Source organism: Gobio gobio (genome assembly GCF_949357685.1).
Source record: "Gobio gobio genome assembly, chromosome: 12".
NCBI classification, from domain to species: Eukaryota; Metazoa; Chordata; class Actinopteri; order Cypriniformes; family Gobionidae; genus Gobio; species Gobio gobio.
The window spans coordinates 15,042,379-15,186,557 of NC_137105.1; the positions used below are offsets into that span (position 1 = coordinate 15,042,379).

The 144,179-nt window shown below is 42.2% G+C and overlaps 2 protein-coding genes across 3 annotated transcripts; one reads left to right on the forward strand and one right to left on the reverse strand.

The window, feature by feature from the left end:
• Positions 1 to 22,835: 22,835 nt before the first annotated feature.
• On the reverse strand, positions 22,836 to 72,988 carry cnih3 (cornichon family AMPA receptor auxiliary protein 3). 2 transcript variants are annotated; one of them, XM_079831143.1, is made up of 7 exons: positions 72,464 to 72,970; positions 62,151 to 62,219; positions 52,268 to 52,315; positions 30,320 to 30,432; positions 29,091 to 29,234; positions 28,425 to 28,469; positions 22,846 to 24,462 (listed from the first exon to the last, which is right to left on the reverse strand). In XM_079831143.1, the coding sequence occupies exons 1-7, from the start codon at positions 72,539 to 72,541 to the stop codon at positions 24,435 to 24,437; spliced, it is 525 nt and encodes a 174-aa protein (XP_079687269.1). In that variant the 5' UTR covers positions 72,542 to 72,970; the 3' UTR covers positions 22,846 to 24,434. The 2 variants fall into 2 exon arrangements, with proteins under 2 accessions (XP_079687270.1, XP_079687269.1); XM_079831144.1 differs by lacking the exon at positions 28,425 to 28,469 and having other exon boundaries at positions 22,836 to 24,462; positions 72,464 to 72,988.
• Positions 72,989 to 74,720: 1,732 nt separating this feature from the next.
• On the forward strand, positions 74,721 to 79,154 carry spats1 (spermatogenesis associated serine rich 1; the record flags this gene model as incomplete). The annotated part of the gene is made up of 5 exons (XM_079832231.1): positions 74,721 to 74,824; positions 76,182 to 76,306; positions 76,506 to 76,673; positions 76,836 to 76,941; positions 79,031 to 79,154. The coding sequence occupies 5 exons, from the start codon at positions 74,721 to 74,723 to the stop codon at positions 79,152 to 79,154; spliced, it is 627 nt and encodes a 208-aa protein (XP_079688357.1).
• Positions 79,155 to 144,179: the final 65,025 nt, after the last annotated feature.

Here is a 144,179-nt window from a genome sequence, read left to right on the forward strand (position 1 = left end):
TATATGTGTGTGTTTATCTGGTAATGAGGTTGACTGCTGTCTCTGACATGGTGTGCAAATTTTTTAAAACCATATATACATTCCAGGGATCCACAAAGTATCCTCATACTGTTCAACAGAATAAGGGCTTTCCGTTTAGCAATGGGAACAGCGCAGTAGGGGACCATCATTTGTATAACTGAAGAGCGTGTTTGGATTAAATGGCTGATGCTCAGCTAGGTGCTTAGGTGAAATGGAGGGTAAATGATTAGATATTGAGTTCAAAAGGCAGATTAATTGGTGCTTGGTTAAAATTGAGGATCAAATATCAGGTTAAAAAGCCAGGTAGCATATTGTTAGGAACTTGGTTTAATGCAGTGTTGTTTTACAGGCCCGGTTCTAACTATATGTCGATATAAAATAAAACACCCTCTAACGCAAGCAATAGCACCCTCAGTTGACACTGTAAACAAAACAGATTTGGCAAACGCTCATATTTGTGTTTGCGCTCTGGAGAAATGTTAAATCAAATGTATCTATTTACAACCATAGACTGTAAAAATATATGGATGTAGTGTTCGTGACGTCACCCGTTAGGATCTGAAGAGCAGTTTTGAAGCGCAAAGTCGGCGTAGTCATCTTGGCAGCGAGTCCCCGTGCGTCACTCCTGTAAAACTGAAAATGGGCAAAGAGGCGGGACATGGCTGGAGTTGAGGTGACGTGATGGCTAACAGACAGCAGACAGACGGCAATCCACCTGTCACTCAAGTGGCCACGCCCTTAATTATGCAGAACTTAAAGGCCGCGTGTCCACCAAAGCGTTTTTAGCCGGCTGAAAACGCTAGCCGCTCTGCTGAAAACGTCTCGCTGTGGGCGCTTGAGAGCGTTTTGGCAGTGCAGCGTTTTTTTTCTGTTGTTATTATACGGAATATCCGCGGAAGTGTTACTAGTATCTCATTTCACAGATAGTTTGTCTCTGTATTGATTCTATATAAAATGCTGATACAATGTAAAGTATTTGCTCTGCCTCTTATTATTTTGTTCCGTTATTATACTGCTTGTTATCATCTGTTGGCGTTGTACAGTACAAGCAGAATGTTGCTGTTGGTGGTGTTGTATTTGCCCCGCCCCTCCTCCACTCTGATTGGATGGCTGGGAGAAAAGTGACAGCGATGAGCGCTGTGTTTTACTCAAAGTTGAACATTCTTCAACTCTAGGCGACCAGTAAAAAACGCTGAACGCTCAGTGCTTGAGCATGAAATACTCACTCAGCGCCTCGTTGCGCTCATGGCGTTATAAAAACGCGGCGCTACACGGCCTAAGGCTTAATATAATTTAAACGAGTGAGTAATAAAAAAATTCACCCGCCTCACAGTTGTCATGAAAGGCAAAATTAGCTATACAGACCAAAACCACAATTTGAACCAGGCTGTAAACATGTTTTTCCTGTTGTAAAGTTGGGCATTTTAACATGGGGCTCAATGAGATTCTGCTCCCTTTTGGAGCCTGTCTCTAGTGGCCAGTTGATGAATTGCAGTTTAAGTCAATTCCTTATTGGCTTCAAGAGAAACTGGGGGAGGTTGCCCCTTGTTTACAACTTGTTTTTGCAGCGGTGAGCAATGTAGCCAATCACAGACATCTCTCACAGACATCAGATCTCTTGAATGCAATGGCCAATCAGAGGTGTTTAAGTTAGTCAGAATCCACTCACAGCTCAAAAGTTTTGATTCAGTGCCGAGTTATAGACCTTATTCATAGCAGCGCCACCTTTGAACTTATTTTGACGGGAATGAAAGCGAGGCTGTGAGCCGGGATAGACATGCATCTCTTCAATGGGTTGTACTGTTATTTTTAACATGCTTTTGGATTATTCTGCTGACGAAACACTGCAAAAATTGGCTTGGGGACCTGCCCCTTTAATCGCCCCTGCCCCTTTAATCGTAAAAGTGCCCTTTTTGATCGCAGCGCAGTGCCACATCCCCCCTCCCCCCTATTCTTACAGAGGGGTCCACCATCTCCAAAAATATTCTTAGCAAACAAAATGTGATATTCTATTCCAATTATTGTTAAAAGTTATGACTTATTTAAGAAATAATCTTAAATGTCTCACTGCACACTGCTATGGTGGAGCTGTTGCTTAGCCAACATCTGCATCCTTAGTGATTTCAGAAACACCCTCAGTGGTTTGATTCCAGAACCGGGCCTGTTGTTTAAACTAAAACTATTCAAAACAAATGTGTTCGTTGAAATAAAAATTTATAACAAAATTACATAATAACAAAATTACCAAGTCCGCCATCTTGGAACGGCCAACATTGTAGATGCTGACCTCATTCAGATTGAAAAGATTGAAATGGCGAGATTGAAATGTATATTTTTATATTAACTCAATATTACATGTTTAAAAAAAAAAAAAACTATTGTAACTTTTAATTGTCGTGTTTGCTAATGCCTTCGTCTTGTTGTATTGTGCTGAATCTTCTTGCAGATATAGATATTCATACATGTATATAGCAGTTGCAGAAACACATATTCAACTTGCTCTCGATTACGGACCGGCTTTGACTGTTCCAATATGGCTGACGGTTTACATATAGTGGCCCATAGAAACAGCCGCAATGAGGCATCTATGTATATAATATATACACTCTCCTAAAGGATTATTAGGAACACCAAACTAATACTGTGTTCGCCTTCAGAACTGCCTTAAATCTACGTGGCATTGATTCAACAAGGTGCTGAAAGCATTCTTTAGAAATGTTGGCCCATATTGATAGGATAGCATCTTGCAGTTGATGGAGATTTGTGGGATGCACATCCAGGGCACGAAGCTCCCGTTCCACCACATCCCAAAGATGCTCTATTGGGTTAAGATCTGGTGACTGTGGGGGCCATTTTAGTACAGTGAACTCATTGTCATGTTCAAGAAACCAATTTGAAATGATTGGAGCTTTGTGACATGGTGCATTATCCTGCTGGAAGTAGCCATCACAGGATGGATACATGGTGGTCATAAAGGGATGGACATGGTCAGAAACAATGCTCAGGTAGGCCGTGGCATTTAAACGATGCCCAATTGGCACTAAGGGGCCTAAAGTGTGCCAAGAAAACATCCCCCACACCATTACACCACCACCACCAGCCTGCACAGTGGTAACAAGGCATGATGGATCCATGTTCTCATTCTGTTTACGCCAAATTCTGACTCTACCATCTGAATGTCTCAACAGAAATCGAGACTCATCAGACCAGGCAACATTTTTCCAGTCTTCAACTGTCAAATTTTAGTGAGCTTGTGCAAATTGTAGCCTCTTTTTCCTATTTGTAGTGGAGATGAGTGGTACCCGGTGGGGTCTTCTGCTGTTGTAGCCCATCCACCTCAAGGTTGTGCGTGTTGTGGCTTTACAAATGCTTTGCTGCATACCTCGGTTGTAACGAGTGGTTCTTTCAGTCAAAGTTGCTCTTCTATCAGCTTGAATCAGTCGGCCCATTCTCCTCTGACCTAAAGAATCAACAAGTCATTTTCGCCCATAGGACTGCCACATACTGGAGGTTTTTCCCCTTTTAACACCATTCTTTGTAAACCCTAGAAATGGTTGTGCGTGAAAATCCCAGTAACTGAGCAGATTGTGAAATACTCAGACCGGCCCGTTTGGCACCAATAACCATGCCACGCTCAAAATTGCTTAAATCACCTTTCTTTCCCATTCTGACATTCAGTTTGGAGTTCAGGAGATTGTCTTGACCAGGACCACACCCCTAAATGCATTGAAGCAACTGCCATGTGATTGGTTGATTAGATAATTGCATTAATGAGAAATTGAACAGGTGTTCCTAATAATCCTTTGCACTTTAATTATGTGTTTCATTTTAACCCTGTTTTATTTTTAGTTTTTAATTATACTTTTATTTTTAATTATTTTTTATTTTGTTAAGGCTGTCTGGGTGGAAGAGGTTGAGAGACGGGGGAGCGATAAATCGAAATCCCTCCGCGCGAGGACGATCCGTTTAGATCTGCTCTGATGGATAGATCTGTATAGCCTTGGTAGTAAGAGGAAGGACCGTGTAGATCCGCTCTGACGGTCGAACAAAGTAGAGATAGCCCTGGTGTTCCTGTCCAGGAAGATTTGTCTGTAAGGGTAATGTTTAAATGCACAGTTACCTGACAAATATTTTTTGAGTACTCCCTCCGTGCGAGGAAGACCCGTTTAGATCTGCTCTGGCGGGTATAACATCTAGAGAACGCCCTCAAGTTAGGCCAAGAAGATTTGTTTGTAAGGGTACTGTCTAAACGCACAGTTACCTGACAAATATTTTTAAAGTAAACCTGACTCTCCATTTTCTTCCACCCCAGATAGGGGATTTCATCTTTATTTTTATATCCTTTTAATTTCCTTTTAATTCCTATTATAACTATTATACTATATATATTTTTATTTTATTCACTTATAACTATTTTAACTTCATTTCTGTGTAAAGCACTTTGAATTGCCACTGTGTATGAAATGTGCTATACAAATAAACTTGCCTTGCCTTGCCTTGCCTTTAGGTGAGTGTATATATGGTTTAGCCTACCAACAATAAGTACAGTAGGTTAATCACAATAATAATATAAGCAGTCAGTTGGAATGCCTACTATAGTGAAAACAAGTACGATGACCTACAGTGACAAAATCAGTCATAGTTTTTATATTTTATATGTTTTGTCCAACTTCTTTCTAAAAAAAATTTACCTGCTATAATTGTTAAAATGGTTTACAAATTTCCATTAAATCCCAATCGAGGTTCTAGTAATTGCATGGTTTACTGTGCTGTATGGGTGTCATTAATCAGCAGAGGACTTTGTGTCCTGTGGTGGTGATGGGATGTGACATGTCACGTCCCGTGGATCAATCCCATGGATCAATACCATCACTACGGAGATATAGATCTCATTTTCACCGGCTGCAAATGGCAAATTAAGAGAGGCAATTTGACGCCTCCCACTGTGCCTTAGCATTCCTGAATCCCCCTGTAGAATACTGAAAAACTGCCATTGTAACACACATCGTCGTTAGAAATGCCCCGCACTGTGCGCTGCAATTTAGCAGAGCTGTGTTTTCGGTTTGGGTCTTCAACGAGTCATTAACAGCCTGCTGCATGGCAGAGTAATTTATTAAAAGCATTTCAAAGGAGTCCTTTTTTCCTTTTGGAAAGCTGAAAAATTGTGGAGCACAAAAGGTAGTTGAAAGGCTGGCTTGCTGAGAAGTCGTTCTAAAGAAACTCCCCCACATGATCCTGCACACTTTCAAGCCTTTGAAGCTGGCTGACATCACTAGTGCACATACTTGAATTATTCAGTCTTTGTGACTTCATTTCTTTAAATTATGTTTTATTAACAAAGTTCGAGAGGAACATGTTCAAGTGATCCATCCAATCAGCACGAGAGGAGGCCTATATATATATATATATTAGGGGTGTAACGGTACACGTATTCGTATTGAACCGTTTCGGTACAAGGCTCTCGGTTCGGTGCACGCGTGTACCGAACGGTTATGAATGCAATCTTTAACAGTTAACAGTCGGCTTGTTTAAAGCGCGGAACACAATTCAATCCTAGTTCCCACACGAACATATTGAGTATTCAGTCCATTTTATCACGAAATTCAAACGATAAATGCATTTTAATGCTCTTTAATGTTACGTGACTGATAGACGCGTATCAGTTCAACATGCGCCGCGCGAGTGAACGCGTCGCGATCAGGAAGAGAATAAATATAAATTAATATCTTGTTGAGGATACATTACAACTTACTGAAACGTATCATATGTTGTGTAATCACTCCATCGGTGATTCAACCGCGGAAAGACAATAAAACTGCTGGTAAACAATGTCGTGTAGAATCACGTTTACCTCAGAAGTCAGTGTCCACAGCTGTTAGCTCACTAACGTTAGAGAGATTAACTCTTTCACTGAATACATGCACTATATTAGCCTATATATTCATTATATTAGCCTATATATATTCATTATATACTACTTAGCCTGTTAGTGATGTCTTGTTTATTTAATGTATGTTTAAATAAACCTGTCATTAAAATTACAGCCACTAAATGATTATATTTCAACAAAAAATTGGAGAAAAAATTATAATAATTCGATTTAGAAGTTACTGCAAAAACTGCCTTATGTGAAGCTTATGAGTGTTGATTATTATATCTAAAAATAAATAGCAACTGAATTTAGGCTAATAGTTTGGGCTCTGTTGTTAATCTTTAATAGCAATATGTAAGTAAGGGCTCCCTATATAGTTTACAGCATTATCTTTAAGAAACTTTTAGTTATAACTGAATTAATTTAAGGACAGACACAATTTTTTTTCATTAAACCACTGTTGAATAAAAATTAATAAAAAGCAATTTTGTAAAACTGCTGTACCGAATCCGTACCGAACCGTGACTTCAAAACCGAGGTACGTACCGAACCGTCAGTTTTGTGTACCGTTACACCCCTAATATATATATATATATATATATATATATATATATATATATATATATATATATATATATATATATATATATATATATATACATAGCCAACTCATAGCCAATGTTGAGTTGTGTCCAGCACAGCCAGAAAGTGACGAAAGCTCTTATTTTCCACAATTGACAGAGGAAAATTGCAGTCAATTATCAAGTCAGACAGTATCGAATTGGAGATAGCCTTCTGCTGTGGGTGGCTCATGCTGTAACGCCCTACACGAGTGTCCAGGAATTGTGTGATTGAAGGCTGTTGTGATTCATCTACGATGCTTTTGTTCATCTGGTATTCTTCATACCTGTAACAGAGAAGAATATGAAACAGATGTCAGAAAATCCCTTATAGCCACACATGTTGTATTTGAAACTACTCTTTACTCATATCAATGTTGTTGTGTTAATATTCATTATCTATTGTACATTACGGTATACGATAATACATTTCAGTTTCAGTGTATGCAATATTAAGAATATTTTCACTGCTTCAAAAGTCATAAGAAAGCCCTTTCCCTCAAGAAACTGAAGTCATATGCTTTATAGCAGTGATTTTCAAAGTGTGGGTGCCGCAAGGGGGTGCTAGGGGGGACACGGCAAGTTGGCATGAAAAGTATAGTAAAACAAAATAATTGAATAAATTAAATAATTAAAGTAAACTAAATTAAACCAAAAATAAGCTAAACAATATTCCCGTTAGGTAACATTATTATTCAAATTAGTTAACACAAACGAAGTAAAAACGATTGAGCCTATTTTGCCGACGTTTTGCACTGGGTGGGGGCGAGGCCAACTTCACGCAGTGACTGACAGGGCGGGACGGGCACATGATCGGCTCAGAATGCATTTTCAAATTGCACATTGAATTTTGCTACATTCGTTGCGGGACACTTAATGGAAATGCAATCGCAAATGTCTTACCTGTGACTGTGAGTGTAAATGCAATTAAGAAAAAAATAACATTTAAATTACAATTTTGCTACAGTTTTTGCTTGAACATGTTAAACATATCTAATAATTTCTGTAATACATTTTAATTTTGCAACTTATAAAGCGTTAAAATGATTATTCAATTTACATATTAAAAGTAGTGCATGTTCATTTTCATTTACCACACATTGCACAAATGTATGGGAAAATTCAAATTTAAATACAGAAATGCATTGCCATTTTGCATATTACATTTCAAATTGAATATTGCTACACATAAGCTTCCATACACAGTTCAGCTTAGTTGTGATTAACCAAAATTACATAAACAACCTCAATGAGGCAGCACACCCAGGGTTTTTCCTGGGTCAAAAATGGTCTTCGGTGGTGGCTGACAGACATGGTCATCCATACACACACACACACACACACACACACACACGCGCACACACACACACACACACACACACACACACACACACACACACACACACACACACACACACGCACAGTAAAAATGTACCCTACCCACGTGATCTGCAAGCACAATACTGACAATACATTTTGTAGAAACCTGCGTTCCTGCAGCCTATCTGGCAACCTCGAGTCAGGGGGAGGGGGAGAGGGGATACACCGCTCAACAGTAATTTGAAAGTGATTGCAGTACCAGTTTTGGCCACGGTCCTACATACAGCTCCTTTAAGACATATACAGACTATGTCTGCTAGAAAACTCATCAAGATGGACATGTTGACATACTTTTGTGTGAGTTTGTCCGTTCAAGAGCAAGACTTGAAAGAGAACTCACTATTTGCGCGCGTGACTTCTCATTCGCGTCTTCTGGCTCTACACCCGGGTGATGACGCCGAAAATGAGTGGTCATACGGCAGCACTCGCATGCATTGAACAAAGTTTACAAAGAGAGAATTATTGGAACAATTTGAACAAAATATGAAGGACTTTTACACAGCACCCCGGTTGGGAAACACTGCTCTACTACATCGATCAATCATAAATCACAATAACTGATCAAATAAGGCTTTGGCGGGACAAAAATTTGTTTTGGTGGCCGCCAAAAAAATTTAAATGTAGGAAAAACCCTGCACACCTAACCCTAACCCTCATATAATCCGGGTTCAAAAATCCCTATTTTTGTTAGCATGAACCAGCAAGGGAGACGTGCGTTTACTTTCTCGTTGATACAGTAAATATGCAGCTAGTAAGTTACGGTACATCCGATAAGGTGCTTAGCATTCGTTCAAAACTTACATTTCTTTGTGCAACTTCAGGTGTCGAACAAAGTTGGACGTTGTGGCAGCTCCGTCTGTAATCTTCGACCCGCATGTTTTGCAAATTGCAACTCGTTTTTTGTCGACTACCTCGTAATTTTTATAGCCAAACGAAACTATCTTTGGTATCATTTTGCCAACTGGTGCGTTGTTGTGCTTCAGTGGTTGTCTTGCAATGTGCCTGCTTAGATACTGTCGAATCAAACCAACGTGGGACTACAGTGATTGGATGTCGTGCAGGCAGCGCGCGTGCTCTCTGTATGCATACAGGTGGTGCACGTTTTTTTCACAGATGCAGATACACTGAGAGCGGCGCGGCCGTGTGAACATTTTTTTTCCCCCAGGTTTTCATGGGAAGTAGCAAGTCTTCTCGAGTCAAAAGGCGCAAGTCCAAGTGAAGTCACGAGTCATTGATGTTAAAGTCCAAGTCAAGTTGCAAGTCTTTGTACATTTTGTCGAGTCGAGTCTGAAGTCATCAAATTCATGACTCGAGTCTGACTCGAGTCCAAGTCACATGACTCGAGTGCACACCTCTGGTTGCCAATGTTCCTCGACAGTTTTCCACCCCGACTCCTCACTATTGGCTGGTTCCTAGGGATACGGGGGCAGTACTTTGGGTTCAGGCCAAATTCCGAGCTCGGAGCCCTCCTTTCGGACAGCACGCCAAATACGCATACTCTTTTACTCTATCTGGTTATTTGTAAGTGTGAACTTGTGAATCACTCCCTTGCATTTAATGACAACTTTGTGTGTGTAGTATCATTGAATCCAAAAAATTGTCAGAAAGTATCTGTTTATTTCCATCGGTTCCATTTTAAGCATTGCGAGAAGTAGGCGACATTTTAAATGAATCATACGGACTGAAGCAAACAGCGGGCTATGACTGTGTGGGGGAGAGGAAGGTGCAAGGACAAAAGCTTGCAACAATTAAGCTGCAGTATTGATCCTGGCCACTCTTTTAAATGACGTTGAGTTATTATTTCACCTTGTTTTTGAGATGGGGATGTGTTTTTGTGACAGCTGAGGTGGCAGGTGTATGAGAGGGCAGCCTTTGTGTGACGTAATTTTAAAGGTTACCTATTATGCCCCTTTTTACAAGATGTAATATAAGTCTCAGGTGTCCCCAGAGTGTGTCTGTGAAGTTCAGAACAAAATTCCTAACAGATCACTTAAAGGGGTGGTAAACCACGATTTCACTATTCTAACTTTAGCTAACGTGTAATGTTGCTGCTTGAGCATAAACAACATCTGCAAAGTTACAACGTTCAAAGTTTAAAGCAAAGGGAGATATTTGCTTTTAAAGAAATCAGTTTCTAAGGACTACAGCAAACGGCCGCTAGGGACTACTACACATTCACCCAGGTTTTGCTGACATCACCAGGCCCAATATTTACATAAACCCCTCCTCCGGGGAATATGAAATAAGGGGGGCGAGGCAATTTTGTATCGCCGCGGGGAAGCGTTAGTAGGCTGTGTTTTTGCCGCAATGCCGAAGAAACGCTGTTATTTTCATCCGGATTGCAGGTCTGGGGTACTTGCTCTGTTCAGCCTTTCTTGGGAAGGGGGTGCGTTGCAGAGCGTTTAACATACAGCATGTTATATGCACGTGTGTTTGAGTCAGCGGGGAATCAGGCGCGCGCAGGGCTCCCTGCATCCACCGTCTTCGCGATTTCAATGCCAGATTTGCACAACGTCAGCTGCGTGAAAAAAACACTGCCGGTGCGTGGATGCACGACGCGCGCGCTGCACATTTCACGGAGGACAACACAATCTTCCACAAACTTCGCGAGTTCAATACAGGATTTGCACAACGGCTTGTCCTGAAAGCTGGATTTACAAACAGAAGCTGTTTACGGGCCACAACCTGTAAGTCTGATTTATTTTTCATCGATGTGTTTTCCTGTAATAGGTTGTAGCAAGGAAGTAAACAGATGACAGCGCTGTTCTGCAAACCAGTCTGTTAAATGCTCATTCATACTTAACGTTATCCGACGAACACCTAACGTTACAAACACTAACGTTAAAATCTCAACAGCGAACCTGGCATTAGTGTAAATGATTCTTTGATTAGAGCTTTTATGTATTGTTTATCTACAGGCATGCTAAACATGGTTCTGTGTGTGATTTGGCTAACTTACTAGTTAAAGCCAGTGCTTAGTGTTTGTTTTGGGTTAGTTCTTGCGACAGATATTTGGCTATAATCGTTCTAAAAATACAAAAGTTAAAGTGCCATTCAGTAGCGATCATTATAGATCCGCAGTCTTTACTCTCGAGGACTGAACAGGTTCTGCTCGATCATCTTCACTCAAATGTTCTGGGTCTGATTCGGGCGGTAAGGGGCGTGACGTTTCCGACGTGCACTGCGGTTAGCGAATCACAACACACTGGGCCAGCTAACCAATCTGAGCCCACTGCGTATTTTTGAGGGACTGGCTTCATACAACCCGGAAAGCATCAGACCGTTTTACAAGGAGGGACAGAGCAGTGTAGAATAAAGGTCAAATATATGAAAAATAAGGCAATTTTTTTTTAAACGAAGCATGAACACATGTTACAGTGCACCCCACAAACACAATCAAGCCTTCAAAAGAATGTGTTTTACCACCCCTTTAATATACCCGTTTGGAAGTGAAGTTTTAGTAACTAATTTCGGGAGGAGCACGTCCAGATAATTAAACCTTTCTAAATAATGGAGCACGCCCAGATAATTAAAACCTAATTAAACACGAGTGGAGCATACTGAACTAATCAATTCAATCAACAACAGGAGGAGTGTTTATATACAGCTGACTCACCTTCCTTTCGTTGACAGTTTCTTAGCATCCCTCCACCACCCCATCTCCTCACTTGATTGAATAAAAACCTATTAGACGTCAACTCAATCCATAACGCAATACAGTGTAGTTCTAGACCAATCCTATCATGGGGGGGGGGGGGGTACTCTGGGTTCGGGCCAAAATTCCGAGCCCGGAGCCCTCCCCCGGACAGCACGCCAAATACGCATAAATCTTTTACTCCATTTAATTTGATGTAAGTGTGAACTCGTGAAATGCCAATTGTTGGGTTTGAGAAAAATTTGCTGTTTTGTGTGCGTCTCCTTTAAATGCAAATGAGCTGCTGCTCCCCACCCCAGAGGGCAGAGCCTTCACAGCTCGTGAACAGCGAATGAAAACTGAAACATGATACATCTGTTTGGTTTTTATGATCATCTCTATTGCGATCATTATCATGTGACATTGTAGTTCTTCATCATTATGAAATATTATCATCTGCAAACTTTTTAAAGCCTTATCACTCTAAACTTGAGCACACAGACCTGACGCATGCGCACAGAGAGCTGGATGTCTGTGCGACCGTGAGTACTAAACTGCTAGACTAGTTTGTCTTTCATGTGTTTTTGTAATCAAACTGTCAGAAACACACAAAGTTCACATGAAAACAGTTGGCTATGTCTGTGAAGGTGTGCAGCACAGAAATCCTGTGTTTATATTACATCTGTGTACTAAAGTGAAAGCAGTGTAATATACAGCAGAAAAACAGAAAGTCACTCACGGCTCTTGACTGAATGAACTTCAGTAGCTTTATTAAGAACACATTTCTTACTTGAATGCTGCTGTTAAATGCTCTAGCGAGGAGATAAACATGGCGAACTGTGTACAGCTCATTCAGGACGGGGTCTTTGCGGCAGTGTCCATCAACACTCGTGGGCGGGGCCTGTGAAATGTGATGTCACATTCCCCAGAATCTGCAAACGGCTTGATCTGAGACAGTGCTTATGATTTATGGGGATTTAAAAAAAAAGAAATGGGTGGATTTTTACCATTATAGGGTGGTTGTGTACACACACTGCCAACACACATTTATGTTCAATGTTGGGGCCAATGTTGTTCTTTTGAACTTTCTATTCATCAAAGAATCCCGAAAAAACAAATGTATGATGGGAATATTAAGCAACTGTATTTATTATAAGAATTTATCATGCACAATTTTTTTTTCCATGTGCCCTTGTAATCTTTCTTCCAAATATATTCCCCTTCCTCTTGCAGCAACATCCCATCTCTTCCCTGATAGCACGTTTACTGGTGCGAGGGCGGGGCAACCTGTCACTCACATGAGATCACAGCAATAGCGAACCACACTGATCCAACCATCCAAGCAATTCCCGATGGACAAAGTCCCCCCCTACAATTTTTCAAGCTTTTCAAGCTATACACTGCAATAAAGAAAAGTCTGTCGCTACTTCTGTTTCATGCTGACTTCAACAACATTGATAGTAATGCGAAATTGTCTTGAGTATCAAATCAGCATATAAGATGATTTCTGAAGGATCTTGTGACATTGAAGACTGGAGCAATGATGCTGAAAATGTAGCTGTTTTATTTATTAAACCAGAAAACATTATTTTAAATTGAAATAATATTTCACAATATTACTGTTTGTGTTTTTGATAAGCTAAATGCAATGTCCTTATGAATTATGAATCAGTTTTTTTCAGTGCATAATAGTGACAAACAGTACAATCATTGTGTCATTCCAGATGAGCCATTCTCCATCTCTCAATGAAACTGCACATGTCACAGGTCACGGAGGCACACCACATGCTTCCATCAGGAAAGTTTTCAATGCATTTGGTGTACTCGTCTTAATTAAAGAGCATTTCCTAACCTCCCCTTATCATATCTCAATAAATTGCAATGGTGCCAATAACACACATCAATGAAAAACAAAAAGGAAGCAACTTTTTTTCCCCAACAAAAACTGGCTTCTCGAGCCAGCAAGAAACTCACATTTTCACACTCTCTCTTTTTTGTCCCTCAGTGTTTCTAAATTAATCTCTCCGCATTTTACTAATCCGGTGCCACAAAATGTATTCTGCATCACTCAAGACATTCATTCGACCTCAATAAAAGCTAAGATCCCCCCTCTGAATGCTGCATTTCCAACCAACCAATTGATGAATAATGAGTGAATGTGCAAATGTGTTGGTCTGCCGTTGCTTTTAATCCAGTAAGAGAGGCGAGAGGCAGAATCCAGTCGGTGACTCATCATCATTATCTACACAAACATGTTCTCAACATCATCCATATGAAAAATGAGTCCTCAGAAATTAAGGATAGATAAGGAAAACTTACTTTATGGATGAAAGTATGAAGGCAAAAACAGAGAACAGGATTAATGTAAGTTATAGACAGCCTAGAAAAGGTTCATTACCCAGCAGGCGCCAGATTAACGTTGGTCCCCAACATCGGACAGACGTTGCATTGTGGTTGAAAATGAAAATCGGGTTGACGTCAGAACCCAACGTTGGAGGTTGACGTCAATATGATGTTGGGTTCTGACGTCAACCCGTTTTTCATTTTCAACCACAATGCAAAGTCTGTCCAACGTTGGAGATTGACGTCAATATGAAGTTGGCTTCAGACGTTGGCTCAACATTGGATTTGGTTAGTTAACAACACAACCTGAAACCAAAAACGTCTAATGGTGTTCGAATTTGAAGTTGTGTGGACGTTACCATTATGACGTTAAGGAGACATTGGGTTTTGGTCACCGTACCTCACAACTTTGACGTTGGTTCAACATTAGATTTTGGTTATTTTACAACACAACCTAAAAACAACTAAATATCAACGTCAGCTGACGTCGGTTTTGGACGTCAAATTAACGTTGGCATTAGACGTTGAGCTGACATTGAATTTTGGTCACCTGACGTTGCAACCTTAACACAGTCCTTAACACGTGGAAGAGAAGTAGCATTTTCTGTAGGAGTTTAAAATATAAAGTTACATATTTTTTGTGTTTAACGAGAAACGTTCACGTTTCTTGTTAAACATATACTCTGCCAGTCATTATCACGAAATACAGAATGATACAAAACATGCTGATCATACTGAACAGGGTGTTGCGAAAATGCTAGAGAGAATGAAAGCTCTCAAGATGATGGTTTGGACCAGGGGAATTAAAATCCCTCTCTTATCGCTGCTTTGACGGCTGGGTTGTTTGTTCAAGCTCAGATGATTTTTCTGTGCTGGGTTTTGGTGTGGCCATGGGGGTGAACTGCAGATCCCCAGTAGCCACTAACATGCTTACAGCTATTTCAGGAACTGCAGCAGACAATTTGTTATTAGATTTGTTTATGAGTACAACATCCCTGAATCTGTGGACAGAGGTCTAACTCAAGAGCATCTCACATTAGGGGCTTTTTCTCTGAGGAGGCAGTGCTTCTTCAATAAAACTTGGATGAGAAAATAATTGACAATACAAAAGTATACTGTATAACAAATATAACATTTGAGTTCAAGTAGCAGTGTCTCTTTTGCCTCCCTTGAGCTTATTGTGTTTTTATTGTTTTTGAAGCAATGTAAAATGCATTAAACTTGATTATATTTTGATGTGACATTATAGTATTGGTTGCATGGATTTAGACCAAAACATTTACGTGTATATGTTCTATTCTTCGGCAGAATATTTCCCATGGAGTCAGTGCTTTAAATTGTTGGCTTAACGCAGAGGTGAATGTTCTTGAATATTAAATAGGTGCTAGTAGAGAAGGGCATGGAGAATTTGAATGTGCATCAGTGCATGAGGAGGTGACGTTTGCTTGCCAGCGCCTTGTCTGTTCCCCTCTGCTGGCCAGTCTTCAGCCCTTAGTTCTGGGCAAGCTGACAGAGATTTATTTGGACTGGGGGATGCCAGTGTTTGGGCCAGGATACCACCTCATGTGAATATTAAAAACTTGAGAAATCCCCACTGCCACATTCCCAATGAGGTCCAAAAGACTAGGGAAAATGCTTTTTTTTATGGCTATTTTATAGTATTTTATGTACCTTAAAAACTTTCAGTTAAGTAATATTTTCACACGTTTTTGATTGCAGTGAAACATTTTTGATAAATTCATTTTTAAGATTTGTATGAATAATCTTAAATCTATTTCTTTATATTATGTAATTTTTAAATTCTGTCTATAAGTATAATAATAATAATATATATGTATATATATATATATATATATATATATATATATATATATATATATATATATATATATATATATATATATATATATATATATATATATATATATATATATATATATATATATATATATATATATGGTTCATTCAGTATTATCAGCTGCTTTATCGTGTTGCTCAGGAGCTAATTACCCTCCTCCATCCCCAGCTCCTCCTCTCATCCAGTCAGGACTGGTCTTTCTGATATTCCTCTTGAATCAGACTAATTTCTTCAATTATGTTGTACATTTAATTATTGTCATCAAAAAAAAAGAAAAAAAGAGAAAAGAATGATATCGCAATACTTTGGTTCTGTTCTCTTACCCTAAGGGGCTCTTTGGGGGCGCTGTTTGCTCTTTTCCATGAAATATAAACTAATTACAAATTAAATTAAAATAAATATCTAATCATCCGCATAATGCGGTCATTATTTACATCTCATATCATTAGTAAACTGTTGTGTTACCAAGGCAATGACTGATGCTTTTGTATTACATTCCAAAGAGCGGCCGCTATCAGCCCCACAGAAGAAAATTAAACCAAAACTGTTCCAGATGGTGGTTACGCAATGAGAACCGTTCGCCTGGTAGGGTAAAACGCCTATTGTCATAACCCTTACCATGCAAATACACTACGAGAGTTGTCATGAAAGAAATAGATATATACGTAGATCTTAAGAAAAAATTATAATCATAAATATTTATTCCAAAAACATTATTTACACTAATGAGCCAAAACATTATGACATTATGACAAGTGAAGTGTATCATTGATATACAATATTAATGTCCTTGAAGGTTAGATGGTTAGCAAACAATTATTTCTCGTAATCAATGAGTTGAGAGAAATGGGCAGGAATAAAGATCTGTAGGTCATCTGGTAATGGGTCATCAATAAAGGTCATCTGGTCCGATGAGTCCCGTTTTCTTTTACATCACATGGACGGCTGTGAACGTATATGCGCCATTTTCCTGGGATGCACTGTGGGACAACGACAAGCTGGTGGAGGGAGTGTGATGCTCTGGGCAATGTTCTGCTGGGAAACCCTGGGCCTGGCCATTCATGTGGACGTAAATTTGACACGTGCCACCTATACCAAAACATTGTTGCAGACCCTTCATGACAATGGTGTTCTCTTTCCTCTTTCAACAGGATAATGCACCCTGCCACACTGCATACATTGTTCAGGAATGGTTTGAGGTATCACTGTTGAAAACGGTTGTGCTGCTTAATATTTTTGTAGAAACTGATCATTTTATTTATTGTATATATATATCTCTAGACTATTCTGGGCCATATTTAGCTTTCACATGCTTGTTTATAGCATGACAGAAGGCACACAAATCTTTTATAATCCATGCACAGGTGTGAGCGGGAGCATTCCAAGAGTATGGCAGCCAAGAGATCAGACTGGCAGATTCATAGAAGGGCATAACCAAAACACAACACATCTTATGCCATCCTTTAGTGAAAATTTAATCCATCAGAACAAAGCTGTTACAGTAAATCCTATCAATACACATCTCCAGTTCGGCATGAATTAAAGGAAGCATGCTGTTTCCTACAGTAAAGGACATCGGTTCAGTCTGCTTAAGTGGTTTCCTCTCCATCGCCCTCCCACATGCTGTGCAGGTATGAGCGATATGACCGAGGCAGTCAAAGGACGAGGCTGAAGGTTAAGACAGAGTAAAGAGGCAGCACAAATTGAACATAATTAACAGACTCATTGAGACCCAGGCATTTGCGCTGTCCTCCACCAGATTCACTGAGGCATATCCACTCACAAGCCAGAGCCAAGAGCCCAAGATAAATGCAAACAGCCACTCTCGTTATAGGGGAGCGCGTCTGTTAACACTGCTAATTGTTATTAATAGCCGAGAAAGCTGAGAAATGTGTTGAGATTGAATCGATGGCCTCATGAGAATATTTGATCATTTTACTTCTCAAGTCAGAGGATTTTTTTCTCTGAACCACTCATTTATCAAGAAACGTTTGTCATTAGCAGGTCCAGACGGAATCTGTGGGGTGTTTTCTTTTCAGAGCTTTTGGTGGAATTTGGTTGAATTCTATGGAATGCATAGAAACAAATCACCAAAAGCTTATTTCTGGGTGTATTGTTATTTGTTTTTCTGACTGAATCTAAGTGCTCTGACCAGTTTGCTATTTTAATATGCACATCCTCATGAGTTAGAAGTCCTTATTGCTTCAGGTCACTGAATCACCACATGCACCCACATGCATTTAATAAAGTCAGATGGCCGACTCTGCCCTTTCTCAACACACTGGAATTACCCATGACTGAATCAACCTCATTCACACTTGAATTAGGTGATACTGTATATAATATAGTAAATCAGAGCCAATATAATTCAATAAATGAGCTATATATTGCATATTGATAAATCTGCACACGGTTTGGGACATCTGCATTTACATGCACATGAACTTTAATGACAACCTATTCTTAATCCTTAGGGTTTAACATGGAGTTGGCCCACCCTTTGCAGCTATAACAGCTTCAACTCTTATGGGAAGGCTTTCCACAAGGTTAAGGAGTGTGTTTATGGAAATTTTTGACCATTTTTCTATAAGCGCATTTGATTGGTCAGGCACTGATGTTGGACAAGAGTTAGATTCACTGGAACTAAGGGGCCAAGCCTAACCCCTGAAAAACAACCCCACATCGCCCCTCCACTAAACGTTACACTTTGCACAATGCAGTCAGGCATGTACCATTCTCCTGGCAACCGCCAAACCCAGACTTCCCCATCGGATTGCCAGACAACACGTCTCCACTTCTCTAGAGTCCAGTGTCAGTGTAGGCTTTGTAAGGCTTGGATGCAGCTGCTTGGCCATGGAAACCTATTATATGAAGTTCTCTACACACTGTTCTTGAGATAATCTGAAGGCCACACGAAGTTTGGAGGTTTGTATATTGCCTGAAGAAAGTTGGCGACTTCTGCACACTGTGCGCCTCAGCATGCGCTGACCCCACTCTGTGATTTTATGTGGCCTACCACTCCATGGCTGAGTTGCTGTTGTTGCCAATTGCTTCCACTTTGTTATAATACCACAAACAGTTGACCATTGAATATTTAGTAGTGAAGAAATTTCACAAATGGACTCATTGCACAGGTGGCAACCTATCCCGGTACCACGCTTGAATTCACTGAGCTCCTGAGAGCGACCCATTCTTTCACAAATGTTGTAGAAGCAGTCTGCATGCCTAGGTGCTTGATCTTGTACACCTGTGGCCATGGAATTGGTTGGAACACCTGAATTCAATGATTTGGAGGGGTGTCTCAATACTTTTGGCAATAATAGTGTATATATATGTTTATATCTTTACCAAACTATCCAGGACATTTAGGAACACAAAGCACAGATTGTTTGTTAGAGAGAGTTGTTTAAGGTTTTGTCAGTTTGCAGATATACAGTAGGAAGTGTCACTGTATTGAGCTAAATGGGTTAGATTGTGGAGATTTGGCAGGTTTGGCATCTTTTTTTTAGCTGGTGGGAGGAAATAAATGTTTTGTGCAAACAATAGAGAGGCTAACACTGTGCTTTCCACCTGATGGTGTTGTTGTCGCCTTTCTACATCCCCACTGGCGTGTTTTGAAATGGATTTTAGATTCAGACACTGGGAGCTGGGGAATCATTGCAGAGGACAACATCCTCTGATGTCTGCTCAGAACTCTCAGCATCATTTTTTAGTTTACCCAGTGGACCAATTTGTGCATCATATACAGGCATCAGTGTTGTTATCTAACTAGAAAGGATCAGAGTTTGCTCTCTTTTGCAAGGATCAGCTTTTATTTTCTTGCATTCCTCTCAAATGGTGCTCATCTGCCTTTAACAACCCCAAGATATGATTCACAGACGGCAGTAGTTGAAGTTTTTTGAGGTTAGTTGATATGACAATATAGCCAATAATAAGGCAAGAAAACCCTGTTTTTATAGTACACTAAACAGAAAAAGTTAAAGTTTAATTTAAAATCAAAAAGGGTTTCAATGCCAGTTGACAGTTGTCTGGCTATCACCAGACCAAGCTCAATCTTTTAAGATTGAACATTGGTCTGGGGAGTCTGCTCTGTATTTTCTACTGCACAAGAGGCATGATCAACATGCATAGTTCAAATGACTCTGTACGCAATTGGATAGTCCTTCAACCAATAAGACCAATGATCCATCGTTTCTATATCTGTCATTGTTAAACCCGCCAATAGTGCGCCAGGTGGATAAGCCGGTTTGAGATTGGTCCCCCCAAATTTGTTACAGAAATAGGATAGAAATATGAAATATTGCCAGCAGCCATATCACCCTGTAGCCCAAGAGTGGTTTCCCACTGAAGCTAAGCAGGGCTGAGCCTGGTCAGTACCTGGATGGGAGACCAACTGGGAAAACTAGGTTGCTGCTGGTAGAGGTGTTAGTGAGGCCAGCAGGGGGTGCTCACCCTGTGGTCTGTGTGGGTTCTAACACCCCAATATAGTGATGGGGACACTATACTGTAACAAGCACCGTCCTTCGGATGAGAGGTCTTGACTCTCTGTAAAGAGTAGGGGTGTAACCCCGGCATCCTGGCCAAATTTGCCCATTGGCCTCTGTCCATCATGGCCTCCTAATCATACCCATATATATATATATATATACGAATGGCTTCATCACTGTCTCCTCCTCTCCACCAATAAGCTGGTGTGTGGTGGGCGTTCTGGCACAATATGGCTGCCGTCACATCATCCATATTGGATGCTGCACATTGGTGGTGGTTGAGGGATTACCCCTTCCATGTAAAGTGCTTTGAGTGCCTAGAAAAGTGCTTTATAAATATAACAAATTATTATTTATTATTATTATGTACAGGTTTCCAGCCTGAGCTGTAGGGCGAAATCAAATCACCGGCAGAAATGGCTGTGTTTACCCAGTCTAAGTTGACAGCAGAATCTTTTTAAATTTAAAAAAAGAAGAAACAACAACAACAACAACAACAACAACAACAACAACAACAACAACAACAACAACAACAACAACAACAACAACAACACATGTGTATAGTTCTGGGGAAAAGTAAATACTTACATTTTAGTCACAATATTAGCAATTACTTTCTTCTGTTTTTGCTGCCACCAACGAAAAAAAGTTGTTTAGTTCCTCAATGATTTTGAATGAATCGGTTAAATGAATGATTCAATGACTCACTCATAAAGACTGAGGCTGCGTCCGAAATCACAAACTCTCTTGAGAAGGTACTTATTTTGAAGTAATTACTTTGCAACCACTAAAAAAGTACCGTACAAGATAGACATAATAAATTTGCCATGTTGTTATTATCATATGACCTACCAGCTTCAGTTCACTGCCATTCACAAATCCTCTCCCGTGGCCTCATGGGATAGTAAAGTGCCACATCTTGCCAGAAGTAGTAGGTCATCAGGGTACTTTTTGCCTACTATTTTATGAATACTATGATTTCGGACATACTTCTTTTGTCACGTACTGCTTTCCGCCTACTAACAATTAATTTATAAAGACAGTCACTTTTTGCCCCTTGGTTTAAATAAGTAACCTTCAGAAAGACTCACAAAAAATCCACAGCACTGCACAGAGTGACAGTCTGGAGCATGCAAAAACTGTTTATCTTAGATACGCTGTCAATATTTACAAAAAAGTAAATATTATCCTAGATAATACAATATAAAAACCTAATATTTCTCTAACACACTATAAATGAGTTTTATAGATACAAATATATAGCGTGTCCTAATCTTAGAATAGAAAAACAAAAAGGGTAAAAAAACAGATACCAGATTGGGAAAGTTTACAGATGTGATTACTTGCTATTGTTACCCAGAACAATAGATAATAAGATTTACTGGATCCTTTATTCGGCTTTTTAAGGATTATTTGATACTTAAGAGGATGTATTAGTAAGTCAAGAACAAAATCTTTGTGAACAGCTGCCAGATAAAAAAATGAATAAATAAAAAAAAACACCAGCACCTTGGCGACTGTTCTTCTCTTGGGTAACGATTAGGTTTAATGTTCTGTTGCCAGAACACTGGCTAAGATGTGCCAGCAATCGCAGACTGTACAAAGTTTTGAAAAATGCGAATGTAAGCCAGACTACACTAATATGTGTGCGTTTGTTTGTGCGGCCAGAAAACAAGGTGAAAAAGCCATCCAATCCAAGAAAGAGAAGGCAAGTGAAATCCATGGCCTCATGGGTAATCTGTGCTGACAGGTTGGGCATCTGAGAAACCCGGCAAGCTGACAGGTTGCCCATCCAGCACTGTGTGGGGGACAACCACACTTGTCAAAGCACATAATGTGCAAAGCTCTTCGCTTGAGGGCAAGGATATTTTCCGAGAGTGGAACACATGGAACTCTTAAGAGCAAAGATAAGGCGCTATTTCATGAGAATGATTATTTTTTTTATAAACCAAAAATACCCTTTTATTGTACTTCATTGAGTTATGCATCTTCATGTCCCATGAGTCCCTTTGAGGCCTGAGCCAAAATTCATCACTTATCTTGTGCCACAGCATTCTAACCAGGGTCAGAGATGGGTGTTGAAAGGGTGGCAGAAAGCTCTTCGAATGCCAGGACCTGCAGACATCTGATGACGTTCATTTCACGGCTATAAGTGGCAAAGTGTTAGATCGTTGGCAAATGGAGCTGCATCCTTTACAAACTGTAATTACGGAGCATGTGGCAGTGATTTGGACGGATAGCAGGTGGAGCAGGAGGACAGCCTGTCACCGATCTGTCAGCCAGTCACTGCCACACATGGCTTGGCGCCGGAAAACGCATATAATAGTCGACTCATGAGCGGGAGGCAACGTTCCCAGAAGAAGAGACATCAGAGAGATGGGGGCACGCGTGAGTCCGAGGTGGATGTTTTTCAGAGAGTCACTCCGGGGTGAGGATTCAAATGAGGAGATGTGAGAAATGCTTTGTGGGTAATTGAGTGAAATAACCACATATGGATCATGAACCGCATGACTGATTAAATTAATATGATTTCAGAGTGAAAAAAACAATGCCTCCAACTCTCTCAGTGGAATTGAAGCATACGGGCACTGCATGCATGCATAAGAAAGGACCTATTTTAAACAGTTTTAAAATAGTCTGTTTTATTTCATATACAAATTTCTTAAATGATATTTGGATGGGTGAACACGTCCACAGTAAGGATATAGAAAATGTTTGGTCATCATATGTGTAACTACATAAGGCATACAAAAGCAGGCTACATGAGAGCAGCAGAGTATAGTTCTGCTAGGGACTGGTATTATTATCCCCTACACGGCAATGAAAATTATGTAGTATGTCTACTGCTATTTTCAGTACTCTGCATTATATATGGTGCTTAACCACAGCATCACATAGTAGTCTTGAGGGGTTTATGCTCATATGCATCATGTGGTTACTTCGGACAGTTAGCCTGACTGATCCAACAACATTGTTGTTTAAAATCTGTAGAAAGAAGTAGTCAGAAACACTAATGAACTCTTAACAAGGTTTTTTGGGGGCTGGGAGATAGATAGATAGATAGATAGATAGATAGATAGATAGATAGATAGATAGATAGATAGATAGATAGATAGATAGATAGATAGATAGATAGATAGATAGATAGATAGATAGATAGATAGATAGATAGATAGATAGATAGATAGATAGATAGATAGATAGATAGATAGATAGATAGATAGATAGATAGATAGATAGATAGATAGATAGATAGATAGATGGATGGATAGATGGATAGATAGAATAAAGAAAGAAAATCAGGCAATGGTTCCTTAAATAACGTGTTTCAGTATTGCTGACCTTGTTGTATAACAGTAATACAGTTAATATAATAATGATAATACAAAATGAGAAAGTGAAATTTGTAGATCATGGGCTGTGGTTTTAATTTCTTCCCTAGAATGAAAATCTATGATAGTCTGATACACTGCAATATTTTGGAAGACTTTTACTGGGTATATAAATATGACTTGTTTTTCCACCACAACCAATATATCTGTATCTATTGTGCAAACTCATAACAACTTTGTGCAAAATTGTGGAAAAGTGGCTTTTGTTTTCTATAATAAAGCCTCGATATTAGCATTTGTAAATATAAAGTCCAAAAACATCTCAACCAACTGACACCAACACATAAAAGCATTACACAAAGTTCTCTATGTACACGAGTAATGCAACAGATACGCATTTCATATTAAAAACGCTTATGCTAGGAGTGCACAAATACACATAAAATATATCACAAAAGCTTCTCACACATGTATAATCAAACTCAGTGGCCTAGTGTGTGACTAGTAAGAATGAAACATTCACTGATCAAGTTAGTCATCGTTTCATTTCATTTGTTCAAATCCGCCATTCATTTTAAGCTACATGTAGTGAGTGTAAAGGTTGGCAGGTTTTGCTTCTCAAAGTGATAAAGGACATGTTGTGCTATGCCTGAGACAATCTTTGCAAACGTTACTGTGAGCTTGTGAAAAGCGCGTCACACCGGGTCCATGAGACGTCTTGGGCGTTAAGTCAGATCTGTAAACAGCACAGGGTTCTTCTGATGGGGTCAAGTCTTCTCTGTAGGTTCAGACACTGCAGTGTGTTGAACTTGTGTCTAGCGGTGCTCTTCTTTCATTTAAATGTAGTTTAGAGCTTTCTGGACTTGACTTCTGTGTTGAGAACTCTGTTATGAGGTCACCAAGGAGTAGATCATACTGGAAGACAAAACAAACAGACATTGCTGGCATTGTGTGCAAAAAATTATAGGCCTACTAAAATCATAAATTACTGAGTAGAATTTGATAAAATATTAGACGTTCTAATCTGATACTGTAGATAGATAGATACATCACTCCTAGCTTCCATGCTATGCATTTGGTGAGAAAAAGGGACTCCCTTTATGCACGCTACTTTTTGATTCTGTGAAAATAGCTTATGCCCATGGGTTCAATCATTCTGTCAGGGAAGGGCTTTAATTAGTTCATTTCTTCCTATCTAACAACAAACACAAAGACACATTTTGTCCCCAAATGATCCAGCTGAAACCACAGTATTCATCCTCAGCTTGTGGAAATATAAGGCGAGAGGCTTCAAAGCAGCTGACGCTATGGAAAAATGACAGCTTCACCAGCTTGAGGATCACTCCGGGCAGGTCATGATATGGATTGTATTTATTTAGAATGCACTGCCATATGTTGATGTATGTTGGATTTCTGTGCTGACTTCACACTAGGGGCCATTGATGTCATGCCAAATGCTGTCCACAGGCATTAATACATAATAAGGGGTTGCCCTGATAAAAACTGCATAAGCAGTTCTTGGCTCGCTGTGTCTTATTATCTTCAGCGTGTGGGGGTTGGAAAAGTAGTGGCGTGGGTTGCTTTTATATTCCTAATCTTTTAAAAAAAAGAAAGTAGATCAATGCATGTTCTTTGGAATTATATCACTGCTGCTTATGCAGCACATATATTTAACCTAATCAGAAAAAGTTTTTTTGATGGTTGACCATCATGGTAATATTCAGTGCACACAGCTCAAGGCTGGTCTCAAATATAAATATGTTTTCAAATGGAGAACTGCTTTATTATTAAAGACTGTGGCTTAGTTGCGTCCTAAGAACATGTTTTCAGTGTTAGTGTTGAAGGAAGATCAATGAAAAAGGTATTTCAGCAATGATCACAGATATGAACCTGATGGAGCCTGAGGCGAACAATGTTCCTCATGCCTTTGCAATCTTTGTGAAGCTTAAACACATGAGAACTAGTGTGACGTTTGCCCAATTCTCTCTCTTTCACTTCTATCAAAGTGGCACGCTCCTTTCTTGAGTCATTAGGTTTGAATGCCGTTTAGAAAAAGCCTACTATTGGATGGGTGATGGCCTAGTGAGCTAATATTGGATTTGCAATTGATTTGTAAGATTGATTCGTATAAGGGAGCACAACATTGCTGTTATTACGAAGGGTTAGAGTAAAATAAAAAACTTGAAGTTCAAGCCACAGGGGTTAAACTAGGCAGGGCAGACAAATAGACAGTATTCCTCAAATCAGACATTACAGGTGCTGGTCATATAATTAGAATATCATCAAAAAGTTGATTTATTTCACTAATTCCATTCAAAAAGTGAAACTTGTATATTACATTCATTCATTACACACATCAAATGTTTATTTCTTTTAATTTTGATGATTATAATTGACAACTAAGGAAAACCCTTGACACCTTGCACAAGGAGGGCAAGACACAAAAGGTCATTGCAAAAGAGGCTGGCTGTTCTAAGAGCTCTGTGTCCAAGCCTGTGTCCAGAAGCGTCTCGCCTGTGCTAAAGACAAAAAGGACTGGACTGCTGCTGAGTGGTCCAAAGTTATGTTCTCTGATGAAAGTAAATGTTGCATTCCCTTTGGAAATCAGAGTCCCAGAGTCTGGCACACAATCCACGTTGCTTGAGGTCCAGTATAAAGTTTCCACAGTCAGTGGTGGTTTGGGGTGCCATGTCATCTTTTGGTGTTGGTCCACTGTGTTTTCTGAGGTCCAAGGTCAACGCAGCCATATACCAGGAAGTTTTAGAGCACTTTATGCTTCCTGCTGCTGACCAACTTTATGGAGATGCAGATTTCATTTTCCAACAGGACTTGGCACCTGCACACAGTGCCAAAGCAACCAGTATCTGGTTTAAGGACCATGGTATCCCTGTTCTTAATTGGCCAGCAAACTCGCCTGACCTTAACCCCATAGAAAATCTATGGGGTATTGTGAAGAGGAAGATGTGATATGCCAGACCCAACAATGCAGAAGAGCTGAAGGCCACTATCAGAGCAACCTGGGCTCTCATAACACCTGAGCAGTGCCACAGACTGATCGACTCCATGCAACGCCGCATTGCTGCAGTAATTCAGGCAAAAGGAGCCCCAACTAAGTATTGAGTGCTGTACATGCTCATACTTTTCATGTTCATACTTTTCAGTTGGCCAAGATTTCTAAAAATCCTTTCTTTGTATTGGTCTTAAGTAATATTCAAATTTTCTGAGATACTGAATTTGGGATTTTCCTTAGTTGTCAGTTATAATCATCAAAATTAAAAGAAATAAACATTTGAAATATATTAGTCTGTGTGTAATGAATGAATGTAATATACAAGTTTCACTTTTTGAATGGAATTAGTGAAATAAATCAACTTTTTGATGATATTCTAATTATATGACCAGCACCTGGTATATAAGAATTTATAAGAAGTTTAGTTTTGTTGCTTTTAAATCACTGCCCTGACTGATTATTCCAAGTTAAGCTCAAGTTAAGTTAATGTTGATTACCACAGAAATAATTAAACAAAGTAAACTGCGCCAGTGTCTATATAAATTAAAAGCAAAAATGTGATTCTCATATTTTTGTTGAGCACTTATAACTTGACAGTAACATTGTCTAAATCCTGTTAACAGTGGAGGTTGGTAAGTGATTCTATCACATTAGTGTCATGCTAATGTAACAGATGTAGGCCAGTAAGAGTGGTGCGTGTAAACGTCACTCGTCTGGCCTCAAGAGGCGCATTAGCGACTGACACAAGAGGCTGCAGTTCTTAGCGTCCTTGTTAGCGTCACTGCCTCCCACACTGGAGACCCCGGTTCGAATCCCACTTGGAGTGGGTCGAGTAGGACCGGTTACATTTGGTGCCATTACCCGGATGGGAGTGAGGTTTAGGGAGTTGAGTGTAACAGATGTAGAGCTAGCAGTGTATAGTTCACTCCCCTTGCCTAAAGAGGCTTACTAGCGACTGACGCCAGAGGCTGTGGTCTTTAGTGTCCTTGTTAGCACGCCCGCCTCCCGTGCCGGAGACCCCGGTTTAAATCCTACTCATAGCGGGTCGAGTAGGACAAGTTACATGCCGTGACCTAGATGGGAGTGAGGTTTAGGGGGGGTGAGTGTAACGTACGTAGAGCAGGGCGTATAAACCTCACTCCCCTTGCCTCAAGAGGCTTGTTAGCGACTGACGCTAGAGGCTACGGTCTTCAGTGTCCTTGTTAGCGCATCTGGCTCCCATGTCAGAGACCCCGGTTCAAATCCTGCTCAGAGCGGGTCGAGTAGGACCGTTTACTCTAACACATATAATATTTAAGCATCGTGGTTATACTATACTCATGGCTAAAACATTGTGTGCTTTAACATTTATTGTCAGCCTCATTTAACTTCCATTCCTTCCAACCTCCAATAATTAGAAATTATTTTCTGTGGTAATTATGCCACAAATGCTGCTGATTTAGTTTAACTTGTACTGAACATTCGGTTACATTTTATTTGAACAACATGTACTTACTACAGTGTTAGGATTTGAGTTTTGTTTAGGGTTAGTTGCATGTAACTATGTAAGTACAGTAAGTGCATGTAACGTAACAAGTGTCAGCATTCTTTTTAGTTTTGTTCATGGACTTTCAGTTTGTTTTCATTTGTCACGTGTTTCTTTGTTCTGACTCCTGCCACCCATCTGTCTCCATAGTTACGGTCATTATTCGTTTTTTATGTGTCAGCTGTGTGTATTTAATCATCCTCATTTGTGTTCACTACTTAAATTGTTCCTTCTCTGTCACTCCTTGTCCGGTCACCATTATGTTTAGTTGTGTCGTGAGAATTCCTGTCTGCCTGTTTCTTGGATTACCTGTTATTAAACTACATTTGGAACTGTAATCACCTGTCTTCGTCTTCCTGCCAGCACGCACCCGTGACAACAAGGACACTGTAAAATAAAGTGTTACCAAACATTCCTTTAAGAAAGTAGTAATAAAAAGCAAGCAGTTAGAGGAAGGGTAAAGATTCACAAGGTGGCTTGACTGTTGTGAAGAAAAGCACCAACTCACTACCATCACTTCTCAAAGAGTGAGTGTGTACCAGTAGATGCTGGAAAAAAGGGGGTAAAACAGCTGTATTTGGCCTAGAATTTCAATTCCAGAAGCAAATAATATGAATTAAATAATTTGGCTGATACACAACAACTGCCTTTGATCTGACAAAAGGTCATAAGGCCTGTTCGCTTGAAGGGTGAACCTTTATAGAATGTGCGTTTTTATGTGTATATTAACATTTAATGTGATGTGATATAGTGTGGAGGAAAAAAAGAATCAGGAATTCTCCCCAAAGGCATGTTGCTGGCGTCCTTGTCAGTTTAAATGCTTGTTTAAGTGTACATCTCTGCTATGCTATAGGCTTGAGATAGCATATACTATAGAAAATGCACAAACTAAAAAAAAAACATTTGGCCGTAAAGATATAAAAATCAGTGTAGATGTTGCACAGAACCTCATTAGCAGATGATAAAGTTTGGTTGAGACATAAACCTTGAGTCTGAATATCTACTCACCAATACAGATAGTAGAAGAATGAGAGGACGAAGAAAGACATCTTGCACCAGGCTTCTTTTTGGCAGAATTTGAGTGTGTCTCCATTCATGACAGACGCTGGATCGTAGAGAAGCTCCTTAGTGTCTGTGGGGCTGTGGAAGTACCTGCCGAAAATGGGAAAAAACACGAAGCGGGTAGTGCGTCTTGAAACATTATGTGCACCTTTGATTTGGTTTCAGTTTTTTTAATCTTTAATAAAATTGATCTATTTGGCTCTTGTAAGCCTTGTAAGTATTTCTGTTAAATCTAGGTCATTTTTGGCGATGGATGACTTAAATATCTTTATTTGTAAGATGAGGAAAAACACCACCCCTGACGTAATAATTATTTTAGGAAAACCAAAAACAAGGAGTAAAGGCTTTAAGTGCATTAGGAAGAAAAATGTGAAAGAATTGGAACAAAACAAAGGGAAGAAGAGAGTGACAGTGCACTGGAGAATAGCATCATTGGATCTATACATTTTGTTTGTTATTGATTTTATTGAAAATCATTGAAAAGTGAATTAACCAGCTAATCAAATGTAACTTCATAAAAATAATCAAAATCCACCATTACTATTGTACTGATTTAGTTCAGTGTTTCACCATTCATCATTCTGCAAAATAATAATAATAATAAAAAAACAGAATGATCTCTCATATTCTCAGGATGATGGCAGTAATTGACAACAGCTCTGAACATTCAGTAACAAACCCTGAAGGAAGATTCAGAGCTCCACTGCAAAGTGACTGAAGCTCATTTTATCCAAGTTATGAATTCCTCAGTTGTTGAAAAAATTCATGAAAAATTCAGTCTGCTATTATTCATCCCAAAAATGAAAAAGACTAATGCACAGTGAAAAGATTAGAAACACACTGTACATTTAGTGGCAAGGAACTTTAATGTAGGATAACTAATAATGGAATTGATCTGATATATAATAATAATAATAATGATTTATCACTCATTCAGTCAAATAGAGCTGTTAATAATGGCTTTTTTATTTTAAATGTCTATAATTAGCATTTTTATACTTAATACTCACAAAAAAACTTTGATAGAGGTATATTAATATCAGAAGTAATGTTCATGTATCAGGGTACAGGTGTGATTTCTCAGGACACCTATTTCATTGATATCTGACCGGTAGTAGGCACATTATAGTCCCATGGATTGTTTAAGGGGAGTAAAGGCTGGTTCAGATGCTCACCTCCATGTGTTGTAGAAGAGCAGAGGGATATTCAGGCCTACTGTAAGCCACTCCTGAGCACACAGGAACATGATACAGAAGAGTCCATGGATAGAGTACTCTGGAAGCACCAACTAGAGAGAACACAAATAAATAACTCAGTTCTTTTCTTGGTAAAACTTGGTGGAAGACAGAGCTCTGATTTAGGTTTGATTCATGCAGGCAGATCTATGGATTTGTCTTTGATTCGTTCTTAAAGTTTCACCCAAAAAATGAAAAATCTGTCATTATATACCCTCATGTCATTCCAAACTATATATATATATTTTTTAAAGAGTGACTAGGATATTAGGCCATGATTAAATGATGACTGAATTGTAATTTTGGATGAACTATCTCTTTAAGAAAGAAAGTGACTGTATTATATTCACATGTTTCTCTGATAAGATTTCAGAGATGAAAAGTTGAGTGAAAAATTGGATTTCTCTTATATAAGAAAGAAGGACACTATTGTATTTTTTCATGGAAACTCTAAGGCAGAGTACTTGATGAAATCAATAAAAATCTAATGTGATCACTGGAGTTAACATTGTGAGTTTGAGGACATGGTTTCTAGGTTATGTTAGTTCACCTTCAGCTGAGGAAGAACAGGACAATTTTGGGCAACACTGCTGTGCCAGTTTGCTGTAAATGGACAGGAAAGGGGACTCTTAGGGCAGTTACTTTAGACAGTACTTGAGGTTGCTACCAAGTATAATACCCACACTACTTCAGCTGTGTTGCCCAATCACAGTGGGATTTATTTTGCAACAAAATCCCCGAAATCACTGTGGAAGAGGTATACACTGATCAGCCATAACATTATGACAGGTGAAGTGAATAAATGATTAACTCATCATCATGGCACCTGTTAGTGGGTGGGATATATTAGGCAGCAAGAGAACATTTTGTTCCTCAAAGTTGATGTGTTAGAAGCAGAAAAAAATGGACAAGCGTAAGGATTTGAGTGAATTTGACAAGGGCCAAATTGTGATGGCTAGATGATCTCCAAAACTGCACTGTGTTCAAAAAACAGTGGGGTGTTCCCGGTCTGCAGTGGTCAGTATTTATCAAAAGTGGTCCAAGGAAGGATCAGTGGTGAACCGGTGACAGGGTCATTTGCGGCCAAGGCTCATTGATACACGTGGGGAGTGAAGGCAGGCCCGTGTGGTCCGATCAAACAGACGAGCTACTGTAGCTCAAATTGCTCAAGAAGTTAATGCTGGTTCTGATAGAAAGGTGTCAGAATACACATTGCATCGCAGTTTGTTGCGTATGGGGCGATAGCCACAGACCAGTCAGTGTGCCCATGCTGACCCCTGTCCACCGCCGAAAGTGCCATCAGTGGGCACATGAGCATCAGAACTGGACCACAGAGCAATGGAAGAAGGTGGCGTGGTCTGATGAATCATGTTTTCTTTTACATCACGCGGATGGCCGGGTGCGTGTGTGTCGCTTACCTGGGGAACACATGGCACCAGGATGCACTATGGGAAGAAGGCAAGCCGGCGGGAAGGCAGTGTGATGCTTTGGGCAATGTTCTGCTGGGAAACATTCGGTCCTGCCAACCATGTGGATGTTACTTTGACACGTACCACCTACCTAAGCACTGTTGCAGACCATGTACACCCTTTCATGGAAATGGTATTCCCTGTTGGAGGTGTTGACTTGGCCTCCAAATTCCCCAAATCTCAATCCAATTGAGGATCTGTGGGATGTGTTAAAAAAACAAGTCGGATCCATGGAGGCCCCACCTCGCAACTTACAGGATCTGCTGCTAACATCTTGGTGCCAGATACCACAGCACACCTTCAGGGGTCTAGTGGAGTCCATGCCTCAACGGGTCAGGGCTGTTTTGGCAGCAAAAGGAGGACCAACACAATATTAGGTCACAATGTTATGCCTGATTGATTTGTATATATATTCTTTACCTCTTCCACAATGGTTTTTAGGATTTTTTTGCGCATATATACTGTGTATATATATATATATATATATATATAAGCCTGCAATTTTGTAGTCATTAACTTCACATTATACCTGACAGAGACTGAAGGCTGGCTTCAGTGAATCATTTATCATTTAAGACACAACATCCTAAGGCACAAACCTTTCCTGTGGAGTCCACAGCAGGCTAAAGAAAATGTGGTTCAGGCCAACCTTTATGTAAGAGGGCTCATTAAAGTTTGACCTGTCCCAGCTATTTAACCTTATTGGCGCAAAAAAGCCCAAAATATTCCATCATTACTACAAAAATACCCTGCTATAAAAAGAAAAGAAAAAGTGCTTTAGAGAAAATGTGTAATTCCTCTCTGTGTGCCACATTCTCATCTTCACAACGAAAAATATTCAAGTCAAGTTACTTTTATTTATATAGCTCTTTATTCAATACCAATTGTTTCAAAGCAGCTTTACAGGGATAAAAAGGGAAAATAATGATTCAGTGATGCAAACAGAATTAAATTCTGCTGTAAAGCCGCTCTAAAAAGACAATAGTACACAGTCAAAATCAGTGTTGATTCAGTTTGGTTCAATAACTGTGTAAAGTTCAAATGATGGAATGAGTTCAATTGCAGCTTTGGAGAAGGGGGAAGGGGCATGTTTCCTCTGGCCAGATGAATGAACATGGTGTGGTTTAATTCCAGGCTCTATCACAAGTCAGATTGTGGATTGATATTATTCAGAATATTTCATCCAGTTCCTTCTGCATGAAGATCAGGATATATAGGCAACACCAGCATTTAGTGGGAGGGGAGTTGAATCTGGCCGTAGGGTCTGTGCAGGAGACCCTGTGGTCTTCGTTGAAGTTCCATTAAACAAAGCCTTCAACATATTTTGCATAAATTCAAGTTATTATTCAAACCATTCCCTTAGTGTATCTATTCGCTTAAAGCTGAGGCTCATGGGTAATTTCTTATCTGGATTTTAGCTGAATTGCATAGCAAAGTTTCTCTTCTAAAACTCCAATCTCCACACTAGAATAACTGATCTTCCTGCCATCACTCCACATGAGAGACTCAGGAGAGCTTAATGTTAGCATGTTGCTACGCTATTGCAGTACTCTAATCAGTATTCCAATTAGTCTAATCAGTTTCAATCTTGAACAAAAATTTACATTTAAATTATTTATAATCAGCATTCTCTCACCTTGTCCACCATCTTGGGTTTATTGTTTTCCCGCTGAGCTTGTTGCAGTGCATTTTGGGATTGCATTCTGCATGAGTTATATTTGTGAAGCTGCCTTCTAATTTGGTTTTATTTATCTTATAAAGCAACATCATTAAGTTGCTTACCTTTTGAAACAGCCTTTTTTGCGCCTATGCATGCCTTAATATTATAGATTTTGGAACAGAACAACTGAGGGCAGTGATAAATTCTGGATAATCAACTAAATATGGACTGGCAGCTGGGCCAGGAAGGGCCCATCTGGAAGATAAGTCTTTATCTGTTAGACTTCAGGGCTTCTGAACATCTGACTAACTTTAGGCACAATATTTTGTCCTTCTTTTCAGTGGCACACATAAAAAACAAAATTGGGGTGATTTTATATGTGATATTTATGTGACATTAACTTTTAATTAGCAGGCCAGCTGTGACACTTAATAGCATGTCTTAAATATAAAACTGCATAAATAAAGCCCTATTCTGTGATCAATCTTAATACAAAGTAAATAAATTTCTGTCTGGAGCATTTCTTTTTCTTTAAAGGCACAGTATGTAATATTGACAGATAGCGGTTGAAATGAGTACTGCAGTCCAAATTCAAAATATTGGAGAAAGTTGTTTCCCCGCCCTCTCCTCCTCAGACTTGATGCTCACGTGGGTTGCCAGATCGAGGACACAAAACAGGAAAGTGCGCAATTGACAATGTAATGCAATTGACAAGCATTTTACACTGCCGATGAGTTGATTTATCTGCGTTTAATATGTCTCTGACATACTGTACAGATGGATGTAGACTGCCGAGGCTTTTTAGGTTGGGTAGAATCTCTGACCCAGTTTGTTTGCTTACGTCCAAGGCTGCAATAAGCTGTGGTTTGCAACCCAGGGTTTTAGAAATACTATTGGGAAAATAACAGCGGACGGAATCACACAGACCAAAACAAGAACAGATATTCCAACACTGGACATACATTTCAAAGTAGAATAGCTGGCTGTAGTTTTTTCGGAAAAACAAGTATGTGAACTTTGCATGTTTCCTAAATATCTGCAAACATACTATGGTATTTTATGCTTTAGTACAGTAAAAAAAAAATACATACAGCACCTTTAACAGGATTTGCTGTTAAAAGGTATAATTAGATAATTTGGTAACATTTTTACAATAAGGTATCATTTGTTAACATTAGTTAACACATTCACTATCTTGAACTAACAGTGAGCAATATATGTTTTTACAACTTTTATGAATCGTTGTTAATGTTAGTTCGTGAAAATACAGTTGTTCATTGTTCATGTTAGCTCACAGTGCATTAAAACAAATGTTAACAATAACTTTGATTTTTAAAAATATATTTGTAAATGTTGAAATAAACTAACTAAGATTAATAAACATTAAATACTGTAGAAGTATTTCCCATTCTTAGTTCGTTAATGTAGTTTACAAATGTTAACAAATGAAACCTTAAAGTAAAGTGTTACCAACACACCGACTTTTTGGGACTTTAGCTTATTCACTGTATCCCCCAGAGTTAGATAAGTCCATACATACCATTCTCATCTCCGTGCGTGCCATAACTCTCTGACGCACCCACCGCTAGCTTAGCTTAGCACAAAGAATGGAAGTAAACGGCTCCAGCTAGCCTACTGCTCAATAAGAGACAAAATAATGCCAACATTTTCCTATTTACATGTTGTGATGTGTATAGTTACATCGTGTACTAAGACCGACGGAAAATGAAAAGCTGCGATTTTTTTGGCCGATATGGCTAGGAACTATACTCTCATTCCTGCGTAGTAATCATGGAACTGTGTGCCGTACCATGAGTGGAGCAGGCGCAATGATATTATGCAGCGCCTGAAAATAGGCTAACTTCCGACAACGTAACCAACATGACAACCTGCTTGCACAGAGAGCGTGCTGGGGACTATTTTTCGCTGATGGGTGTTGGAATAATTTTGTCACTTATTGAGCAGTAGGCTAGCTGGATCCATTTACCTCCAGTCTTTGTGCTAAGCTAAGCTAGGCTAGCGGTGGGTGCGTCAGACAGAGTTATGGCACGCGGAGATGAGAATGGTATGTTTGGACTTATCTAACTCTGGGGGATGGGGTGAATAAGCTACGGTCCCAAAAAGTCGGCGTGTTCCTTTAATATGTCATATTAACATCATATCTCAGATATTATGTTTTTTATGGGTTTAAAATCTTTTTTCGATTGTATATCAGCATTTTCCTGCATTTTGCTGACTCTGTAGACTTGAAGCCTCTCATGCACACATTTAACCATTGAGAAAGAGCTAGTTTCTCCACCATTGCTATACCTATACGTATGTGTTATTTAGACCGTGGTCGAGGACCACTCAGAGCAAAGTCCAGTGCATTAAGTATAACTTTTAAAGTTGCCTTCCAATGGGAATCATAAGAGCCTCTTCAGAATCATGTCACCTAATGAGAGGTCTACTGTGGCTGAGAGCTTTGTACTGTGGAGTGTCCTTCACATTCCCTCTTCCTCGCTCGCTCTCTAATTCTCTGTTCCTATCAAACTCTCACCAGCTTGCCACTGCAGGTCTCTCCAATTAACACTACTTACCACTAATGACATGTCCCACCATTAGTGCAGAAGGGAGAAGACACCAAACCTGTAGATCTCTCTTTAATGAGGCAGTGTGTCTTGACAATATAAGAATGGAGATAAAAAAGAAATGGGCAAGAGCCATTGATACCATTAGAGGAATTACCTTTGTGGTACAGAACAGGCCACAACAATATGTTTGACATACAGTACTTGTGACCATACATACATTAATATATGTTCAGGAGCCATTCCCTTTCACATTCACTTATTACACTGACAAATTTGACTGTGTCCTCAGATTAGCAACAGCAAAATGTGCTCAGCCTTAGTAGATCAGAATAGCCACTATAGTCTCCAATTACTGTCTTTCTCTTTCAGCAACAGCCAATAATTAACTGCAGCATAGAATTATACATAGTTTCTCTTTAAAGAACAGAATAGCATATGAACTGGCTCTCCATTCAAAACTGTTCAGACTGTTTTTAATATTAAGGTATGGCACAGACCCACCCTTACTCTTACACTCCCACTTATATAGAGATTATATTTTAAGAGATATTATATTTCTTTCTTTCTATATTCTGTATATGGGTTTAAAGCAGTTGCAACAAAATAAAAAAAATAACTAAAAAGGTAATTCAATTACACTGAATTTCTACAACCCTACAATATCCTTCTGTCACAAACTTTTATTTTGGAAGTGATTAATCGCAATGAATCGATTTGACAGCACTAATAATGAAATAAATAAGCTGAAAAATAAATAATAAAATGAATTGAAAAATATTCAAATTGTCATAGTAATGAATGTGAGGTTACTGAACATGTAATGTTAACCAAAAGTTTACATTAATAATATACACCGATCAGGCATAACATTATGACCTAATATTGTGTTGGTCCCACTTTTGCTGCCAAAACAGCCCTGACCCGTCAAGGCATGGACTCCACAAGACCATGGCAGGGCACATAATCCATGCTGAAAGAGGCCACAGCCACCAGGGAATACCGTTTCCATGAAAGGGTGTACATGGTCTGCAACAATGCTTACGTAGGTGGTACGTGTCAAAGTAACATCCACATGGATGGCAGGACCCAAGGTTTCCCAGCAGAACATTTCACAAAGCATCACACTGCCTGCGCCAGCTTGCCGGAAACTTGGTTCATCAGACCAGGCCACCTTCTTTCATTGCTCCGTGGTCCAGTTCTGATGCTCACGTGCCCACTGTTGGCGTTTTCACAGTGGACAGGGGTCAGCATGGGCACCCTGACTGGTCTGCGGCTATGCAGCCCCATACCCAACAAACTGTGATGCACTGTGTATTCTGATACCTTTCTATCAGAACCAGCATTAACTTCTTGAGCAATTTGAGCTACAGTAGCTCGTCTGTTTGATCGGATAACACGGGCCAGCCTTCACTCTCCACATGCATCAATGAGCCTTGACCCTCCCATGACCCTGTTGCCAGTTCACCACTGATCCTTAGATACTTAACACTGCAGACCGGGAACACCACAGAAGAGCTGCAGTTTTGGAGATGCTCTGACCCAGTCATCTAGCCATCACAATTTGGCCCTTGTCAAATTCGCTCAAATCCTTACGCTTGCCTATTTTTCCTGCTTTTAACACATCAACTTTGAGGACAAAATGTTCACTTGCTGCCTAATATATCCCACCCACTAACATGTGTCGTGATGAAGAGATAATCAGTGTTATTCACTTCACCTGTCATAATGTTATGCCTGATCGGTGTATCAACCTAGTCTACAACCCTACAATATCCTTCTGTCAGAATAACAGATAGTAAATACACATAATAAAAATACATAATAATAAACAACTGAATAATAAAATAATAAGATTATAACTAACATTTTTAAATTTGTCACGTAATAAAATAATAATAATAAAAACGGAAATACATTATGCTGTGCTTCTATAGCCCTGCAATATAATTTCAGTACAGAAGCATACAATATATAATATGAATATTTATTGCATGCATTTAAACTATACATTTAAATGGCAAAATATTCAGGCATAAACAAAATATTTCTAAACACTGAAAAAAGTATTAAAAAAACTATAATAAACATGCAAATGCAAGTCGACCTTGGGTAAGGGACAGGGACGTCAAGCTGGAAGGAATACACTAATTGAAAGTTATAGTGGAACATTGTGATGTTTAGCGCCAGAGTTAATTATACCACAGCAGTAACAGCAGCAGCACAGCCACACCTCTGATGAGAGCACATTGTCTTAGAGCCTGGTGACAGGCTAATAGGCCCCTGCTGCACCCTACACACCCAAGTCTCAGACCTAACAAGATGCATACAGAGACAAGATACTGTCTGATTACCAGCCAGATGTTGCTATTTTTAAAAGCCACAAAGGAGAATGCTCTTTTCTAAAGCAGCATGGGGCCAGCTGCAAGAGGCTTGATAACAAAGGATTATTTTTAACTGTGGTTTTCTTTCTGAAAAGAGTTAAGCATATACATCACAAGCTGATACGTTCCCTTTCAGTCGGTCACGTTCAACGTACGTCGGAACTGACCGACGAATTGGAATCTGTTTTCAGAGACAGACCTACTTCGAGTAATTAAAAACGAGCCAATAAACATTGGCATGCGATCACGCATTCCACGCACCGCCCCGCGTTGCGGGTATAAATAAGGAAGTGGAAGTGCCGCATACCGCTTTCAACTTCGGAGCCGAGCATTTCAGCATTTCCTGGTGTTCCTACGAAGAGTTTTCTGAACGAGCGAGAAGAAAAGGTCTTACCTGTTCCGGTTCCAGTGTCGGTGTGACGGTGCCTTGCAGCGGTGGGAGTGGAACCCTCCACCGTGTCCCGAACCCTCGCGGCTGGACGATTGGTATCTCGGGACGGCCCGTGCTGGTTCTCAGCGCCCCGCCCCAGTGCCTTTCTTTCCGGAAGTGCATCAGGAGCTCACAAAGTCGTGGACGGCGCCCTACAGCGCTCGTTCACGATCAGCGAGTTCCTCCGTCCTCACTGCCCTCGATGGAGGCGCGGCTAAGGGTTACGTGGAGGTCCCTCCAGTGGAACGGTCGGTTGCGATGCAACTGTGTCCTAAGACCGGCTCCGACTGGCGGGGCCATCCGCGTCTCCCCTCCCGGGCGTGTAGGTTCTCGTCCAGCCTAACGGGCAAGACCTACACAGCCTGTGGAGAAGCCGCGTCTTCTCTGCATGCCATGGCGCTCCTGCAGGTCTACCAGGCCAAGGCGCTCAAGGAATTGCACGAGGGTAGTTCCGACCCAGGGGTTATGCAGGAACTGCGTACCGCAACGGACCTCGCCCTACGGGCGACGAAAGTTGCCGCACGCACCCTGGGTCGGGCGATGTCCACTCTGGTGGTCCAGGAACGCCACCTATGGCTGAACCTGGCAGATATGCGTGAGACCGACAAAGTGCGGTTCCTCAACGCCCCTGTCTGTCAGGCCGGCCTCTTCGGCGACGCCATCGAGAGCTTCGCCCAGCAGTTCTCGGTGGCACAGAAGCAGACGGAGGCCATCAAGAACATCCTGCCCCGGCGACCTGCTGCTGCCTCCACCCAGTCGCCGGCTGCACCTCCGCCTGCTCGTCGCCGAGGGCGTCCCCCTGCGGCCGCCTCCGCCCCTGCTAAACCCAAGCAGCAGCCTCCACCATCGGGGAAGCAGGGTGCCGGCCGTAAGGGTGCCGCCCAACCCGTGTCGGGGCCCGCTAAGTCGGCAGGCAAGCGCAAGGGCAAGCGGCCCTGACACGGGGAGCCCAGGGAGAAGAGGAGCTGCTCCAGGGGATGTGGTGTCCACACCCCTCCCCCCCCGGAGGAGGACCGGGGGGGGGGAATGTCCACACTGGTACACACAACATCCTGCTGCTGGCCCTCCGGGGTCCTCCCTCCCTGAGCTCCGAGAGGGACAGGTTGGCAGTGCGCGACGCCCCCGGGCCTTGCCACTCCTTTCCTTCCCTCTCACCCCTCGCCAGGGGGCAGCAGAGTGGGCACCGAGGACGCCCCCGGGCCTTCTCACCCACTCTCTGCCCCACCTGGAGTATTCAGACAACACTCCGGGCCGCCTCCGGGCCTCCCAAGTCGGGTCTGAATACTCCACCTCGCTGCCTCACCCCGGGTACGTCTGTGGTGCCTGGCTAGGTCTCCCCAGGCCGTCTCGCTGGCTCATCCGTACCATCAGACTCGGCTATGTGATTCAATTCGCACGCCGGCCTCCCAAGTACAGGGGCATCCTCTTCACCTCTGTGCGGAGCAGCGATGCCCATGTCTTGTGGTCCGAGATCGATGTCCTGCTGGCGAAGGGCGCGGTCGAGCCGGTTCCTCCTGCCGATATGAGGTCGGGGTTCTACAGCCCCTACTTCATTGTACCCAAGAAAGGGGGTGGGTTAAGACCAATCTTGGACCTGCGCATTCTGAATCGGGCCCTGCACAAGCTTCCGTTCAAAATGTTAACGCAGAAACGCATTTTCCAATGCATCCGTCCGCGAGATTGGTTCGCAGCGATCGACCTGAAGGACGCGTACTTTCATGTCTCTATCCTTCCTCGACACAGACCATTCCTGCGCTTTGCGTTCGAGGGGAGGGCATATCAGTACAAAGTCTTGCCCTTCGGGCTGTCCCTGTCGCCTCGCGTCTTCACGAAGGTCGTCGAGGCAGCCATTGTTCCGCTCAGAGAACGCGGCGTTCGCTTACTCAACTATCTCGATGACTGGCTCATACTCGCCCAGTCTCGGGAGCAGTTGTGCGAACACAGGGACATGGTGCTCAGTCACCTCAGCCTGTTGGGACTTCGGGTCAACCGAGAGAAGAGCAAACTCTGCCCCGCGCAGAGGATCTCTTATCTCGGTATGGAGCTGGATTCGGTCAGCCGGACAGTGTTGAACTGCTTGAATACGTTCAAAGGCAGGACAGCGGTCCCACTGAAATTATTTCAGAGGCTCCTGGGGCATATGGCATCTGCAGCCGCGGTAACGCAGCTCGGATTGCTTCATATGAGGCCGCTTCAACGCTGGTTGCACGACCGAGTCCCAAGATGGGCGTGGCAGAGCGGTCAGTACCGGGTCCTAGTTACTCCTTACTGTCGCCAAACCTTCAGTCCGTGGTCAGACCCCTCGTTTCTCCGGGCCGGAGTGCCCCTAGAACAGGTGTCGAGGCATGCTGTGGTCTTCACGGATGCCTCATCCACGGGCTGGGGGGCCACGTACAACGGGCACGCAGTTTCGGGTCTGTGGACGGGGCCCCAACTGCGTTGGCATATCAATTGCCTAGAGTTACTGGCGGTACGTCTTGCCCTGGCCCGGTTCAAGAAACCGCTTCGGGGCAAGCACGTACTGGTCCGTTCGGACAGCACTGCGGCCGTTGCGTACATCAACCGTCAGGGTGGTCTACGCTCCCGTTGCATGCTCCGGCTCGCCCGCCATCTCCTCCTGTGGAGTCAGAAGTTTGTGAGGTCACTTCGTGCCATTCACATCCCAGGTGCGCTGAACCAGACAGCCGACGAGCTCTCTCGCCAGTCGACACCTCCGGGCGAATGGCGACTCCACCCCCGGAGCGTCCAGCTGATATGGGACCACTTCGGAGTTGCACAGGTAGACCTGTTCGCTTCTCCGGACTCGACCCATTGCCAGTGGTACTACTCCCTGACCGGAGGTACCTTAGGCATAGATGCACTGGCGCACAGCTGGCCCCGGGACCTACGCAAGTATGCGTTTCCCCCAGTGAGCCTTCTCGCACAGACACTGTGCAAGGTCAGGGAGGACGAGGAGCAGGTCTTGTTAGTTGCGCCCAACTGGCCCAACCGGACCTGGTTCCCAGAACTCTCACTCCTCGCGACAGCCCCTCCCTGGCCGATCCCCCTGAGGAAGGACCTGCTTTCTCAGGGGCGGGGCACTCTATGGCACCCGCGTCCAGCCCTCTGGAATCTCCATGTCTGGTCCCTGGACGGGACGCGGAGGTTCTAGGTGGCCTACCACAAGCAGTGGTAGACACCATCGCTTCAGCTAGAGCCCCCTCTACGAGGCGCCTCTACTCTCTGAAGTGGAACCTGTTCGTCGAGTGGTGCTCTTCCCGCCGCGAAGACCCCCGAAAGTGTTCGATTAACGTTGTGCTTTCCTTCCTGCAGGATGGGTTGGATCGAAGGCTGTCTCCCTCCACCCTCAAAGTGTACGTCGCGGCAATAGCGGCGTATCACGATGCAGTAGATGGTAAATCCTTAGGTAAGCACGACTTAATCGTCAGGTTCCTCAGAGGTGCGAGGAGACTAAATCCTCCTCGTTCTACCTCGATACCCTCTTGGGACTTAACCCTGGTGCTCAGAGCACTTCAGGGTTCCCCATTTGAGCCTTTGCAGTCTGTTGAGCTTAAAATCCTGTCCATGAAGACAGTTCTCCTGATTGCATTGGCTTCAATCAAGAGGGTAGGGGACCAGCATGCACTCTCGGTCGACGAATCGTGCCTAGAATTCGGGCCGGCCAACTCTCACGTTGTCCTGAGACCCCGGCCTGGATACGTGCCCAAGGTTCCTACCACTCCCTTTCGGGACCAGGTGGTGAACCTGCAAGCGCTGCCTACGGAGGAGGCAGACCCAGCCCTAGCTTTGTTATGTCCCGTCCGCGCTCTTCGCGCTTACGTTGACCGGACTCAGAGCTTCAGATCCTCACAGCAGCTCTTCATCTGTTACGGAGGCCAGCAGAAGGGGAAGGCTGTCTCCAACCAGAGGTTGGCCCACTGGATAGTGGATGCCATTGTCTTGGCTTACCAGTCCCAAGACGTACCTTGCCCGTTCGGGTTGCGAGCACACTCAACAAGGAGTGTTGCTTCTTCCTGGGCGTTGACTCAAGGTGCCTCGCTGACAGATATATGTAGAGCTGCGGGCTGGGCGACACCTAACACGTTCGCTAGATTTTATAGCCTCCGTGTAGAGCCGGTATCTTCCCGCATTCTCGCCCCCAGTGGCCAGCAGCGCTAAGTGCCCGTTCTAAGTGTCGGCTTGCATACGCCACTCCCGCCCTCTGGGCCGGATACGTGCGTCTATTTTGCTCCAGTCGTGTTCCCCGAAATTCGGCTAACCCTGTGAGTTCCTCCGTCACCCCTTCGGTGTCAGACGTGGCGGCCGTCTGATGCTAGGCCTGCACCCGTATGCTTGTGGAACGTGTGTGTAGGCTGGGTTCCATATGTTGCGGTCCCCTCTAGGCTACCCCATATGTGTATTTTCCACGGTACCAGCTACCCTACTCGGCTAGCCCCGTGTCTTTCCCTCGACAGAGCTTCCTCTGTCGTCTCTGGCTGTGTTCTTCCCCCCCTGGAACCAGGTTGGGTCCACTCCAGAGACTGCCATTTGTTGCACTACCCTGTTAGGTTAGTCCTTATGTGTATTCCACCTCTCCTTCCATTGAAGGATGTGGTCCGCAGCGTACCATCTCCCGAGACGGGCACGCTTTCCCAGCGTTATCCAATAGTCACGATGAGTGGGTCTTGCAGGAACAGCAGTGACTGTCCTTCCCTGCCCGGAGCCCTGACTCCCACTCTAACATAGGAGTGGTCCAGCGAGCTCAGGCAGGACGCTGGAAGGGCCAGCCTCCTGGCGTGTTGGTAGGGATCCCAATTCGTCGGTCAGTTCCGACGTACGTCGAATGTAACCGACTGAAAGGGAACGTCTCGGTTACGTATGTAACCCTTGTTCCCTGAAGGAGGGAACGGAGACGTACGTCCCGTCGCCAGGTGCTGTGCTTCAGCTGAAGGCCCGAGCCACTTATCTCGGCTCCTCAGTTGAAAACGGTATGCGGCACTTCCACTTCCTTATTTATACCCGCAACGCGGGGCGGTGCGTGGAATGCGTGATCGCATGCCAATGTTTATTGGCTCGTTTTTAATTACTCGAAGTAGGTCGGTCTCTGAAAACAGATCCCAATTCGTCGGTCAGTTCCGACGTACGTCTCCGTTCCCTCCTTCAGGGAACGAGGGTTACATACGTAACCGAGACGTTCTCAAACAGGTTTCCAATTGTCATTGCACACGACTGATCTAGGAGGCTCATGTAAATTCATTCACAGGCTATGCCTCGGCAGCAGAAGTTTAGTCTTCGCACTAAACTCTCTGATAAGGGCTGGGCTACTTTTGGCTTGGTACGAGACTGAGAGCAGTGCAAGAAAGCTCCCTCCTCGTTCTCTGCCCTGAGGAAAATGGAGCTTTTCCTCCAGGCAGAGGCGGTATTTCCTTCTGCACCCCCAAGTATATCAGTATAGGCTGTCCGAAAGAAAAATCACATTCCCTGCTCTAATGAGATAAGGATTGCTTGGAAAAGTCATAAGAGGGATAGACTAAAGTATGTTTGGGGCAAAAAACAGCAGTCTACAAATCTGAGATGAGGTTTCTTTCTGACTTATGTTTGAAGAAGTACACCTGAATTGCTTAATAAAGCAATATTATGGTATACTTTGTATACATATTTCTGCCATCAATACGTAGTGATGTGATAATGTAAGCAAGTAGTCAATTAAAAGAAGGGTTTCCAAAATGTTTGATGCCCAAGTATGATGATTCTCTATCAAGAAAGCACCTGTACTTGTATTTTACGTGTATATAATCTCATTTATAAATCCCAAGGGATAGTTCACCCACAAATTAATATTTTGTCATAATTTACTCAAGAGCTTTTATTGGTCCATTTAATGAAATTAGAATTTATATATTAGATATACAGATACATCTAACAATACGACTCACAAATAACACTTTCATAATCACAGAGAATGGGGTAGAGTGGGGTAAGCTGAGCCTGTATATATCCACTTTTTTTTTTTCTTTTGGTTTGTCCGACCAATGTTGGGGCAACCTATTTAAAAACAGTCAAACAATCATTTTGCAATTCCATTGCGTTTTCAATATGGTGTGTGTCATTTACGTTGTAGCAAAACCAAGTATTGTCAAGTTATGTTTCAAGTTTTACTCATAAATTGAAAAACCCCATTGGAAAATCTTGAGGGAACTAGCGGCGGACTTTGACGTCATTCCTGCACCACTCTATGTCTCTCAATGCTGTCCTCTGAGAAGATCCATCATAAAAGATCTCAGACCCTGGGTTCAAAAGAGTCTTATCGAATGTTTTATGCTCTGTCATATCTCGAATTATGTATATCACCATGTACCGGAACATCATTAGGGTAGTTTCCAAAGAGAAAGGGGCTGCTGCATATCATACAGGTCTTTTATGAATGATCCTCTGCCTTTCAGCTTTACCTTGTCATTTCCATTTATCGCAAATTCTGTGCAAATGCCTTTGGTGATGAATGTAAGTGTGAAGTGTAGTGATGAGAGGACAGAAACGTTTGTACTGTAACATCAAAAAGTAGCTTCTCGTTTGAAGAACAAACACACTGCGTTGGCAACCATAGGGGATTAAGCCGCACTCCCCCAGTGGACGGCTCTGATTGGCTGCTGGAATATTGACCTTGACCTTCAGAGTCAAAGGGAAAAGCTTAGCTTAAGCGAAAGACAGGGTCAAAACAATGATGGTAAACTGCAGGGACAGAACTTGACAGCAAAATGACACAAATAGAATTGGTTCTGAATTGTGTTATACTGAAAACAGTTTTACAGAACAGTAAACTATCTTGTGCAGTTATGTTATTGATTCTTTGACAGACAATTCAGTCATTTATTATTCAAACTGCTGCACAATTATATACTTGATGTCAAGGATCTTTCTAGAACACAGCACTGGGCTACAGGCCAAGTATTCTACGGCGAATGGTGATAATATAGTTTATGATTTATTCAGACTAAGGGCCTTATTTTTCTGGCAGAAATACAAGGTAGATTTTTTAATTAAACAAATTAACTTCAATAAAATGCAACCTAATTCATATACACTATACCATTCAAAATGGTTAAAAGAGGTCATTAGATATTTTTATTATTTTTATTTGAAAGAAATTATTATTTTTATTAGCAAGGACACATTGAATTGATCAAAAGTTACATTTATAATGTTACAAATAAATGCTGTTCTTTTGAACTTTCTATTCATCAAAGAATTGTGAAACACATATCACTATTTACACAAAGATATTGAGCAACATAACCATTTTCAACATTGATAATAACAAGAAAAGTTTCAACATATTAGAATGATTTATGAAGCATCATGTGACACTAAAGAAAGGAATAAATTACATTTTAAAATATATTAAAATAGAAAACAGATATTTTAAGTATTGCTGTTTTTACTGTATTTCAAATCAAATAAATACAGCCTTGGTGAGAATAAGGGACTTCTTTCAAAAACATTTTATAAATCTTACCGACCCCTTACAGTTATATACAGTGGGGAGAACAAGTATTTGATACACTGTCGATTTTGCAGGTTTTTGCCTACTTACAAAGCATGTAGAGGTCTGTAATTTTTATCACAGGTACACTTCAACTGTGAGAGACGGAATCTAAAACAAAAATTAGCTACTGTATGATTTTTAAATAATTAATTTGCATATTATTGCATGACATAAGTATTTGATCACCAACCAACCAGTAAGAATTCCGGCTCTCACAGACCTGTTCGTTTTTCTTTAAGAAGCCATTACCTGTATTAACTGCACCTGTTTGAACTCGTTACCTGTATAAACAAAGGACACCTGTCCACACACTAAATCAAACAGACTCCAACCTCTCCACAATGCCCAAGACCAGAGAGCTGTGTAAGGACATCAGGGATAAAATTGTAGACCTGCACAAGGCTGGGATGGGCTACAGCTTGGTGAGAAGGCAACAACTGTTGGCGCAATTATTAGAAAATGGAAGAACCATGCAAGGGGCTGGGGCACCATGCAAGATCTCACCTCGTGGGGCATCAATGATCATTAGGAAGGTGAGGGATCAGCCCAGAACTACATGGCAGGACCTGGTCAAAGACCTGAAGAGAGCTGGGACCACAGTCTCAAAGAAAACCATCAGTAACACGATACGCCGTCATGGATTAAAATCCTGCAGGGCCATAAGGTCCCCCTTGCTCAAGCCGGCGCATGTCCAGGCCCGTCTGAAGTTTGCCAATGACCATCTGGATGATCCAGAGGAGGAATGGGAGAAGGTCATGTGGTCTGATGAGACAAAAATTGGATGAGCCGTGTTTGGAGGAAGAAGAAGGATGAGTACAACCCCAAGAACACCATCCCAACCGTGAAGCATGGAGGTGGAAACATCAGTCTTTGGGGATGCTTTTCTGCAAAGGGGACAGGACGACTGCACCGAATTGAGGGGAGGATGGATGGGGCCATGTATCGCGAGATCTTGGCCAACAACCTCCTTCCCTCAGTAAGAGCATTGAAGATGGGTCGTGGCTGGGTGTTCCAGCATGACAACGACCCGAAACACACAGCCAGGGCAACTAAGGATCGTCTCTGTAAGAAGCATCTCAAGGTCCTGGAGTGGCCTAGCCAGTCTCCAGACCTGAACCCAATAGAAAATCCTTTGGAGGGAGTTGAAAGTCCATATTGCCCAGCGACAGCCCCGAAACCTGAAGGATCTGGAGAAGGTCTGTATGGAGAAGTGGGGCAAAATCCCTGCTGCAGTGTGTGCAAACCTGGTCAAGAACTACAGGAAACGTATGATCTCTGTAATTGCAAACAAAGGTTTCTGTACCAAATATTAAGTTCTGCTTTTCTGATGTATCAAATACTTATGTCATGCAATCAAATGCAAATTAATTACTAATAAATCATACAATATGATTTTCTGGATTTTTGATTTTAGATTCCGTCACTCAGAGTTGAAGAGTACCTATGATAAAAATTACAGACTTCTACATGCTTTGTAAGTGCAAAATCGGCAGTGTATCAAATACTTGTTCTCCCCACTGTATACTTATCTATAATATATGTTACAAACAAATACACTCAGTGTATATGTATAAATTACTGGTGCAAGAAATCTGAATTATGGATCCTGAAAGGACGTGTTCGTTGTCTAAAAATATGATGGCACTTTGCAGAGAAGCTCTGTGTGACTCAGCATAAGTTTTTCTGACTGACTGCAAGTCACTCAAACAAACCACTATTCCTTTCTAGTTTTTCCAGACATTTCATGCTCTGTGTGTTTTTGTGAATACACACAAAATGATAGATGCCAAAGACTCAAAAGGCATTTATACCGGCCTAACAAAAACAACAAAACATGCATGTTCGTTTGTCGGCTGTGAGAAATACTCTGCACCTTTAGTAGGGGGAAAATAAACAATCTCATTCTACCTTTTGTCACCCTAGCACTGAATAGCAGTGAGCATAACTGAATGTCTCACTCTGAAAAGATGCACAATCCACAGATGCACTCAGCAATAAAACTGTCACACTAGCAAAAACTCTGCTAGGTATATGTTTATTCTCTCATGCACAAATATATTAAACTCTCTTATTTGCTGAGTAAAGACATCCGACTACCTGTTCAGAATAAAAATGAACTTTTGTTTATTTACTGTCTGGCTCGACTCTTGCAAATTATCATTGTGCTCATGTCAGTCAAAGCAAAGACTGTGGCCCATTAGGGTGTGATAAGAGCCTTAAGCTAAGTGTTTACAACCAAGATAATTAATAATGATAATAAATGACAAACCACATGCCCCATGTGCATAAAGACCCCAACTGAGAGACAATAAGGGAAGGGAAAAAAAGGAGCAAGAGCAATAACAGAATAGATTTCGCCTCGCAATGGCTTTAAACGTGCATTGTCCACAATTTAGAGCTGTAAACCATTTTATAAATTGCAGACCGTTCAGCTCAAGCACATATGAAGCCCTTGTGGACACTGTTTGGATAAGTGTTTTTGTCAGGCTGTGTTTTCTTTTACATTTGCAGCCAGTCAGGTGAAACCGAGTGACAGCAGAAACCTTTTCAGTTAGGTGCACATGCACACGGAGCAGATGGGACTCTAGACGAGCCTCATTCGACGAGACATATTACTCATGAAAGCGGCTGTAAGGCGTTCTGCTGATGTTGGCACAATATATATATGGAACATAACAGGTTCTGGCCCCCTGTAACAGTGCTTGGATTCAAACGTTCAAACACCCACAATGCGTTCCGTCACACTGAAAATGTGTGGGAAACGCTTTATAAAACCTTTGATTATTAGTAAAACTGATACCACATGTGAAAATGCTTCAATTTCGCAGTTTTAACAAACTTAAATAAACTGCCTTTGGCCCCACTTTATATTAGGTGGCCTTAAGTACTATGTACTTACATCAAAAAATAAGTACAATGTACTTACTGTGTTCAGATTGTATTGCAAAACACTTTTGCTGATATTGAGTTGGGATACGGGTAGGGTTAGGGACAGGTGTGGTGGTATGGGTAAGTTTAAGGGTAGGGTTAGGTGTAAGGGGAGTGTCAACTGTGTAATTACAAATGTAACTACAGAAATTAATTACAGATGTAATTACATGCAGGTATTTTTTTTAAATGTAAGTACAATGTAAAAACATGTATGTACAAAATAAGTGCATTGTATCAAATGATTAATTAAAATGTTAGTACATAGTAGTTAAGGCCACCTAATATAAAGTGGGTCCCTGCCTTTCAGCATAATAATGTAAGCTAAAATGTTCAAGCTGACTCCACAAGTTTGTGTAAAAATTGATGATGATGCTCTCCAAAATGATTTGAAGATGATCCAAAGAGCATTTTGTGAATGACAGCAAAAACATCAGACCACATGCTCATGTGGTTACATTTGATTAGTGACCTTGACATTTTTAGATATTTCGTCTTCATTTTAGAAGGATGTTTGTTGTTGTTGTTGTTGTTATAATTAAGAAAAAAGATTCTAAAACTTTACAGGATAAGATTATGAAATACAGATTGTCACTGGTGTCTATATAATATAATATATATAATGTAATATAATGTAATATAATAGCAATATTTTAGCAATATTTAACGCAATTAACGCACCATCTGTTTTTTTCTGTCATCCTTTGGCTATAGCGTTACCTTATATGATCACGCTCTTACTCATGCAAATTCTTTTAAATCATTCCAGCGTGACAAGACAAAAGAGAACGCACTGTCTGTGAATGTCCTGTCTATGTGACACACACACAACGATCTGAAAGACGAGCACCAGTATCAGCACGCCAGAATCCAGTTCTCTTTCGTGCATTGAACTAACATTACCACGCAAATATGTCAAAATGTCAGTTTTGCTGAGTATCCTCATAAGAGCAGTCTTAAATGAGTTAAATAAAGTCTTAAATGAAAGTATTGTGAGAAAATGAGACGCGTGTGAGATCCGTGTCATGTGCAGCAGCGGCAGGTCTTAAAGTGACAGCAGCCACTAATGCTGTGTCATTAATGTTAATCAAAGGACAAAGGTAACAGAGAGAATTACTCACTGCTCTTGAGTAGAACTTTTGTAGCTTTAATAAGGATTAATCTATATTTAATTTATAATTTATGCAGTACAGACTGTTTAATAACTTTAATAAGGCTATATTTCCTACCTGTTAGACAGAAGGGCACAGGTAAATATGACATTTATTATGGGTATATGTGTTCAAATAAAATTGCTATATTTTTTTAAACCTAATAAATGTTTAAACAATTGATAGCTTTCAATTACACTGTAATGTTGAATGGCTATAATTAATGTTTAAAATTGGGGGAAATGTGTATTTTCATGGAGACATCAGTAGCAGTATTAGTATCAGTGATACTGGCCTTCATGCCATTAAACAAGTATACAAAATATACTATAATTGTTTCTACATTAATCTGGAGAATAACTGTGAAATTATTATATTATAAAATATATTAAAATCATATAAAAACATGATAAAATGTATCACGATTAATAACAGAAAAAATGTGTGATTAATGTTTATTTATTTTTTATTAATTGACAGCACTAAATAATATAATTGCCAATATACGGAGTGTCTATTCACACCAAGTGCAAATAGCGTGCCTTGTTGGCAAGTGCTATTCGCATTAGCTCCGGCTGAGCTAGCCTGGTTGGGCCAAACATGTATTTCAACGTCTTCAGTGGCGCAGTCAGTAAAGTGTATGTTTAATGGATCTTGATTTTGACGCGATTGACATGGATTCGGATCCGCCTTTTGCAGAGTTTGTTCTCTCTTGTATCTCTTTTCTCATCACAAATCACACCAGAAATGCATTTGAAAATGTTCTAAATGTGGAAATAAAGTGCCTAACGAAATGTTTAATAATAATAAAAGCATTTATTGGGTAGGGTTAGAGGTAGGTGTAGGGAGGGCTTTTATTGTCCTATTAAGGCGCATCCATTTAATAATTTTAATAAATATAATCTTTACACTCTATGTTATAATTGCATCCTGTTAATGTACAACAATACTCAGGTGCAAATAGCATGTAGCTGTCAAAATAAAGTATAAATTACATGTAATTACAATTTACACAAATGAAAAGAACTGCTACTTTTATATGGTGTAAAAAGAAAATATCAACTTAGTATGCAATTTCACTTAGTAAATAGCATCTACAGCTTTTTGCACTTAGTGTAAATATCATATATCGCTAAGAAAATGTTATTTTCACTTAGTGTAAATAGGATCTGGAATGGTGTTCCCTTTCCGATGACGGCAGTTTGACGGCTTGGGTTTGAATATCCTTAATCACTCCCCTCCAACCGTTAGTCTGCTATGAGCGAGAGATGGAGAGGAGGAGCGCTGAAGTAAAACCCTGCCCTCTATTCAATATTCCGTTTCACTTGGAAATACGTCACTGACACAGTTGCAACTTCCAATTCACTGGGACTTTAAGTTTTAGGGGCCATTCACACAGAATTCCATTCCACTGTGCTAATTTTCCATTATTTTTCAATGTAAATGCGCTAGACGGATGTCTTTAACCTTTGTGCTCACAACCTCGCGTCTTTTCCAGAACCTCATGCATGGCACGGCATTCTAAAAGTGCGGCGATAAAATAAGTTCAGTTTTTAAAAAGCTTTTTTTCATTCTATACCGGCCTGCATTTTAACAGCAAAAACATGTTCTGTGTGAACCGGCCTTTAGAATATATAGAAAATTTCATCGCTAAAATTGAACCCCAATCATCACAGACTCCAGGACAAATTCTTCTTGTTACAGTATATAATATGTTTATGTCAGACAAAAGAAGAATCTACGTAAGTGTAAAATGCAGACAATCGTTACATACCTTTCGAAGCAGACAGCAGATCCTCTCAATATTCCGCAGCCTTTCACGCTGTTAAGAGAAATAAAGATCTGTTAAAATCTCCCATAATACCTAAAATGCCAGTCTCAAGGACAAAACTAGTATGAAGGCCACATCCTTCATTTGCTAAAAAGTTTATTGTGATGCATCAAAAAAGCAGGAGTAGAGTGGATTTTTTTATATTTTAATTTGACAAAATGTCTATGAGTGTATATGCAATGCATTCATACATGTTTGTGTCACAGTGGTCGGTTTTGACATGCCACTGCTGCCCATGGCTTGTGTTTTCCGTAACTCTTGTCCAATGTTCCCTTGCAGAATCATAGAGCACTATACACTGGCAAGGACATCAAGGCACTTGATTTTAGAAAAACAGAAGCCAAGAGGTGGAAAAAACAGCAGGGAGATTTTTGATTGGCATGTGAAAGTGGCATATGGCGATTCCATCCAAACATGCATGTTTTTAGGGGCGGGAAAAGTGGCAGTACTCTCAAGGGAGAATGTTTCAAAATCTATTTTTATAGACACACTCCCAGACATAGTCAGTGTTTTACCATTTAATCACATGTGTGCAATGAGTTAAATCTAATTCAACAGAGATTTGAATGCACGTCTGCTGATTCAAATGAGGTTAGCGTTTCCTCTTTTTTTTGCACCAATAATTTACTTTCTCTGCATGGAATTTTTTTCCTATTATATGCCCTATAGAATAATTTTTCATTTTTGAGGCATAAAAAGAAGCAGAACTCAATGGGAGGCATGTATGGATGTACGTACGTTTGGAACAAATAAATCTTACATGAGGAGAAAACTGGTTGCACTGCCTAAAAGAGCACTGTTCCCTGCATGGCAGGAAAGCAAAGATGTTGTTTTCTGATGTAATGAAGTCTAAACATACATATTTGATTGCAATTTTTCTTTTTTTTTCTTTTACATTTCAACTTAACTTTATTCAACCCAATGCATTATTTACACTACTAGCCTGCACTTGTAAATAATGTACTGTTGTTCACTAATACACAGAACCACCCACAGTGACCACTACAACGCTCCTTTTCAGCAAGAATACTCTCCTTATGGCCTTGTTAGTCAGTTTAGTCACACATACAAACTAAAGATGATGCTATATTTTTGTCCTAGTATATGTTTTTTTTTACATGTACAAATGATTTGCAGACAGGGACGTCAGGGGCAAGATAACACATGAGACATTTTTTTTTTAATTGCTTAATTGTTAATTTAATATAAGACATGTCCAGGCTCAAATAATATATATAATATAATATTTCAAAGTAAAACAGTTTGTTAGTTTAAATATATTAATCTATAATATAATGTAATATAATTAGTGCTGGGCAAATTAATGTGTTAGCGCGGGCGTTTAATTTTTTTATTTTAACGCATTAAAAATATTTAACGCAATTAACGCAGCGTTTGTTTTTGTATACATTTTTGCCTAGTGCTATATTATATGATCACGCTCTTATTCATGGAAATGCTATTAAACCATCTAAGCGTGCTGTATGTCAGTGTCCTGTCTCTCTGTGTGTGTGTGTGTGTGTGTGTGTGTGTGTGTGTGTGTGTGTGTGTGTGTGTGTGTTTGTGTGTGTGTCTGTGTGGCTGCGTCTCAATCAGATCCCTAGTTGCGCCAGTCTTGTGCACACATCGAGTTCTCTTTCGCTCTTGAACAAACAATAACAACAACACCAACACAGAGAATGTGGCCAAAATGCCAGTTTTGCCGAGTATTCTCATAATAGGAGTCTTAAATAAGTTAAATAACATCTTAAATGAATGTGAGAAAATGAGATGCGTGTGACAGCGCGTCAGATCCGCCTCATGTTCGGCAGCGGACGATCTTAAAGTGACAGCAGCACTGATGATGTCTGTCATTAATGTTCATCACAGAACAAAGGGAACAGAGAAAAGATAATTAATCTATATTTAATTTATTATGTATGCAGTTAAAAAAGGTGTTTGATAACTATTAAATTTCTGTATATGTCTAACAGGGAAGGCCACAGGTAAATATAACATTTATTATAATGGGTTTATTTAAAGATTGTTTTAAGTTCACTTAAATTAAAAGTTAGCCTAATAAAGGTTGAAATAGCTTTTATTTATACTGTAATGTAATGTAATGTAATGTCATTAATGTTTCATAGAGACTTTAGTATCAGTCAGGGACGTCGTTAGGCCTATTTTAGGGGGACTGAAGCTACCCCAAAATGTTCCTAAGCCCCCCTAAATGATAATTAGAACAACGATAACAATTTGATTTATCAATAACTGTATCCTCATTCATATTTAGACGCAACAAATTATAAATATCCAGCTACAAAAAAATAGCCGAAAAGTCGGAAGTTGGACAGAAGTAGCCTACGAGTTGTGCTATCAATATGATGCACCATGTCTCCTTGCATTGGTGTGAACTGTGGCAGCTTTCAGAGCGTTGCAGACCGGAGCGCTACTGCAAGTTACTGCCTGGACTCGAGGATTCATCTCCTCTCGTCGTTACCAAGGTTATAATCGTTAACGAAAATGAACGAAAAAACTAAAACTCGGTGGGTTGTCGTTAACTGAAAAAAAAACAAACAAAAAAAACAGAGGCATTACAAAAAAAACGATATATCTAACCAAATCTTTAATGTGTGTTTGGCAAAATAACTAAAATAAAATTATAGATTAAAATGTCCTTAGCTGTCGTCTTTATCAATGTCTTTCATAGAGCAAATAACGTTCAGCTGCATTTCCTTTCCCTGCGTCTCTCACTCACGCACGCCGCGCCCCACACACACACATACACACACACACATACACACACACACACACACATACACACACAGCCCATCCCCTTCGTGCGAGTGTTTGACGTTGAAACTAGCAAGTTCGCGAAAGGTTGGTATCTCGTGAACACCTTTACACAATCACACATTAAAAAGTGGTATAAAAATATTTTTAATTCAGGATATAATTTTGTCAGTGTTAATGTCGACCCGAGAAAGCGATTGCTACTTTAGAAAGTTAACTAGTCACAAGTTTGAGATAAAATGCACTTGGGTTGTCGACGTCAAAACACTATATAAGCTGTGATTCAAATATTAAATAATGTTATGTAATTAGGCTATTGTAGGCTATAGGGTAAATTTAGTATAGGGTGTGAAAATTGTACAGCTGTGGCATTTGTATAGGTTTAGCTCAATTTAGGTTTAGCTGTATATTTGTATTTTAGCTCAAATGGGTTGAATACATGCGGTTCTGTGTAATTAAATAGCATTCTGTGGACAACTTATATAGAGAGGAATTAGATATTGTTTGCTATTACTTTATCATGTACATGAGCAGACAGATAGCATTTTCATTGTTTATAGTAACTCATCAGGAGCAAAGTCTGGCCTAAGTAAATTCCCCCATGCAGCTTTGATGTGTCTAAAAGCTAACATTAAAGTAACTTTTCTTTAACAGAGTAGAAATGGATGAAGAGGATTTCTGTCACATTTTACTTGTTAACATCTTGGTTTCTTGACTGGTTGTTGACATAAGTGTAGCTCTAGATGTGAGTGCAAAGATTTTGCAAACGCAAATTACAAATACCCTGGGGGCTAAGCCCCCCCTGTCTTCCAATCCTAGTGATGTCCCTGGTATCAGTGATACTGGCCTTCATTCATAAAAAGATGCCATTACAAAAAATATTTAAAATATATTGTCTTTAATTTGTTTCTTCATTAATTTGGAGAGAAACTGAAATTATTACAGTATCAAAATATTAAAAACTCCAAAATATTAAAAACTTGCTATGATTAATTACAGAAAAAAATGCGTTTAATTAGTTATTTTTTTTAATCGATTCCCACCAGTCACACCAGATACTGACTGATTTTCGGACCCCCCCCGGACCCCCAATACAGTAAAACTGCACATTTTAGAGAGGCTTTATTGTGGCCAGCCAAAGGCACACGTGTGCAATAATGCTGTCTAATCAGCATCTTGATTTGCCACACCTGCGAGGTGGATCTCGGCAAAGGAGAAGTGCTCACTAACATAGCTTTAGACAGATTTGTGAAAAATATTTGAGAGAAATAGGCCTTTTGTGTACATTAAAAAGTCTTAGATCTTTGAATTCAGCTCATGAAAAATTGGCCTGGTCTTACCAGACTCTCATACATTTCATTTGTACAGAGAGTCTGGCCACTCTCCATTGACAAGCGTTTACTTCCTTGAAGGCAGGTACTCTGTTGAAGTTTAAAACTATTGGATCTGCCAAGAGCCACTCTGGATCTACCATAACCAATCGCTAACGTTTGGTCGTGACGTATGTCATGTCATATGTCTGTTGCTCACATGGAAATCCGTAAAAATAACTCTGCAGATTGTGCACGCCACCTCAGTGATAAAAGGATAAAACCTAAAACGTCTGCATTCAGATTGTGATTTATTCACAGTGGAGGGGAGAGTTTTGTGATCGGGAACGCGCTGCTCACGTGGTCTGTAACATGATTGTATGCTGCAAATGTCATATGCTTGGTATGATAAGAATAAATGCTGCCAAAAATTAACGTCCCAATTCAAATGTTTATGTGCGTTTCTTCTTTTTATTTTTTGAGTGGTGATGAAATATATTGTTCTTGTTAATACTTTCCAGCATTCAAAGAAATACAAGTCTAGAAATGCATCCAAATTACAGCGCAACCGCACGGGGCTATGCAGGGGTCAAAAAGGATATAAACAGTGAATTGTGAAGTGATATATTCTTGAAAAATCAGAGATGTGGATTCGGACAGCAATTAAATTACCATACAACCTTGGTGTTTGTCTAAAACAGTAGGTAATTCGGCCGGGGATTTTTACGCAGGTGGTGGGAGACGGGCGGCAATAAAATCACTGACTAGCCCCTGTAAATGATGACAATACCTTCCGAACCCACGAGAATCAATTACCATCCGAATAGGGCTTCAGCCAACTCCTTCACCACTAACGGAGCGAGCTGGAAAGGCTTTAACTTCTGGATATTCGGCCGCGGTGCCACAACGGAATGAATGGCTTCGCTCGCATCTTTCTCCGCCGCAATTACTGAACTACACGACATCAACATCATCGTTCCCAGCCACTCCCTCTCTTCGCTGATTGGACCGGTAAAAATTTGTTCGGAGAAAACCCAGACGGAGTATTTTTTTACAGTCTATGCGGAGTACTGAAGGAAAATGAAAATTGAGCGGAAGTACGTAGGAGGGTGGAGCCAGGCTAATGAAAAATGGGGGCAAAAGCAAAAGTGTTTTTGCGCTTATAATTTTGTTCAATGTAATTCTATTTAATATTATATATACTATTATATAATTATTATATGTATTTAAACTTTTTTTTTACTACAATCATCTTGCAATATATTTATCAAAGATAATTCAAAATCCACTGGCAAAAAAGTGTCACGATGCTTCTGTTTGGTGAATTGGGAAAAAATTATTGATATATGCAGCTATTTTCTCAAAGTTTCTTCAGTGCATTTTAAACAGTTTTTTTTTCTAAAGTTTTGATTGGCAACCTCCCACTGTCTTGTTTCAGCACACAGCTGTGTTTCAGAGATTACACCAAACATCCATGAAAGTTACACTGAACTCAGACTATTTTTGGACCGCACCTCATTTTAGTTCATCCAAATTTGCTTAAGACATTTTTTCACACCATTCCCCCCTCAACAACAGCATGCAAATATATTCCACTGGCAGCCATAGCGACTGGCGATAACTGCAGCCATATCAGCACTTTTAATTAGCAGGCAATTAGACTCAGCTCCCTTTGAAATATTCGTCAGCACAAATTCTGCTTGACAAGTGCTGGCATACAGTGTAAACAATATATTAAATACAGGACAGGGAGTCAATACAGCAGTGAGAATATAATGTTCTTGAGCCATGAAATCTGCAACGAACAAATGGGTAATCCTTGACAGAGATACAAATGCAAACACAGCAGAACTGAGTCTGAATCTCTGATGTGCAAATAATATTCAGCATAACAATAACAATGGAATAGAAAAGAGCATAAACAGATGTAATCAAAAGCTGAGCCTCTGAACGAACTCAAACTATTTCGGTCACTTGGCATCCCCTCATACCTAAAAATCATTAACAACACATGCAAAAGAAAAAATGATACTAAAATATGACCTAGATTACATTAAATAGGGGTTCACTTCCATTGTGATTTTGCTAACCAAAATGGTAAATTGTTTTATTTAAATAATACATGGCTTGTTTAATGTAAAATATGGGCCCTGAAACAAAACCAGTTAGAGAAATGTTTTTTTTGAGCAAAAATATAAAAGAGCTATTTTAAAAAAAAACCTACTACTGCTGTCTGTTGAAGCACCCTTCATTTCTATTTCTCCCTCTCTCCCGTTTCTCTCCAGTTTAATGTTTCAATGCCAGAGTAAAATGGCCAGACTTGCTGCTCAGCTCATGCAGCTAATTGAGTGGTATGGAGAGTAACAGATGCTATTTGACCCCAAAGGGACCATCCGTATCCAATTCAAAGTGGGCCCTGAGGAGGGTTGTGCGACCTCTACTAAGGCGGTTGTGGTAGGTAATATTGTTACCATAAGCTCTGAATTAGACAATTAGCTAATGTTTTAGCAATGCTCCTGTAGCTCAACTGGTGAAGCTTAGCGTCATCAAAGTTATGTGTTTGATTCACAGGGATCACACATACTGGAAAAATGTATAGCCTTATGTTGTTTTGGATTGCGTGTCTATTACATGTCTGATGTGTTGGATTGGTCATATGCATGCTGACAAACATCTGGATCATACAACTCTTGCCGTCATGCAGGCAACATAATGATAGCTCTAATTTAGTGTTGTTTTACATTGAAATCAGCCAAATGCGTGGTCTAGAAGAACATTAGCATGATAAAATATTAAAAGCATGCGCACATCAGGAAGCACAGCAGATACAAATTCTGCCTAATGAGCTCATAACATTAACATGAAAGATGCCTCGTTTCAGCACATAAAGAAAACTCATCAAGGATTATTAGAGCATCTTATAAATGAATAGCATCAGAAGTGTTTAATTGCTGGAGAATTATGTCTTGAATGCCTTCACAGAATTAGCCGGGCAGCGGCAGTCAAGGGCAGCTAAATGTGGCGGTTCTGCTAGCTCTCTCTCTTGGATTTATCAGAGACATTAAAGTTTAAAACCTCACAATGTTTGTTTTATGCCAAATGGGGTAAGAAAAATACATGTAATTCAAGATGTATTCTGTTTTATGTTAATATTCTTAGCAATTTTGTTAAGTTCTTGTTGTTTATCTATTATTTACTGGAAAACAAGACAAAATACTATAGGGTTAATTAATTAATTAATTAATCTCAATTGCATCCAACATTAAAATCTGTAATAATAATAATTGCACATTGAATCCTCAAATAAAATGAACAACACTTTGAACAACCCGAAAATAGTGTCATTATCCAGCTCAATCCAGTTAAAACTTTTGTTCTGATAGTGTCAGTGCAGTTAAATCGATAATATTACTATTAATTCTCTTTTAAATTGTCAAGGATATTGTCGTTATCGATTTCAATACCAATATCAGTAGTGATATCGATGTTGCTATTAATTTATTTTTTTTTTTTCAATTTCTGAGGATAAAATGGAGAAGATAAATTATTTCTTTATAAAATGAATTAAAAAAAGTATTTATAGCCATTCAAGCATGGCTAATCATAGGGTACATGCGTACCATCCTGTTTCAACACAAATAGCATACGCATAGACTCTTAAATGGTTCTTAAATGGTTATTTGGCGGAGTGTGTGGTTCCATGAAGAACCTTTAATATCCAAAGAACCTTTCCATTGCACAAAAGGTTCTTTGTAGCGCAGAAAGGTTTTTAGACTATAAGGGTGCTTTCACATCTCTGTTCGGTTCATTTGGTCCGAACCAAGGGCAAACAATTATACATTGTAGCATTTTTCAGCTTTTTTGGTTCCTTTTAACACCACACTGATTGCTTTGGTCCGAACCAGTTGAAACGAACCAAAATGCAGTCACATGACAACATCCACATCACTCATTGGCCATGGCGTATATCCTAAACTGCGACTGCGCAGGCTGGTTTTGACCCTGGCCATAATCTATTACATTGTTTGTATACACCACAATATACAAACAATAATTTTTTATAATGAAGCACGGATGCGGCTTGAAAACAACGTTCTGATGCACTCCAAACGGCGAGCGCGCATCGCTCGTCCCTTCAAGCGAAGATCGCGCTGTTCTTGTGAGTTTTCGAAAATTGGGGCCTAATATGGTCATCAGACAAATTTCTATGAGGCTCCGCACCTCCTCCTCACTACTACAAATTTGTCCGCGAGCTGCCATGCTAAAGTGCAAACTGTCAACAAACACTTCCTCATCACATAATGCATAGCGCAGCTGACTACGGCAACTGGTTTAGTCCAAAAATGATCAGTACTTTTTTGAAGTTTGGTCTGTTCGAGGTTGGATCACATTCTCACCACAAATTAAAAGTTCGTTTGAAACGTCTCGGTACGCTTGTTTCGTCCGCTTTTGGTGCGCACCCGAGTGCGATTGCTGCTTTCCCACCTGACCAAACGAACCGCACCAAAGGGGAAAACAAACTCTAGTACGATTCAACCGAACTAAATGAGGCAGGTGTGAAAGCACCCTAAACTGTTTAGAAAAAAATGGTTCTTTAAAGAACCTTTCACAAAACGTTTCTTCTATGGCATCACTGTGAAAACTCCTTTTTGGTTCTTCCTGGCACCATTACCTTTAAGGGTGTATAAGCCTATCCACAGCAAATTGGGGGAAAAAAACATTAGCGTAGCCTCAAAACAAAAAAATAATGCTGTATTCATTGCGTGGATTCATTCTCGGGCTTAAAAAATACGGATTAAGAAACATTTCTTCTGTCTGGATGTGAAACGCACATTAATGCCAGGTGTAAAAGGGGCCTGAGAGACTGAACACAGTGCCTGCAGCACTACTGTGTAGACTAGAGTCATAAGGGGAGCTCCAATGAGAATTACAGGATGAAATCCTGACTTCCTCCCAGCTGAAGACTGACAGGAGCCACCAATTAGCCAGGCAGGGTGTGAGATTGACTTGACTGGGTGCTGAGATCAGCTAGGAGGCCATCAATCTTTTAGCACCCCCCACCTTTCAGATCCTCCATAGTTCCCTCCAGTCTGACAGAGGGGTGGGTGACATATAGAGCGTGTATCTCTTACTTTGACACTTTGTTGGGAAGACAGCAATAAATTACGACTACAGAAGTCTTGTGCAGAACAGATACGTGACTCAGATACTTTGTCTACACATCCCGGTGCCCTATTCTGAGTGAGACTTTGACACAAAAGTCCAAAAGACCAAAAATATCTGCATTCGCCTCAGCCTCGTGATTTGTTTTCTGTCACAACATAGCCTGGCAAGGTATCAAGCGCACACATGTAAATTATTCTGCAATGCTGGCGTCTAGAATGACAATGTTGTTCTAAACTTTTGGATAACAGTTGGTGTAACCAAAAAGCTGGAAAAGTTGCCTCAGTTTGAATTAATTAGCGAGATTAAAGCTGCCAGGGCCTCCAGCAGAGGAAAGACAACACATAGACAGCTGCTCTATGGATTATTCATGCAATGCTGCAGATGACAGGAAATGTTTCAGAGTTTGGGGTAGGCAACACACCTGGTGCCTGCAAAAGATCAGAGGGCTTGCTAAAATATATTCCCACCATAAACAAATAAACACACACACACACACGAATACAAACTCATTCATTTCCATTGAAGTGCAGGAAAGGGCAATGAATCAAATGATCAAGTCCATTATTTGCATGACTTACCGCATGTAGTGGATTGCCCTGATCGATCGGCACCTTGAAGTCTGCCTGAAGCTCATCAAAGGCTGTTATCTGAAAACCCAAAGAAAAAAAAAGAAACACGATCATTATCATCAGGCTAGACGCATGGATTTGCAGCGTTTGCGCGATCTTCAAGGATACATGCTTACTTTGTTCAGATTTAATCTCCATTATTTCAGCATCTCATTGGTATAAAGTAGAGCCGGGTTATACAACTGAAATATACATATTATATATATATATATATATATATATATATATATATATATATATATATATATATATATATATATATATATATATATATATATATATATATATATATATATATATATATATATATGTGTATGTATATATGTATGTACATACACTCACCTAAAGGATTATTAGGAACACCTGTTTAATTTCTCATTAATGCAATTATCTAATCAACCAATCACATGGCAGTTGCTTCAATGCATTTAGGGGTTTGGTCCTGGTCAAGACAATCTCCTGAACTCCAAACTGAATGTCAGAATGGGAAAGAAAGGTGATTTAAGCAATTTTGAGCATGGCATGGTTGTTGGTGCAAGACGGGCCGGTCTGAGTATTTCACAATCTGCTCAGTTACTGGGATTTTCACGCACAACCATTTCTAGGGTTTACAAAGAATGGTGTGAAAAGGGAAAAACATCCAGTATGCGGCAGTCCTGTGGGCGAAAATGCCTTGTTGATGCTAGAGGTCAGAGGAAAATGGGCCGACTGATTCAAGCTAATAAAAGAGCAACTTTGACTGAAAGAACCACTTGTTACAACCGAGGTATGCAGCAAAGCATTTGTGAAGCCACAACACGCACAACCTTGAGGCGGATGGGCCACAACAGCAGAAGACCCCACCGGGTACCACTCATCTCCACTACAAATAGGAAAAAGAGGCTACAATTTGCACAAGCTCACCAAAATTGGAAAGTTGAAGACTGGAAAAATGTTGCCTGGTCTGATGAGTCTCGATTTCTGTTGAAACATTCAGATGGTAGAGTCAGAATTTGGCGTAAACAGAATGAGAACATGGATCCATCATGCCTTATTACCACTGTGCAGGCTGGTGGTGGTGGTGTAATGGTGTGGGGGATGTTTTCTTGGCACACTTTAGGCCCCTTAGTGCCAACTGGGCATCGTTTAAATGCCATGGCCTACCTGAGCATTGTTTCTGACCATGTCCATCCCTTTATGACCACCATGTACCCATCCTCTGATGGCTACTTCCAGCAGGATAATGCACCATGTCACAAAGCTCGAATCATTTCAAATTGGCTTCTTGAACATGACAATGAGTTCACTGTACTAAAATGGCCCCCACAGTCACCAGCTCTCAACCCAATAGAGCATCTTTGGGATGTGGTGGAACGGGAGCTTCGTGCCCTGGATGTGCATCCCACAAATCTCCATCAACTGCAAGATGCTATCCTATCAATATAGGACAACATTTCTAAAGAATGCTTTCAGCACCTTGTTGAATCAATGCCCCGTAGAATTAAGGCAGTTCTGAAGGCGAAAGGGGGTCAAACACAGTATTATGGTGTAGTATGGTGTTCCTATCAATCCTTTAGGTGAGTGTATGTATATATATATATATATATATATATATATATATATATATATATATATATATATATATATATATATATATATATATATATATATATATATACATAGAATATTATTTTAACATATATATATATATATATATATATATATATATATATATATATATATATATATATATATATATATATATATATATATATATATATATATATATAAAGTTAAAATAATATTCTTTCTTAGGTTTAGTTAAGAGAGCAAATAAGCCAAAATATATGGGAAAAACAATGAAGGGTTATTTTCACATTTTTCAAATCCAGAATGGTTAATGTCAATGGTAAATTGAATGTCAACTGGAGCACTTTAGCACAGATTATGAAATAAAGGCTAATGAGTTTTCATTTCTGTTTTTGTGTGATTGATCGACACCAGGTAATAATTTTGCTAACCTCATTATACAATTATTAATAATTTATTAAAATAACTAATTCAAAAGCAATTTCTAGTTATTCCCAAATAATAATCTTGATTAAACCATTTTAGTTGAATGAACTATAAAACTAGTTGAGCAAACGTATTTTTTTAAAAGTTGGAGTCAAGTTGGGTCAACTAACAACTAACAAATACAAATTCAAGTAATACTTTGAAGAGGGAAATTAAGTGAATGTAAAAAATCCATGGAACTATTAACTAAATAATAATAAGTTGAGGCCACTTGAAATGTTTTACAGTGTTTTACAGTGTATATATATATATATATATATATATATATATATATATATATATATATATATATATATATATATATATATATATATATATATATATATATATATATATATATATATATATATATATATATATATATATATGTGGGCCTATGTATTTAAATAAATACATATGAGACATAAAAGACTGTTTAAAATACCAAAATAATATTTATGATCTTTCTTGAATCTTCAGCAAAATCTTGAAAATATCCAAGACATCATGGAGGTGGAAGTAGTGCTTGAAAATTTTAACAAATCTTTTTTTTTTTTTATCAAAAAATTTACAGATTGCCAATACATATTAAATTATCCCCTTTAGTAAGAGCATTAGAGCAAAAGGGGTCTTGTGGTGCCTCATGGCTATAGCACATGCACAAGGCAAGAGAAGCCTAAATTAAAGTTAGATCAAATTATACAAGCTTATTTCCCCTGTTACAGAACAAACTGCCCTCACTTCCTACACTCCTTCTCTCGTAGTATACCAATGCTCTCTCAATTCTGTAGGCGACACGAGCAGTAAAAGGGTTTGATTTTGACTGTTTTTCTACTTGGCCGTCAGATAAGCATATGTGAGGTATAACTGCTACATAACTACAAAAAAAAAATTTCATTAAATACACAGTTTTAAATCTGGCCATCCTTTAATAATCCCATTAAGATTTGCACCACGAAAGGGGGATCACTGAACCATAGAAACTACACAAGTGACATATAAATAACTGAACACTTCTCTGAATGTTGATGAAGCATAAAAAACACTTAAAACAGGTTAATTTAAAATAAGGCCAGGTTTAAACCTGACAGCAGCATGTAAATTTTAATCACAGTGGTAAGAAATTAAAAAAGTCCCTGCATAAGTTGCATGCTTTTACTGTGTGTGCAAGGTGCATTCACAAAGCAATGTTACTCAAAAAGAAAACCAACAAAGAATGTAACATGTGCATGAAGCATCCATGTGGAATCATTGCTGTTTTGTTCCCTATGTGACATCAGTATATCCATTTGGGGATTGCGTTACTGAAAAGAGCTAAACTGACTGAAGAACTGTACTGTATATAAACATCCTTATGTTATGTGATCCACAGAATGGTAATTGTTGCTCAGTAGCCTGCTTCAGTGGAGATCTTTAAAATTATTAGAAGTGATTTCCTCATAAACACGCTCATATTTATCCATGATTATAACACATTGTTTAGCTGTCAGTAAGAGGGAATCAGGCTGTGAGAAATAATAGATTGTTGCTGGATTGCCTGCTGTTCTGTCTACAATTGTTATAACGCTTGACCCCCACTGACCCCCATACCTATTATTTCTAGAATTGTGTTAGTATTAACTTTACAAATCCTCTTAGTGGTATTAGCCATGATTTTTCTGTTACAGACCTCCCCTAATACTAGCTCACGTAAGCTACAGTAAATGACAAAACCAACAAAGGCTCATTGGAAACGTGCCTCTAGATATATTTTTGCAAAACCCCAAATATGTACCAACACTATATTGCCGAAAGTATTGGGACGCCACTCCAAATCCTTGAATTCATGTGTTCCAATCACTTTCATGGCCACAGGTGCATAAAATCAAGCACCTAGGCATGCAGACTGAATCTACAAACATTTATGAAAGAATGGGTCGGTCTCAGGAGCTCAGTGAATTCATGTACCGTGTTAGGTTGCCACCAATGCAATAAGTCAATTCGTGAAATTTCCTCACTACTAAATATTCCATGGTCAACTGTTAGTGGTATTTTAACATAGTGGAAGAAATTGGGAACAAAAGCAACTCAGCCACGAAGTGGTAGGCCACGTAAAATCACATAGTGGGGTCAGCGCATTCTGAAGCGCACAATGCGCCAAATTTCTGCAGAGTCAATAGCTCCAAACTTCATGTGGCCTTCAGATTAGCTCAAGAACAGTGCGTAGAGAGCTTAATGGAATGGGTTTCCATGGCCCAGCAGCTGCATCCAAGCCTTACATCACCAAGAGCAATGCAAAGCGCAGCATGCAGTGGTGTAAAGCACACCACCACTGGACTCCAGAGCAGTGGAGACATGTTCTCTGGAGTAACAAATCACACTTCTCTGTCTGGCAATTCGATGGACGAGTCTGGGTTTGGCAGTTGCAGGAGAAGGGTACTTGCCTGACTGCATTGTGCCAAGTATAAAGTTTGGTGGAGGAGGGATTATGTTGTGGGGTTGTTTTTCAGGGGTTGGGCTTGGCCCCTTAGTTCCAGTGAAAGGAATTCTTAATGCTTCAGCATACCAAGACATTTGGACAATTTCATGCTCCAAACTTTGTGAGAACAGTTTGGGGATGGCCCCTTCCTGTTCCAACATGACTGTGAACCAGCGCACAAAGCAAGTTTCAAAAGATGAGAAAGGATGGATGAGAAAGTTTGGTGTGGAGGAACTTGACTGTCCTGACCTCAACCCGACAGAACACCTTTGGGATGAATTAGAACGGAAACTGTGAGCCAGGCCTTCTCGTCCAACATCAGTGCCTGACCTCACAAATGCACTTCTAGAAGAATGGTCAAACATTCTCATAACCACACACTTAAACCTTGTGGAAAGACTTCCCAGAAGATATTACAGCTGCAAAGGGTGGGCCAACTCCATATTAAACCCTACGGATTAAGAATGGGATGTCATTAAAGTTCATGTGCATGTTAAGGCAGGCGTCCCAAAACTTTTGGCAATATAGTGTATATATAAAACTCAATGCATATTCCAGCTAAAATTAGCTTTTATTCCTTTTCACACAAATTCTAATTTTGCACAATTCCTTGTATAACACTATGTTATGAACTCAAAACACTTTTACCATAGTGCATCTTTTACCATAGATTTGTAAACGAAAACTGTTTGATGTTTGTATCACATAACCAGCTCCATATGTATTGCATTTCTGATGTAGTAAATTTGCTTGGTAGATCCCATGGTACAGAGCGCTGTGAATCACATTCACAATAAAAGACTTGTAGAAGCAAGCTAAAATGGCATGGTTACGTCAAAACGTGTTTTTATCTCACATTAACTTTTGTTAACACTATTGGTTAGGTTTAAGGTAGGGTTTAGTGTAGGTGGAATGTTATTTTTCAAATGTGAAAATAAGCATTCAGCCACTGAACATTTCATTTTTGAACTGCCGCGATACATACAACCATTCAGTGTAATAAAATATATCAAACTAAACACACTTTTAAGCATTTCATTTTGAAAGTGTCGCAAAATGTGCCAGAAGCTACATATATTTTTCAACACAGGCATGTTGTAATGTCTAGTGTTTTGGGTCTGTTTCATGTTCATTTAATCCATGACGAAAAATTTATTTTAAAGCCACGTCATTAAAATCAACTAGGTGACTGAACTGCCACAGTTTCATGACATAGTCCTCGTGTTTGCCTTGTTCCCTTGTCTAGTATTATTCCCTGTACCGCTGTTGGTGACTTCTGTGTCTGTTTGAGTCAAGTCTGTTCAAGTCAAGTCTGTTCAAGTCATGTCTGTTCAGTGTTCAAGTCAAGTCTGTTCAAGTCAAGTCCTTGTTTGTTTTGTTCACTTGTAATAAACTGCACTTGGGTTCAACTGCAAGTTTGCCTCCAGTGGATATCATTACAGATGTTTTTCCAATGAGCCTGTTCAGGGTTGTTTTGCGAACATGGATGGAAGTGAAAAGCTAGTCATTATAGCAAAGAAGTTCACCTTGTAGCATAATAAAGGTGCCCTTCGGTGTCGAACAAAAGCTTGTTGTAGTAGTTTGCAGGATTACTGAATTAAACGTCCACAATTAGGATGAGCACTATACATCTCAATAATACATTCAACCCTTCACAGATGAACGCACCACTGCACTCACAGATAATCTGTTAAATACTGTTCTAAACTGTGCATCTTTGGCAGGCGTTTTGTGGGCACTAATGTGTTGGTTTCCACTGGCTGTGAAAGTGTACTCGAAACATCTGCTGAGGGAGCTTTTGACTCTCTGAATTAGTTAAACTAATGTGGGGATCATTTCCCCTCAGATGTAGAATAACACACAAGAGGAAATATGCAGATTAGGATTCCCTTTAGACTGTTGAACAGGATTTCTTTGAAAAGGACAACAGACTGCTTCTGCTTGCCTCCAAATCTAAGTTAAGATAACGAGAGATAGACTTAGCTATATTTGAAAAAATTGCATTTCTTCTACCGCTCTGTTTGGCGCCACTAGTGGTGCAAACATTAGACCAGGGATGGGCAACGTCGGTCCTGGAGGGCCGCTTTCCTGCAGAGTTTAGCTCTAACCCTAATTAAACACACCTGAACAAGATAATCAATGTCTTCAGGATTACTCAGGGTACATTTACACGACAACGATGTGCTAAAAACGGAAACGTTTTTTCTTTGTATAGATGACAACGTTATCAAAACGATCCCCATTCACCTGGATCACGCTGTATTATGCATGCCAGACAGTTGGCGATGTCACTTTGAAAAGAAAGACTACGCACATGCGCTACTAAAATGCTACTAAAATGCGCACATAAGCATTTTTTTACTACAGTGCACTCGAGATGAACCTATAGACACAAATGATTTAATATATAATTTTTGGTCTGATTTTCATTCTAAGGGCCAGATTTTAACAGGGCAAATTAGCATGAGAGCGCAATTCCATAAAAGCACAGATGGGAGTGGAAGGTTCTACGTGTGATCTACTGACGACGTGCAAATTAAAGCACACAGACGCAGCTGGATCATTTCCATACATAATCTTCGGATCAAAACACGGGAAGAAGAAGCAGAAACAAGTGATAGAAGATTGCTCACGCAAATGTAAAATAACGCGATCATCAAACAATAAACAGCATGTAAATCAAAACTGCCTAATGTAACCAAATTAAATGTCGAACCCATGAAGAGGAAACTACTGTGAAGCTTTAGGGGTGTTGATGGGCTCGATCTACTCCATCTGTGTTTCGATCATCATTCTGAATCTGATCCGGACAAAGTCAATGCAATTTTCTCAGCTTTTTGTTGAAAATCTCGCCTTTTTTAAATGAAACTTACCCACATTCAGGAGTTGATAAAAAGGATGCCAGATGGTAAAATAAAATGTGTTTAAAGTGAGTAAATAAAGTGCAAAAATAATATATAAATAGGCTAGTAAACTATAAGTATGATGTTGTTTACTTACAAACATACTTACAAAACTTACAAGTTGCAGTTGGAAACCTCTAAACTAGTAGTTTACTGAGAGTAATGGAGTGTACTTTCATGAACTAAAAAATGTACTACAAGTATTAAAATAGTAAACTACTAGTATACTTATGAGTTCACTTGTAGTACAGATGCAGAACAAATGAGAAACGTAGTTGTTTACTACTGTTACACTTATGGTACACTTAAATGTATACTTTTTATATAATATATATAGTACCAAGCAGTATTAAAATAGTACACTTACAAGTTTACTACAAGTACATTGCTATTAGTTATATAAAGTATACTTAAATATACTTGAATATTACTTAAGTATACTTCATAAAAAAATTTACTTAAAAATGAAGCATACTTTTTTTTCGTAAGGGGATGTCCGTATGCCCCCCCCCCCAAACCCCCATCCCCCCACCCCTATTTCCTAATATTACAATCTGTGTAGTAACATTGCAGTTTACACAAACTACACAAACAGTTGTAGTTGAAAACAGTGTTGTATAAACGGCCCCACAGGCTACAGACAGGATACGTTTTTTTCAGGGTTGGAGCTAAACTGGAGTGGACAGCGGCACTCCAGGACTGATGTCGCTCATCCCTGAGTTTAACACACTTAAAAATGTAAAAGATGCTGTAAGAGATTTCAAGGACTTTTACCTTCCTTCCCTTGTCAGACTACCAGAAGTCACAAACCCAAAAACTTAAAAGGCAGAAAGCATTTTCTGATTGGATATAGTATCTCTAATAGCTAGGTTGGCCCCTACTTGTACCTACACCATTTTGGGGACAAAGAGCCTCTCCTTTGATGGCCATACCAAAGTAACCATGTACATACTGTTCAAAAGTTTGGGATGGTAAAATTGTATTAATATTTTTAAAAAAGACATTTCTCATGGTCACCAAGGCTGTTTTGATTTAAATATATTAAAACAATATTGTAAATAGTATTACAATTTAAAATAACTTTTTGTTTAAAATTGGAATGAATTCCTGTGGCAAATCTGCATTTTCATTTACACAGACTTCAGTGTCACATGATCCTTCAGAAATCATTCTAATATGCTGATTTGCTGCTCAAAAGACATGTCTTATTATTATCATCAATATTGCAGCCTAATATTTTTGTGGAATCCATGATTCCTTTTTCAGATTATTTGATGAATAGAAAGTTCAAAAGAACAGTATTTATTCGAAATAGAAATATGTTGAAACATTATAAATGTCCTTACTGTCCACAATGTATTAATTTCTCTTAAAAAAATCTTACTGACCCTAAACTTTTGAACAATAAGTGATTCTAACCAAATAAAACTTTTGCAAGCAATAAATAAATAAATCACAAATAATAGTAGATGTATTGCCAGTGCCTTTGTAGAGGGATCTTAAAAGCGTGAAATGTACTTTCATAGGCTTTTGTCCCTGTCTGCTGCTTTTCACACTACAGCTCAAGATAGTCTCTTGGGATTGGGTGCATTTGTGTGGTGCCATCAGCCATAGTGAATTGATTAATGTATGTATAAATAAGATTTGTGTGTATTATTGAAAAAAAAAGAAAAGAAAAAAAAACATTGCTTAAGGCTGAAGAACACTTATCAATGTTTTGGGTCCGGTTGCAACATACCCCTTAAACTAAGAAACCCTTGGGTTCAACAGTAAATGATTTATTGTGTTTGCTGCAAACATATTCATAATTTCTTTATCTCCAGGAATTCAACAACCATGACTTTATAATAATAGGTCCTTTTTAATCAGGTGCAGCTCTCTTTGATGTGTGGGTTCCAACATGGTTTGAAAAGGATATGAATATATTCAGTGCATGCAACACAAAAACTGTATCAAAACATACTGTAGACTACAATCAGAACCTAAAGTGTTTTGCAGATGTGAAAGGGGATCAACGTGTCAGGATTTTCCCATTGTGAGCCGATCGAATTAAGTCTATTAAAGATTAAAAAGCTGAAACCGCTGAGGACGGCATTCCTGCCTCCCTCGTGCAATAACTGACAAATAAAAGGCTCTTCTTTGAGGAATATTGGAAATATATTGCGTTTAATGATGTCTAACTAAAAGGTCTGGGTCAAATGTGATGTGCTCATAATTACCCCTTATTTAACCCTCGGGGCTATAATGTCTGTTGCTATGCAAAAGCAAGCCTAGGGCAAACGACTGTGCTGACCCAAATCTAGAGCAGACTTGCAGTGCTGTGAATGTGAGTGAGTGCTTTAATGCAGCTTTCCTCAAGGAAAAAAAAAAGTGTTACACCTTGCATAAAGTGCACAGACATAAAGGACAGTGACTTCAAAACAGGTCAGGCACAAACTGCTGCCTGAAATGTGGCTAGTACAGTTGAACTGTAAGGAGGTTTAACACAGGTACGCAGCTGCTGAAATGTAATCCGTACCGATAAAAAGGATCTGAAACAACCCACAAAGGTGTTTTGGTCAGTAGAGCAGTGGGAATAGCCAAAATATATGTGTGCAAAAGACTTCCCTGACACAAGCTGCTGCCACCAAGCCAGGATATGCGCCAATGTTGTCACCCAAGTCTGAATTGCACTATCAATTTACACCCAAATGATCACTTAGTTTGGTGATGTAATACATGTCTGAAACATTCATATTGGCAGGGAGGCTTTGATCAGGTGATGGACAGTTTTGTCTGATGCAGCAACCCCTGCTCTAACACATGCATGCCATCCTGCAGCAATAGGCTACATTTTCACAAAGCACGTCAAAAATGCAAAGACTTACATGCCAGATCGCGAAGAAGATGAGAGAAGCGCAGAGGACAAGGGAAAGCATATAGCAAAAGGCAGCGAAAGTGAACATAATTGAGAGGAAACTGGAAGGAAAATCTCCAGGAGAGAAGACGGTGCTCAGCGCCAAACAGAGCTGAATGAATGGAAGCAGTTACGGGCACGCGAGAGATAGAGCATCATGTTCTTCATCAAAATATTTGCAACAATGTGTTGCAAACCTCGGCTACAGTTCACTGCGACCGCTTTTCCATATTCAAGAATGAATAAGAAGAAGAAGAAAAAGTCCAGCGGTGCGTCGATATATTGCGCGAGTTGCAGCAGTGTAGCGAAGTCTCTGCGAGATCAAGGCATTTGTGGACGGTTAAGCAAATGATGCATTAACATTTTCCCATATGGTGTCGTCGGCAGTGATAGTCCATTAAAGATGGAGCTTGTGTGCGGTGAGAACTTGGGAAATGCAGAACTTTGAGTGAATGCACTGACACACGACCAGTTCACCTTCCCAAACCGAAGGCGCAAGAATATATGCTGGCTAACAGGTGGATTTAAAGAGCTCTCTCTCTCTCTCTCTCTCTCTCTCTCTCTCATCTCTCTCTCTCTCTCTCTCTCTCTCTCTCTCTCTCTCTCTCTCTCTCTCTCTCTCTCTCTCTCTCTCTCTCTCTCTCTCTCTCTCTCTCTCTCTCTACACTGGGTCAGGCATGCCCCACGTTACTGCCTAGTTTATTTAAACAGCGACATTCACAAGTTGAGATTAATTACTTTAAATACAATGTACAATTACATTTCATCACAATTATGACGTTATCACTACGCCTTATCTGTCTACACATGTAGGCTATCATATAGGTTATTAAATATAAACAGAAATATAATCTATATAGCCTAGTGTAGCTATATTTTAAAGAATCACAATGTCCTGACAGAAGGAAGAGGTTCATTTTAAAAATATTCCTCTTTTATAAGGTTTCACAGCTATAAATATCACCTTCAGATATTTATAAAATGAGTAAATAACTATCAAAGTCCACATCCTGACAGCCCATTTACGATATTTCATCTGCATTGAGTTAGAAACATAGAAACATATTTATTTTTATCATTTAGCCTAAGTAATTAGGCTATAGGCTACTTGATAGGCCTACATACATTTTCCCCACCGATTTGTTTTGTTAAGAATCACTGCATACTAATGTGACTCAGTCATTTTCATCAGGAGGCAACTTCCCTTTAAAAATATAGACCATATTACACATTTAGGCCCTATATTTTTATATATTATAAATATATATTTTCAATTTAGCAGACGATTTAACATGCTTAACGCCTATATAGTAAAGTAGGCTATTAACAAGTAGCCTATAGCCTATCCTTGTAAGGATTTAATTATTTTCTTGCGCCATCTTGCGTTTCAAGTCAGAATTCAAACTCTGATTTTATATTTTGCAATGTAACAAAACAAATCGATCGAATTAATTCCATATAAATAAATAATGCAGCCTATATCAGCAAGTAATTGAACAGATAAACACACTCGATTACAGTACGTGCAACAAACCCGCTAAACTGGTATTGTCAGTTTTGTTTATGTTCTCCGGGCAACGGATTATCACAGTTGTTTAATCTACAGTCTCCAATTCTCGGTACAAAGACCATCACTCCGTAACATTTGCATATAATGGACAGGAGGTAGGTATCCAGAAAATGTATTAGTCCGTCTAATAGGTAGTGGTCAATTTATTTAGCTATAGTCTACTACAAAATATTTATAGAAGCCCATTTGTCGCTTTGAGATGGGCGCAAGTGAGAGAAAGTCATTTTTAAAATGACTCTCATTGTAACATTTGCTCACAATGACATAAAGTAACACTTAACTGTCTGTATTAACGCTTTATAGTACATTTTCCTCATTAAAAATGCTTTAGCCTGCCTCTTAAGAAGTGAAAATGTTTCATTTTTAATGTAAACTCACAGATGAAGATTTCGCAACCAGTAGGCTAGCATCTGATTTACAAGGAGCAGGTCGCCGATGTTGAAATCACATGAACAATATCATTTTTTTGTTGCAAATTTGTGTAAATATTTAATAGCCTACTGTAACTATTTCTGAAAATCTTGTGCCTTTTTTACAGAAACACTTTAATTACAGCATAAGCAATAGATCTATAAGTAAAAAAAAAAAAGTGTTGCGTTAGCCTACAGGTTTTTTTTTTATTGTTTTCTCTTGTCACTCACAGTGAAATGTCACAGTCATGGATATGAAGAAAGACACTGATGTCAGTGACTCATTTTGGAGTTTTGGAAAAGAGCAGGACTTCAAGCCTCACATTAGACACGTTGAGCCTGTTCTTACTGAGTAAGTATTTCATACATCAATTTCTTTCCCATCAAGTTTTAAAATGGATTATTACAGCTGAAGTTTCTTCTGAATGACAGCTTTTCGTTTTTTCCTTTAGTATTTGAAGCAGTCGATGCAAAGTGTCAGTTTTATTGCATAAGCTGAATCATAACTTGAATGGAATTTTTGACTTGGACACATGAGAGACTCTTGGTTCTTGATTTTAAAGCTCTGGGGTTAAAGGATTATAGCTAATAGCGATACACTTGTGATCTGTCTTTGGCCATTGTCAGTATTTCAAATGTTCAAGTCAAACTGAATGTTTATCCTATCCTCCTGGGACCCACGAATAGACTTTTGTCCACTGTAGTGGACGTTATATTTTAGGGAATTTCTCTGACATCATACATGTCACATGTCACAGTCTGGATGCCCTGTATAGAGCACATTCGGGGCTTTGCAGAGATACCAAATGTTTGGAGGTTTCACCAGGACAACAATAACAACTTCTTGGTCTTTAAAAATGGCCGACATTAATGTTTAGCACTCTTATGGAAATATGATAATATTCTTTAATTATAATTGAAATCTGATTAATTTTCAAATTGTTTGTTATAAATCAACATCTCAGGAAAATGTTAAGGGGGTTTCTAAACAAAATATGACTTTCTGTTACAAAACGGCATTGATTTCATAAATGTCCACTGTAGTGGACGCCAGGATTTAAATCATGTTTATCAGGCATTTTGGAGACATAACAAGTTAATAGGGAAATAAATTAAATATCAATATTCCTATGAAATATTAGATATTATTATGAAAATGTTGCCAATTATTACTCCTATTATTACACTTATTTTTTCATTACATGTTGCACAAAGAACACATTAATATGAAAATTAGATGCAGTGTATAGATACATTGCATTGAATGGGAAAATCCAAGTATGGCCATTTTACCCACATATTTCATAAAGTAAAATGGTATATCAATGCATTTCGTTGTATCTTTCATAACATAGTTCAGAATTATTTTTAAACAAAGTTTGTTTAAAAAAAATCCTGAAACCTTAAAATTGATTGGTGAATTAAAAATAAATCCCATTGTTTTTGCCTATACATGCAATTTCATGTCATTTTATTTTTTTAACAACTCAGTCCTGGTGTCAACTACAGAGGACATATCATAACATATGAATAAAATGTAATTTTTCAAAAATGTTTTCTTATTTCTTATGCTCTAAACATTGTAATGACATGAAAAAATACTCAATTCAAAACACTTTTTTTTTTCTGGGTCCCAGGAGGCTATTCATATACTTAGGTGTTTTTCTTTTTACACTACATTAATGTGATGCCATTGCCTATGGTTTCAGATGTGATCTTGACTGGAAATCCCATTTGCGCTGGATACCTGAACCTCGATACAGTGACGCCCCATTTCCACACATCAAAGACATAAAGTTTCCTGATGAAAGGAAACTGATGAGATCCTTTCCACGTGAGTTAGGCCTTGATCAGCAGAAATCTGTTCGAGTTAATGAAAGGATCTCTAGTGGTGGCAGTTGTACATGGAAACGTTCCTATGTTTTAATAGAGTAATCTGTAACATCTAGACACTTACTTCTTTCTTTGGAATTTGTTGTTAGATTCCGAGACCATTTTTCAGAATCTTTATATTTATCGTCATGTCCATTTAGAGGCTAATAAGATGTCTGAGTCCGAGTGGAGCTTTTATCCAAACTTCGGACAGCCCAATACCTATCACACTGGAAAGAGATGTTTCATGGATAGCATTAATCATATGAGAAGCATGAGATGCATTTCAGAAAATTCCCTGGAATCATCCATAGGGAGGAAAAAGCAGGGTAAGAGCAACATTATCAATGCTAATAATGTTACTTACTGCTGCTGTTCCCAACCATTTATATAGAGAAATTGTATTCAGTAATGTAATGTTGATTTAGATTTTAGATCTTGGGTCATTTGTATTTTTTTAAACATTCTAAAAAAAAAAATTTTTTTCACAGGTAAATGCAGCAACTACCCATTAACAAAAGTCAGACCATTTCAAGCTCCTGAGTACAGTCCCGACTTTCACAAATATGAATCAACACTACGCAGGACCACTTTTGGGTAAGAACCAACAGGCTTACTGTAGATGCCAAAAGATAGACCAAAAAGATGGGACTGTTGCTATGTCTTCATGCAAATTAATTAACATAAAAACCCTTTCCACTTCCTGTGAAGGGATATATCAAAGCACAACATCTCAAAGCTCCCCCACTAAAACTGAACACACCCTACAATTTAGACACTTGTGCTCATATACCATACAGCACACTATAGGGCAAATGAACATGCCCAAAGACAATAAACACACAAGGACCTAATGATTTAACAAGACTAATTAAGAAACATCATAAAGACAAAACTTCAAAATAAGAGCACAGACATAGATCATAAACTTGAGTGTGAAAATGAGTGAATCTATCCTACATGTTTATTCATATGTTACTCCAGGTCTGGGTCTTTTGCCACATTCAACTCATTTATTCACCTAAAGCCCTCACCAAAAGACATCAGGTAGGTAAAATAAATAATCTTATTTATTTATTTTGTCACTAATATAGATGGAAAAGCAGCTTAATAATTATATTTTTTACAAGAAAAATGCAATACGTTTAATAAAATAATGGAAAATGCAATTTCACGGCTGATAAAAAATATGTATGGAATTTCTTAAAGGGATAGTTCACCCAAAAATGAAAATTCTTTCATGAATTACTCACCCTCATGTCGTTCCAAACCAGTAAGATTTCGTTAATCTTCTGAACATATAGAAATTAAGATATTTTTGATCAAATCTGAGAGCTTTCTGTTCCTCCATAAACAGCTATGCAACTGACACTTTGACTTCTTTTTTGAGTTCTTTTGAGTTCATAAAGAGATCGTAAAAATTTTCAGAAGAGACATGGTCACTTTATATGATGAACAGATTGAATATAGGCTTTAATTCACATATAAGCATTCATCAATTCACACATCAGTTCTGGTAAACGGAAGCTCAATCATGTTCGCTTGACGTGCGAGAACCAATGTTCATTCTCTTTTGTTACGCAGCACGTTTGAGCTTCAGCAAGGAGTTTGTACTTGCAAGTAAAGCAGGTTCGGTTGAGCTTCTGTTTACAGTATGTTATATGATATATGACCTGTTCTGCTAAATTCGCACTAAAAGTGGTTCTTCGTTGTAATCATAGGAGAACCTTTTTAAGTGCTATATAGCACCATATCAAAGGGGTGGTTCCGTGTTTTTTTTCTAGGCTTGGTTGTGTTTATGGGGCGCAGTATAACATATCTTATTACTTCTTTTTTTTTAAAAATGCCGTATTTTTCTTATATTTTACCTTTATTCCACACCGCTTTCTCCACTGCCCTTTGAACGGCTCGTTTGCTTCCTGCTTCTGTGAAGCCCATCCCTCCAAAAAACGCAATGGTCTTAGATTGGTTAGATGGCCAAATATAGTTTGTAGTTCTGCAACAGCTCTCTCTCTTTCGTATTGACTGCGACGTGGCCTCGCCCACTTTGTTGCGTGTTCGCCGGGGAAGTGTTTATGTTAATAGCAACGGTTTATGATGTCACCAACCCGGGAAGAAGCTTGTTGTAGTCCAAACCGGCCGTTTTTGTAGGCAATAAACTGCCATAACTTTAAAAGACAATATCTCAGTTTGCATTGAACTTTCAGTGCTGTAACTTTGCAGATACTGTTTATGCTCAAGCAGCAACATTACACACTAACTAAAGTTTAAAAAGTGAAATCACCCCACCCCTTTAACATGTTCTGTATGGTAGCGGTGCTATTTAGCACCTTAGCAAAAGAACCGCTGAAGAACCACTGAAGCACTAAAATTGGCGCTATACAGCACTTAAAAAGGTTCTCCTATGATTACGAGCCAAGAACCACTTTTAGTGCCATATAGAACCTTTTTTTTTTTTTAGAGTATATACTATCTCTTTATTAACTTTTTGAAGCATCAAAGAGGTAGTTGCGTAACTGTCTATGGAGGGACAGAAAGCGCTCAGATTTCATAAAAACAATGTTGGTTTGTTTCCCAAAGATGAATGAAAGTCTTAGAAGTTTGGAACAACATAAGGGTGAGTAATTAATGACACATTTTCATTTTTGGGTGAACTAACCCTTTAAGATGCTGTATATATTTACAGTCCATCGTATGCAGAGAAACATAAAAGTCATCTGCGAGAGGAGGACATTCTTGGAGTCAAGAGTCTGAGCAGTTGGAGGCCAGCACTAGACATCTATGACAGGACAGTTTTGCAGGACACCTAATTTGTAAGGTGTTGAAACCATGCTTACATACTTTTATTGTTCTTATAGATTGCTATTGTTTTCTCTTTAGTTAGACACATTTAAGTTTTATTAAAGTGTAAAAAAAAAAAACAATAATTTTTCTTTCCTTTAACACCAACTCTTGTCTTTCCATTGAGTATATCTTACAAAATTGATGGTTTATTTATGGTTTTATTGCTGAAGCATTATTTGTCTTATTTGTCAATCATCTAGATTTTCTTTAACGATGCACGATGTACATTTTAGCGACATCTAGCGGTGAGGTTCCCAACGCTCACCCCACCCTTTCAAGGTACATAGAGAAGCTACAGTGGCCGACACAGGACAAAGACATCGTATGAGACAGTAGAGAGTAGCTAGCACTCTGTAGAGCAGTTTGTCCATTTAGGGCTTCTGTAGAAACATGGCGGCGCAAAATGGTGACTTCCCTGTAAGGGGACCTGCGGTGTATGAAGATTGAAATTACTCATTCTAAGGTAATAAAAACATAACGGTTCATTATGTGAGGTCTTTATACACCACTGAAAATATAGTTATGTATATTATATTTACAGTCAGGTTCTAGGGAGATGAAGACAGAGACAAAAGTAGATGAAGATAATTTTTAATATTAAGACTCAAACTACAGCAAACACGTGAAACAGTGTGCTCGTGCACAGACAATACCAGACAATGAACTGAAGACATTTACATTTACAATTATGCATTTAGCAGACGCTTATATCCAAAGAGACTTACAACTTGGGGGTACACGAAGACGAGCACGAACTAAATACAAAGATGAATTAACACAGATGACGAACATCAGGTGAAACTCAAATGACAAACAGCTGATGATGATGATGAGTGTCCATGGTGACTGGTGATGGCGGGAAAACAGAACAAAGAAAGACATGTGACAGATGAAAACAAACTGAATGTCCATGAAAACAAAACCAAACGGAACATTACTGTGACAATTATATTGCATTTCTGTCAATAGATCCTCATAAATATTACACACTGCACCTTTAATTCCTTGAAAAAGACAAACGAAGGTCTCTCAGCTAAAATTAAATTGCAGGATAGAAGGGAGCAGTTGTTGTGTTGGCTTGTTGTTTGTAATGGTTAAAAGATAACCAGAATGTCTTTCACTTTGTTGTTTTATGAGAATCAGAATTGAGTAGGGCCTATGCAGTGTTGGGAAGGTTACTTTGGAAATGTAACTGTATTTAAAGTTAATAGTTACCCTATTTAAAACATAATACGTAGTGTAACTATTTCAATACTTTATTTATGTAATGTAACTGATTACATTTGATTTCTTTCTAAATTTCTAACGAATTGATGTAATTGGCAGACGTGGTGCACTGGAAATTAGAGAACCAATCAAAAGTATCAGAATAGCATCACTTTACTAGACGGCCTTTAAATGGCAGAAGGCATCGTGTACATCAAAAACAGACAAAGCAACAAATTATTATTATTCAACATATCATAGCATTTTCCAGAAAATATTCAGCTGTAACCCCCTTTGTAATCATTAAGATTCTCATAAGTAATTGTAATTGAATTACATTTTAAGTAAATGTTTTCTCAGTAACTGTAACTGATTACATGTAACTAGTTACTCCCCAGCACTGCCTATATGGATCTTTCACACTCAGAATGATAAGCAAAAGTTTTATTGTAGTCCATTTTTGCACTCAACCATATTTTGCAGGGGGTTTATTTTCTTTTGTAATAATGTTTTTATCTAGGGTAGTTGTGTTGCATATTCATTGTCCATATGGTACATACAGACAGATGAATAATACCCATAAGCTTATCAACACTGCACAGCCTGTATGTTGTCATTGGTGTGCAGCAATGCTGTCTCTGACCTCACAACACAGCACAACACACTAATATATTTATAATCCTTTGCTTATATCACAGTTATGCAGTAGAGATAGATGATTGAGATTGTTTCAGTCTGATAATGCTATAAAATTTCCATAAAATCTACCCGCAGGGTTATACCAGACCACAGTGTCATTCATATTTAAATAGACCACGAATTTGGGGGCCATTATGGAAGTTGTTTAGGCATTTAGCGCTCGACTAAATGCGTTAGAAACCTTTTAGTGTATGCTGTTTGTTGCATTTTCCTATTATCATTAAGGACAATAAAAGTGAGGTATGAGAGAGTGAGACGGGTTGAATAGTGTTTGTCCATTTACTACAGCTGTGTGCAGATCCCTCTTTGGGGGTCTGGGACCACCTGGAGCAATTTGCCATCCTGGACCTTGCTCAAAACTTTACAGTTATTACCTTCTGTCTGTTATCTGAACTATCTATTTTTAAACTTATCTATTTTTAAACTTATCTATTTTTAAACTTAAGTGACGAGAGTCAATCAATGGTGACATTAATTTGCAGTTGGCGTAATTGCCACCAATACATTTATTTCTTTATACATTCATCTTTTTATGCATCTTAAAAAACTAATTTAGAGATTTTCTGATTGGCTGGTTACTGAAATGAGGTGATTTCTGTTCAAACAACAGGCATAGAGTTCACTTTTTCATTGGACCGTTGCAGGGCCCCAGAGCATATTGATTTACCCGTGAAATGTGTGTCCACTTACTACAACCATGTGCAAATCCCTCTTTGGGGGTCTGGGACCACCTAGAGCAATCTGGCATCCTGAACCTTGCACAACACTTTACAGGTATTACCTTATCTGGTGCAAACAGGCCTCGCTGTTTTCTAGAGCAGTTGCCTGCGAGACATTTCAGACCTGCTGCATCACTTTAGGGAGAATTAATGTAAGAACCTTTTGTTTGTCAGGTGTTTCTGTCTTCTCAAGAGATAAGTATTATGTTGAGTCCAAGTGCACAGGCCGAGGTCTTACAGATCCAGTCTGAGTATTTTTTTTAAATGTTCTATGGCATTTCTAGAGTTTATGGCAGCCACTAGAAACATGCAGTAACACATTGTGGAATCTGGCACATATTGCACTCCTATATTAACAGGAACCCTCGATCCAACTGTCTGGAGATAGGGACACAAAAATGCAGAAGTATAATCTGTAGTTTTAACAAAAGTCCTGGAGATGTCAAAAGCGGTTAATGTTATTCAGCAGACTCACAATTAAACCTGGAGATCGGAGTTGTAACTTTAAGATGATTGTAACTATACAAAATCTTTAACTTGACTCATTCCATCCAAATCATTAAATCAGTGCAACTAGATCAGCTGAATTTAAATTAATCATTAAAAGTGATTTGTGAACCAGATTGTTCATTGAAAAGAATCAGTTTAAAAGAATGATTCATCAAAAGTAAACATTTCCCAAAATGAAAGGACGTACATTTTTTCATTTACACACATTTTTCATTTACACACTTTATCATTTGATGTTTTATTTCTGTTTCTGTTTTTTATTTGTTGAACATCAGTTAAATCTGTACCCTTAAATAAGTGTTAGTATCTAGGTGAAAGAGTCTCTATGTTTATGTCTCTAGGATTTATCTGACTTCTGTGATGTGAGACAGCTAGCAGGCGGTTGGTTTAGCCAGTCCGTTTGCTTCCTAACCTGGGCCCCAGTTAGTCAAGGTTCAGCTCTAAGACTATGTGCCATATTACTAAAGAGAAGAGCTGCACCACCCCAGGAGGGATGAATACCATCTCTTTCTAACAGGTCAGGTCTGCCTATATTATTCTGCAGACACAGTCTGCTAAGTATCTCATCACTCCAGCGAACAGGAAGGGGTCCAGAGCAAATCACAGAGTCTGACATCTTACTTGCGAGTTCACACACCTCTTTAATATAAATTTTAGTGATCTCCGACTGCCGAAGTCGAACATTATTAGTGCCGACATGAATAATAATCTTGGAGAATTTATGATTAGCATTAGCCAGCACTTTTAGATTTGATTTGATCTCAGGTGCTCTGGCTCCTGATAAACATGTGACTATGGTGGCTGGTGTCTCTATTTTCACACTCCGTGTAATAGAATTGCTTTCAACAGGATTTTCAGTGGGTGTGTCACTGAGTGGGGAGAACCTGTTTGATGTTCTAATCAGAACGGAAGAGCGGTGTTTTGTCCCGTGACTTACAGTTACCCAGTTGCCCTGTTGCATGGGCTCTGTAGCCGGAACCGGACAATGTACAGAGTTCACTAAGCTAGTCGCATCCAAAGCAGTATCTAGAGCCCTTGCATTCTTACTATGCTCAATTAAAGTCTGGATACGTGTCTCTAATTCTGAAATCTTTTCCGTCAGCCTGACTATCTCCCTGCATTTATCAAGCCCTCTTCGCTGACAGAGAAGCCCTGTTGAAAAAAAAAACAGCATGCTGGTTAGGTATGTTTTGAAGAATGGCTGCTGGTTTGAGCTGGTTTAAGCTGGTCAAGTGCTGGTCCAAAGGTCTTGATCGGCTTAAACCAGCTCATGACCAGCTAAGGACCAGCTTAAACCAGCTCAAACCTGACTAATCCAACTCACCACAATTGTTAGACGGGCTTGTAGAAGATACGAGTGCGCGTGAGAAAAAAGATGGTAAGCACGGATGGCAGGTTAACAGACTAGCGAAATGCTAGCGTGTTGTGCTAGCGCTAGCGATGTCAGATCAATGTGACAGACAATATTAGATAACCCCCCGGTTTCACAGACAAGGATTAAGCTAGTCCCAGACTAAAATGCATGTTTGAGCTGTTTTAACTGAAAGCAAATTGCACTGATATATCTTAAAATATGACAATGCCATTGTTTTGTCTCAAGATGCACACCAGTAATGCTTTTTTCTAAAGCATGTATATAAAAGTTACTTAAATGCCCTAATTGAACTAAGGCCTAATCCTGGCTTTAGCTAAGCCCTGTCTGTGAAACCGGGCCAACATCAGATATATTCTGATGATTAAATTATATTAAGCAAAATAAACAGCAGGAAAGATAGAAAATGGAGCTCTACGGAGATACAGTGGGCAGACAGGAAACCGCTGTGCAACAGTGAATAATTGCCTGTCCGGAAACAACAGCCGTTAATTAACTTTTGGCACCACTTGTTACCCTTATGCATAAATTTGTTTGTCAATTGGATGAATCACAGAATTATATATTATAATGCTGTTGTCAAATCCTAGGCTTAGTGTGTTGTGATACCAGTCACCTATGAGAATACATTGGAATAATAATCTTTAAGTGTTTTGTATTGCATTTGTATGTTGTTTCTTTTTGTCCTTTTTCCATTCTAATGGACCCTGAGTCTGGAAGTAAAGTAGGAATTAAATGGCTTGGGTCTGTTTTGTTCTATTGGCTGCAGTCAGGTATATTTTGGGTTTTGTTTAGATTTTTTCCCAATACTATATTCCTGCAATACCACAGGCCGCAGTTCTAGTCCTAGTTTTTTTCTGACAGCGCTACCTAGCCAATTCTACTACAACAGAGGAGACCTGATTCAAACTTATAACAATCAAATGCAAAGACTATAACCGCGGAAATTATTCATTTTTTTATTATCTATCCAACTTATTTTTAATGTAAGAACAGGAGCGACAATTTTTAACTTAAATGTGTGAGGCTTTAGGTGTCAACAGTCTCCAGTTGTTATTTATCTGTGCAAAAACAGCTCATTGTGCTGATGGATGTTGTAAACTGGTATTTCTTTTCAAATTATTTTAATTTATTAATATTGCCTACTAATAAACACACTTCTTTGCAGCGCAATATTGTTTTACTGTTTATTGCACTTTGTTAAGTGTGTCACACATCACGTAAAGTGCCACGCTGCACTGCGGCTAATGAATGAAGTCGCGCACATACACAGAAAAGTTTTTCTTTCCACGAAAACTGAATTTAAAACCAGAATATGGGGGCTCATATATTGAAACAAATTAGGCTAAATATTTCAAGAAGGTTACCAATGGGTATGTTTAAGGTTAGGGTTGGTTAGGACAATATATCAATTAAATGTATATAATTAAACAACTAAATCATTCTTGAAAAACAATAAAATAGGTTTATTGAAAAAAGTAAGTGATTTAAAATAGTATAAACTGCTAAAACACACACACACACACACCCATGTCTGGTTCACTATCTTTTTTGAGACTCTCCATAGACGTAATGGTTTTTATACTGTACAAACTATTCTATCCCCTTACACAAACCCTACCCCTAAACCTACCCATCCCAGAAAACTTTCTGCAAATAATTCTGTATGATTATAAGCTTGTTTTCTCATGGGGAGAACCTTAATTTAGAAAAACATGAACACACATTACACACACACACACACACACACACACACACACACACACACACACACACACACACACACACACACACACACACACACACACACACACACACACACACACACACACACACACACACACACACACACACACACACACACACACACACACACACACTAGGGTCCTAGAAATGCTCTGCAAGAATACGTACTAATTTTTTCCTCTGTATTCACATCCCAGTCACCAGAGGGCGCCGTTTTGAGTTCCAAAGTTCTAGTTCCTGAACTCAGAAAGTGGAAAACGGTTCTGTTAAGGTTAGTAAATACTACAGCTAATATTTGGATGAGGAGATTGTGGGGTCTGTTTAGTTTTGTTGTGATGTAGAAAATGTGAGTCTCAGAAATCACAATTGAAAATTCTCAAAGTCTAAGCCTGCATACCAATGTGCATAGGGGGAGAGTGGGGTAAAGTGAGACAGTTTTTACATTTGCTTCCCTGTAAGCAAGCTAAAACGATATAGCAGTAAAATTGACACATTTCCCATTAATTCAGGATGTTTCCTAGCAAAAGAAATTATCAGAATGTATTCAGGACGAAGGTCAGTGAAAATATGATTGTTTTTTAAAAAGTTGTCTTGTGTCTCACTTTACCCCAGCTTAGGGGTAAACTGAACAGACCAGAGAAATCAAGGGGGTAAAGTGAACCTCTTACTTTTTCCCACTCTGAAACTACCATAACAACACATGTTGTAATAGTTAGAATCCTGACTGCTAGCTTGACAACCACACATTCCAGAACTAATGTCGGACTAGTAACAGAATCATGGGGATTGGTCACTAAAGCAAATTTTGGCCCCACTTTATATTAGGTGGCCTTAAGTACTATGTACTTACATAAAAAAATAAGTACAATGTACTTACTGTGTTCATATTGTGTTGCAAAAAATCTTTGCTGATATTGAGGTGGGATACGGGTAGGGTTAGGGACAGGTGTGGGGGTATGGGTAAGTTTAAGGGTAGGGTTAGGTGTAAGGTTAGGTGAAGTGTCAACTGTGTCATTACAAATGTAACTACAGAAATTAATTACAGACGTAATTACAAGCAGGTATTTTAAAAAATGTAAGTACAATGTAAAAACATGTATGTACACAATTAGTGCATTGTATCAAATTATTAATTAAAATGTTAGTACATAGTAGTTAAGGCCACCTAATATAAAGTGGGTCCCAAATTTTTTTCCATAAACATTTGAAAGTAACTCTGAACAAAATCAAATACAACATAATATAATTCAAAATGTTTTCATTAACATTCAAATGACAGATAGAACCTGTTAGATTAGAACACAGTCTGGGGGTCAGAACACAGGACCCTTAGAGCCAGCTAGTGTCTGGGGGTCAGAGCAAAGGACAATCAGAACCAGACTTGACCCACCTTGTTTAGAAAATCAGCCTACTGTCATACTCTACAACTAGGCCTACTCTACATTCCAGCCCTGAAGGTTACAGGGAAAGATGAGGAGTTTCTCTCTCTGTGTGGTTCCTCCAGGCCTTTAAAGTTGAGGCAGCTTCTTCACCACATCACATTTAGGAACATGTGCCCCAGGTCGTCTTCCTGGTGTATTGCCTTATATTGATGGCTTTCTTACAATGTTTATGACATTAAAAATAAAACATATGTAATGTAATATTACATTAAAATATGTTTAAGACTAAACTTAACTTGTGCCTCATGTCTCACTTTACTCCACAGCATTTGTTTCACTTTATCCCACCGCCACATTTTTAGAAAAAACGATCTCGTTTAGCAATTCAGGCTAATCTTCAGCTAGCATCATCACATGGTTTTATATGTTGGTAGTTCATCAACATGTATGATATAAGTTTTTCAACCTGAATCAATTTGCTTTGGCACAACAGTTGATTAAGTTGACAGCAAGAAAATGTACTTTTACATGCATAACTAAATATTTTTGTGAAAAAAACATGATTGCCACAGCACCATGAGTTCCTCTCCTTCATGGCCAAGGGGAAATTGGAGGGGCTTGAAAACATAATGGTCATATAACCACAAATGTGTTCTCTTGACTAGATACAGGGGGTGTCTCACATTACCCGATGTCTCACATTACCCCGTTCTCCCCTACTATTCATCCTAAAAAATAACTTATGTGACATTAGTCATTTTTTTCAATACTATTTAGGGCAGATAGAACATTGTGATGCAGGGTAACCTTTTTCGTAGCATGATCAGGTCTTCTGGTTAGACCTAAACTGCATTTCGTTGCCTTGTACCTGTACTTGTGTAATGACAATAAAGTTGAATCTAATCTAATCTAATCAGATCTCTGTACTACAGAGCCCCTAAAGGGACATGGTGGTGGACATTTTTTTTTCTCCAAATCTTTTGTGTTCCCTTGCAAAACTTTTGCGTTCTCTCACAAAACCTGTTGTGAGTTCGGAGTCGAACAAACACTTCCTGTTTAATGTCCTGATGGCGTTGTTTTAAACAACTCAGTACATTAACAATGGAGCGGTTCATAGTTTTATTTCGAACTTAAGTAGCCCATAAAGAAATATGGTCAGTGCTTAGGCTGTTTCAAGGTGTTCAGTAAAGTTGGCATATTCACAGATTTGAACTTCCCGGATTATTAACTTGTGAGCTAAACGTTGTTAAAACACAAATGACACCTCTTTAACGTAGACAACGAGCTACAACCTAATTTTCCTCAAAATGAGCCTTATATATCTCTAAACAGGCGGCTGAGAGACAAGTCCAAAAGGGACCGCCTGCAAAGTGCAAAAATCCGTGAAAAGTGTCACTACAAAAATAGTCATTAAAGCTACACAGTGTAACTTTTTTAGTTTATTCTTAGCTAAAAACACTTAGTTCTTTCAAAAATATATGTGCTCATTAATGTATATTTACTTCTTTCAAGTAATAAAGTATTCTCGTAAGTTTATAATATGCCATTGAAAATACATACGGGTGAGGGGTTTGAATGCGGGTCGCCATGTTGCCCCTCCATCTTGAAAGTACATTAGCCAAAGAGGGACATACCCGTAAATTCAAGCTTCGCCTTTCGCGTTTTAACACTCGATGGCACCGTGTCGAATGTGGACGAGGTCGAACTGGAAGCCATGTTAATCTTGGACTAAATCGGCCACCGTAGGAGTTAAAACGAAATCGAAATTGAGAGGAACAGAAACTAATATTCACTGGATGGTCATATACCTTTTCACCGCTAGATGGGGGAAAATATCACACAGGGTAGCTTTAACTTCAATGTTACAGACTGTAGTGTCACCAAATCTAGTTTACACATCAATGGTCTCCTACTGGTCATATACTAGGGGTGGGCGATATCTCGATATTTAAAATATATCGAGATATTTTTTCAACACAATATGGATTTTGACATATCGTATATATCGATATATTGTTTATATTTAATTCTGATTCCGCCACTTTGCTTGTTTGCGTTCTCTGTGCTGTGCTCGCCCCCGCTCGCTCGCCCCCTTGCCTCCTTGCTTTTGTTCCCCCTCCCCTCGCGTGTCTCATTGAACATGGCGGCGTCCGCAACCAGCTCGGAGGCTACAGAACTCGTCTGGACAACTGGCTCCATTATATGGAGATACTTCGGTTTTAAGAAGTCGGACGAACAGCAGACAGATGTCTACTGCCATGAATGCCGACAGTTGGTTCTCAAACACTTGATTCAAAATACAGTTTACCTAGTCGGCATTACTTTGCGAGACAAGAACTCCCGCGACTGTACACTACAGAGAGAGAGCGGCTTAAGTAATGTGCGCGCACTAAAAGCCTGTCAAACAAAAGTGATTACTGGACTAAGGGCCCTATTTTAACGATCTGAAATGCAAGTGTCAAAGCGCGAAGCGCAAGTAACTTTGTGGGCGGGTCTCGGCGCTGTTGCTATTTTCCCGGCGGGATAAATGGCTCTTGCGCCCGGCGCAAATCTAAAATGGGTTGGTCTGAAGTAGCTTCATTATTCATAGGTGTGGTTTGGGCGTAACGTGAATAAACCAATCAGAGCGTCATCCAAAATTCCCTGTAAAAGCAGGTGCGCAAGTTCCATTATGGATTGCTATTATTATGGCGTATTTACCAGGCGCACGCCAGGAGCGGTTCACAGCCGAGGAGACTGATGTTCTTGTAAGAGCAGTGAAAGACAGAGAAGTTGTGTTGTATGGGGATGGGAGAAACCCATCCAAAATAGCGTCGGTTAAACAGGCGTGGGAGGAAATAGCCACAATTGTTTCATCAGCTGGCATCCCCAGGACGTCGCACCAGTGCCGCAAGCGCTACAATGACATCAGAAGACGGGGAAAGTCCAAGCTTGCCAGCATCAATCGGGCACGCCGTGTAACGGGAGGTGGATCTGCCTCTACTCAGGACCTGACGCCAGCAGAGGACATCGCTGCGTCCACCCTCACCGATTTTTTTTCCTGGTTCTTGACGGACAAACCAATTTGTTAGATGTCCTTATATACATATATGTCTTGCCAGAAGTTGCCACTATTGGGCAAACAGGTCTCCTTAATTATTAGACTACAATTAGCCTGAATAATTTGTAAGCTAGATTTATGCCTATTTTTTCACATCTTCGTGGCACACCACAATGATTTCCGTCATCTCATGTGTTAATATTTTTTAGTGTAACAATTTATGATTTGCAAAAATAACTGTTGCATCTGTGTAGATTACATGAGCAAAGTGTATGCGCGTTGTGCACGCTTTACATTATGGTCAAGCATGCGCCCTTAAAATAGCATAATGAACAACGCGCAACGCGCCACTGACTTTAGACTAGTTTTTTTCTGGTCAGTGGCGCAATTGTTTAATGGAACAGCAAAATAGCACCAGGGATTGTTTGCGCCGGAACACGCCTCCTTTTTTGCGCTGAACCGCCCAGGTAGCGCAAGTTCATTCACTAGTTTAGCGACGTGCTTCTGTAGAGGGAAAAGCGTGCTTTGCGCGGGTGCAAAATAGGAATGACACATGCGTCGGTGTACAAAGTCAATTGCGCTGGGTGCAAGACAGGGCCCTAAATCTTACTGCGCTAATAATGTCAAATACACACAAGGTTAACATAAACACAGTTGGTTATGTCTAAAGTGAAAGTAAAATCGGCGTGTGTCTGTATAAGTTATTAGATGTGTGCAAGTCTTAAATTGACAGCAGGGCAGCCTATAGTGAACACGCTGCCACTTGTCCTTAAAGGGACAGTTCACCTCTAAAATGATGTAATTATTTACCAACTCTAATGGTGTTCCAAACCTGTATTCATTTCTTCTGTTGAATACCAGACAGTTGATGGTAGCGATTTTCATCCATATTATTATTTCCGACAATGGGGACCAGTCAGTGGCGGAGCTAGACTTTAAAAACAGGGGTGGCAAGGTGTTATTTTGGGAGGTCAATATACAAAGTGTTCAATTACACTAAATTATTTTCCACAAAATGTATATAGATTAAATTAAAGTTGTTTATTTTCCAAAATGTACACAATTATATATGTATTAAGTATACAGCAAAAATAGAACAACAAGTATTCAATGTGGTCCTTGGACTAATCAAGTCCAAGAGAAAAAACTGAGGCAAACTTGGACCTATCAAAACAAGGCAGGACTAGGCAGTTGTACACATTCAAACATGTACCACAAGAATAATAGTAGATATATATTATATATATTATATTATATTATATTTATTTTATATATATATATATATATATATATATATATATATATATATATATATATATATATATATATATATATATATATATATAATAAATATATATAAAATAAATAAATATATATATATAATGTCAAAGACAAGACGTCACAATTTTGGTGTCCGCATCAAATTATGTTTACAAAATTCATTTTATATACATAAAAAACATGTTAAATGCAAGTAAACTGTCTACTTTACTATTTCAAATAACTTTTGTCGAAATAAAATGTCAACATTTAGGGGCCATTTAATGATTTTGCCATTAAATCCTTAAATAAATGTACAAAATAACAAGTAAAAAAATATATTTGTTTTCTTGGCATTTTCAAATATGTGTTGGCTGTGTTATATTAAAAGGACTATGTCTTACTTATTTTTTTAAGTATTTAAATAACCAGGGGACTTTTGTCCCGAAAATCCAGTTTGTAAGAGATCATTCAGTGTAACAGGATCAAGAAGCCCTTCTGAAATCATATAAAAAACAGATAGTCATTTGACAGTCTGTGACATCATCAAAAGGCCCCCTGAAGACCATGTGGAGCAGCAGAAAAGTGAATTCATTGCTCTTAAATATTTGATAATTCCACCTTTTCATGGTGTGGTATCCTAAGTTACAAAACCGCACGTCATTCAGTGAAATGCCAAAAAAACATTTATATTGTTAGAATGTTTGAAAAATAAGTATATGTTGTGAATAATTGTGATTAACTTTACTGGTCAAGCTCACTTTTTGATATAGATGGCCAGCTTATGGCCTGCAATATAAGCTGAAGTAGAAGTTTCGTCATTCAGGGTAATGCTTTTTCATTCAGTGTAACAGATATATTTATGTAAAAAATTAAACAATATACTTATTCTATCCTGTAATAATTAAAATATATAAAATAATGTGATCATACAACATTATTATATTTTAAATGACTTTCACCTGATTTACATTTATTTTTTTGATGCTTGAAAACGTCTCGGTTACGTATGTAACCCTCGTTCCCTGAAGGAGGGAACGGAGACGTACGTCGGAACTGACCGACGAATTGGGATCTGATCTCAGAGACCAATCTACTTCGAGTGTATTAAAAACGAGCCAATGGAGATTGGCATGCGATCCACGCATTCCACGCACCGCCCCGCAGCGCGGGTATAAATAAGGAAGTGGAATGCTTGATCATTGCCTTTTTCTGCTGAGGAGCCAAACTAGTGACTCGGCCCCCTAGCGGAAGCACAGCACCTGGCGACGGGACGTACATCTCCGTTCCCTCCTTCAGGGAACGAGGGTTACATATGTAACCGAGACGTTCCCTTTCAGTCGGTCACGTTCGACGTACGTCGGAACTGACCGACGAATTGGGATCCCTATCAAAACGCCAGGGCGCTGGCCCTTCCAGCGTCCTGCTTGAGCACACTGGACCGTCTTAGATGGTACGGAAGTCAGGGCTCCAAGCAGGGAGGTCAGTCACTGCTGTTTCTGCAAGACCCACTCAGTGTGACTATTGGATAACGCTGGGAAAGCGTGCCCGTCTCGGGAGATGGTACGCTGCGGAGCCACGTCCTTCGTAGAAGGCTAGGTGGCAGAATACACATAAGGACTAACCTGGCAGGGTAGTGCAACATATGGCAGTCTCTGGGGTGGTTCCAGCCTGGTCCCAGGGGGGAAAGAACACGCCCAGAGACGACAGAGCGGGCTCTGTCAAGGGAAAGACACGGGGCTAGCCGAGTAGGGTAGCTGGTACCGTGGAAGAATACACATATGGGGTAGCCGTGAGGGGACCGCTACATATGGAACCCAGCCTACACACACGTTTCACAAGCATATGGGTGCAGGCCTGGCGTCAGACGGCCGCAACGTCTGGCACCGCAGGGGTGACGGAGGAGCTCGACAGGGTTAGCCGTTTCCGGGGAACACAACTGGAGAAAATAGACGCACGTATCCGGCCCAGAGGGCGGGAGTGGCGTTGCAAGCCGACACTTAGAACGGGCACTTAGCGCTACTGGCCACTGGGGGCGAGGATGCGGGAAGATACCGGCTCTACACGGAGGCTATAGAATCTAGCGAACGTGTTAGGTGTCGCCCAGCCCGCAGCTCTACATATATCTGTCAGCGAGGCGCCTTGAGCCAGCGCCCAGGAAGAAGCAACACTCCTTGTTGAGTGTGCTCGCAACCCGAACGGGCAAGGCACGTCTTGGGACTGGTAAGCCAAGACGATAGCATCCACTATCCAGTGGGCTAACCTCTGCTTGGAGACAGCCTTTCCCTTCTGCTGGCCTCCGTAACAGACAAAGAGTTGCTCTGAGGTCCGAAAGCTTTGAGTCCGGTCAACGTAAGCGCGAAGAGCGCGGCTCAGGGGGATCGGCCAAGGAGGGGCTGTCGCGAGGAGAGTTAGTTCTGGGAACCAGGTCCGGTTGGGCCAGTAGGGCGCAACTAACAAGACCTGCTCCTCGTCCTCCCTGACCTTGCACAGGGTCTGTGCAAGAAGGCTCACTGGGGGAAACGCATATTTGCGCAGGTCCCGGGGCCAGCTGTGCGCCAGTGCATCCGTGCCGAGGGTGCCCCCGGTCAGGGAATAGTACCACTGGCAATGGGTCGAGTCCGGAGAGGCAAACAGGTCTATCTGTGCGGCTCCGAAGAGGTCCCATATCAGCTGGACCGCCTGGGGATGGAGTCGCCACTCCCCCGGAGGTGTCGACTGGCGAGAGAGCTCGTCAGCTGTCTGGTTCAGTGCACCTGGGATGTGAATGGCACGAAGCGACCTCAGATGCTTCTGACTCCAAAGGAGGAGGTGGCGGGCGAGTTGGAACATGCAACGGGAGCGTAGACCACCCTGACGGTTGATGTACGCAACGGCCGCAGTGCTGTCCGTACGGACCAGTACATGCTTGCCACGTAGCGGCCTCTTGAGGCGGCGCAGTGCCAAGTGTACCGCTAACAACTCGAGGCAATTGATATGCCAATGCAATTGAGGTCCCGTCCACAGACCTGAAACTGCATGCCCGTTGTACGTGGCCCCCCAGCCCGTGGAGGAGGCATCCGTGAAGAGCACAGCATGCCTGGACACTTGTTCTAAGGGCACCCCGGCCCGGAGAAACGAAGCGTCGGACCATGGGCTGAAAGTTTGGCGGCAGTAAGGAGTCACGGGGACCCGGTACTGGCCGCTCTGCCACGCCCACCTCGGGACTCGGCCATGGAGCCAGTGTTGAAGCGGTCTCATATGAAGCAATCCGAGCGGCGTTACCGCGGCTGCAGATGCCATATGCCCCAGGAGCCTCTGAAAAAATTTCAGTGGGACCGCTGTCCTGTTCTTGAACGAATTCAAGCAGTTCAACACCGACCGGACCCGCTCTTCCGTGAGGCGCGCAGTCTGGCTGACCGAATCCAGCTCCATACCGAGATAAGAGATCCTCTGCGTGGGACAGAGTTTGCTCTTCTCTCGGTTGACCCGAAGGCCCAACAGGCTGAGGTGACTGAGCACCATGTCCCTGTGTTTGCACAACTGCTCCCGAGACTGGGCGAGTATGAGCCAGTCGTCGAGATAGTTGAGGATACGAACGCCGCGTTCTCTGAGCGGAACAATGGCTGCCTCTGCGACTTTCGTGAAGACGCGAGGCGACAGGGACAGCCCGAAGGGCAGGACTTTGTACTGATATGCCTTCCCCTCGAACGCAAAACGTAGGAACGTCTGTGTCGAGGAAGGATAGAGACATGAAAGTACGCATCCTTCAGGTCGATCGCTGCGAACCAATCTTGGGGACGGATGCATTCGAAGATGCGTTTCTGCGTTAGCATCCGGAACGGGAGCTTGTACAGGGCCGATTCAGGATACGCAGGTCCAAGATTGGCCGTAACCCACCCCCTTTCTTGGGTACAATGAAGTAGGGGCTGTAGAACCCCGCCTTCATATCGGCTGGAGGAACCGGCTCGACCACGTCCTTCGCCAGTAGGACATCGATCTCTGACCGCAAGACCTGAGCATCGCTGCTTCGCACGGAGGTGAAGAGGATGCCCTTGTACTTGTGAGGCCGGTGAGCGAACTGAATCGCGCAGCCGAGTCTGTTGGTACGATGAGCCAGCGAGACGGCCTGGGGGCCGAAGCCCAGAGACCGCACAAGCGGGACCAACGGCACCACAGACGTACCCGGGCTGGGGCAGCGAGGCGGAATAGACAGACCTGACTCGGGAGGCGGCCCTGAGTGTTGTCTGAGTATTCCAGGGTGGGGCAGAGTGTGGGTGAGAAGGCCCGGGGGCGTTCTCGGTGCCCACACTGCTGCCCCCTGGCGAAGGGAGGGGAGGAAAGAAGTGACAAGGCCCGGGGGCGTCGCACACTGCCAACCTGGCCCTCTTGGGGCCCAGGGAGAGAGGAAACTGCTCTGAAAATGTGGGTACCGCTGGACTCCGGAGAGCCAGCAGCAGAGTATTGACACCAGTCAGGGCCCCCGGTCCTCCTCCGGGGGGGTGAGGGAGGGGTGCGGACACCAACTCCCTCGGAGCAGCTCCTGTTCTCCCTGGGCTGCCCATCTCAGGGCCGCTTGCCCTTACGCTTGCTTGTAGACTAGCAAGCCCTGAGTGGGTTGGGCGCCTCCCTTACGTCCGGCACCCTGCCTCCCAGATGGAGGCTGCTGCCTGGGTTTCGCAGGGGCAGAGGCGGACGCAGGCCCTCGGCGACAAGCAGGCAGAGGTGCTGCGAATTAGGATTTTTTAAAATTTTTTTAAACCACCTCTGTCTGCTTCTAGGCCATCGAGAACTGCTGGGCAAAATACTCGACGGCGTCGCCGAAGAGGCCAGCCTGACAGACAGGGGCGTTAAGGAACCGAACTTCCTTAACTTCCTTAACTTCGGACTCACGCATATCTGCCAGGTTTAGCCCCAGGTTCCTGGACCACTAGTGTGGACATCGCCTGACCCAGGGAGTGTGCAGTGACTTCCGTCGCCCAGAGAGCGAGGTCCACCACCGCACGCAGTTCCTACATAACCCCTGGGTCGGGACTACCCTCGTACATGCAGGACAGAGGGTAGTGAGAGAGGGAAAAATTTATACAGATTTTGGCCCTTTTGGTGTTCCATATTTTGACACCAAATAGTTCCATACTGCTAATTTTTCCAATGCCCATCCGGGAAAAAAGCACGGGGGTAGGCAAGGCGATTTAAGCGTTGCACTACGCCTCAGCCACCCGGGAAAGCATGGCTGCCAACTCTGAATCTGATTCAGCAAAAGCACACACCATTATAGTGGGAAACTCAGCATCATCATTTCCAGTGCATAACAGCCCTCTCTCCGATGCAGCAATTGACATCTGTCCTCTGCCAGAGCCACAAATGAATCATTAGGTCTCCTTGTTTTAAAAGGACCAGCAATCCCATCTGTAAGCTACCAGCAGGCATGTGAAACAGTGAACGTGGCCGTCAAACTCGACGGCACACGGTGCGCTGAACGCTCAAGCCCTATGAAAAGGCAAGACGAACACCGCACCGACGTGGTCATGTTCTCATGAGAGAACATGAACCACCCACGAACAAAGTCTCGGCATGCTCATGATGCGATAGAGGAGTGGGGGCCCGAAGAGATGTACCCGGCGGGGATGCCCCACTGTAATCCTCAGGTCCACCAAAGCTTATTAACTAAAGTAGTCCTTTTCTGATGCACCAGAAAAGAAACTAGATCAGGGAATAAGGAAAGGGACTCAACCCCATTTGAGGTTTCATAGTCTGGACCGCGCATCTAGAGAGTGCCGAGTGACGCGCTGGGTTGCCGTGGCAACCCCCGCTGTCAGCCGGCGCTCGACATATATATAGTTTACATGATAAAAGTAACCTTTAAAGTTAAGATAAGCCTTTAGTTTTAATCATTTAAACGAACCTAGTTTGAGCATAAACTTCTGGCAGTGTTGTGTTTTCGTGTATTTTATAATTTTTTTCACAGCGCTGGATGTCATATGGTGATCGTGAAACACACGGGACACTTCACTACATGATTTCATGGTGAAATGTTTTATTTTCAATGTTAATCAGGTCATTTTTGATCAAGAACAATTCACTGTGGCTTTAAATCAGCGTGAGCACAGCGCCTCTGTGTGCGGTGTGAATGCTCTAATCTGTTAACATGGGCGCCGAAAAAAACATGCGCTGCTTATGCCCTGCTAACACGCGTGCAATGTGAAACCGATGCATTCACGTCCGCTGGGAGATTTGGGAAATGTTCGTAAAAATCAAACAGTGTAATGTTTTCAGCGGGGTGGCAACAGGGGTGGCAAGGGCTTCGTCTGGGGTGGCAATTGCCACCCCAACTAGCCCTCTGGCTCCGCCACTGGGACCAGTCACCAGCAACTGTTTGGTTTCCAATATTCTTAAAAATATGTCCAACAGAAGAAAGAACTTTATTCAGGTTTAAAACAACTTGAGCGCGAGTAATCAATGACAGAATTTTCATTTTTGAGTGAACTGTCCCTTTAATGTTAATACAACAACAAAAGACAAAGAGAAAATCACTCACTGCTCTTGACAGAAAAACTAATACAGTAGCTTTAATAAGAATCAATGTATATTTTATAGTAAAGTCTATGTAGTGTTTTATTTTTACATTTATTCATTCAATTTCATACTTAAATGCTGCTGTACAGCTCTGAGCTGCCAGTGTAAATCTTTATATATATTTATTTTATATTATACAGTACACTAGGAATGTGTACAATGTTTTTTAAAAGTAAAGTTTTACGTTTAAGTAAGGTTTTTCAAGTCTTTTATGTAAAATAAAGAAAGAGTATTGCAATAAAAAAAATAGTATTTTTTCCTCCTTAAGCTCTTGCTGTTCGGCTAAGAATAGAATAGCAAAAATCTGTTCCGACTAGCCAACCGAACCGAACCGAAAACCGTGGTAAAAAAACTGAGGTATGTATTGAACTGTGGACTTACTGTATTGTTGCATCCCTACTTTGTTCCTACATGAACTGCCTACCTCTTTACACTTTGCATATTTGTTTTTGCAGTAGTTTTTGGGGGGTTATTTTTCCGGTAAAGATATCGAGATATATATCGTATATCGAGATATAGCAAAATATATTGAGATATAATTTTTGCTCCATTTCGCCCAGCCCTATCATATACTATAACACTTTTTTTTAATGAAAAATATTCAATAACTTCACTGTACTGCACTGTCACCAAATTAAGTTCATATATCATGTTCCCCTGCTACTAATACTTTAGGGGCTCCGTATCTGGTAATCCAATTTAGCATGCATGAACAAGAACAAAGCCAATATGCAATTTCTTGGTTGATGATGCCTCTGGTTAAAGGCAACAAGTCTATTATTGGCCATTTGAAGTCAATAACAAGTTCATTTCTCCAGTCAGATATTTGTTTACTATTTTGTCTTTTAAATAAAGGTTCGAGTGTAAATCAAGAATGCCATTGGTGAAGCCTATTATTACACTTATCTTTCCCCCCTGATTTAGAGCCCCTGACATTTCAAGAATGGCTTTCCTCCTATTAACACTTTTAACATTGTGACAATCTTTAAATCCCGTGACAAGCTCCCTTGAGAATTTCAAAGCTCTACAGATCACCTTTTGAGCGCATTTATGTCAAAAGGGGAAGACAAATCTCTGGCACAAAAGTGCACAGAGCGCTTCAGAGATCTTGCATCACTTATAGCATAATCATTTTGACGTCTTCTTTTGGAATGTTCAGAATAATAAGTGAGCAATTAAAAGTTGGCTATCTTTAGCCGAAGATTCTATTTTAAAAAGCGAAGAGTCATTCAATGGCGATGTTAACTTGTAGTTGGCGTAACTGCCACCAATTTTATAATTCAACTTTATAAATTCATCTTTTTATGCATCTTTAAAGACTAATTTAGAGATTTTTCTGATGGTTAAAGAAATGAGGGGATTTCTGTTCCAAACCACAGGCATAGAGCTCACTTTTGCAGGGCCCCGGAGCATATTGATTTACCCATGATCACTCATTGATCCTTTTCCATCAGAGAAACACCTGACGCAGTGATTGGCTGGTTATTGAAATGAGGGGATTTCTGTTCCAAACATGCATAAAGTTCACTTTTTCGTTGGGCCGCTGTAGGGCCCCAGAGCATATTGATTTACCCATGATCGCTCATTGATCCTTCGCCATCAGAGAAACACCCGACACAGCACTCTGTATGGATTTGTTTCTGACAGTGGTACTGCTATACGCTGACAGTATTAAATAGAGTGCCTACTGATTAACTACCAGCGCTGTCTAAACAAGGCTACTGTACTGATAGGCTCTCTGGTTAAATGCATGCAAGGAAAAACAATGCTGTGTTCATCTAATATTAATGAAAGCTAATCTAATTTAGTTGGGAATTTGTCATTTGCGTGGGTCCCAAACTTACACGGGTGAGGTCAGTGCAAACTTTAATGGATTTTACTATCTGTTCAGGCTTTTTTAAACAGACTGTGGAAAATGTCAAACTGACAGCTGTTGTTATTTTCTATCGGTCGTACATTGATTTGGGGTACATTTCTAGAAAATCACTGTGAAAAGCTGTCATTATTGAAGCAACCACTAGATGACACTGTTCATTCTCGGTTTGCATGTTGTGTCACTGGCAAAAATGCAATTTTCTGAATGCAGGATACAGGGCAAATGTCTTAATCAGTTTTTTGTTGTTGTTGTTATTTTCCACTAAAATATTGTTTTTTTACTCCATGATTGGAACATAATTGTTTTTCATATGATGCTTTAATTGTTTCATGCATTTTTGATTTGATGCATTAAAGTAATGCATTTAATTAAACATAAATTTGATGAATATAAATATGGGCCCTAAATGATAAAGCTTAAGGCAGCCACTACAAAAGACTTCTTTCATTATTTACTTTCCTTCATATTGTTCTAAACCCCTTTGAATTTCTTTCTTGTGAAGGTCAACTTACAGATTGTCTTCAATAAAAGTGAATTGTTACCATGGCTGTTCCTGTTCCCCATTTATAATATGGTCACAAAGCATCTTGCACATTCTGCTAAACCTTCTTTTTTTTCTACGTAAGAAAGTATACGACATGTAAGAAGAGCCCTTTGAGAAGATCAGAATCTTTTTTCCAATTTCTTTAAGTGAGTGTTTAATTCAAATGCGCCACGGGCCTTGCAAAGTCAAACCCCGCTGGAGCTGCACCATGTGTCTTGGGCACTGCTCTAATTTGTCCATCGCATGAGCCAATCTGTGTAGGACACTGTCTGCTGGATCAGCACTTTATCTTCAGCCCACAATGCTCGCAGTCTCCTCTCCTCCGTTGCTCCACTGTTCGTGTCTTTGGTTATTTTGCTTCGTTTCCCCTGCATTCACTCATGGCCTGTGCTGTTTAATTTACCTTTAGTGGTTGGTGAAGCCAGGAGTCAGCCTTTTGAAAACAGCTGCTCTAGACTATTAACTAGTGTCCTTGTGCATGCTGCAAGTTCATCTTGATGGAAATGCACTGATAATCAATACTGAAGCAGTATGCAGTAATTGCTTGAGAAGCAGGTAGCTGGATTGAGTAGGCCTATATTAGGTTTTTTTGAGTGTTTTTTGGAGAGCGAATAACAATCTGATTACATTTGGCCACAACACAATTCGCATGTACATTCACTAAAGGTGCATTGTGATCATGTTTGGATCACTGAAAACATTTGGAGGTGGTCTTTGATGGATTCCGACCCCAATAAATGAAGGTCAATGCAAATGCATTGATAATAAACAATGAGTGTCGCAAGAGTCATCACTTATTGTTATTCTGCTCTTTTAATGTGGAAAATATGTGCTTTTGCATTTTGCTGACCTGATTCAAACAACAATATGCAATTGAAACAAAATATTTCATTGTATTATTTCACTTGGAATTTTTTTTGTGGCCTTTTTATCACTAAAAATACTTCTAATACCTATTGGCGTCGAAATGAATGGAAATTTTGGTCCCACTTTATATTAAGTCACCTTAACTACTATGTACTTACATAAAAAAATAAGTACAATGTACTTATTGTGTTCATATTGTATTGCAAAACACTTTTGCTGATATTGAGGTGGGATATGGGTAAAGTTAAGGCCAGGTGTGGTGGTATGGGTTTAAGTGTAGGGTTAGGTGTAAGGGACGTGTCAACAGTGTAATTATAAATGTAACTACAGAAATTAATTACAGATGTAATTACATGTAGGTCATTTTTAAAATGTAAGTACAATGTAAAAACATGTATGTACACAACAAGTGCATTGTATCAAATTAGTAATTTAAATGTTAGTACATAGTAGTTAATTCCACCTAATAAAAAGTGGGTCCGAAATTTCAACCTATCTACACTCTAAAAAAAAAGGTTCTATATGGCACCAAAAATGGTTCTTCGTCATAATCATAGAGGAACCACTTTTGGTGCTATATAGCACCATATCTTAACATGTTCTGTATATGGTAGTGGTGCTGTATAGTCAAAGAACCGGTGAAGAACCTCTGAAGAACCACTGACGCACCAAAATTGGAGCTATATAGTCAGGCGCGGATTAACGCACAGGCTAGCTTAGGCTGCAGCCTAGGGGCCCCACGTGTGCAGGGGCCCCGGATTGGCCAGACTATTTTTTTTATTATTTAAAATTTGCTTCAGCGCGAACAAAAAAAGACCCTCATTGGCCCATAAGAAACAATAAGCAGGTGATTGGATAGATCTGTCCAATCAGCTGCTGGTCAAATCATGTCAATAATTTTAATTTACGTCACTGCTATTGCAGTGCTATAAGGTAAAAAGAACAACGTAATCAAGATAAACCGGAAAAAAATCCCTAAATTGGCTGGATACTTAAAGGCTGCTGAATCTTCATCCAGTTGAATACAAGATCCACAGCAGGAGGACTGTGTTATGGAGGGCAATCAGGTATTTATTTTAATTGTATTATTCGTCTGTATTTACGTCGCTCAAATAGCGCGCTTACCCAGCAACAGAGAAACTGGTAGCCAGGCAACAGACAAGTGACACATTTGTGGCGACGTCACTACACGCTTTTTAGCTAGCCGTGCCGAGAATTCCGGGCAGAGAACGGTTTGTAATCGTGCCGTGCCGTACCAGACTCAAGTAGAAAGACAACTGGAACCGTTCCTTACAATTATAATTAACGTTCGGCCCGGCGGTGAAAAAGCAGCTATTGTTCACCTTCTCGTGGGTCAGCCGCGGCCGCACCCGCGCCCTCAGCAGAGACGGAGGGAATCCCCGCCGTTTTTATTATGGCTTTGTTTTATATACAGTTTAGTGTATTGCACAGTGGTTTGTGTCTCAGTAATGATGTTGCGATTTTGCCTCAGTAAAACAGGGTGTTCTGCACTGATGCTGTAGTGTACCTGTTGGTTTATTAAAGGGGCTATATGCGTTTTTCTGAAATTTAAACTCACGACCGACACCTGTGGCCAAAAAACAGAACTGCTCTTATTTTCTGCTCGCTCTCGCAGCGGTGGTGACGTCACATCCGCAGACAGCGCGGGAAAAAACGACCCGCCAGAAAATAGGAAAAATAGGATACAGGCTTATAGGTGCACCCACTGTGAGCGGACAAGGTGTCAGTATGCTCATCAGGAGATGTTTGAGTCATAAATGGTAAAATAAAAAGGCTATTGTTACGTTTATTTTGGGGAAAAAGTTGCATATAGCCCCTTTAAGCTAAACCAGCTTGCAGTTGAACTGTGAATGCAGGGAATTCTGTTGCTTTGCATTTTATAGCTACATATTTCTGTGGCAGAGGGTAATATCTTTCCACCATCTCCGTTAATTAAAAGGCTGTTTCTAAGCACTGGGCCGTGTGTGTTTGTATTTGTGTTTTGTTTGTAATGTTTATTATCTCATTTTACCTGTGGTGTGGTGGTCATTTTCGTACAGTGGTGGTCCACTACTTGAAAGAATGTAGAGGAAACACTGTAGTATTGGCTGTCTCAATGTGGTGTGTATATGCTGGTTCACCATATTTGCGTGTGGACCATGTATGGCACTAAATAAAAATTTCCAGTAAAGCATATGATTAAGGGGGGCCTTACACAAAGAGTAGCCTAGGGGCCCCTGACCACCTTAATCAATAGTACTTAAAAAGGTTCCACAATGATTACGAGCCAAGAACCATTTTTGGTGCCATATAGAACCTTTTTTGTGTGTGTGTGTGTATTTTCTAAATGATTGTTATTGATTTTATTGCAAACAAAGTTTTATAATAAGTGAATATATCTTAAATTTAATAATAACAAAAAAAAGGACTTCGTAACATTTAATTAAAATAACTCAATATTCTGGAGAAACAATGGACTTCTGATACATTTGGCAGATGGTTTTATCCCAAGTTTGGCCCCACTTTATATTAGGTGGCCTTAAGTACTATGTACTTACATCAAAATTGTTCAAATTGTATTGCAAAACACCTTTGCTGATATTGAGGTGGGATACGGGTAGGGTTAGGGACAGGTGTGGTGGTATGGGTAAGTTTAAGGGTAGGGTTAGGTTTAAGGAAAGTGTCAACTGTGTAATTACAAATGTAACTACAGAAATGTATTACAGATGTAATTACATGCAGGCATTTTTTCAAAAGTAAGTACAATGTAAAAACATGTATGTACACAATAAGTGCAATGTATCAAATGATTAATTAAAATATTAGTACTTAGTAGTTAAGGCCACCTAATATAAAGTGGGTCCCAAAGTTTTTATTGCATTTCAAGGTGCATTGCATTTAAATGCATTAAGAGCAAATGACACACAGATCGCATGACTTCTTACCCATGTTTATAAAATGGACATTTACAAATCTGCTTATTAGGTGCATGTGTAACCTCCCTCATTTTGTCGCTGCTCCTCTAGTGTTATGGGTGATAATGAGCACAGTGTGAGTGTGGGTGTAACAAGATTCAACTTCTCTCCGGGCCTCCGTCAAGCTATTAGCACATTTTGAATCACCACTCTGCAATGCTGGAGCTACCTCGAGAGCCACACTGTCGTCAGCGTACAGTGACTGGTTGCATCAGGCCGTTCCTATTTCCACCTTAATCTTTTACTCGCTGCACTTCCAAAACTCCCTGAAGGTGTCACATTAACTGTGTCCATAAGCCCAACTGGATGTGTGAGGACATGGAAGAGTTACCCATCCGTGTCTGGGCTGGCTTGAGCTGAGAGGAGGCCTACTGAAATTGCCCCGAGGACCTACTTTCCTTCCCAAACATCAGTTTATATCTTCTAGACTGTGAAAGCCCTTTCCGCAGCACTTTGAAATGTACATGTAATTCTCTATACTTTAAGCCTAGGAGCTCCTGCAACGTTTAAGGATGTTTTTGGATGAAATAATTTTCATATTGCATAAAAATGTAATAAAAGTCCCACTAGCCAATTTTTAGTCACACGCTTCAGTGTAGGTGACCATGTCTCTTAGCAGACAGGTATAATGAGATTATTCTGGGTTCAATTTAAGTTAAAGACAAAGTATGTAAGATTTTTGTATTAAAATGTCCAAAAACCACTAGAACAGTGTTATATATTTTGTTGACTTGTGTGCTTACATTATCCCAAATGTTTCCAAGAATGTTTAAATCCAGAGAAATAAGCAATTTTAACCAGGACACGGATTGTGTTCATGCGTCACCTATCAGTGACGTCATACCTGCCTTATTCTCGATTTCCGTTTTATTTTGTATTAACCATGGAAACACCAAAGACACTTTAATATATTATGTTTTATTAGACAAGGGAACAACTGTTTGGATACATTTATATACAGAAATCTAATTATTGTACAGTAATACAGCATTTTCTCCGTCATACAATATGTTTTAACATTAATTGCATGCCATTTAGCATTTATTTATATTATATTATAATATCGATCTATGAACGTTATAACATCATTTTCAACACGCTCAAATGTATCTAATATGATAAAACAGCGCTGCATTACCCCACAAGAGGAATCGGCGACTGTGGCATAATAAAAGTTCCGCTGCTGTCGAGCCGTGTGTCGCGCCCCTCTCTCATTAGCAATCGCTTCAGCGACCTTGTTCAGCTCCCACAGCCCTGCTCTGCTTCATACTACATTAACATTAATAATCTCATCCATAAACATGATTACTGCCTGAGTCCCGTCCCGATTCTTTTACACAGGCTGTGACGTGAAGACTACAACTCCCAAGATTCCGCTCTCAATCTCGGACTATAGGTGAATAGGCGACCTCTAGTGGCGAAAAACTACATATTGTGTCTTTAATCTTAATCATCAACACTTAATGTTACATAATGTTGATTACCATAGGAATTGATTTTCACTTGTCCATCCTTTTCTTTTAAAAAGCAAAAATCTGGGTTACAATGAGGCACAATACAAGGCAAGTAAATAAGACCAATTCGTAAACGTTGAAATATTCACTGTTTTAAAACTGCTTCATCATCGGTTATCCACAAGATGTGAGCAATGTGTGTTCCCATGATTTTAGTGGGGGAAAAAAATGAATAAAGTTACACTAGTGTATATATATATGTGTATGTGTGAGGAATAAAATAAATAGGCTTACACAAAATATGTTTCACTTAAATAATTAACACATTAACAAAATTAAAGCTTAGGCTACTGACTGACGCACTCCAGAAGTTAAAGGATTTTTTTTACGAATTAAAGCACAATATTTAGTTTTTATTGTGAGTGTACACAAATAAAAGTAAACCAACAGTTTCTGTTTTTTTTTCTCAACACAGTTTTGACTGATATTTAGTATAGCCTACCTTAAACATGCAGTAAACGTTATAAAACTAGCCTGAAAAAATAACTGTACAAACTAATAAATGAAAAGAATACCCTAGGCTACTTATTTAAATTAAAACATATGGCCTGCATGGTTTTTCAAAACCCTGTTAGCATAATTTCACAGTAAAGTTAAATTATTTAGCAGGACCCCGATTTCGCCCTCGCTAAAATTCTTTTTCTTGCCGCTCGCCATTCTCAAGTAAAAAAAATGGACGTTGAATGGTGCTCTTTTAGATGCCAATGATATTAATTAAGGGGCGTTTACAAGGTGGAGATCTGAAACCGTTCAGCTGTGCACAATTTCAAGATAATTAGCGATTTATAGATTTCACATGCGAAAGAGAGGCGTATGCACGTTTTTTTGTGCGTATGTTCGTTTTTTGGAATCACACGTACACACATTTGAGAAACGATCTAAGATCAAACATAGGACAGTTTCTACCCAACATTTTATAAATTAGGCCCCTGACCTTTTTCCACTGCTCCAAGTTCCAGTTCCGACACTCGACGCATCATAGGCACTCAGATTTACACAGCTCGATACGCAGCAGAGTGTGTTGCACAACACATTCCTCCATCATTAAAATTTTGTTTGACTTGTGCCACAGCAGACCTTCTGTTGGCTCAGACAAGACGTAATAGTATTCATTGCCCTCGTGCATCGATGAGCCTTGGGCGCCCAACACCCTTTCGCCAGTTTGTGGTTTGTCCCTCTTCGGACCACTTTTGGTAAATTATCACTACTGCTTAAACCACAAGCCTTTCTGTTTCAGAGAGACCCAGGCACCTTGACAGAACAATTTTGTCAAAGTTGCTCAGATCTTTATTCCTGCCCATTTTTCCTGCATCCAACACATTAATTATGAGAACTGATTGTTTGCTTATCATACCTAGACCTTAATATGTGACCTTGTTAGGAGATGATCAACAATACACTTCATGTTTTGGCTCATCAGTATATATATATATATATATATATATACTGTCATGGCCAAAAGTGTTGGCACCCCTCGTAAATATGATCAAAGATGGCTGTAAAAATAAATCTGCATTGTTTATCCTTTTGATCTATCATTCAAAAAAAAAAAAAAAACACGCAAAAACCTAACCTTTCATTGAAGTAAAAGAATTGGAGGTGGGGGGTAAATCACACTATAAAATAAATGCTTTTCTCCAAAACACGTCGGCCATAATTATTTACACCCATTTATTAAATACTTTTTGCAAACCTCCTTTTCCCAAGATAACAGCTCTTGTTCTATAATGCCTGATGAGTTTGGAGAACGCCTGACAAGATATCAGAGACCATTCCTCCATACAGAATCCAGATCCTTCAGATTTCCAGATCCATGTTGGTGCTTCTTCTCTTCAGTTCACCCCACTCATTTTCTATAGGGTTTAGGTCAGGGGACTGGGACGAGTATGGCAGAAGCTTCATTTTGTGTTCAGTGACACATGTGTGTTGATTTTGATGTTTGTTTTGGATCGTTGTCCTGATGGAAGATCCAACCACGGCCCATTATAAGATTTCTAGCAAAGGCCGTCAGGTTTTGAGTATTTGCTAGAATCCATGAAACCATGTATCTGAACAAGATGTCCAGGACCAACAGTAAAAACATAGGCCCACAACATTAAAGATCCAGCTGTATGTTTAACCGTGGGCATGGGGTACTTTTTATCCCTGTTTGCACCAAACCCCTCTGGTGTGTTTGCTGCTAAAAAGCTCTTTTTATAGTTTCATCTGACCACAGAACCAGGTCTCGTTTTAATTTCCAGTCGTGTCTGACAGCTGAAAATGCTGAAATTAGTTTTTGGATGAGTGAGGAGGATTTTTCTTGAATCTCTCCCAAACAACATGTTGTGATGTAGGGGTTGTTTGGTTGTTGTTTTTTAAGGCTTTCTGACCCCAAGACTCAACTAATCTTTGCAATTCTCCATCTGTGATCCTTGGAGAATCTTTGGCACTGAAACTCTCCTCATCACTGTGCATTAGGACAATGTAGACACACATCCTCTTCCAGGCAGATTCATAACATCTTGAATTGATTGGAACTTCTTAATTATTGCCCTGATGGTGGAAATGGGGATTTTCAATGCTTTATTTTCTTACAGTCACTTTCTATTTTGTGAAGCTCAATAATCTTTTGCTGCACATCAGAACTATATTCTTTGGTTTGACTCATTCTGATGGATGATTAAGGGAATTTGGCCTTTGTGTTTCCTTATATTTATACCTTTGTGAAACAAGACGTCAGCTAGACAATGTCATGTTCCTAGTCACCCTGGTGTGCTAAAAAATGTAAATATTAATGGGAATATACTTCAGAGATATTTTACTCATAAACAATTCTAGGGGTGCCAATAATTGTGGCCAACGTGTTTTGGAGAAAAACATTTATTTCGTAATGTGAGTTTCCCCCCACTTTCAATTCTTTTACTTCAATGAAAGGTTAGGTTTTTGCAAAAAAAATTTAATGATAGATCAAAAGGATAAACAATGCAGATTTATTTTTACAGCATATTTACCAGGGGTGCCAACACTTTTGGACATGACTGTGTATATATATATATATATATATATATATATATATATATATATATATATATATATATATATATATATATATATATATATATATATATATATATATATATATATATTGTTATATAGTGGTTTTTATGTTCATTCTATTAGCTACAAGGGTTTTTGACATCAGGAGTTGTCAAAGATTGTTCTTTTTGAAGTATATTTTCAAAAAGAAGTGCATTTGAGGTTCGACTATAGTTTACATCAAGAGTACTTGTTTCGCCAAACAGCAACCGCCAGCAAAGTAGCAGAAAATAACAAGCTCTCTTTTGTAGTCCTGACTGCGCTTTCATTATTCAAATTTTCCTCATCTTCCAGCTCTAAAAAGAGACATTTGGCACACGCTCTTGGAAAACAATCAGCAGAATGTCAAGAAAGGCTTCTTCTATCTCTAGTCTAGTTACCAGCATTGTTCTAGCCAGTTCACTAGTCTCCCCTTCACCTCATTATCGGACAGCAGCACCCTCTGGTTAGGTGTCTTAATCAAAACACCCCACTAATGCAATAAAATTGAGGCTAATCTAAAAACACGCCTGTTTTCTACCCAGGTATAAAGAATAGCCTGTGGACGTGTGACGGCAGTGATAAAAGCAAATGAGAAAATCAAGAGAAAGGCAGTGGGTGCCTGTCTTTGGGTCCAGCTTTCTCATTATTGCCCTACTCTGTTTTTGTTTGTAAATGTTGCTTCACTGCAAACGGCCCCCTTGCAGGAAAAATACCATATTTATCATAATCATATAAGTTCATGGAGAGGGAAAAAGTGAATAACAGTGTCTCCGTCTTGATGTGGGGTCTCCTCGCTTATTGGCTCATGCACCTGCTCTCCTCTCCTCTCCTCTGGTAATGGCTTTTGATAAAGGATGCACAGTGGGCTTTCTGTGCTGAATGATGTGGCTCTCATAGATCCGTGGACAGGCCTGAATGTTAAAGTAGGCAGTAGACGGGTTAAGGTATCAGGTATTGTGGTTAAACTGCAGATATGGGATTAGGATCCAGCTTATCTGACTATAGGTAAAAAAGGCATATTGTGTGCTAAAACTTCACGTTTCTCATTTTATTCCTATTTCAGCATTCCATCATCCCATGGATTTCATATTCCATGACTGTTTAGTTGTCTTTTGTCCTCTCACGCTGTCAGGACACCATGATATATGGTTGTAGGTAGGAATTAAGCAGGAAAGATGGAGGAATCTGTTCTCATTTCCACCGTTGAGTTGCTAATCCCCAGCTGACATGCTCTGTGGACGTCTGCTCAGCACCGATTCTTCCTCAGAGTGTCAGAAATCCTATTTCACACACTCTTACTATAGTTCATTATGTATGACATGCCTGAGAGATAAAAAATGGACGGTGTGCAGCCATTCAAGCATTCTGTCTCTTTCATAAAGCATCACTTAGGAAAAACAGAAGAAATTTTCCAATATTGTTGACAATATAGCTAATGGTGAGACAGACATTTTCTTTATAGATTCAAAAACATTATTAGGCTAGCTTGTGAAGAACAAATGTGATTTATTAGAACTGAAAATATGGCTTGAGTAACACGGAGGACTGAAAAGGAACATCTTACTTTAAGTGGATCGGCAAACACAATGAAAAGTTGCCTGGTTTTCTTTAACCTCACTCGCGGTTTCTCAGCAAATGTTAATTTAGTTTTGATGAAACAGAGCTGCAGGGTATTCCAGTCTGACTCATCATTGCTGTTCTGGTAAATAAGGCCATCCACAGAGGAAATCAACACTTTCTGGATTCTCTTTGATCTATTTCAGTGCTGGGGCAAGTGTGGGAGTGTATGTCTACTAGAGAGCTGCAAACACACTGCTGTCATTGCGTTTACTGATAAATATTCACTTAATAATCCAGTTACATTCTCTAAATTGATACACTCTAGATCCAATATCACCTTTTTATTATAGAGATGTTTGCGTCTGTAGCTCCATACAGCTTTGCTTTTGAATCTCTATTTGATATCATTCCTTGTTGTTTATTCTGCTAAATATAACTTGCTCATCACCATATACTGTCTAATATTGCCTATCACATTAAATCTGACATCGCTAGCTTTGAATCTAAATCACTATTGCAACGCGTTAGCATTTCAATAGCCTGTTAGCCTGCCATCCGTGCATCCGGGTCTCCTGTTTTTCTCTTGCGCGCCTTTTACGAGTCCATCAAACAACTCAGGTGATTTGGATTAGTCAACAAACATGGTGAGTCATGTCATCTTGTCACTTGCACTGCCTGTCACATGTTTAGCATAACCTTCTCGGTGAGCAGTGAGGACTACACATGTGATTGAATGCAGGGAGATAGTCAAGCTGACAGAGAAGATTTCAGAATCAGAGACATGCATCCAAACTTTATTTGTGGATGGAAGAATGCAAGGGCTTTAGACACTGCTTTGGATGCAAATAGCTTAGTGAACTCTGTACATTGTTCGGTTCCGGTAGTAGAGCTTGAGCAGCCGGGCAACTGGGTGACTGTGAGACGGCATAGTCGCAGATCAAAACACAGATCTTTGGTTCCGATTAGAACATCAAACAGGTTCTCCCCACTCGGTGATGCACTCACTGGTAATCCTGTTGAAATTGCCCTACTTATTGGCGAATCTATTACAGGGAACTTGAAAATAGACACACCAGCCACCATAGTTACATGTTTACCGGGAGCCAGAGTGCCTGACATCAAAGCAAATTTAAAAGTGTTGGCTGATGTTTATCGTAAAATCTCTAATATAATTATTCACGTCGGCACTAATGATGTTCAACTTTGCCTGTCGGAGATCACTAAAATTAAAATAAAAGAGATGTGTGAACTCACAAGTACGATGTCAGCTAAAAGATTTCGTTCCGGCCCCCTGACTGTTAGGCGGAGTGATGAGATACTTAGCAGACTATCATCACTTAATGGCTGGCTGTCTAAGTGGTGTCCGCAGAATAACATAGGGTTCATAGACAATTGGAAAATCTTTTAGGGCAGACCTGACCTGTTAAAAAGAGATGGTATCCATCCCTCCTGGGGTGGTGCCGCTCTTAATAATCTTAGTAATTTGACACATAGTGTCACGGACAGAAGAGAGAGACAACAGGGAATGCAGATAAGTAGATGTTTATTTGAAGTATGGAGACAGGAGATGGTATCACACAAGCTTGCCGAGGAATAGTAGAACTGAGTGGGATGTAATGAAGAAGACTTGAGGATACTTGCTGTACAGATGAAAGGTGGACACAGGAGGAACTGACTGGACACAGATGACTGATGGTGGTAGGTAATCAGGATGAATCAAACGTTCTGATATACAGACGAGTCAAAGTATGGTGCAGAGAATAGAGTCAGTGTATCTCTGACGAGACCAGACAGAGAGTGAAAGGAAGTGTAGGCTTATGAAGTGGTGGTGATGAGCGGGTGCAGGTGTGGTGACTTCAGTAATCTGGTGATAACGAGCGGATGGGCGGAGTCGGGTGATTGGACTCTGATGGTGTGGCAGGTGTTACTGGTGACTCTGTGACAGTACCCCCCCCTCCACGGGCGGCTCCTGACGCCCGCGCTACCCGTCGACGGGGCCGGCCTCGACCTCTCGGCACAGGGCGGTTGGGATGGGAATTATGGAACTGGGTGAGGAGGGATGGGTCCAGGATGTCGTCCCTAGGGACCCAAGAGCGTTCTTCGGGACCATATCCCTCCCAGTCTACCAGATACTCCAGGAGGCGGCCCCGCCGGCGGGAATCCAGGATGTCCTGCACGCGGTAAATTGACTCTTCCTCTGCGACTTCGGGAGGAGGATGTACGTCAACACCATCAGGTCCTGGGGAAGGAGAAACAAGAGGGTCAGTGAAGGGCTTTAACAGTGAGACATGAAATGATGGTGCGATCCGGTAGTGTGAGGGAAGGTGAAGACGGTAGGTGACCTCATTGACCTGCCTCTCGATGGTGAAGGGACCTATATAGTGGGGACTCAGCTTTCGACAGGGCAGGCGAAGACGGATGTCTCTGGTGGAGAGCCAGACCTTTTGACCCGGTTGGTACTGGGGTGTAGCTCCTCTCCTGGTGTCGGCCTGGCTCTGGTGTCTTCGCACTGCTCGCTGGAGATGGACGTGTGCTGAGTCCCATACCCTCTCACTCGCTTCGAACCAGGTGTTGACAGCTGGGACCTCTGACGGCTCTCCTGACCAGGGGAAGAGAGGAGGCTGGTACCCGAGTATGCACTGAAACGGTGTTAAACCGGTAGTGTCTTGGCGTAATGAGTTCTGTGCATACTCGGCCCATGGGAGGAAGCGGTTCCAGCTGCCTTGGTTCTGGTGGCAGTAGGTTCGCAGGTATCTCCCGATCTCCTGAATCTTGCGCTCAGTCTGGCCGTTGGATTGAGGATGGTACCCCGAAGATAGGCTGACTGAGACTCCGAGTAATCTGAAGAAAGCATGCCAGACTTGTGAGATGAATTGGGGACCTCTATCTGATACGATGTCTTCTGGTAGACCAAAGTGACGGAATACATGGTGGAATAGTAGGTTGGCAGTTTCAAAGGCAGTGGGAAGACCTTTTAAGGGGATGAGTTTGCATGCCTTGGAGAATCGGTCGACCACGACTAGGATACCAGTATGTGAATCTGAAGGTGGGAGATCAGTCATAAAGTCTACGCCCAGATGGGACCAAGGACGACGTGGTATGGGCAGTGGCTTCAGCTTTCCTTCGGGGAGTCGTCGTGGAGTATTGGAGATGGCACAGACTGAGCATCCACGAATGTACCGGGAGACATCCTGCACGATGGTGGGCCACCAGAACCGGTTACGAAGGAGCGAGAGGGTTCGCTGGCTGCCTGGATGTCCAGAGCCCGGAAACGTGTGAACTGAGTCCATGAGGGACAGGCGTAGTGATGATGGAACATATACCTTCCCCTCAGGACCTCCCGGCGGAGCTGGCTCGGAACGGGTGGCTTCCCGGATTCGGTCCTCCATTGACCATTCGATGGGACTAACGATAATGGCTGGAGGGAGTATAGCTTCTGGAGGTAGCACTTCGGGCTCAGGTGCATGAAGACGGGAGAGGGTATCTGCTTTAAGGTTCTTGCCTCCAGGTCGATATGTAACACGGAAGTTGAAACGGGTGAAGAAGAGTGCCCATCGGGCTTGGCGAGGATTTAGACGCTTGGCTTCTCGAAGATATTCGAGGTTACGGTGATCCGTAATAACTTCGACTTGATGGTGTGCTCCCTCCAGCCAGTGTCTCCATTCTTCGAAGGCCATCTTGATAGCCAGAAGTTCCCGATTCCCGATGTCGTAATTACGCTCCGCCGGGGACAGTTTCTTGGAATAGAAGGCACATGGATGAAGTACTGGAGGCTTCCCCTGCTGCTGTGATAGAATGGCTCCCACCCCGGTCGATGAGGCGTCCACTTCGACCACGAAGGGGAGGTCCGGAATGGGATGGACCAGGATGGGAGCAGAACAGAAGGCGTTCTTCAGCTGTTGGAAGGCATGAGTAGCGGCTGGGTTCCAGGACAGAGTCTTGGGCCGGCCCTTGAGGAGTGAGGTGAGTGGTGAACTGATGATACTGTGTTGATGAACAAAACGACGGTAAAAGTTTGCAAATCCTAGGAATCTTTGGAGGTCCTTGACGGTGGTGGGTTGTGACCAGTTCATGATGGTGTTCAGTCAAGCTCTTGGAGAAGATTAAGATGTCATCAATATAGACGATCACAAATTGATTCAGAAACTCACGGAACACTTCATTCATGAATGCTTGAAAGACAGATGGAGAGTTGGATAGCCATAGGGCATAACGAGATATTCATAGTGACCTGATGGAGTAATGAAAGCAGTCTTCCACTCATCGCCTCTTCGGATGCGTACAAGATTGTAGGCACTTCTGAGATCCAGTTTGGTGAAGATTTTGGCTCCACGCAGCTGTTCCAGAGCGGCTGGGACCAGAGGAAGGGGATAGCGGAATTTGACTGTTTGTTCGTTGAGTGCACGGTAGTCAATGCACGGCCGCAAGCCTCCGTCCTTCTTTCCCACAAAGAAAAAGCTGGATGCAGCAGGGGAAGTGGAAGGTCGAATGAACCGTTGTTGTAAGGCTTCTTTGATGTACTCATCCATGGCCTTCTGCTCCGGGATGGACAGTGGATAGATCCGGCCCTTGGGTGGCGTGGCTCCAGGCAGCAGGTCAATGGCGCAGTCCCATGGCCGATGAGGTGGTAACTGTGTCGCTTGTTGTTTGCTGAACACATCCTGGAACGCCCGGTACTCAAGGGGAATCTCTGTTGGATGGCTGGATTCTGGACTTTCGATCGATGTGGAGTTGAGGTGAAGATTTGAGGAAGAGTGGAAGTCATCGGGAGAAGGTTTCTGACAACAGATCTTGGTAACGGGTAGTAGACAAGATAAAGAGCAGGATTCACCCCATTGCGTAATTTCCCCAGTGGTCCAGTTGACTTGTGGTGAGTGTACTGACATCCACGGGCGTCCCAGGATGATGTCCGCGGTGGACCCTTCCAGCACCAGAAATGAAATCTCCTCCTGATGAAGACATCCAATGCGAAGTGAGACTGTGGGGGATTGATGACAGACTTGACCACGGCCCAGCGGTTTACCCAAGATGGTATGGATCTCTAACTTCTTTGTGATCCTTCTCCTCGGGAGGCTGAGCTTCTTGAGGAGTTTGTGTGAGATGAAGTTCCCTGAGGAGCCGGTGTCAATGAGAGCATACGCTAAAACAGAGTGGGAACGGGTCACTATCATGACCGGAGTACGTGATAATGGAGATATCATAGGAGGAATCTGGATTGTACTCACCGCTGGGCGTGGTGGTCGCACTGGGCACTGGAGAATGAGATGTCCTTCGGAACCACAGTAGAGGCAGAGGCCATTGTGAATGCGTCGTTGACGTTCTCCTACAGTGAGATGGTATGAGTCGATTTGCATAGGCTCAGGTGCTGGAAGGGTTATAGATTGTGTGGGAGGCGGAAGGTGCGCAACGGTTTGGTCCAGAGCACAGGCAGTGAGACGTTGAGAGATGCGAATGGTACGCTGAATGAACTTTTCTAAGCCGATGACATCATCATAAATTGCTACTTGATGGCGGATGGTAGGATTCAGTCCTTGACGAAAGCAGGTGATAAGCGCAGTTTCATTCCATCCACAGTTGGCTGCTAGTGTGCGGAAATGTAAAGCATATTCACTCACGGTCAAGTTTCCCTGACGAAGGCGGTACAGCTGATCATGGATGGAGAGAGCGGAGGTGTTGAGGCCGAAAACTTCTTGGAAGTGGGCGGTGAAAGCCTCCCATGAGCGAGTGAGGTTGCCATTCGCTTCCCAGATCGACTGAGCCCATTGTAGGGCCGGACCAGAGAGGAGGGAGATCACATAGGCGATCTTAGAACGATCAGTAGGGAAGGCATGCACTTGCATCTCAAAGTAGAGTGAACATTGTAGTAAAAACCCGCTGCAACCCTCCGCCTCACCGGTGTACGTTGCAGGTCGGGCCATGGGACTGTGAGAGGCAGGCAGTGAAGGAGAGTGAAGATGAGGTGGAAGTGGTGGATCGCCAGCTTGTGCTTGCTCGGGGAGAGAGACCTGTGAAGGGTCCTCTTCCGATCCAATGGATCTTTGCATACAGTTGGTCTGGTCTTCTGTCACGGACAGAAGAGAGAGACAACAGGGAATGCAGATAAGTAGATGTTTATTTGAACACATAGTCTTAGAGCTGAACCTTGACTAAACTGGGGCCAGGTCAGGAAGCAGATGGACTGGCTAAACCGACCATCTGCTAGCTGTCTCACGTCACTGAAGTCAGATAAATCCCAACACATAGAGACTCTTTCACCTAGATACAAATTGAATTGATGTTCAACAAATAAAAACAGTAACAAAAAATAAAACATCAAATGGTAAATGTGTGTAAATGAAAAATGTGTGTAAATGAAAAAAAAATCCTTACATTTTTCAGAAATGTGCGTGGTATAAACGCCGTGGTCCAACGAGCACAGTCGGGCTCTTAAAACAGTAGCCAGAAAAATGGAGCGCAGCTGGAAGAAAAAAAAACTGGATGTTTTTCACATTCCCTTTCGAGGGAACTCGCACTGCATCGAAACGACGAATTTGGGGACGCTCCCTTAGCAACAGCGTGTCTGAAGTATGAATGAAACTATTCCAATCCTGATTGGTGTTGCTGGTTCCCGTAGCAGATTATCTCGATGCATTGTCGTGGCCGAGGCTGCGTCTGTATGCATATCCCCTGATCACTCTGCTCCCGGGAGTCTTGGAGCGGGTCAGCCGAGAAGGGATCAGCCTACTCTTAGTAGCACCCTGCTGGCCGACCCGGGTATGGTTCTCAGACATTGTAGCACTGCTAGACGGTCTCCCGTGGCAAGTCCCTCTGAGGAGGGATCTGCTGTCTGAGGCATGGGGCACAATATTTCACCCCTGCCCAGAGTTTTGGGACCTCTGGGTCTGGCCCCTGAGGGGGCCCGGTACCTAGAGGCTGGACTGTCAGCAGATGTTATCGAGACCTTGCTCAGCTCCAGGGCTCCTTCCACCAGGAGGTTGTACAGCCCGAAGTGGAACGTGTTTCCACTTAGTGTAGAGAGCGTGAGGTGGACCCAGTTAACTGCCCAGTGGCTTCAGTGTTGGAGTTCCTCCAAAATCGCTTCTCTGCAGGTCTTACCCCGTCCACACTCAGGGTGTACGTGGCTGCCATTGGGCTTTCCACGCTCCTGTGAGTGATGGGCCTTTGGGTAGGCACCATCTGGTTGTACGGTTCCTCCGTGGGGCTCGGAGGATGAGGCCTGCGGCTCGTTCCAGAGTTCCAACCTGGGATCTGGCAGTGGTTCTTGAAGGGTTGGCTGAGGCCCCCTTTGAGCCGCTGGAGTCGGCTGAGCCAAAGAACCTGACCCTTAAGATGGCTTTTCTCTTAGCTATCACTTCTCTGAGGAGAGTGGGGGACCTCCAGGCCTTGGCGGTAACGCCGACTTGCCTGGAGTTTGCCCCTGGCGTAGTTAAGGCCATCCTAAATCCTAGGGCGGGCTACGTGCCCAAGGTACCATCTAGTGTGGTCAGGCCTTTGGTTCTTCAGGCATTCCATCCTCCGCCTCATGCAACAGCGGAAGAAGGGAGACTTCACCTGCTCTGCCCAGTCAGAGCTTTAAGAATATATTTGGAGAAGTCTGCTCAGTGGAGGAAAGTGGAACAGTTATTAGTGTGCTTTGGTTCACCCAAGAAAGGGCTGCCTGCATCTACGCAGACAATCAGTAACTGGATTGTCCAGGCAATTGCCACGGCCTATCAGGTACGCAATTTGCCTTCACCTATGGCGTGAGGGCTCACTCCACCAGAGGCATGGCCTCTTCAGTGGCCCTCCTTTCAGGAGTCCCTATGCAGGATATCTGCAAGGCGGCTGGGTGGGCTACCCCACACACATTTATAAGGTTCTACAGCTTGCACCTCCCTGCGACGCCTGGTGCTAGGGTGCTCCGGTCCTAGTTGTGCCCGGTCTCCAGCTTCACACTAGGGCAGGCGCTACCCTCGGTGTGGCCTAGTGGGTACTTGTTCCCCAAATTCGTCGTTCCGACGCAGTGAGTTCCCTCGAAAGGGAACTGCTCGGGTTATGTATATAACCCTTGTTCCCTGAGAAAGGGAACGAGCACTGCGTCTCATCGCCACACCTCGGCACGCCTGGAGCGCATGCTTCATCACGATAATTGTCGTTACTATGCGCCGGCCCCCCTTATGTAGCTTCCGGGTATGCCGTCACATACTACGTAAAGACGCAACACCAATCAGGATTGGAATAGTTTCATTCATACTTCAAACACTCTGTTGCTAAGGGAGCGTCCCCAAATTCGTTGTTCCGACGCAGTGCTCGTTCCCTTTCTCAGGGAACAAGGGTTATATACATAACCCGAGCAGTTTTGTGGAAAGAGCATGATTCTGGCCAGTTGATAATACCTAGAATATCAAAATCAACTGCAGGCGGTCTATCCTTTTCCTATTTAGCACCTAAACTGTGGAACAGTCTTCCTAGCATTGTTCGAGAAGCAGACACACTGTCAGTTTAAATCTAGACTAAAAACTAATTTCTTTACTATGGCATACACATGGAACATTATCAGTTCATATTATTTAAATCAGTTAATTGATTGTTAGGCTGCATTAATTAGGTCAGCCGGAACCGGGAACGCTTCCCATAACACCTGATGTACTGGTTACATCATAAAAAGAATGGCATCTACGCTAATGTTAGTCTCTCTGTTTATCCTCAGGTTTACTGTAGTCAGCCGGATCCAGGCCGTATCCAGATCAGATGGTGGACCTGCGCTAGACACGACCAACGCATCCCTGAAATGTCTGCAAAGGCCGTGTCAACTAGACTCTCCTCTGTGACGGCATCATCGACACGACATCCTCAACAAACCCATCTCCGGTGTGATGACCCCTGAATTTAGAAAATTGATTCGCTTACAACCATCACATGAAACCTTGCCAAAGAACGATTTGGGACAATCAAACAGAGAAAGCAGCCCCAACTACCTGATTGGCCCAAACCAAACAGATAAAAGCGCTCAACAAACTGTTGAAAATCAGCTCGCTCACTAAAAAGGAAGGTATAAAAGATTTAACAAGCAAGCTGCGGTAACAGCTGTGCAAGCTTCGCAGAGCAGAATACCTTCGACAGCAGAGGAAGATGAAAGAGAAGAGGCGAGCACAGTTTGTAAAAGACCCGTATGGTTTCCCGAGGACTCTTCTTGGCCAGCCCATGTCTGGTATATTAACCAGCTCGAGGGAGGAGGTAGAGGAGTTCCTTCAAGAAGCTCACAACGACCCCAGTAGGGGCCAAGGTCTTGGAGTCAATCAGAACATTCGTAGACCAGAAAATCCATCAATTAAGCTGAATGTGAAGGAGCCAACTTGGCAGGAAATCCAAGACATCATCCAAAGAGCCAAAGCTTCAGGGGCCCTAGGCCCAAGCAGTATACCATGTAAGGTATACAAGAAAAGCCTGCAACTTCTGTGAAGGTTGTGGAAGAGTTTGAGGAAGATCTGGGTCAAAGGGTAAATTCCAGCAAGCTGGAAGCTGGCAGAGGGATGTTTTATCCCAAAAGAAGAGGGTTCCTCCACAATCGCCCAGTTGAGGTCAATTTCCCTCCTGAGTGTGGAATGCAAAGTTTTCTTCTATGTACTGGCAAGAAGGTTGACCACTTACATGATGCAGAAAAATTACATCCATACTTCCATTTAGAAAGGCGGCATCTCAGGCTTTTCAGGCTGTCTGGAACATACATCAGTGATCAGTCAGTTGATCCGAGAGGCCAAACAGCAGAAAGGAAATCTAACAGTAGTTTGGTTAGATCTAGCGAACGCCTATGGATCTAACCCACACGTTCTCATCCAGCTCGGACTCAACCATTACCACATCCCGGTCGCTATTCAAGAAATTATCCCAGGTATCTAGGAGAGATCAAACTGAGGTTTACATCAGCCCAGTGGACAAGCAATTGGCAGGATCTCCAGAAGGGAATCCCAACGGGATGCACCATCTCCCCTACCCTCTCTATTATGGGCATGGACCTTCTAATAACAGCAGCGGAAGGTATAACCCGTGGTTCAATGCATCACTAAAAGATAGTGCCAGTGTTGCAAACCGAAGAATGGTTGAAGAAGATTAATAGATCCGGACTCCTGGATAAAACCTGACTGTACCAGCACGGCCTTCTACCCAGGCTAATTTGGCTCCTCACAGTCTATGAGTTCCCCATGACAGTTGTAGAAGGCATTGAGAGGAAAACCATCAAGCATCTGCGGAGATGATTGGAGATTCCCCCAAGCTTCTCTTCGGTGGGTCTCTACATCTGTTCAGGACAGCTGTCATCTGTCGTGGAGGAATTTAAAGGGGGGTATAATACTATTTCATGTTTTTTTACACTGTTAAAGACCTGAATTTCCATGCTAAACATGGCCAACATTCAAAAAATAAGTTGGACGTTTGATGGAGTATTTCTGTGCTAAAAACACTCCCGGTTTCTCACAAGTTTCGGAAAGTTATTTCTCAAGTATGGGCCTTTGTGACGTGCAGAATTTCCTTGTACGGGCACTTCTCCTGGATGGGTGCATGCACACACGTCGACCAGAGCGAGAGAGGGAAGTCGTTGGCTGCGCTGCACAGGTCACAGGACTTCACGATATCCGCAATGTCACCAAAGAAGTGTGTTTTTGGTTGTCTGGGCAAGACTACCCTGTTCAGCTTCCCAAAGAACCCAGCGTTAACGGGACAGTAGATGGAGTTTGTTTTTCGGGAGCAGCAACGCATTTGCGCAAGTGTTTTTGTTTGTTCCCTGCATTTAAAAGTTCAAGGTCATGTGTTGGAACCGCAGGCGGTGAGTAAAGTGTTGTTGGCTATTGGCGCATAAATAGCTGCGCACGCTTTTATAAATATGATAAAACTAAAGAGTTTCCGGAGATATGAAAGATGCAATACTACCCTGTAGGTACTCAAGATTAACATGAGATTGACAGAAATTGTGTGATACCCCCTCTTTAAGGTGGCAAAATGTAGAGACGCGTTAAGTCTGAAAGATTCCAAAGACGTCCGGGTAAAGCAGGCAGGAATCACAACAAGATCAGGCTGTAAATGGTCAGTCAACGTAGCCATCGAACAGGCAGAAAGCTTGTTGAAGTTGCGAGACATCATCGGCAACCCCTGCATAGGATGTCAAGGCCTGGAGTAGACACATTTCTAACAGTTTGGGAACGCAAGCACAACGGTCAAGCAAGGCATGGTCCAGTCAGAAATCCGAGCTCAAGAGGAACAGAGGCATTTGTCCAGAGCAGTGGAACAAGCATCCCATGGAGCATGGACAAAAGGGGATCTGTCCAAGCGTAAGATCACATGGGCAGAGTTGTGGAGACTGGAGCCCTACTGAATCTCCTCCCTGCTGCGCTCCATGTACGACACCCTTCCTTCACCGTCTCATTTGCACACGGGTGCAAAACCTCTTTAACCCAAGGTCACTATAGGTGGTGCCACGACAAGGTGCTCCTGTCCCTCGCTGACACAATAGAGTGAGAGAGGTGCAAGAAGAGGCCAGGTGGCACAGATGAGAGACCAGGGCATCAGCAAAATCCAACCTGCTGCAAACAACAATCTCTTGGGAGAGTCGATGTCGGAAGGAGGTTGCAGTTCCCGGAAGAGGTCCACACAGCTCTTCGCCCAGACATTGTTTTGTGGTCAGCCAAAGACCGTAAAATCATCCTAATTGAGCTGACCGTGCCATGGGAGGAGGGCTGTGAGGAGGCACATGAGAGGAAGGCCTTGAAATATCAGCATTTAATCCAGGAGTGCAAAGACAAGGGATGGCAGGCATGGCTGTTTCCTGTGGAAATAGGTTGCAGAGGCTTTCCTGCCAAACCAGCATGGCGGTTGCAGTCAGCTTTAGGCTTTTAGCTTCATGCTGGATATGAAGAGAGAGGAAGAAAGCTGGAATCCAAGAGTAGATGGGCAGTGATCTAGAACCTCTAGGACTCTTCCTAGAGCTGGCTGAACTGAACGATCGGGGAAGAAGGGCCTCAGTCGGGGAGGTGAACAAGAACCTGGTGGTCACTCTGACAGAACTCCAGCGTTTCTCTATGGAGAGATGAGAACCTTCCAGAAGAACAATTCTCTCTGCAGCACTCAGGCCTGCATGGTAGAGTGGCCAGACGGAAGCCAAAAGGCACCTAAAGGAGTCTCAGACCATCAGAAATAAAATGCTCTGGTCTGATGAAACAAAGATTGAACTCTTTGGCCTGAATGGCAAGTGTCATGTCTGGAGGAAACCAGGCACCGCTCATCACCTGGCAGTGATCCCTACAATACCATCCCTACAGTGAAGCATGGTAGTGGCAGCATCATGCTGTGGGGATGTTTTTCAGCAGCAGGAACTGGGAGACTAGTCAGGATCGAGGGAAAGATGAATGCAGCAATGTAAAGAGACATCCTTGGTAAAAACCTGCTCCAGAGCACTCTGGACCTCAGACTGGAACGAATGTTCATCTTCCAACTGGACAACAACCCTAAGCTCACAGCCAAGATAACAAAGGAGTGGCTACAGGACAACACTGTGAATGTCCTTGAGGGGCCCAGCCAGAGCCCAGACTTGAACCCGATTAAACATCTCTGGAGAGATCTGAAAATGGCTGTGCACTGACGCTCCTGCAAAGAAGAATGGGAGAAACTGCCCAAAAATAGGTCTGCCAAGCTTGTAGCATCATACTCAAAGAGACTTGAGGCTGTAATTGGTGCCAAAGGTGCTTCAACAAAGTATTGAGCAAAGACAGTGAATACTTATGTACATGTGATTTTTTTCCCCGTTTTTTATTTTAATACATTTGCAAAAATTTCAAACAAACCTCTTTCAAGTTGTCAGAGCTGCTACAGAGGGACCTGGTTTTGTCATTGCCGTGTTTAGTAGCGGTATAAATGCCAACAGCAAGGCAATTACTGCAGTCACCGATTGTATTTTATAATTTAAGCCGCTCTACCTATGCATGTAATCGTGCACTTTCACACCCATGTCCACCCGGATGGTTAAGGAGCAGCTCAGGCCTTCTCTGATACGTTTATTTACCATTATACTCATGCTGGCACAACCATCTGTCGGCTAATGCTGCAACATGGAGCTGTAGTTTGAGTTGCTCTTTGGAATATTAAAAGCCTTTACAATTCCTCTGAGAAATGACTGTTATCATCATTGGCTTTGGGAATTTATTTAGGTAATGAAAAAAAATCGAGCCAGTATGTATCATTCAGTGGAAAGAGGTAATTTTGTGATCTATTATCTTACTTACAGATTGATTGTTAGATTAGAAAACATTGCAAAATAAACATTGTGCCCTGGGGGAATTTCTTCTATTTTTTTTTTTATTTTTTTTTATGGTGCATGTCTGTGTTTGTGAGGCAAGTACTTGTCTCTGACAAGATGATGTTAGAAAAAGAAAACAATTCACCTTTATTATTTTGACTGGTCTTGACAGTTCACATTTTAGAAGATGTAAATAGGACTTGTAAGGGCAATTTAAAAAATATCCAGCCATTGAAATATAATTTTCTTTGAAATAGTCTTCAGTATGCAGCATTTTGTAAGTGTATGGAGTGCATATTTGTTTTTATCTTATAAACATTCAATGCAGGATTTTTTAGGAGATATTTACACAGTTTCCTTTTATTACACTTTATCAAATTAATTTATTTTTATTTATTTTATATATTTATTTGAAATTAATTGCTTAATTGCAAATTAAGTTGAGTATGTGCATAATGCATATTTTTTTTCAGGGCACTTTGTGATAAAGGACATCCTTATCACAGCTTGCTTTCTACATGCCTTCCATACAACTACAAATCACAAATAAATGACTTGGCCACTAATCTTTCCTGTTAATAGCTGTTCGTATTTAAAAGTGCACCTGCAGTGTAGTGTGCTGTAATTTCTGAAGGCATCCTTTATTAATAATGCAAAACAGTTTTTCCCCCTCCCTGTGCAATTTGTGGTGTATTTGCATAGTCCCCAAAGACCCCTGCACGATCTCACACGGAGATGCTGTGCCACAGCTAATACATTTCTTAATAGCAACAATTATGGCAGACTGACAGTTTTATCAATAGATTTATATTAGAAAGCCACAGTCACTCGTGGGCTCATTTTGAGGATTACACCAGATAACAAAACAGATACCAGGGCGCTGTGCTGAAGCTTAGGTGTTTGTGGATTTATTTACAGGCTTCTAAGGTTCTGTCCTGCCCCTCTTTCCTCCTGCATTGCTTTATGTACATAATCAATTATTCAGCATGTCGTTTTCTCCAGCGCTACCTCACGCTATGCTGAACTGAGGACTTCCTCCTGGAAAAGCTGCAGTGCTGTCATTCATGAAGATTCCAACTATAAGCACTTTTAATGCTGTGGACTTTTAGGAAACTAGTTTAAAATACACTTTTCACATGGTCACTAGCACGTGTACACTTGCAATATGCAACAGTGGGTATCCATTCATCGCAATAATTTTTTTAAAAGTCATGATCACTTCTGCCACATGTTTTGTTTAATAGCATTGTGTAGAGGAGATGATGTGGTGGAAATACATTTTTGGAAGAAAATTACCAACTCTTTTGTCTCAAGGCTAATTTTATAGCTAGCATTTTATGTATCTTATTGTTGATCTGAAATTAAGCTTTTTCCCCGACGCGTTGTGGATGAATCACAGGACAGGACACCAGTCATTTTCCAAAGAGATCTCTAATTTATTATTTAAATGTCAAGACATAGAGAAATTTAAAAGTTATTGTCTCATGCCAGCTGTATGTGTTTCTCCATTCCTCCGTTCCTCTACCCTCTCCCTTGCTCCCTTGCTCCCTTGCTCCCTTGCTCCCTTGCTCCCTTGCTCCCTCTCTCCCCCTATCTCCCTGTCTTCTGGTATCTTCTGGGGCAGTACATTCAATTTGGATTTTATATACTACCAACAAAAGAACTCACTAGGAAGAGATTTCCTTAGAAGGTAGAGAAACATGCGTTCATGTTTAAAATAGTACGTAAACTTCATGCTTACATGTGGCACAATCCACTTTCCATATAAAAAATACTGTACAATACTGTACATCAGTCGACGTATACATCATGGAACAAATGCATCAGCGGAAAACATATGCTACATGTACACACATTCCTGTACCAAATATAGCTCAACCCATGTCTCTCATCGGCACACATGTACAGACACACCCTGAATTCATGAAATACATCATACAAATGATTATGATAAAATATTAATACTGAAAATAACATTAAAGAATACAAATTTTTGTTCCCTTTCGTTCAGTCACTACGACGTACGTTAGTGACTAACGAATGGGGGTTTCGCTTAGAAGCCAATCATCTTCATCGTGTTCAACAGCGCCCAATGGCAGTGCCAATGCCATGGGCATGCGGAATTTGCATGCGTAACTCCGCCCCACCTCGTGGGTATATAAGGAAGTACGCTGCGAACATCGCATTATGTTTCTGCTTTGGAGCCAAGAGGATCTCTTCACTCCTACAAGCCTGATCTGAGTCATCGACAGCTTTCGAGACGAGCAGCTTTCCAGAGGCGTTGGTGTTACGGCGCGTTCCAGTGATCATCATACTGCCTGCCTGCTGATCTGCGCAGTGGTCCGCTAGACAGCTGGTGTGTGGTCCCTGGGCGCTTCGGCGTTCTCTGCGAGGCTTTCCTCTCATAAAAGAGCTTACACGTGACGCGTCCTTTTCAGGATGTCTCGTCCGTGTACTTCTGGGTGTGGTCGGTTGCTTTCCTCCTCTGATGGGCACGAACACTGTCTGGTATGTTTGGGCTTTCAGCATGCTCAGACAGCGTTCGCGGATGAGTCATGTTCTCACTGCGGGAACATGACCATCGCAATGTTGCGGTCAAGACTCCATGACCTTCGTTCTGAAGTGAGAGTCCCCTCTACCACACCCCGATCTACTGAGTCCCAGAGGCCCAGTACTTCGGCTGGTGGTCAGGGTGACTTGACGGTTACGGTGTGGAACAAAACCCCGACGCTCATGCCTCGGGCCACACCCCCGTCTTGCACATTGCAACCCGCGAGCGTTCAGATGCAGATCGCGGGGCCGGCTCCGGCCCCCCCGCGCATCTCATTTGGCGCTCCGGAGGAGGATGCGATGTCGATCACCGCATCACAAGGTGGGCTCGAGTCCTCTGGAGATGACGACTCGGCTGTGCTGCCGCCCTCGGGCGTGCCAGCATTGCCCGAGTCAGATCCAGAGCTGACAGCCATGTTGTCTCGGGCAGCCGCGAGTTTAGGGATTGAGTGGAACCCTCCACCCTGTCCCGAACGCTCAAGGCTCGATGATTGGTTTTTGGGGGCTCGCGCTGACACCCGTCAGTCCTTAACCTCAATACCTTTCTTTCCCGAGCTGCATGAGGAACTCACGCGGTCCTGGAAGTCCCCGTTGTCTTCCCGTGACCGTTCACTGACTTCCTCCGCCTTCTCCGTCCTCGATGGGGCGGCAGCTAAAGGGTACACTGGGGTCCCTCCAGTTGAACGTTCTGTTGCGATGCAACTGTGTCCTCAGAGCGCTTCAACCTGGCGTGGTGATCCTAAGCACCCCTCCAAAGCCTGTCGATTCACATCAACCTTGGTGTCGAAATCGCACAGAGCCGCGGGGCAGGCTGCCGCTTCGCTGCATGCCATGGCGATCCTCCAGGTCTACCAGGCCAGGATCCTCAAGGACATGCACGAGGGTGGAGTTGATCCGGGGCTCTTAAATGAGTTGCGTGCCGCCACCGACCTCGCTCTCCGGGCGACGAAGGTGACCGCACGCTCCCTGGGTCAAGTGATGTCCACGAATGTGGTCCAGGAGCGTCACCTGTGGCTGAACCTGGCCGATATGCGGGACACCGAGCGAACCCGGTTCCTCGATGCCCCCATATCCCAGGCCGGCCTCTTCGGCGGGGCGGTTGAGGACTTTGCCCAACAGTTCTCAATCGCCCAGAAGCAGACTGAGGCTATCAAGCACGTACTGCCCCGGCGGCCAGCTGCTGCCTCCACCCCGCCGCCGGCACAGTCAACTCAGTCTGCTCCACGCCGAGGACGCCCTCCTAAGGCTCCCGCCCCTCCCACCCGGTCCAAGCAGCAGCCTTCACCCGGGCCGGGTCGCGGAGGAAGCCGTAGGAAGGCGTCCAAGTCCCCTCAGGCCGCCCCGCGCCCCGCTAAACGCCAGGCCAAGCGGCGCTCCTGAGACGGACGGCTCAGGGATGGGAAATTCTTTCGAGGAGATGGTAGCAGGACCACTCCTTCCCCCGGTGGAGGGCCGGGGGAGAATCCTTTGTTCAGCTGCTGGCCCCCGGGTCAGCAGCACCCTATTTTGGTCAAAGAAAGAATTAACACTCCCATCCCTGAGCCCACAGAGTCCGGTGATGACGGTGCGCGCCACCCACGGGTCCCGCCACTTGCATCCCACTCTGTCGCCAGCCTCCTGGCAGAGCAGACCCCAGTGGAACGCTGGTCCTTCCCTGGTCTCCTCTGTCAGGACGCAGCTGTCAACCGTGCCCCCGCACCGGGACGCCCCACAGCCTCCCATGTCCGGGCCGGTGACGCTGCATCGCTGCAAGCCCACACCGGGTACGTCTGTACACCGTATGACCCCGCTGGTGCAGTTTCTGGATGTCTGGCTTCAGCTTCCAGGGCTGTCCCGCTGGGTCGAGCGGACCGTCAGGCGCGGCTACGCGATTCAGTTCGCGCAGGTTCCTCCCTGCTTCCGGGGAGTCCGTTCCACCATGATCGGGGCCAACGCCCCCGTCATGCGAGCGGAGATTGCCACCCTACTGGCGAAGGGTGCGATCGAACCTGTCCCTCCAGCCGAGATGAATTGCGGGTTTTACAGCCCGTACTTCATTGTACCCAAAAAGACCGGTGGGCTACGGCCAATCCTGGACCTGCGCGTCTTGAACCGTTACCTTCACCGGTTTCCGTTCAAGATGTTGACAGCGAAACGCCTTTTCGAATGCGTTCGTCCACACGATTGGTTTGCAGCGATCGACCTGAAGGACGCCTACTTCCATGTCTCCATTTTGCCTCGACACAGACCGTTCCTACGGTTTGCTTTCGAGGGGCGGGCATATCAGTACGCAGTTCTACCATTCGGGCTATCTCTGTCCCCTCGCGTCTTTACGAAGATTGCCGAGGCAGCCCTTGCGCCCCTTCGGCAGCACGGGGTCCGCATCCTGAACTACCTCGACGACTGGCTCATACTGGGTCCCTCTCGAGAGCAGGTTTGCGGACACAGAGATCTGGTGCTCCATCACCTAGCCCGTCTGGGCCTTCGGGTCAACTGGGAGAAGAGCAAACTTTGCCCCGCGCAGAGGATCTTTTTTCTCGGTATGGATATCGACTCGGTCGCCATGTGCGCGCAGCTTTCGAGCGAGCGCGCGCAGTCTCTGCTGACTTCCCTTCGACAACTCGAGGGCAAGAGTGCGGTTCCACTGAAACACTTTCAGAAGCTCCTGGGGCATATGGCATCTGCAGCCGCGGTAACGCCGCTCGGATTGCTTCATATGAGACCGCTTCAGCACTGGCTACGCGATCGAGTCCCGAGATGGGCATGGCGGTCTGGCACGCTCCGGGTCCCAGTGACCCGGGCCTGCTTACAGACACTCACCCCGTGGTCGAACCTCAAGTTTCTACGGACCGGAGTGTCCTTAGAACGAGCTTCCCGGCATGTTGTTGTGACAACAGATGCATCATCCACGGGCTGGGGTGCCATGTGCAATGGACAAGCAGCCGCGGGCTCCTGGACAGGACCCCAGCGCCTTCTGCATGTCAATTGCCTCGAGTTACTGGCTGTACGGTTCGCCCTGCACCGCTTCCGAGCGTTGCTGAAGGGTCAACATGTGCTAGTCAGGACAGACAACACGGCCGTAGTAGCGTACATCAACCACCAGGGCGGTCTACGCTCCCACCGTATGTCTCAACTCGCCCGCCATCTCGTTTTGTGGAGTCAGAAGCGCCTGAGGTCCCTTCGTGCTGTCCACATCCCTGGAGACCTGAACTGTGCAGCCGACGAGCTGTCACGGTTTCAGCCTCTCCCCGGAGAGTGGAGACTCCACCCCCAGACGATCCAGCTGATATGGGAAGGGTTCGGCGACGCACAGGTAGATCTGTTTGCCTCCCAGGACTCTTCCCATTGCTCCCTGTATTATTCCCTGACCGAGGGCACCCTCGGCACGGATGCACTGGCGCACAGCTGGCCGTCCGGGCTACGCAAGTATGCGTTTCCCCCAGTGAGCCTTCTTGCACGGGTACTGTGCAAGATCAGGGAGGACAAGGAGCAGGTCGTCTTGGTCGCCCCGCTTTGGCACGGCCAGACCTGGTTCCCAGAGCTCTTACTCCTTGCGACAGCCCCTCCCTGGCCTATCCCTCTTAGACCAGACCTCCTGACTCAGAGACGGGGCACCTTTTGGCACCCGCGTCCAGCGTTCTGGAAGCTCCACGTGTGGCTTCTGGACGGGACACGGCAGGTTTGAGTAGCCTTCCACCTGCGGTGGTCGCTACCATCACTTCCGCTAGAGCTGAGTCTACACGACGTCTCTACGCGTTGAAGTGGAACCTCTTCGTCACATGGTGCTCTTCCCGCCAAGAAGACCCCTGGAAATGCCCGATCGGGTCCGTGCTATCGTTTCTCCAGGAGGGGGTGGAGCGAAGGCTGTCTCCCTCCACCCTGAAAGTGTACGTGGCCGCAATATCTGCCTACCACGATCTCCTGGGAGACAAAAAGGTAAGTAGCAGCACGACCTGATCATCAGGTTCCTGAGGGGGGCGAGGAGACTGAATCCTCCTCGCTCTCCTCTCGTTCCCTCTTGGGACCTCTCAGTAGTCTTAAGTGCTCTGCAGAGGCCTCCCTTTGAGCCTTTGCGGTCGGCTGAGATTAAGCTCTTGTCTATGAAGACGGCTCTGCTGACCGCATTGGCCTCGCTTAGAGGGTCGGGGACCTGCAAGCATTTTCGGTTGACGAAGCGTGCCTTGAGTTTGGGCCGGCTAACTCTCACGTGATCCTGAGACCCCGGCCCGAATATGTGCCCAAGGTTCCCACCACTCCGTTCCGAGATCAGGTGGTGAACCTACAAGCGCTGCCTTTGGAGGAGGCAGACCCAGCCTTGGCATTGCTCTGTCCAGTACGCGCTCTCCGCGCCTACGTAGACATGACGCAGTGTTTCAGGACCTCAGACCAGCTCTTTGTCTGTTATGGTGGAGAGCGGAAGGGAAGTGCTCTCTCAAAGCAGAGGTTGTCTCACTGGATAGTGGACACCATTGTTTTGGCTTACCAGCAGCAAGGCCGACCATGTCCCCTTGGTGTGAGGGCACACTCCACCCGGAGTGTGGCCTCCTCTTGGGCTCTAGCGCATGGCGCCTCGCTAACAGACATCTGCAGAGCTGCAGGCTGGGCGACACCCAACACATTCGCCAGATTCTACAATCTCCGAGTGGAGCCAGTGTCCGACTATGTACTCGCCCCTACGGGTGGCCGGTAATGGACCAGGCTCAGGTGTCTTCGCTTGCTCGCCATTCCACTCCCAGGACTGGATACGTGCGATATTTTCCTCAGGTGAGCTCCCCGAGAGCCCTTAGCTCCTCCAGCACTGCTTACGCCGACATCAGTTCAGTCTGCCCTTTCGAGCCCAGACCCTCATGTCCGGCCAGGTGCTCCGTGTGCATGGTTCCCCTCCGGCGACCCCCACACGAGTATTCCCACCGTAAGCCTCCTCAGTGAGCAGGTGTCTTTCCCTTGGCAAGTCCCTGCCACCCCTAGGGTTAAAAATCCACCTTCGGCTGGTACCCTAGAGATCTTCCATATGCAACCCTCAGCGGGTCATATGTGTATTCTCTAAGTCCTCCCTACGGTAGGCATCTTGGCATTCCCTCACTGGGATATGCTTCCCAGTGTACCTTGGTAATCCTGTGATAAGTGGGAGTCCTAGGGCCTTAAGTGGCGGGATCTCACACTTACGCAGGGCACTGGATGACAGCTGAGTGGCGTTGTTGAATAGGATCCCCCATTCGTTAGTCACTAACGTACGTCGTAGTGACTGAACGAAAGGGAACGTCTCGGTTACGTATGTAACCCTCGTTCCCTGAGGAGGGAACGGAGACGTACGTTTCCTTAGCCACGTCAGCTGTGCTGCCTGGAACGCGAGGAGTTCAGTCTTGGCTCCTGCAGCAGTAACATAATGCGATGTTCGCAGCGTACTTCCTTATATACCCACGAGGTGGGGCGGAGTTACGCATGCAAATTCCGCATGCCCATGGCATTGGCACTGCCATTGGGCGCTGTTGAACACGATGAAGATGATTGGCTTCTAAGCGAAACCCCCATTCGTTAGTCACTAACGTACGTCTCCGTTCCCTCCTCAGGGAACGAGGGTTACATACGTAACCGAGACGTTTTCACTTATAAATACCTCTGGCAAGCAGGGTGGGGCAGAGAGTCGTGGGAACGGAGCAAGGCACACCACACTGGTCTCGGTTCCCACGGAGGAGAGTCGACAGAGGACCAGGTCTGGGCTTTAATGTTGTTGTTTGTTTATTTTATGATTCCCGCCTCCTTCTTCCCCGAACACAAACCTTGTTACAGTGGTGCCAAAATCTGGGAGAAGGAGGAACATGCTGTCAAAGAGTCCTTGTCACTGTGGGAAATCCGGTGTGCCATTGAGCATGAGCATTTAGTTGAGTCTGCTGCCATGTTCGAGGCGGTGGGCTGGAGTGACTTACCCGGGGGACAGACCAACTCGATGCCGTCTGCCTGGGTTGTGGAGGGGCGGCTGCCGTCCAAGAGGTGACAGAGGAGTCACCGCTGTTTGCCTAAGGCCGGAGGCTGCTGCCGTCTGCCATGACGGGAGGAGCAGGGAACGGGGGACTCACTGCCGGGTGCCCGAAGCCGGAGGAGCCGTCGCTGTCCACCAGGTGGCGGAGGAGTCAGAGGGCTGTCCACCACAGGGTATTCAGCACCACTGCCAGGCGCATCCCAGAGGAGCTGCTGGTGGAGGTCCGGATGGTAGTGCATTTTGGGAACCAGATCTAGATTTTTTTCCCTCTTTCACCTCTATCTCTCCTCATCCTTCCATGTCCTTTTCTCTCGCCACATCTGTCCTTTCCCCTAGTTACTGCGAAGGGAGTGGGGGGTGGATGGGGGGGAAGTAGAGCACAGTCTCGTGGATGCTCCCCAGTCTGAGAAGGGCGATGGGGGTGGGGGCGGTGACAGTGGCGTGAATGCGAATGAGCGTGTCACACCGAGTCCCACGGAGGAGCTCCGGAAGGATATAAGGAGGAGTGACAACAGTGAAGGTCAGGAGAGGACCAGGCCTGGAATTTATGTTGTTGTTTTGTTTTAGTTTATGCGACAGTCGTCCATTAGGGGCTGCCGCTTTACTTTTGTTTTGTTGTTTGTTTCTTTTATGATTAAACTTAGTTTATCATTTACTGACTTCTTCCCAGAACACAAACATTGTTACACTACTGTTCAAAAGTTTGGGTTCAGTAAGATATTTTTGTTGAAAGAAAATACTTGTATTCTGCAAGGACGCATTAAACTGATGAAAATAGACATTTATAATGCTACAAAATATTTATATTATAATATAATAATATTATATATTATAATATAATAATGGTTTCCACAAAAACTAAATAGCAACATTGATAATAATGAGAAATTTGTTTTTAAAATATATTAAAATGGAAAAAGGTTATTTTAAATTGTAATAATATTCAACAATATAACTCTTTTGACTATTTTTTGATCAAATAAATGCAACCTTGGTGAGCATAAGAGACTTCTTTGAAAAAAATATTAGACATTACCGAACCCAAACTTTTGGCCGGCACACACAAGTATATAATAGTTTCACACTCTTGCATAATTTGGAAATAATACTACTTGATTAGAAATGATGTATGATACAAAATACTCAAGTTAATGTTATATAGTTTGTAGACAAGTATAGTTCATAAAGTATAGTAGTGGCATACATTATTTTCACAGTAAGTATTGAAATGGCCTATATATATATATATATATATATATATATATATATATATATATATATATATATATATATATATATATATATATATATATATATATATATATATATATATATATATATATATATATATATATTACATTACTGTACAGATCGTACAGTAGATTTTTGTGTTTTAAAAGTGAAGTCTGAATTTGAGTGAGAAAATCAACATTTCTCAAATATACTGTATATGGCTGATTCCTTTGTCTTGCTAGAGCTTATAGCATAGCTAGCATTTTATGTATCCTACTCTATTGCATCAAATGCACTGTTACCAAGGCCACACCATAAAAGACTCATGCCTTGTGACATACTTCAACACTGGTGGAAAATTAGAGCTGTCCTTTTCATGAGAGCACGATCATTTATAAGAACATGTAGCATGACCACCCAGCAGACAACTTATAGCCTGCGTGAAGGCAGGACAATTCAGTTGAGATTTAAAAAGCAGTCATTGGAGTTGTGATCGAGACTACAGCTGACAGTGATGTACGAGCAGGCAGAATCGAAAAACATCCTGCTTATAAAGCCTGTGCATGAATGGAGCAATATTTCAATATGTAATAGTGGCCTGTCACAGCCCCTTACTTCTTCATGCATGCATCTGTCTCTCTCCTTGTGTTTGGAGTCATAGTTTTGATTCATAATCTGAGCATGAGTGAAAGCAATATTACACTTGATTTCCTTGATTCCCATTAAATATGCAGCACTTTATTTTCCTGCCAGTAGACAATATTACAGGAAGTGCTATTTGATATTTTAATTGAACGCAGTGACTTTGATAACAAATTTCTGAGTCATTTGAAATGAGTTTGTCCATTGATAATTCAGACCAGCATTTTACATATTAAATTAAAATTATAATGTGATGCTTTGCGCTGTTTGGAATCTATTTGTTAATCTACTGTAATGGGACTTGTGTTCTTTAATGTATAGCACAAGACACACTTCATGTAGAAGACAATCAACTAAACTAAATTAGCTCAGGGAATTGTTTTCTCTGAACCATTTGAGTTCTCACAATAATGGGTATTATATTTTATTAAAAGCACAGTACTCAACTAGGGCTATTCCCAGCAACCTGGGATTCCACCAGTGGGCTTTCCCTGGTCTTGGTGACACTGATGAGCGGTTGTAGAGCTTTTCTTTGTCATTTCATCAGCTGAAAGCCTTTAAAAATACATGACCCAGGAGTCTGGCTTAAGCCAGGTCAGTAAATCCAGCTACATGCTTAGAGAGGTCTTTTCTCACACACTTGAACATACGAACCAAAGTGGTGTCAGAAACAATATAGGGTATGTATTGGTCAGAAACAATAGGGTATGTTTTTTTTCTGCAATCATATATTATGGGAGAAGTGAAAAGCACATTTTTCTTAATGTGTGCCTTTAGCCCCGTGATGTTATTATTGAACATTGATGGAGCAACATAGGCCTATTTTGTGTGAATAAATCATAAAAGTGGTTTGTTTGTTTTTTTGTTTGTTTGTTTGTTTGTTTGTTTGTTTGTTTGTTTGTTTGAAAATCTTATAAATGTATGAGGTGGCAAGGTGGGCCTTTTACCCCCACACCCGGGGTAAAAGCCAACCAGCATGGGGCAAAAGGCACAAATAATTTATACAAATACTTTAGCAAAAATAATATATTTTTTATAAAGTCTAAGTTAATAAAAACCATCACTTTAGCAAAGTCGTAGTATTTTTGGATATTTTGATAAATAAAATAATTGTTGTTCAATAAATATACTGTCATTCAAATATGTTCGTTTTAAAAATACAGAAACATTGTTTATTGTGCTCAACAGCAGGGGTGCCTTTTACCCCAAATACCATACTTGAACATATTCTTCCGTTATTGAAAAACTGTTGCTTTAATTACCTTGAACAAAACATTAACAAGACCTTTGTCTAAAAAAAAAATACAATAATTTTATCGATTCTCATTTGCTACATCTACAACATTTTTTAAAGCATTAAATATTAGAAGAATCAACATGGCGTTTCCACAATCACGTCAAGGATCAACCAAATTACATCATCATCAAAAGCAGTTGTTAAGAAAAGTGCTGAGCTGAATGTTTTTGCCATCTAGTGGTTTAAAAGAGAATAAAGTCAAACGCGCCTTTTACCCCGGTGCACCTTTACCCCTGTTGTATACCCTACGATTAGGTTATACAATATTAGCCTAAGTATATCGTCGCTGTCAGGCAGAAACCTCATTTTAAGTTGATATTATGGCTTTATATATAGTCAGACACTTGCCTGTTTCATTGAATTATTGTACTATTATAACATTTGAGTCACAAGGTTTTTGACCAGCGAATGTTGGACATGCATCTTTTGTCCATCATTAGAACAGCCGCAACTGAGGCAGTCGGTGAATCACATTACGTTTTCATCAACTTACAGATTTTAACGTTTATTGTGAGCGCTCAGTTCCCCTTCAAGGGAACTCGAGCTGCGTCACCGCTTTGGGAACGCCCCTGCGTGATTGCGTCGTGAAGCACGTATGTCATCAGTCCAATAGAGAGACGGAACGTCATAGGCGGGTGACGTCATAGACCCGGAAGCTATAAAGCACACCAGCAAACACACGCCGTTAGCTTCTGTTGCCTTCAACAAGCGCTCTGTGTTATTCTGTCCAAGTGTCTTTGTGTTGTGTCTGAGTTCAGACTGTTTTGTTACGTTTGCACTATTCACCACATTGATACAAGAGAAAAAAAGTATGACGAGCGAACAGCGTTACAGACAGTGTGTTCCTCCCTGCTCACGCTACATCCCGAGCGGGGATACACACTTGATGTGCGTTGTTTGTTTGGGAGAGCAGCACGCGCAGTCGGCACTCGAGGGTGCCGGCTGCGAGCATTGTGAGGCTCTGCCTCTTCGCGTGCTGCGATCCCGCCGGGCGCTCTTCGAGGAGGGCGTCCCGGTTAACGCTCCCCACGGCACGGGTCCCGCTGCGGCTGAGGCTCAGCGGCGACTCATGTCGTGGGGTTCGCAAAAGGATCTGACGGAGGGGATGGAGACGGGCCCCGCCCTATCTCTTCCTTCACCCGCCAGATCCAGCGCTGCCTCTCTGGGTTCGGGAGCCCGCTCTGCGGCTTCTCCCGCCCGGGGAGCGGCCGCGATACTGCAGCTATCTTCCTCCGAGGAGGTTGATGTCTGTAGCATCGATGCAGGGGGTGGAGACTCGTCACTTCATTCCCCTGCAAGTGAGGAGCTCATGGAGGTGCTGAGCAGAGCGGTGGCCAGACTTCACATTGACTGGCCACATGAACATCATGAGCGAGCTGCTGTAAAAAGCAGACTCGACGAGCGCTTTCTCCCCGCGCGCTCTGTTCAGCCTCCCCGAAGGAGTCTGCCGTTTTTCCCGGACCTCCACACCGAGGTGTCGAGGTCTTGGAAGCGGCCCGTGTCTGCACGCATTTTCACCCCGCAAACGTCCGTGTATAGTAATATCGCGGGGTGTAAGAGACACGGTTATGGTCAGCTGCCTCGGGTTGAACAGACGCTTGCGAGCCATCTGTCACCCGAGTCTGCGTCGACCGTAAAGGCTCCGTCTTTGCCCACAAAGCCTCTTAAAGTGACATCATCTTTTGTGGGCAAAGCATACTCGGCAGCAGGTCAAGCCGCCGCGTGTCTGCACACGATGTCTATCGTGCAGGCATATCAGGCTGATCTGCTAAGGGACCTGGGGGAAAGCCACGAGATCGGAGTCGATACTATTAATGAACTTCGATCGACTGCCGATCTCGCTCTCCGTGCCACCAAGGAGACGGCTCGATGCGTCGGCCGTTCTATGGCAGCCCTAGTGGCCACGGAGAGGCATTTATGGCTAAACCTTACAGATATTAAGGAAAGGGACAAGAGCTTTTTGCTTGATGCGCCGTTGTCTCCGGAGGGCCTGTTCGGTGACGCTGTCACCACGGTTACCGACAGGTTCCTGGAGGCGAAAAAACAGGCAGCGGCGCTCAAGCAGTTCCTTCCCCGTAAGCCCCAGGTCTCGTCTGCTGCTGGGCGGGAGCAGCAGATGCCGAGTACAAGCTCCTCGCACAGGGCGCAGCAAAAAGTGAGTGTCGCCACTCGTACACCCCCGCAGAAAGGGTCGTCGGGTGCGCGGCGCTCACAGGCGCAGCCTTCTAACCCCAGGGCTGATCTGAGGACAGTCATTGTGGCGAGGAAGGCTGCGTCAAAGAAGTCCTGACGCCTCTGGGCCCAGGACAGTGAGGGTGGTCCCCTCCGCGGGCGCACGGTGCTTACCGCTGTACACGGTACCCGTGCGTCCGCGGTACCCTCACGGGGTCAGTCCGCCAACCCCGCCCGAGTGCCGGGGCGCGGAGGGGCCCCGCGGGTCATTCAAGGATGGCCCGCACCCTCTTCGGAGGGAAATTATGCCGTCGAGTCAGTCGTTCCCTGCCGGTTCGCCGCTTCAGGGCGCTGCACTCGCGGTGCAGAGTACATCAGAGACCAGCCTCGAGGGGCTGGTTCCCTTAGTAGATTTTGTGTCAGAGTGGGAAAATCTGCCTCACATATCTCGTTGGGTCCTGCGATGTGTAAAGTTGGGGTACGCGATTCAGTTCAGATGCCGTCCCCCCAACTTCAACGGGGTCCTCTCCACTGTGGTGGACCCGGTGCAGGCTCTGGTGATGACTCAAGAAGTACAGACTCTGCTGCAAAAGGGGGCTATAGAGAGGGTTCCCCCCCCGGACAGGGAGTCAGGCTTTTACAGCCGGTACTTCATAGTGCCAAAGAAGGATGGTGGGCTGCGCCCCATCTTGGATCTTCGCGTCCTGAACCGAGCCGTGGCAAAGCTCAAGTTCAGGATGCTGACACTCAAACAGATCGTGTCTCAGATCAGGTCCGAGGACTGGTTTGTCACGATAGATCTCAAAGATGCGTATTTCCATGTCTCCATCCTTCCGCAGCACAGGAAGTTCCTGAGGTTCGCTTTCAGGGGAGAAGCGTACCAATATCGGGTGCTTCCTTTCGGTTTAGCCCTTTCACCCCGCACGTTCACGAAGTGTGTGGACGCTGCTCTGGTCCCCTTGCGTTTGCAGGGGATCCGCATCCTCAATTACATCGACGACTGGCTGATACTAGCACAGTCAGCGCGTCTCGCGGTTCAGCATCGAGATGTTGTTCTCGCGCATATGAGGAGGTTGGGGCTGAGGCTCAACTCCAAGAAGAGTGTTCTCTCTCCTGTGCAGAAGATCACTTATCTCGGGGTGAGTTGGGATTCGGTCGCTATGCAGGCTCGTCTGTCGGAGCCTCGCGTGGGGTCAATCCTCTCAGCCGTGAAAGGGGTGAAGCTAGACCAGCCGCTCACTGTAAAGCAGTTTCAGAGACTGTTGGGTCTGATGGCAGCCGCGTCCAATGTTATTCCTTCGGGCCTGCTGTTCATGAGGCCGCTACAGTGGTGGCTCAAGACCAGGGGTTTTTCCCCGAGGGGGAACCCCTTTCGCGTAATCAAGGCAACGCGGCGGTGTCTCCGCACCTTGGTTATGTGGAAGGACCCCAGGTTCCTGACCCAGGGCCCGTCGCTGGGGGCACCGTGTCAGCGTACTTCTCTGACCACGGATGCCTCCCTGACGGGCTGGGGGGCGACCATGAGTGGTCGCTCGGCCCAGGGTCTGTGGCAGGAGCACCAGCGTTCATGGCATATAAATTGCCTGGAAATGTTGGCGGTGTTTCAGGCTCTGAAGCACTTCCTGCCGCATCTCAGGGGCCATCATGTGCTTGTACGCACAGACAGCACATCGGTGGTCTCCTACATCAACCATCAGGGGGGCTTGAGGTCTCGTCGCTTATACAAGCTGGCGCGCCTTATCCTCCTCTGGGCTCAGGGAAAATTGCTGTCAGTCAGGGCTATGTACATTCCTGGGCGGTTGAACGTGGAAGCAGACATCCTGTCGAGGCAGGGGCCAAGGCCCGGGGAGTGGAGACTCCACACCGATGTGGTGGAGCTCCTTTGGGAGAAGTTTGGCAGGGCCCAAGTGGACCTGTTCGCCACTCACGAGAACTCTCATTGTCATCTGTGGTTCTCCCTGTCGCCTCCAGCTCCTCTCGGACTGGATGCGATGGTACAGGAGTGGCCGAGGCTGCCCCTGTACGCTTTCCCCCCGATCGCTCTGCTTCCGGGAGTTCTAGAGAGAGTGCGCCGGGACGGGGCCCGTCTCCTTCTAGTAGCCCCGTTCTGGCCGGGCCGGGTATGGTTCTCGGATCTGGTGTCTCTCCTCGACGGCTCTCCCCTGGAGATTCCGTTCCGGAGGGACCTTCTCTCTCAGGCGGGCGGAGTTTTTGTTCACCCCCGCCCGGAGTTGTGGAAACTGTGGGCTTGGCCTCTGAGGGGGCCCAGCTCATAAGTTCCGGTCTCTCAACTGAGGTTGTTGAGACCATTCTACACTCCAGAGCTCCTTCTACGAGGAAACTTTACTACCTGAAGTGGAGACTCTTCACCTTATGGTGTCGAGATCGCCTGCGGGATCCAGTTAACTGCCCTGCGAGCGTGGTGCTGGAGTTCCTGCAGGAGAGATTCTCTGCTGGGTTAGCCCCCTCCACACTAAAGGTGTACGTGGCGGCCATAGCTGCTTACCACACTCCTTTGAGTGGTGTTTCATTAGGGCGACACCCTCTAGTAACTCGTTTCCTCCGTGGAACCTTGAGGCTGAGACCTGTGACACGCACCAGGGTGCCGGCCTGGGACTTATCCATCGTCCTTCGAGGCCTTTCCGAGGCTCCCTTCGAGCCGCTCGAGGAAGTTCCTGAGAAATTTCTCACTTTCAAAACTATTTTTCTTCTTGCTATTTCTTCTCTTAAAAGAATTGGGGACTTGCAAGCCCTCTCTGTCGCACCCTCGTGCTTGGAGTTTGCCCCGGGTATGGCTAAGGCCTTTCTCTCTCCGAGGCCCGGGTATATTCCTAAGGTCCTCACTAATCCTGTGAGACCTATTGTGCTCCAGGCCTTCTGTCCTCCTCCCTTTGTGACGTCAGACCAGGAAAAGTTAAATCTGCTTTGTCCAGTTCGCGCCTTAGACGCCTATATCCACAGAGCTGCCCTGTGGAGAAAAACTGATCAGTTGTTTGTTTGCTACGGACCTCCATCCCGTGGGGGTCCGGTGTCAAAGCAGAGGATGAGCAAGTGGGTAGTCGAGGCTATCTCACTGGCTTATGTGGCGGCCGGACAGCCCTCTCCTTTGGCTGTTCGGTCCCATTCCACTAGGAGTATGGCTGCTTCTCAAGCTCTCTTGGCAGGGGCCTCCCTGCAGGAAGTGTGTGATGCGGCGGGGTGGTCCTCGCCGCATACATTTGTCAGGTTCTATGAACTAGATGTTTCTGCTACTCCGGGGTCTCGGGTGCTCGCCTCGTAGCTGTTACAGGCGGGCATCCAGACTCGCATGGGGACGTGGGTATTCTCGTTCCCAAAGCGGTGACGCAGCTCGAGTTCCCTTGAAGGGGAACGTCTCGGTTACGACTGTAACCTTAGTTCCCTGATGGGAACGAGACGCTGCGTCACCCGGCCATACTCCTCGCATGCCCGCAAGCGCCTTGTTTCAGGCCTTCTTCAGAAGCTAACGGCGTGTGTTTGCTGGTGTGCTTTATAGCTTCCGGGTCTATGACGTCACCCGCCTATGACGTTCCGTCTCTCTATTGGACTGATGACATACGTGCTTCACGACGCAATCACGCAGGGGCGTTCCCAAAGCGGTGACGCAGCGTCTCGTTCCCATCAGGGAACTAAGGTTACAGTCGTAACCGAGACGTTTTATTTTATTTATTTTTTTCATTTGGCCAAAATCTTATGTTATGAAAGATGAAGTGATATGTACAGGCTAATATATATATATATATATATATATATATATATATATATATATATATATATATATATATATATATATATATATATATATATATATATCGTCGCTGTCCGATGAAAACCACGTATGTCCATTTTGCCGATTTTGAGATTTTTCGATGGATTGAATGTCCAGGTTCATTTCCGTATACAGTATGCGTCACATATCTAAATGGCCAATGAAAAGTTGTGAAATCATGTCATCTGATTTTCACGTATATCCATTTGGTGTCAAAGCTGTCAATCACGCCACGTATCTCCCGCCCTGTGGAAGCATCTCGCTGGTCTCGTGAAGTTGTTTCATCGAAGCTCAGCACTGGATAGCCGAAAATACGACATTGAAGCTCTCCACAGTTTACTTCTAATCTAGTTCTTCACAGATTAGTTTGCTTGCTAGTATGTAAATAAACTCGGTCTCTTTGATAAGATTCAGCCTTTTTTTTCTCAGTCAAACTGATCAAATTATAGCCTGTAATGCTACTGTCATGATTGTCACTAGAACATGCCTCACTCATACTGCTATCACCGCATGCCAGAGGCTGAGAATATCCAGCACGTATTCCTCTGCTGAAAAGCGACTTTGCCATTCTAATTAATGATCGGAAGAACGCGTATCGACCACCGTTACTGTAAAATATGCACGTATGTCCATTTAAACTCAATTTTGGTCAAATGTGGATTATATCATTACACTGGCAAGAATATGGTTACATGTAAAGATGCCGTACCAAGTATGACAACGCTACATTCAACTGCTTTTGAAATACAGTGTTTTTTTCACTTCCTGAAAAGTAACCGTTTTGGACATACGTGAGTTTCATCGGGCAGCGACGATATATATATATATATATATATACACACATACACTCACCTAAAGGATTTTTAGGAACACCTGTTCAATTTCTCATTAATGCAATTATCTAATCAACCAATCACATGGCAGTTGCTTCAATGCATTTAGGGGTGTGGTCCTGGTCAAGACAATCTCCTGAACTCCAAACTGAATGTCAGAATGGGAAAGAAAGGTGATTTAAGCAATTTTGAGCATGGCATGGTTATTGGTGCCAAACGGGCCGGTCTGAGTATTTCACAATCTGCTCAGTTACTGGGATTTTCACGCACAACCAATTTTAGGGTTTACAAAGAATGGTGTGAAAAGGGAAAAACATCCAGTATGCGGCAGTCCTGTGGGTGAAAATCCCTTGTTGATGCTAGAGGTCAGAGGAGAATGGGCCGACTGAGTCAAGCTGATAGAAGAGCAACTTTGACTGAAATAACCACTCGTTACAACCGAGGTATGCAGCAAAGCATTTGTGAAGCCACAACACGCACAACCTTGAGGTGGATGGGCTACAACAGCAGAAGACCCCACCAGGTACCACTCATCTCCACTACAAATAGGAAAAAGAGACTACAATTTGCACGAGCTCACCAAAATTGGACAGTTGAAGACTGGAAAAATGTTGCCTGGTCTGATGAGTCTCGATTTCTGTTGAGACATTCAGATGGTAGAGTCAGAATTTGGCGTAAACAGAATGAGAACATCGATCCATCATGGCTTGTTACCACTGTGCAGGCTGGTGTAATAGTGTGGGGGATCGTTTAAATGCCACGGCCTACCTGAGCATTGTTTCTGACCATGTCCATCCCTTTATGATCACCATGTACCCATCCTCTGATGGCTACTTCCAGCAGGATGATGCACCATGTCACAAAGCTCGAATCATTTCAAATTGGTTTCTTGAACATGACAATGATTTCACTGTACCAAAATGGCCCCCACAGTCACCAGATCTCAACCCAATAGAACATCTTTGAGATGTGGTGGAACGGGAGCTTCGTGCCCTGGATGTGCATCCCACAAATCTCCATCAGCTGCAAGATGCTATCCTATCAATATGGGCCAACATTTCTAAAGAATGCTTTCAGCACCTTGTTGAATCAATGCCACGTAGAATTAAGGCAGTTCTGAAGGCGAAAGGGGGTCAAACACAGTATTAGTATGGGGTTCCTAATAATCCTTTAGGCGAGTGTATTTATATGTATATTAAATAAAACAATGTACTCATTCAAAAAACCTGTTCTTTATTTACACTTGCATTGCAAGCAAGCAGAGACGTGCGCTATTTCATTCACAACAGAGGCGGGTGGAGTTGCAAGGTTTTACAGACAGTTTGAGGATCCAATGGAGTTACAAGGTTCAGTCTCAAGCTCCATTTAATACTTTTCATTGGATCAATATTTGCAAAACCTACAGACAGACGTAAAGGGTGACTAATATGGAAGCCTGTTTCTATGTGAGCCGATTGGAACGGCAGCCATTTCCCCTTCCCGTTCTAAGCATTCAATAATCATTCTGTTCCAGCTCCGCTACGGGTTCACCATTTCCAGCTCCCCGCTCCACTTCTCGCTCACTGATATCAGAAACATCGCTCCGTCTTCGCTCCAAGGATATTTGCGGCTAAAAGCTAACGTAGCCTATTTAAGTAAGCTCTGAAATATCACAAAAGTTCGCTTTATAATATACATTAAATGAATAATTAAGCAATAGGAGATCCTGTGCAAACATTTTTTCCTACGACATGCCAAGCTTATTAAGCTTTATCAGCATTAAAATTTAAATATCATTGCTGCTTTTTGCAGTGCAAATTGAAATATGGAAATATGAAAATAGCACGTTCCCATTCAGTCGGTCACGTTCGACGTACGTCGGACGTACCGACGAATTGGGATCACTTCAGGGAGCCCCTATCAGCTTCGAGATATAGAGAACAGGCCAATGGGCCATTGGCGTGCGAGATTTGCATCTTGCGCTCCGCCCCGCGGGTATAAACAGGAAGCGAGAGCGAATGCACGCTGTCATTCACTTCGGAGCCGAACGGCGTTGATGAAGCAAGACTGCTTTTCTAAAAGAGAGCCTATCTGCAAGAGAGATGCTCCAGAGAACGAGAAGGACGCTCTGTGTTGGCGAAAAGGCACAATCAGCGCGACCGCATGTTCACCGCTGCATCAGCATAACAAACTGCTGTTCTCACAGCAACTGTCGGTTTGGTGAGGGCGTTTGTTTCAGTGAGCGCAAACACAGGACTGCACTTACCACCTGTGTGTTGCCGCGGTCTTCCCCTGGGTGCTTCAGCACTGTTTAAAGAGCGTTTCCTCACAAAAGAGCAACACAGGTGTGACACTGCGTCTTTTTCAAGACGTCATTCCACTCGTGCGTTTCT

Excerpts from the sequence above, each read along its gene's own strand:
- cnih3 (XM_079831143.1), bottom strand. The coding sequence starts at position 72,541 with ATGTTCACTTTCGCTGCCTTTTGCTATATGCTTTCCCTTGTCCTCTGC. Across the intron at positions 30,433-52,267 it reads TCTGCTGTCTGCTTCGAAAG|TTGGTGCTTCCAGAGTACTC; the intron begins GTATGTAACGAT and ends TGTTCTCTCTAG. Across the intron at positions 29,235-30,319 it reads CTCTTCTACAACACATGGAG|GTACTTCCACAGCCCCACAG; the intron begins GTGAGCATCTGA and ends CATTTTCGGCAG.